The 144,179-nt window shown below is 43.3% G+C and overlaps 2 protein-coding genes across 4 annotated transcripts in view; both read left to right on the top strand.

Moving 5' to 3' along the window:
- sptlc2a (serine palmitoyltransferase, long chain base subunit 2a) overlaps window positions 1–40,427 on the top strand; it is a 60,309-nt gene extending 19,882 nt beyond the window's left edge. The window contains exons 6-12 of one of the 3 annotated variants that reach the window (XM_035743430.2): window positions 426–519; window positions 1,455–1,560; window positions 4,368–4,587; window positions 5,210–5,336; window positions 32,441–32,576; window positions 32,805–32,934; window positions 38,098–40,427. In XM_035743430.2, coding sequence (XP_035599323.1) covers window positions 426–519; window positions 1,455–1,560; window positions 4,368–4,587; window positions 5,210–5,336; window positions 32,441–32,576; window positions 32,805–32,934; window positions 38,098–38,178 — 894 coding nt within the window. In that variant the 3' untranslated portion in view covers window positions 38,179–40,427. Of the gene's footprint in view, window positions 1–425; window positions 520–1,454; window positions 1,561–4,367; window positions 4,588–5,209; window positions 5,337–27,516; window positions 27,755–29,672; window positions 32,384–32,440; window positions 32,578–32,804; window positions 32,935–38,097 lie in introns of those variants that run through there. The other 2 variants (XR_008121520.1, XR_008121521.1) reach the window with 2 other exon arrangements.
- Window positions 40,428–43,382: 2,955 nt separating this feature from the next.
- On the top strand, window positions 43,383–98,319 carry ism2a (isthmin 2a). The gene is made up of 6 exons (XM_035742404.2): window positions 43,383–44,267; window positions 71,346–71,579; window positions 77,718–78,075; window positions 88,678–88,815; window positions 89,442–89,510; window positions 90,779–98,319. The coding sequence occupies exons 1-6, from the start codon at window positions 44,133–44,135 to the stop codon at window positions 91,294–91,296; spliced, it is 1,452 nt and encodes a 483-aa protein (XP_035598297.1). The 5' UTR covers window positions 43,383–44,132; the 3' UTR covers window positions 91,297–98,319.
- Window positions 98,320–144,179: the final 45,860 nt, after the last annotated feature.

Here is a 144,179-nt window from a genome sequence, read left to right as displayed (position 1 = left end):
TTAATAGCAGCGTGGTGTTGTCATAATGTTCAGAGCACAGCCCGTTCCATATCTCCATAACAACAACATTCTGGGAGGTTGTGTGTGTCATCATGGCGCCAGCAGGTGACCTCCAGACCTGGGTGGTGCGTACGCACGCCACGGGAGAGTCTCGATAACACAACATATTATCAACGGGAAGTGTTTCCTGCCGCCAGGAGCACATCACAGCTCCACTTTCTGTCAGGACAAAGGTCATCGCCAGGGCAGCCAGAGGTCAACTCTGTTGTGTTGCTGTGAGAGCGGATGCAGTGTGAGGTTTCTTGTCTCTTTCTTCCTTGTGAGGATTGCGAAACGCGAGATGGTGAGGTTAGGGTTTACTACTTATTGATCAAGCATAGAAATAGTGTTAGTAGACAAGCTCTCCTGTCTCTCTCTCTGTGTAGGGCTGTCTAATCCTAAGTGATGAGCTGAACCATGCCTCTCTGGTCCTGGGAGCCAGGCTGTCTGGGTCCACCATCCGTGTCTTCAAACACAACAGTAAGTCCGTCCTTTATCTCTGTCCCCCCCTGCAACACCGTCCCATCCCTTATCTCTTTCCCCCCTGCAACACTGGGTCCGTCCCCTATCGCTGTCCCCACTGCAAAACCGTGTCTGTCCTCTATCGCTGTCCCCACAGCAATATCGGTTCGTCCCTTATCTTTATCCCCTCCATACTTTGTTCATGTTCAACCAAAATGGTGGGGCTTATACATTCCTTATATCTGTCCCACATGCTACAATAGGTCTGTCCTTTATCTCTGTCCCCCCTGTTTCTACAGTGTACAGATCACCACCCTAAGGCTCTATAGCTAGTCCATGAGGGGCATACACTACTTAGAAAAGGGAGGTCTAAACCTTTTAGTCCCAGCAGTGGTGTGTGTGTGTGTGTGTGTGTGTGTGTGTGTGTGTGTGTGTGTGTGTGTGTGTGTGTGTGTGTGTGTGTGTGTGTGTGTGTGTGTGTGTGTGTGTAGAAGTTTGGCAGTACATCAGCAGTTTTTCACTTATGTCAGTCACTGACAGTCACTCAATTAGTATGTCAGCTAATCATTTTTAGATTGGTAAATTAGTCTAGCCTGCTATATAAACTTGTAGTAATCATGGCCGAATACCGACCGGATATGCAGGGCAGGTGCCGAGTGTCCCTGACCTTCAGGGGGGGTCCCCCATTGATTTAGCTTTAGAACTGCAAATATTTATCTCCATCCCATAGCAAAATGGGTAGAATTGCCGAAAATGGGAACAACTGGCGTTGTTAGCATCCCTGCCTTTCATTTCATATGGATTGATTTGAGACTGGTTCAGCCAGCAACCAGACAAATCTCGCTCAGGCCCCCCAAAAGGCTAGGGCTGGCCATTGTCTCTTGACAGATGTTCATGGTGATTGTTCTGCTGTGGAAACTGTGTAACTGTGTTCTCCTGGTGTGTCTTGTCAGACATGCAAAGTCTGGAGAAGATGTTGAGAGACGCCATAGTCCACGGCCAGCCCAGAACACACAGGCCGTGGAAGAAGATCCTCATATTGGTGGAGGGTATATACAGGTAGTCTTTTACATGCTATTTCAACTTTATTTCTGACGGTACAGCTCTATGTGAGCTTAAGTCAATCTGTTTACATTTTTATAAAAGTACAGACTCAGAGCTTCAAAATGGTTTATCATACACTGTAGTTGGATAAACATGGAAAGCTATACTGCTTTGAAAGTTGATAAACTTGAAAGATTTTGCTGAGATTTTCACACTTGCCAAAGAGCTGTTATTTGTTTACGACTATTCAGCATCTTTCACACCCTCTTAAGCTTTAGTCCCACCCATCTCCTTTAAAAATTCTGATGTACAGTGGCTTGCGAAAGTATTCACCCCCTTGACTTTTTCCCTATTTTATTGCCTTACAACCTGGAATTAAAATAGAATGTATCATTTGATTTACACAACATGCCTAACATTTTGAAGATGCAAAATATTTTTTTATTGTAAAACAAACTAGAAATAAGACTACAAAACGGACCAAAAAACGAACTTGTGCGTGCGTAACTATTCACCCCCCAAAGTCAATACTTTGTCGAACCACTTGCAGCAATTACAGCTGCAAGTCTCTTGGGGTATGTCTATAAGCTTGGCACATCTAGCCACTGGGACTTTTGCCCATTCTTCAAGGCAAATCTTCTCTAGCTCCTTCAAGTTGTATTGGTTCCACTGGTGTACAGAAATCTTTAAGTCATACCACAGATTCTCAATTGGATTGAGGTCTGGGCTTTGACTAGGCCATTCCAAGACATTGAAATGTTTCCCCTTAAACCACTCAAGTGTTGCTTTAGCAGTATGCTTAGGGTTATTGTCCTGCTGGAAGGTGAACCTCCGTCCCAGTCTCAAATCTCTGGAAGACTAAAACAGGTTTCCCTCAAGACTTTCCCTGTCTTTAGCGCCATCCATCATTCCTTAAATTCTGACCAGTTTCCCAGTCCCTGCTGATGGAAAAACATCCCGACAGCATGATACTGCCACCACCATGCTTCACTGTGGGCATGGTGTTCTCTGGGTGATGAGAGGTATTGGGTTTGTGCCAGACATAGCGTTTTCGTTGATGGACAAAAGCTACATTTTAGTCTCATCTGACCAGAGTACCTTCTTTCATATGTTTGGGGGGTTTCCCACATGCCTTTTAGCAAACACCAAACGTGTTTTCTTATTTTTTTCTTGAGGCAATGCTTTTTTTCTGGCCACTCTTCAGTAAAGGCCAGCTCTGTGGAGTGTATGGCTTAAAGTAGTCATATGGACAGATACTCCAATCTCCACTGTGGAGCTTTGCAGCTCATTCAGGGTTGTCTTTGGTCTCTTTGTTGCCTCTCTGATTAATTCCCTCCTTGCCTGGTCTGAGTTTTGGTGGGCGGCCCTCTCTTGCCAGGGTTGTTATGGTGCCATATTCTTTCCATTTTTTAAATAATGGATTTAATGGTGTTCCGTGGGATGTTTAAAGTTTCAGATATTTTTTTTATAACCCAACCCTGATCTGTATTCTCTACAACTTTGTCCCTGACCTGTTTGGAGAGCTCCTTGGTCTTCATGGTGCCGCTTGCTTGGTGGTGAAGCAAACTCTGGGGCCTTTCAGAACAGGTGTGTATATATACACAGAGATCATGCGACAGATCATGTGACACTTAGATAGCACACAGGTGGACTTTATTTAACTAATTGTGTGACTTCTGAAGGTATTTGGTTGCACCAGATCTTATTTAGGGGCTTCATAACAAAGGGCTTGAATACATGTGCACGCACCACTTTTTTTTTAACAAGTTATTTCTTTTCACTTCACCAACTTGGACTATTTTGTGTATGACCATTACATGAAATCCAAATAAAAATCCATTTAAAATACAGGTTGTAATGCAACAAAATAGGAAAATCACCAAGGGGGATGAATACTTTTGCAAGGCAAAAAGTATCCATGCGAGTCAGCATGGCATTGTCTTCCAAAAAGAAGTCTCTACTTAAACTTTCCCCCTCTGTGCTTTGCTGCTAGCAACAGATAAATTCAGGGCAGCAATATTGTTGAGAGCTGTGGCAACACTTTTGCTGCTACACATAGCTATATATTTCCAAATATCTGCAGTAGCAAAGATTTTTTTATTTTACCTTTATTTAACTAGGCAAGTCAGTTAAGAACAAATTCTTATTTTCAATGACTGCCTAGGAACAGTGGGTTAACTGCCTGTTCAGGGGCAGAACAACATATTTGTACCTTGTCAGCTCAGGGTTTGAACTTGCAACCTTCCGGTTACAAGACCAACACTCTAAGCACTAGGCTACCCTACCCTGATGATCTATATACTGACCAGTGAAGCCATTCTGTGATAGATGGAAGCCTGTGACATGACACACCAATCAGGACTCATCTCTCGGCATGTACAGCCCCACCATTATCTCAGCCAATCATGGCAGTCCAGGAAGGATCCTGTCTCTCTCCCTAGCGAAGTGCTGTCTCCTAGGCTGAACTAGGCTCGTAATTAAAAATGTTTACAGATCACATACGAGTTTTTTATTAAGGCACATGAAAGTTCACATGTTCAAGAATGCCTGCTGGCAGCAGAACATTGTACATATACTTCAGAGGCAGCAGCTTAGACCGCTAGACCACCCCAGGCCACATGCTGTTTAAACTTTATACTGTAAAGAAGGAATCGACAGGAACTCCCAACACTGGTGCTCTCTCTCTCATTAGTCAAATGTACACTATGTGATGTGATGGCTGAAAATGTCCCCTGAAGTGAAGATGGGATACTTCCTCCATCTTTTGTCCCTCTTGTCACCCCCACCCACCCACCTTCCTACCCCTCTCCATCTGTCCCCAGTATGGAAGGCAGTATAGTACGTCTACCTGAAGTCATAGCTCTGAAGAAGCGCTACAGGGCCTATCTGTACCTGGACGAGGCCCACAGTATTGGGGCTCTGGGGCCAGGGGGCCGAGGTGTGGTCGACTACTTTGGTCTGGACCCCCGAGACGTGGACGTCATGATGGGGACGTTCACCAAGAGCTTTGGCGCCGCTGGGGGCTACATCGGAGGCAGGAAGGTGAGGAGGATAACGTTGTTGTAATGGACAAGTTCACTTAAAAAAAAAAATGTAAATGGCATGTTATAGAAGTGTCCTGACACTTTTGTTGCGATTTTGATAGACTTCCTCATGCTCATTCAGCAGTTGCAGGGGCACAGATAAAACATGAACCAACGGCTCCAAAAACACCCAAATACGTTCTTTTCAAAACGGCAATGCTCTCAGAGGATAGTGTTGCAGGTCTTTTGATGTTGTACACATGAAATTGTCTCATTCTGAACTTTTTCTGCAATGTTATGTTCCATTTTGTGCCACTTGTGTTATTGCCCGTGCATGCGCACAAGGAAAAGTATAGCTTGAGTCGCACACGTTTAGAATCGCACAACCTCCTTTACTGTTACTAAAACGTTTCAACCACGTTACAAATAAACGTTTCAGATCCTGTAAATGTACCATATCAATATAAAAACATGACATATTAACAACACAGCAACATTTGAGAGAGGAGGGTGAAGAGCAACTTTGCACAATGTAGATATCTACTTTTATGCCAAGTGTGAAATCAGAAATGTATACTTTTAGTGTTGCAAATATACTAACCTCAGAATCGACAATAACATTCTATTCTGTTCTATTCTAGGACTTGTTGGAGTACCTGCGCTCCCACTCTCACAGTGCGGTGTACGCCGCGTCCATGTCACCTCCTGTCGTGGAGCAGATCATCGCTTCTATGAAGTGCATTATGGGGGAGGACGGGACGACGCTTGGTGAGTCCGACACGTAGAAACGCAGTGGATAGAGTGAAAAGCTGCTATTTCCCCCACACACACTGATTCAATGAAATGCCATTTTGAAGACATTGCACTGAGCTGTAAAAGGTGTTAGAGGATGTTTTTGCTCTGTGGTTGGTACTGAGGTATTTTCTGTTGACCCATACCATGCTTCACCACAAGGGGGCGGCAGAAGCTTGTTTAAGACGAGCATGGCAGAATGCTCTCAACAGACAAACTTAGTTTCTGGACAGACACAGAGTAGGGTTCTTATTTACTGACTGTGTGTGAGGTAATCAGTGTTCTATATTGGTGGAAACGTACTGTACTTGCTATACCCAAGCTTGGGTAAACACTGACTATATAGTAGGCTATTTATCAGGTTTTAACTACAGTACCATCAAATCAATTGTATTGGTCATGTACACAGATTTGCAGGTTATTGCAGGTGCAGCGAAATGCTTGTGTTTCTAGCTCCAACAGTGCAGTAATATCAAGCAATAATATATTTACAAATACACACACAGTCCAGAAAATATCAATAGTATTAAGGAAATTAGTAAATATCAGAATGTCAGGGACCGGAATATGTGTGTGTGTGTGTGTCTCAAACGTTTCGGGTAGCCTTCCACCACCTTCCCACAATAAGTTGGGTGAATTTGGCCAATTCCTGACAGAGCTGGTGTAACTAAGACAGTGTGTTAATATATATAATATATATATATATACAGTGCCTTGCGAAAGTATTCGCCCCCCTTGAACTTTGCGACCTTTTGCCACATTTCAGGCTTCAAACATAAAGATATAAAACTGTATTTTTTGTGAAGAATCAACAACAAGTGGGACACAATCATTTTAGTGGAACGACATTTATTGGATATTTCAAACTTTTTTAACAAATCAAAAACTGAAAAATTGGGCGTGCAAAATTATTCAGCCCCTTTACTTTCAGTGCAGCAAACTCTCTCCAGAAGTTCAGTGAGGATCTCTGAATGATCCAATGTTGACCTAAATGACTAATGATGATAAATACAATCCACCTGTGTGTAATCAAGTCTCCGTATAAATGCACCTGCACTGTGATAGTCTCAGAGGTCCGTTAAAAGCGCAGAGAGCATCATGAAGAACAAGGAACACACCAGGCAGGTCTGAGATACTGTTGTGAAGAAGTTTAAAGCCGGATTTGGTACAAAAACATTTCCCAAGCTTTAAACATCCCAAGGAGCACTGTGCAAGCGATAATATTGAAATGGAAGGAGTATCAGACCACTGCAAATCTACCAAGACCTGGCCGTCCCTCTAAATTGTCAGCTTATACAAGGAGAAGACTGATCAGAGATGCAGCCAAGAGGCCCATGATCACTCTGGATGAACTGCAGAGATCTACAGCTGAGGTGGGAGACTCTGTCCATAGGACAACAATCAGTATATTGCACAAATCTGGCCTTTATGGAAGAGTGGCAAGAAGAAAGCCATTTCTTAAAGATATCCATAAAAAGTGTCGTTTAAAGTTTGCCACAAGCCACCTGGGAGACACACCAAACATGTGGAAGAAGGTGCTCTGGTCAGATGAAACCAAAATTGAACTTTTTGGCAACAATGCAAAACGTTATGTTTGGCGTAAAAGCAACACAGCTCATCGCCCTGAACACACCATCCCCACTGTCAAACATGGTGGTGGCAGCATCATGGTTTGGGCCTGCTTTTCTTCAGCAGGGACAGGGAATATGGTTCAAATTGATGGGAAGATGGATGGAGCCAAATACAGGACCATTCTGGAAGAAAACCTGATGGAGTCTGCAAAAGACCTGGGATGGAGATTTGTCTTCCAACAAGACAATGATCCAAAACATAAAGCAAAATCTACAATGGAATGGTTCAAAAATAAACATATCCAGGTGTTAGAATGGCCAAGTCAAAGTCCAGACCTGAATCCAATCGAGAATCTGTGGAAAGAACTGAAAACTGCTGTTCACAAATGCTCTCCATCCAACCTCACTGAGCTCGAGCTGTTTTGCAAGGAGGAATGGGAAAAAAATTGTCTCTCGATGTGCAAAACTGATAGACATACCCCAAGCGACTTACAGCTGTAATCGCAGCAAAAAGTGCCGCTACAAAGTATTAACTTAAGGGGGCTGAATAATTTTGCACGCCCAATTTTTCCGTTTTTGATTTGTTAAAAAACTTTGAAATATCCAATAAATGTTGTTCCACTTCATGATTGTGTCCCACTTGTTGTTGATTCTTCACAAAAAAAAAATACAGTTTTATATCTTTATGTTTGAAGCTTGAAATGTGGCAAAAGGTCGCAAAGTTCAAGGGGGCCGAATACTTTCGCAAGGCACTGTGTATATATATATATATATATATCAGTTGAAGTTTACATACACTTAGGTTGGAGTCATTAAAACTCATTTTTTAACCACTCCACCAATTTCTTGTTCACAAACTATAGTTTTGACAAGTCGGTTAGGACATCTACTTTTGCATGACACAAGTCATTTTTCCAACAGTTGTACAGACATATTATCTGTACAGACAGATTATTTCATTTATAATTCACTGTATCACAATTCCAGTGGGTCAGAAGTTTATATACACTAAGTTGACTGTGCCTTTAAACAACTTGGAAAATTCCAGAAAATTATGTCATGGCTTTAGAAGCTTCTGATAGGCTAATTGACATAATTTGAGTCAATTTGAGGTGTACCTGTGGATGTATTTCAAGGCCTAACTTCAGACTCAGTGCGTCTTTGCTTGGCATCATGGGAAAATCAAAAGAAATCAGCCAAGACCTCAGGAAAAAAATGGTAGACCTCTACAAGTCTGGTTCATCCTTGGGAGCAATTTTCAAAAGCCTGAAGGTACCACCTTCATCTGTACAAACAATAGTACGCAAGTATAAACACCATGGGACTACGCAGCCGTCATACCACTCAGGAAAGAGAGGCGTTCTGTCTCCTAGAGATCAACGTACTTTGGTGCGGAAAGTGCGAATCAATCCCAGAACAGCAAAGGACCTTGTGATGATGCTGGAGGAAACGGGTACGAAAGTGTCTAGATCCACAGTAAAACGAGTCCTATATCGATATAACCTGAAAGACCGCTCAGCAAGGAAGAAGCCTCTGTTTCAAAACCCCCATAAAAAAGACAGACTACGGTTTTCAACTGTACATGGGGAGGAAGATCGTGCTTTTTGGAGAAATGTCCTCTGGTCACCATCTTTTTGTTTGGAGGAAAGGGGGGGCTTGCAAAATAGGCAAAACAGCCTAAAGACAACAAAGTCAAGGAATTGGAGTGGCCAACATAAAGCCCTGACCTCAGTCCTATAGAAAATTTGTGAGCAGAACTGAAAAAGCGTGTTCGAGCAAGGAGGCCGTACAAACCTGATTCAGTTACATCTCTGTCAGGAGGAATGGGCCAAAACTTACCCAACTTATTGTGGGAAGCTTGTGGAAGGCTACTCAAAACATTTGACCCAAGTTAAACAATTTTAAGGCAATGCTACCAAATACTAATTGAGTATTTCTGACTCACTGGGAATGTGATGAAAGAAATAAAAGCTGAAAATAATCATTCTCTCTACTGTTATTCTGACATGTCACGTTCTTAAAATAAAGTGGTGATCCTAACTGACCTAAGACAGTGAATTTTTACTTGATTAAATGTCAGGAATTGTGAAAAACTGAGTGTAATTGTATTTGGCTAAGGTATATGTAAACTTCCGACCTCAAGTGTGTGTGTGTGTGTGTGTGTGTGTGTGTGTGTGTGTGTGTGTGTGTGTGTGTACACTCACTTTACTACTGTCCCCCACCCACTCAGCAACGATGGTTGTTAATGCCGTTTTAGTTTCTCTGCTCTGTGCCTCCTCCATGTTCTTAATTGTCAGTAGTTCCTGGGACTTCATGTCCCACTTCTCATTAATGTGATGGGTCGTTGCAGTGATGTATGACAGTGTGTTCATTGACGCCCAACAATCTGTTCAAATTTTATTGTTCACATGCACATAATTGGCAGACGTTATTACGGGTGTAGTGAAATGCATGTGTTCCTAGCTCCAACAGTGCAGTAATATCTACCAATGCACAACAATACACAAATCTAAAAAGTAAAAGAATGGAATTTAGAAATATATAAATATTAGGTTCTTGTTGTTCAAGAGCTGGTGCTTTTGTAGGCCTACTTGCAGAGTAATCATTGCACAATTTCTCCATCAGTTTTTCGACATGGCATCTTGTAGTCTGGTTCTAGACATGCCAATAGGGCAACATTGAAGCCGACATCTTCTACCATTGACAATGGCTGCAAATCAACTGCAATCATTTCTGTAATCAGCGCTGTGATGTTCTCAGTCTGTCCCTTATCGCACTGCTGCCAGGAACGGGTTGGGTCTCACGGTGCCTCCCTTTCAGCATTGCACCTGTGCTGTCACTGTAGCTCAATTCCACCTCGCAGAGTTTGCATTTCACAACCTCCTCATTTATCTTCTCTAAGTATTGCCATACAAGACTTCACTGCTGTCTCTACCCTGTCTCACTCGCTGCCATTTTTATATATATATATATATATTTTTTTACTGTTAACGAGGATGACGTGCGGAGCGCTTTATGTCCGGGGCAAATCATTTGAAAGATGCAGATCTACTAACGTTCAGCATGGTTGCGTTAGGCATTTGTTTAAAGTTTATTTTACGCTTGATGATGATGATTGGGGCCTCTTAGTGGTAGTTTTGTGATAATTGCACTGTTTTTCATTTAGGGATTTATTTCTAAACTTTGTCGATCCTAATTTTGTTTAAACGTCACACCCCTAATGTATATAAATATAATGCAGTGTATAGACAGTATGGACAGTAAATGAATAGAAAAGGGTGTTTACAGCAGTAGTTATATAGGATGAGCCATAACTAGTCTAGATTACAGTATATACGTATAAAGTGGGTGAAATGGTATGTAAACATTATTAAAGTAACGAGTGTTCAATGACTCTACATAGGGCAGCAGTCTCTTTGGTGCAGGGTAGTGTACCTGGTGGTAGCCAGCTAGAACAGTAACTAAGGTTCACGGCAGGGTACTGGGCAGAGGCTGGATAGTGGTGACTGTTTGTTAATGGCCTGGAGATAAACTCTTTCTCAGTCTCTCGGTCCCAGCTTTTATGCAACTGTAGTGTCTCCACCTTCTAAATGTTAGTGGGGTGAACAGGCTGTGGCTCCGGTGGCTGAGGTTCTTAATGATTTTCTTGGTCTTCCTGTGGCACAGGGTGCTGTAGATGTCCTAGAGGGCAGGCAGCGTGCCCCCGATGATGCGTTGGACTGACTGCACCATGGTCTGGAAAGCCCTGTGGTTGCAGACGGTGCAATTGCCATATCAGGCGGTGATACAGCCCGACAGGATGCTCTTAATAGTGCATCTGGAGAAATGAGGGCCACACCAAATTTCTTCAGCGTCCTTGAGGTTGTTGTGCATTCTTCATCATGCTGCCTGTGTGAAGGAACCATTTCAGTGATGCCAGTGATGTGCACGCCAAGGAACTTGAAGCTTTTGATCCTCTCCACTACGGCCCTGTCGATGTGGATGATGGTGTGCTCCGCCAGGGCTCTCACCTCTTCCCTGTAGGCTGTCTCATCGTTGTTGGTAATCAGGCTTCAATTGTTGTCGTCAGCAAACTTGCTTATAGAGTTGGAGGCGTGAGTGGCCACGCAGTCATCGGTGAACAGGGGGAGGGTGTTGAGCACGCACCTCCTCTGGGGCCCCCATGTTGAGGATCAGCATGGCGGAGTTGTTGTTGCCTGCCTTCACCACTTGCGGTTGGCCCTTCAGGAAGTCCAGGTGCCAGTTGCAAAGGGAAGGGAAGGGTCCAGTTCCATGCCTTGAGCTTTGTGATGAGTTTGGAGGGCACTATGGTATTGAAGGCTGAGCTGTAGTCGATGAACAGCATTCTTACCTAGGTACAGTGCATTCGGAAAGTATTCAGACCCCTTTACTTTTCCCACATTTTGTTAAGGTAGTTTTATTCTAAAATGGATTAATTAAAAAAAATCTCAATCTACACACACTACCCCCTAATGACAAAGCGAAAACAGGTTCTTAGAAATGTTTGCAAATTTATAAAACAAAATGAAGTATTCAGACCCTTTGCTATGAGACTCGAAATGTAGCTCAGTGGCATCTTATTCTATTGATCATCCTTGAGATGTTTCTACAACTTGGAGTCCACCTGTGGTAAATTCAATTGATTGGATGTGATTTGGAAAGGCACACACCTGTCTATATAAAGTCCCACAGTTGACACTGCATGTCAGAGCAAAAACCAAGCCATGAGGTTAAAATAATTGTCCGTGGAGCTCCGAGACAGGATTGTGTCGAGGCACAGATCTGCGGAAGGGTACATAAACATTGATACAGCATTGAATGTCCCCAAGAACACAGTGGCCTCCGTCATTCTTATTGGAAGAAGTTTGGAACCACCAAGACCCTTCCTAGAGCTGGCTGCCCGTCCAAACTGAGCAATCGGGGGAGAAGGGCTTTGGTCAGGGAGGTGACCAAGAACCTTCCAGAAAAAAATCCAGAAGCCACTCCTCAGTAAAAGGCACATGACAGCCCGCTTGGAATTTGCCAAAAGGCACCTAAAGGCCTCAGACCATGAGAAACAAGATTTTCTGGTCTGATAAAACCAAGATTGAACGATATGGCCTGAATGCCAAGCGTCATGTCTGTAGGAAATCTGGCACCATCCCTACGGTGAAGCATGGTGGTGGCAGCATCATGCTGTGGTTTTCAACGGCAGGGACTGGTAGACTAGTCAGGATGGAGGGAAACATGAACAGAACAAAGTACAGAGCACTCAGACTGGGGCGAAGGTTCACCTTCCAACAGGACAACGACCTTAAGCACACAGCCAACACAACGCAGGAGTGGTTTCGGGACAAGTCTCTGTATGTCCTTGAGTGGCCCAGACTTTAACCCGATCGAATTGTGTGTGGTGTATATATATGTGTATGTATGTACAAAACAATAAAGGGAACACTTAAACAACACAATATAACTCCAAGTCAATCACACTTCTGTGAAATCCAACTGTCCACTTAGGAAGCAACACTGATTGACAATACATTTCACATGCTGTTGTGCAACTGGAATAGACAACAGGTGGAAATTATAGGCAATTAGCAAGACACCCCCAATAAAGGAGTGGTTCTGCAGGTGGTGACCACAGACACTTCAGTTCCTATGCTTCCTGGCTGATGTTTTGGTCACTTTTGAATGCTGGCGGTGCTTTCACTCTAGTGGTAGCATGAGATGGAGTCTACAACCTACACAAGCATTGGCATTTGCCAGAGAACACCAAGATTGGCAAATTCGCCACTGGCGCCCTGTGCTCTTCACAGATGAAAGCAGGTTCACACTGAGCACATGTGACAGACGTGACAGTCTGGAGATGCCGTGGAGAATGTTCTGCTGCCTGCAACATCCTCCAGCATGACCGGTTTGGCGGTGAGTCAGTCATGGTGTGGGGTGGCATTTCTTTGGGGGGCCGCACATCCCTCCATGTGCTCGCCAGAGGTAGCCTGAATGCCATTAGGTACCGAGATGAGATCCTCAGACCCCTTGTGAGACCATATGCTGGTGCGGTTGGCCCTGGGTTCCTCCTAATGCAAGACAATGCTAGACCTCATGTGGCTGGAGTGTCAGCAGTTCCTGCAAGAGGAAGGCATTGATGCTATGGACTGGCCCACCCGTTCCCCAGACCTGAATCCAATTGAGCACATCTGGGACATCATGTCTCGCTCCATCCACCAACGTCTGTTGCACCACAGACCGTCCAGGAGTTGGCGGATGCTTTAGTCCAGGTCTGGGAGGAGATCCCTCAGGAAACCATCCGCCACCTCATCAGGAGCATGCCCAGGCGTTGTAGGGAGGTCATACAGGCACGTGGAGGCCACACGCACTACTGAGCCTCATTTTGACTTGTTTTAAGGACATTACATCAAAGTTGGATCAGCCTGTAGTGTGGTTTTCCACATTAATTTTGAGTGTGACTTCAAATCTAGACCTCCATGTGTTGATAAATTTGATTTTCATTGATGAGTTGTGTGATTTGGTTGTCAGCACATTCAACTATTTAAAGAAAGTATTTAATAAGAATATTTAATTCATTCAGATCTAGGATGTGTTATTCTAGTGTTCCCTTTATTGTTTTGAGCAGTGTGTGCGTGTGTATATATATATTTCACATGCTGTCAGAAGTCACCGTTTACTCTTTTGGAATATATTCCAAAAGAGTAAACGGTGACTTCTGACAGCATGTGAAATGTTTTTCAAAGCTGAAAGTTGTAAAGAGATGTTGATTTAGGTTAGTCCAGCTACTTAAGGGGTATACGGCAAAGCAGGATTAAGGAGTTAGCCAGCTAACTAGCATAAATATTTGGATATACAGTATAGAGGTCGACCGATTTAATCGGAATGGCCGATTTTAATTAGGGCCGATTTCAAGTTTTCATAACAATCGGAAATCGGCATTTTGGGGTGCCGATTTCCTATTTATTAAATGTTTTATTTATTTATTTTTAATACCTTTTTATTTAACTAGGCAAGTCAGTTAAGAACACATTCTTATTTTCAATGACTGCCTATGAACTGTGGGTTTACTGCCTTGTGCAGGGGCAGAACGACAGATTTTTCACCTTGTCAGCTCAGGGGTTCCAATCTTGCAACCGCACAGTTAACTAGTCCAACGCTCTAACCATTGCACTCCACGAGGAGCCTGCCTGTTACGCGAACGCAGTAGAAACCAAGGTAAATTGCTAGCTAGCATTAAACTTATCTTATCAAAAAACAATCAATCATAATCACTAGTTATAACTACTAATCCAGTTTAGCAGGCAATATCACTCTCTTTTAGATTTGGAGTAGTTATTCCCCCGCGACTTTTGTGGAGCGATGGGTAACGATGCTTTGAGTGTGGCTGTTGTCGATGTGTTCCTGGTTCGAGCCCAGGTAGGGGCGAGGAGGGGGACGGAAGCTATACTGTTACACTGGCAATACTATAGTGCCTATAAGAACATCCAATAGTCAAAGGTATATGAAATACAAATGGTATAGAGAGAAATAGTCCTATAAATACTATATTAACTACAACCTAAAACCTCTTACCTTGGAATATTAAAGTCTCATGTTAAAAGGAACCACCAATTTTCATATGTTCTGAGCAATGAACTTAAACGTTAGCTTTATTACATGGCACACATTTTTTTATGGCACATATTACTTTCTTCTCCAACACTTTGCATTATTTAAACCAAATTGAACATGTTTCATTATTTATTTTTGGGCTAAATTGATTTTATTGATGTTTTAAAAAAAAGTTAAAATAAGTGTTAATTCAGTATTGTTGTAATTGTCATTATTACAAATAAAAGAAAATGGGCCGATTTTCAATCGGTATCGTCTTTTCTGGTCCTCCAATAATCGGTATCGGCGTTGAAAAAATCATAATCGGTCGACCTCTCATACAGTACCAGTCAAAAGTTTGGACACCTACTAATTCCATTTTTTTTTTTTTTATATTTTTTTTTAACCATTTTCTACATTGTAGAATAATAGTGAAGACATCAACACTATGAAATGACACATGGAATAATTTAGTTACCAAAAAAGTGTTTAAACAAATCCAAATATATTTGAGATTTTTCAAAGTAGCCACCCTTTGCCTTGATGACAGCTTTGCACACTCTTTGCACACTCATTTTCTCAACCAGCTTCATGAGGTAGTCACCTGGAATTATTTTTATTTATTTGATTTAACCTTTTATTTAACCAGGAAGGGCTCATTGAGATTAAAATCACTTTTTCAAGAGCGCCCTGGCCAAGATGGGCAGCACCAAGTCATTACAAAAAAGTTAAGTTGTTGAATATGCAATTTAAAAGAGGCTGTCATCAACTAAAATTCCAAGATATTTATATGAGGTTACAACCTCAATCTCCTTGCCCTGACAGGTAGTAATAGGTGAAAGGTTTTATTTCTTGCATTAGAAAACACCATTAGTTTAGTTTTGTCAGTATTGAGGATAAGCTTCAATTGACACAAGGTATATTGAACAGTATAAAAAGCAGTTTGCATGTTCTGGAAAGCTTTTGTAAGAGATGAGGCACAACAGTAAATAACAGTATCATCAGCATAAAAATGAAGTTGTGCATTTTGGACATTTTTGTCTAAATCATTTATATAAATAGTGAGAGAGTACAGAGCCTTGGGCCACACCATTCAAGACAGACAATTTAACAGACATAAGCCCATCAAATTGAGTGCACTGAGTTCTATCAGACAGATAGTTAGCAAACCATGCAACTGCATGCTCCGAAAGACCTACACCCGACACTCTCTGCCTTAGTATAGCATGATCAACTGTATCAAAAGAGAGTTGATAAAAGAGAGATCAATAAAAAGTGAGACACAGTGCTGTTTTTTGTCAATGGCTTCAGTGATATCATTTAAAACCTTCATGGCTGCTGTAATTGTGCTATGCTTCTTCCTGAAGCCCGATTTGGTACATTGATAAAATAGAGTTAGTAAATTAACTCTGCATTTCAATTAACAGCTGTGCCTTGTTAAAAGTGAATTTGTGGAATTTCTTTCCTCCTTAATGCTTTTGAGCCAATCAGCTGTGTTGTGACAAGGTGGGGTTTATATATCGACGATAGCCCTATTTGGTAAAAGTCCATGTTATGGCAAGAACAGCTCACATAAGCAAAGAGAAATGACAGCCAATCACTACTTTAAGACATGAAGGTCAGTCAATCTGGAAATTTTCAAGAACTTTTAAATATTCTTCAAGTGCAGTCGCAAAAGGAAGGAGGAAGGCCCAGAGTTACCTCTGAGCAGAGGATGCGTTCATTAGTGTTACCAGCCTCAGAAATCGGCAATTAACTGCACCTCAGATTGCATCCCAAATAATTGCTTCACAAATTTCAAGTAACAGGAGTGAATCTGGCCTTCATGATTGAATTGCTGCAAAGAAACCACTACTGAAGGACACGAGAGACTTGCTTGGGCCAAGAAACACGATCAATGGATATTAGACCGGTGGAAATCTGTCATTTGGTCTGATGAGTCCAAATTAAAGGTTTTTGGTTTCAACTGCTGTGTCTTTGTGAGACGCAAAGTAGGTGAACGGATGATCTCTGTATGTGTGGTTCCCACCGTGAAGCATGGAGGTGTGATGGTGTTGAGGTGCTTTGCTGGTGACACTGTCAATGATTTACTTAAAATTCAAGCCACACTTAACCCACATGGCTACCACAGCACTCTGCAGCGATACGCCATCCCATCTGGTTTGGGCTTTTGTTTTTCAACAGGACAATGACCCAACACACCTCCTGGCTGTGTAAGGGCTATTTGACCAAGAAGAAGAGTGAGGGAGTGCTGCATCAGATGACCTGGCCTCCACAATCACCCAACCTCAACCCAATTGAGATAGTTTGGGATGAGTCGGACTGCAGATTGAAGGAAAAGCAGCCAACAAGTGCTCAGCAAGTGCTCAGCATATGTGGGAACTCCTTCGAGACGGTTGGTAAAGCATTCAAGGTGAAGCTGGTTGAGAGAATGCCAAGAGTATGCAAAGCTGTAATCAAGTCCAAGTGTGGCTACTTTGAAGAATCTCAAATATAAAATTGATTTTGATTAACACACATGATTCCATATGTGTTATTTCATAGTTTTGATGTCTTCACTATTATTCTACAATGTATAAATAGTACAAATAAAGAAAACACTTGAATGAGTAGGTGTCCAAACTTTTGACTGGTTGGGTGGGTGTGTGTACAAGTATTTATTATTAAGGGTAAGCTTGAAATAGGCATGGTCCGATTTGATTCCACAATCTAAGTTTAGCTTTTTTTAATATTCCAGAAAATCTATAGTTATTTCTGGTTGCTTATCAAAGGCGTCTGGCTTTGTAGTATATACCCCTCTGCAGTACTGGCTACAGACACACACCCACACACTCACTCGCTTACTTTATTCCTGTCACTGTCCCTGCTTAGTGTTGCATTATTTTAATTTAAACATATTGTGGAAAAACATTACTTTTTTTACTTCACCTACTTTTTCCACTCTCTGTACAATACATTCAGTATGGTCAACCCTAACCTTGAATCATCACTATTGTTTCACTTTCATGCTTTTGATGGAGGTAAAGAATGTAATGTGGGAGGTTTTTAGTTTCTGCCCTCTTCTGTTTTTCACCACTCATTAAATAAGAGTGATGGCTTCCACAGATGCACAGAGTCTTTCCAGGTACAATATCTAACCCAGCACCCCAACCAACCCCTCCAATATGGCAACAATTACCCAGCAGGCCACACTGATAGGCCCTTTGGTGAGGCCCTCTCAACCAACTCTCTCGCACACACACACTTTTGTACACGTGCAAGAACAAGGGCATTTACGCACACTTTCATACACACACATGCCACTTAATCACGGCAGGACAACGACAACAAACAGTTGCTCTTGCCCTGTCTGCCCCAGGTGAAGTGTGTGTGCGTGTGTGTGTGTGTCCGGGTTTCCGCTAGGAAAAGGACAACATGACAGGAAGATTTTAAATTTTACCGTCCATTTGAGATATGTAGTGGACCCATATGTATTGGGTGCATAACCCATTAGGGCATCCACAGTGCTCAGAATGATGCAAAATATGACATTTAGATTATGGTAATACACCTGAACAGAACAGGCAACTCATGTAATGAAGAAGCCAATAAAACGTAATTTTCAAACATTTGCAGAGGCAATTTGCGGAAAAAATACATTCTAAACAGAGCACCTGGGAAAGCGCCATTCTAAACAGAGCACCTGGGAAAGCGCCATTCTAAACAGAGCACCTGGGAAAGCGCCATTCTAAACAGAGCACCTGGGAAAGCGCCATTCTAAACAGAGCACCTGGGAAAGCGCCATTCTAAACAGAGCACCTGGGAAAGCGCCATTCTAAACAGAGCACCTGGGAAAGCGCCATTCTAAACAGAGCACCTGGGAAAGCGCCATTCTAAACAGAGCACCTGGGAAAGCGCCATTCTAAACAGAGCACCTGGGAAAGCGCCATTCTAAACAGAGCACCTGGGAAAGCGCCATTCTAAACAGAGCACCTGGGAAAGCGCCATTCTAAACAGAGCACCTGGGAAAGCGCCATTCTAAACAGAGCACCTGGGAAAGCGCCATTCTAAACAGAGCACCTGGGAAAGCGCCATTCTAAACAGAGCACCTGGGAAAGCGCCATTCTAAACAGAGCACCTGGGAAAGCGCCATTCTAAACAGAGCACCTGATAACGGTTCCCTATGTGACAGATGGAAATACATTTGGATATATTTCTGTGTCTTGAGCATAATTTCAAATGTTGAGAAATGAAGAAGGGGAGGGGTGTTTCGCAGGTATGCAATGCATTCGGAAAGTATTCAAACCCCTTGACTTTTTCCACATTTTGTTATGTTACAGCATTTTGTTATGTTATTCTAAAATATACACACAATACCCCATAATGCCAAATCAATAATAGGTTTTAGACATTTTTGCAAATTTCTTAAAAATAAAATCAGAAATATTACATTTGCTTAAGTTTTCAGACCCTTTACTCAGTACTTTGTTGAAGCACCATTGACATTACAGATCAGGTCTTATTAGGTATGATGCTACACGCTTGGCACACTTGTAATTGAGGAGTTTCTCCCATTCTTCTCTGCAGATCCTCTCAAGCTCTGTCAGGTTGGATGGGGAGTATCCCTGCACAGGTATTTTCAGGTCTCTCCAGAGATGTTCGATTGGGTTCAAGTCCGGGCTCTGGCTGGGCAACTCAAGGACATACAGAGATTTGTCCCGAAGCCACTCCTGCGTTGTCTTGGCTGTGTGCTTAGGGTCGTTGTCTTGTTGGGAGGTGAACCTTTGCCCCAGTCTTGAGGTCCTGGGTGCTCTGGAGCAGGTTTTCATCAAGGATCTCTATGTACTTTGGTTTCCCTCGATCCTGACTAGTCTCATAGTCCCTGCTGCTGAATAATATCCCCACAGTAGGGATAGTGCCAGGTTTCCTCCAGACTTGACGCTTGGCATTCAGGCCAAAGAGTTTAATCTTGGTTTCATCAGACCAGACAAACTTATTTCTCATGGTCTGAGAGTCTTTAGGTGCCTTTTGGCAAACTCCAAGAGGGCAGTCATGAGTCTTTTTACTGAAGAGTGGCTTTGTCTGGCCACTCTACCATAAAGGTCTGATTGGCAGAGTGCTTCAGAGATAGTTGGCTTTCTGGAAGGTTCTCCCATCTCCACAGAGGAACTCTGGAGCTCTGTCAGAGTGACCATCCGGTTCTTGGTCACCACCCTGACCAAGGCCCTTCTCCCCCGATTACTCAGTTTGGCTGGGCGGACAGCTCTAGGAAGAGTCTTGGTTGTTCCAAACTTTTTCCATTTAAGAATGGAGGCCACTGTGTTGTTGGGAACATTCAATACTGCAGAAATGTTTTGGTACCCTTCCTCAGATCTGTGCCTCGACACAATCCTGTCTCGGAACTCTACGGACAATTCCTTCAACCTCATGGCTTGGTTCTTGCTCTGACATGCACTGTCAACTGTGGGACCTTATATAGACAGGCGTGTGCCTTTCCAAATCATGTCCAATCAATTTAATTTACTACAGGTGGACTCCAATCAAGATGTAGAAACATCTCAAGGATGATCAATGGAAACAGGATGCACCTGTGGTCAATTTCAAGTCTCATAGCAAAGGGTCTGAGTACTTATGTAAATAAGGTATTTCTGTTTTTTTAATTGTTTATACATTTGCAAAAATGTCTAAAATTCGTTTTTTATTTTGTCATTATGGGGTATTGATTGAAAAAAGACTCAATCCATTTCAGAATAAGGCTGAAACGTAACAAAATGTGGAGAAAGTCAAGTGGTCTGAATACTTTCCGAATGCACTGTAGACAAGTCTCTCTCCAGAATGGCTCAGCTGTCTCCTGCCAATTCATGTTTCCTTGTGTGAATTGTTTGCCCTTTTATTATTTAAAAAAAAATCAATTCCCCATTACGTATGTCACCAGTAGTAAATGTACCATTAACCCCTGTCATTTGGTTACATTTGAATTTATTTGAATGCATGTATTAATTAGTCATTTACCATTCTCAGAGTGGAAACGTCGTTTGCAGAGTAACCATCTATGAAGTTTTGTAAATTTGTTCATTGTCTTCTGTTTGGAGTGCTCCATGTGAACATAGAGCATGGGTCTGGTTTCTCTGACCTGATAATGCTGAAGGAGTGAGCCTGAGCACGCATAGAAGTAAGTACCTAGCCTGCTGCTCAGAAATGTTGAAAGGTGTTTATTTTTTTTACATCCATTGTGAATGATAATATATTAAAACTATAGTTTCTCACAGTAAACTGTTGCACATATGAACATCATAAATGGCACCCAAAACAGTAGAAATGGTAAGATAAATTGTAAGCTTAGCCAAACATTAAACTTACCCGCAGCCTATGAAGTCTTTAAAGTAATTGTCTCCACGTTTCCATGGTCAGATTTTGCCTATAGGCTTTGAACCAAGGTGAGGCATACCTCATGACATGAGGTAAAACATACAGGTTTCAAACAATTAAGTATATTTTCAAAATGCATACTGCCTGCAGCTCACGTTGTAAAGTGGTGGGTGACACGCTGACAGCCTGTTGCCTGCACTTGAATGGGGAGGAACACTTCAATTACCATTTGAGAAATAAAAATAGTGGCTACTTTTGTCGTTCACCAAAACAGTTTGTAACATGCGATTGCATTTAGAATCGTTGCTCAGTGAATGAATGGTCTTCTTAACCAGGGAAAATGCAGAGTGCCAAATTCAAATAAATTACTATAAAAATCAAACTTTCATTAAATCACACATGCAAGATAGCAAATTAAAGCTACACTTGTTGTGAATCCAGCCAACATGTCAGATTTCAAAAAGGCTTTTCGACGAAAGCAAACGATGCTATTATCTTAGGATAGCACCTCCGTAAACAAAGAGAGAAAAGCATATTTCAACCCTGCAGGCGAGACTCAAAACGCAGAAATAAAAAATATAATTCATGCCTTACCTTTGACGAGCTTCTTTTGTTGGCACTCCAATATGTCCCATAAACATCACAAATGGTCCTTTTGTTCGGTTAATTCCGTCTATATATATCCAAAATGTCCATTTATTTGGCGCATTTGATCCAGAAAAATACCGGTTCCAACTTGCGCAATGTGACTACAAAATAAAAGTTACCTGTAAACTTTGCCAAAACATTTCAAACTACTTTTGTAATACAACTTTAGTTTTTTTTAAACGTAAATAATCGATAAAATTGAAGACTGGATGATCTGTGTTCAATACAGGAGGAAAACAAACTGTAGACTACAAGTGACCCTCTTTCTGAACTTCATTACACAAAGGACTAACCTCAACCAATTTCTGAAGACTGTTGGCATCCAGTGGAAGTGATAGGAACTGCAAGAAGGTCCCTTAGAAATCTGGATTCCCGATGAAAACCCATTGAAAAGAGAGTGACCTAAAAAAGAAAAAATCTGAATGGTTTGTCCTCTAAGTTCTGTTATACTCACAGACATGATTCAAACAGTTTTAGAAACTTCAGAGTGTTTTCTATCCAAATCTAATAATATGCATATTTTATCTTCTGGGGATGAGTAGCAGGCAGTTGAATTTGGGCATGCATTTCATCCGGATGTGAAAATACTGCCCCATCACCAAGAAGATAAAGCACATGTTTTACTCCAGCTGCAACCAGCTGAGGAGCAACAGGTGAAAACCCACTCAAATAGTCTGTATGCTGTGCACGTGTAGTTGTTAGATAAGATGCATGACGACGAACAAAAATACAACCAGGCCAATTTCATTTAAATTATGCAAATGTTCCTATCGACCGATAAACATGGCGGTCAAATTTATTTCCATCCACTGGTATTTCCATCAATTAATTAATTAACTTTTGCAGCAGGATTTTTTTTATTGACGGAAACCATTGTGTGTGTGTGCATGCACATTCGAGCGTACGTTCAGTGACTGTGTTTCTGTAACATAGCCTTGCTCAAGGTTGTCCACATCTGATCTGATACACATATACTCCTGACAGACAAAGACATTGTTCCTGCAGGCAATCCTACCATTACTGCAGCCTCAGGAGGTCGACTACTGATCCTAGATCCTTTCTCCTCCTATTTTCCACCCTTCATTCACTGTATATAGAGCGCTGCTCCAAAGATGTCATTGAAGGACACGTTGGCATACCTGGCTCTTTTCCTCCCCTCTCACTTTGATTGACAGCAGATATGACTAAACTTGGCCTTCTTCCCTGCCTTTCCCTGTGTTTCAGAGCTAAGCTCCTAACTAAGTACCTGGCCCTCCTCCCCATCTCTCCCTTTGAGTGACAGCTGAGCTGTCCATACCTTGCTCTCCTCCCCGCCTTTCCCTTTGATTGACCACTGAACTGACCCATACCTTGAATCTGTCATTGACATCCGTGTATGTTGCGAAATTGTGATGTTGTGGCCACAGTGTTTAGCATATAGTGGTGTGCTAATTGGCATTTTTAATGATCGCTGTGTGTGTGAACTGGGTCATGACTGGAAAAGCAATCAAATTGGGGGAGGGGTCAATGTGTGTGTGTGCATGCTTGCATGAGTGTGTGCATTTATATAATGGTCTGTCTGTGTGTGCGTGCGGGATGCACAATGTACGTTTTTTTCAGTTGGAGGTCGTATATAGGTGGCCGGATATCCTGTGGTTCCCCAGGGGGACCGACACCCTCTAAACTCCCATCAGGGTGGTCCTTCAATGGGCTAGAGGGGGGATGTTTGCCCCCTCCCCCTTGATGTCACCACAGATGCACTCTTAGAGCAGAATCTGAAATAGGGAGGTGTGTGTGTGTAACTTGACTTTTCACAGAAATGATCATGCTTTGATAAGTGTAGGATTTGGGTGACAATTAGTCTCACATGTATCTCAAGTTAGGATGTGGCAATGTTCGTTAACAGGGCATATGAATGGATGTCACAGATGACCACGTAGTCTCACCACCCGTGTGTCAGCCTCAACGTTCTCCTCTGTTCTCGTGCACTGTGTTGTTTTTCAGACTGCATCTTGGCCTTTTAGAGGTGATGTTAAAACCATCCATGCTTGGTTCTCACTCAACCTTCCAGTGTCCACAGATAAAACACTGAGAGGAAGTTCATGGGAAAACCATCAAAAGACCTTCACAACACGTCTCTCTCCTCTGTGCACCACAGATAATTAATCCTACACTATGTGGGAACGGGGCTTTTTTAAACACACACACACACACACACACACACACACACACACACACACACACACACACACACATAGTGTGATTTGGTTCTATTCATCCAGTGTAATTTATACAGCGTGCCTAGCCAGGCAGTAGTACAGTAGAGCTATAACCCCTGGAGTTACAGGCCTGTAAAGTGGCCTTTAAATGTGGTGTAAAAACACCCTCTCAGATCTATGGGCCAAACCCAGTCATTCTTCACGGATAGCCCAGGCCTTATCAGGACCACAGACCAGGGCAGTGTTCATTAGGACATGGTGTAGCAGAATAGTTTGAAACAGAAAAAAATCAACAACATGTGTTTCTTATTGTTCCAAAAGCTATGTATTTGTCGAACCTTCAGAATACCCTACAGTTGGACGCATCTTTGCCTTTCGGGTAGTTCATATTGTTGTAGGACCTGTTCACCAACGAAACCACTTTTATAATAGTGTTTTTGTATTGTCCGTGCTCCTGCCTTGATTGAAGCATTAGTTGTCTAACTTTTTAATGTGTCATTTCTGCTGGTCACGCAGGGCTCTCTTGCAAAAGAAACAGTTGTCTCAATGGGACTCGCTGCCTAAATAAAGGTTAAATAGCCATGTGAAGCTACTGTGACCTACAAAACAAGTGGATATGATGTTACTGAAAGAGAGACATGCATCTGTGTTACTAGACCCTCATCAGTACAAGATGCAGAGCAGAGGTGGAGCCATCACTGCAAAGCACCAGCCAGCAAGCCTCACACCCAGATAGACTAATTATAATAATGTATTCAACTTCTACCGACAAAACTATAAAGATGTATTGTATATCACTTGTGCAAAGCTGCTGTGATGGATCCAAGTTAGTTCCACAGGTGAATAAGATTTGAAGTGAAAAGGCAAGACGTGGTTGAGTTAATGTGTTATTATTCTTCGGAGTGGTTTACAAAACCGTTGTCACAGGATGATTAGTAAACTGTAATCCTAAAAACATGTTGAAGGGATAAATATTATCTCTGGAGCCCAGGAGAAAGTCTTTGGAACAATCCCTGTTTCCACTCAGGGAAAACTCCCATTCCTTGATATTACGGTTTTCCTGTGAGTTTGGGAAGTTGGGAGGTCTCCGTCACGCCTGGGAGCATGTGGGTCTCATCTGGAGTGACGGCCACGGCAGACAGGAAATGGGACGGAGATGCAGGAAGTGCGACGGATAGAAGGGAAATGGTACTCTAGTCGTCGTCTCCCCCATCTTCAGTTGGGTACATGTCAGGGGGGCATGTATTTATGGACAAGGCCAACAATTCCGTGCCTTGATGAACATTGTGCCACTGCTCTACCAAGGACTGAACATGGCCAACAAGCGTGTCTCCTATTTACGGAATCTTTTGTTGAATTAATTTGTTTTGATTCAAAATCTGTCTTCCAGATTCCATCTGAATTCAGTTGGATGATTGAGTGGATTAAGACTGGATGGGTCCGGGCTAGAAACAGGTTTTGCATGATATCTGGTTGACATTGAGATGGGCCATACCAACACCAGCCCGTCCATCGCAGAGTGGGGGTGTTGACTTCCCCTGACTCCTGAGAAAGGCGGGGTCCAGAGTTAGTGATGTCAGACATCCCATTGTCTCTTCAGGACATTGAACTTTACATTAGATTGGAGAAGTTTGGTCTCTGAACGGTCTTGAGTTTAGAAGTGATGAACTCACTCTCCTTGCCTCGTTCTGTCTCTACCTTGCATTTGTCTTTTACTTTGCATGGTTTAGATACAGAATCTAGAGTCTTCTAAAGCTGTTAATCTTTCCATGGCTGTGTGTAAGTTTCGTGTGTGAGTGAAAACCCGATTTTGCATGGACATTGCCATATAGAGCTTCCACCCCAGCTTCTTATTCTACTGCTACTCAGAGGTGTTTGTGTGTGTGTGTGTGTGTGTGTGTGTGTGTGTGTGTGTGTGTGTGTGTGTGTGTGTGTGTGTGTGTGTGTGAAGTTTTATTAGTCATATGTACAGGAGTACAGGATACACATGGTATACATCGTCCATCGAAATGCTTACGTGTGTGTGTTCTGACCATCTCTGCTTGTCAGAAGCCCTTGAACTGAAGCTGGTGTAGAAACCTCCAAAGCGCTGTGGGTGTTTTGTACTTATCCCTCCTCTCCTCCCCCCATTCTCAGATGAGAAGGAAGTGAGGAGGAACTTTCATCTGAAAGGGAAACAGCCCCTACATCTGGAAGCTCTTTCGCCCCTCCACCCCCCTCAATCCCTCTCCTTTTCCCCCTCCACCCCTCCCCCTTCCTTCATCTCTCCACCCCCCCCATCTTTCACTCCAGATCCCTTTGCCCCGTGTCTGGAAGGAGTTAAGTGTGTATGTGTATGTGCCCGTGCCACTGCGTACGTGTGTGTGTGTGTTGTGAAACTAGCTGTTGAAAGGGTACCCCAGAAAGATTTTCTTTGGAGAGCCCTGCACCCCATCCCCCTGGAGAGAGAACACTCTGACTGAAGAGCTTGAAGTCAGCGACCACTCCACACACACACACACACACACACACACACACACACACACACACACTGCTCCCCCTGTAAGGCCTTATTGCTTTCAGATGGCCAGCCCTGCTCTGGGTCTTAATACATTTGTTCTCCTCACAGTTTATGTAGCTGATCACAGCTCTGGAGGGGAAAGGCTGGGATCATTAGGGAAATGGCTGGAGAACATGGCAACGAGTATGTGCTTGTGTGAGGGTGAACGTGAGTAAGAGGAATTGTGTTATTTTTCTCCCATTCTCTCTCCCTCTCCTCCTCCTCTCCTCCTCCCTCTCTCTCCCTCCTCCCTCTCATTCTCTCATCCCTCTCACTCTCACTTTCTTTCTCTGTCCCGTATCTCGCTCCATTTGGAAGATGAGAGGATAGTGACTCAGAACCAGACCAAGCAACCTGCTGCCATTTGTTTTCATCAAGGTCATTATCGATTTGGGAAAGCCCTAAGTGATTCTCTCTGTCCAGTGTGCAAGTCATCTCTGGCATGCATGGGCTGACTGACCATGATAATACTGTGCTGTCAGTCCTGCGCCGTCGGGTATATACTTTCCCACAGTGTGTGTGAGCAGCCGGAGGAGAGGGAGAGAGAGGGGGATGGAGTCGAAAGGGTGGGAATATGTTTTCAGGGGGGTTGTGTGCAGAGTTATCTATCCAAAACGGAGATGTATGGTTAACCCACTTCTCCAAACAAACATCCAAAAAATGTACATGATCAAATGCAAATCTTAGAATAAACTATTAAAGACTACCAGAACACACTGGATCCTCCAATTACATTGAATGAACTACAGGACAATATACAAACCCTCCAACCCAAAAAGGCCTGTGGTGTTGATGGTATCCTCAATGAAATGATAAAATAAACAGACCACAAATTCCATTTGGCTATACTTAAACTCTTTAACATCATCCTTCACTCTGGCATCTTCCCAAATATTTGGAACCAAGGACTGATCACCTCAATCCACAAACGTGGAGACAAATTTGACCCCAATAACTACCTTGGGATATGCATCAACAGCAACCTTGGAAAAATCCTCTGCATTATCATTAACAGCAGACTCGTTCATTTCCTCAAATTGGCTTTTTACCAAATGACTGTAACGACAGAACATATTCACCCTGCACACCCTAATTGACAAACAAACAAAACAAAGGCAAAATCTTCTCATGCTTTTGACTCAATTTGACATTAGGGTCTGCTATACAAATTGATTTAAAGTGGTGTTGGGGGGGTGGTACGACATTATAAAATACATGTACACAAACAACAAGTGTGTGGTTAAAATGGGCAAAAAAAACATTTCTTTCCACAGGGCCATGGGGTGAGACGAGGATGCAGCTAAAGCCCCACCCTCTTCAACATATATATCAAGGAATTGGCGAGGGCACTAAAACAGTCTGCAGCACCCAGCCTCACCCTACTAGAATCTGAAGTCAAATGTCTACTGTTTGCTGATGATCGGGTGCTTCGGTCACCAACCAAGGGCCTACAGCAGCATCTAGATCTTCTGCACATATGCTGTCAGACCTGGGCCCTGACAGTAAATCTCAGTAAGACAAGAAATAATGGTATTCCAAAAACACCGTTGCCCTAGAGCACGCACACAAACTATATGTACCTTGGTATATGTACCAGTGCCACAGGTAACTTCCACAAAGCTGTGAACGAGCTGACTGAGAGACAAGGCAAGAAGGGCCTTCTATGATCAAAATCCAATTTATTTATATAGCCCTTCGTACATCAGCTGATATCTCAAAGTGCTGTACAGAAACCCAGCCTAAAACCCAAACAGCAAGCAATGCAGGTGTAGAAGCACGGTGGCTAGGAAAAACTCCCTAGAAAGGCCAAAACCTAGGAAGAAACCTAGAGAGGAACCAGGCTATGTGGGGTGGCCAGTCCTCTTCAGGCTGTGCCGGGTGGAGATTATAACAGAACATGGCCAAGATGTTCAAATGTTCATAAATGACCAGCATGGTCCAATAATAATAAGGCAGAACAGTTGAAACTGGAGCAGCAGCACGGCCAGGTGGATAGGGGACAGCAAGTAGTCATCATGTCAGGTAGTCCTGAGGCATGGTCCTAGGGCTCAGGTCCTCCGAGAGAGAGAAAGAGAGAATTAGAGAGAGCACACTTAAATTCACACAGGACACCGAATAGAACAGAACTGACCCTGAGACGAGGCCGAGTATAGCCCACAAAGATCTCCGCCACGGCACAACCCAAGGGGGGGGTGCCAACCCAGACAGGAAGATCACATCAGTGACTCAACCCACTCAAGTGACGCACCCCTCCCAGGGATGGTATGAAAGAGCCCCAGTAAGCCGGTGACTCAGCCCCTGTAATGGGGTTAGAGGCAGAGAATCCCAGTGGAAAGAGGAGAACCGGCCAGGCAGAGACGGCAAGGGCGGTTCGTTGCGCCAGAGCCTTTCCGTTTACCTTCCCACTCCTGGGCCAGACTACACTCAATCATATGACCCACTGAAAAGATGAGTCTTCAGTAAAGACTTAAAGATTGAGACTGAGTTTGCGTCTCTTACATGGGTAGGCAGACCATTCCATAAAAATGGAGCTCTATAGGAGAAAGCCCTGCCTCCAGCTGTTTGCTTAGAAATTCTAGGGACAATTAGGAGGCCTGCTTCTTGTGACCGTAGCTTACGTGTAGGTATGTACGGCAGGACCAAATCAGAGAGAGAGGTAGGAGCAAGCCCATGTAATGCTTTGTAGGTTAGCAGTAAAACCTTGAAATCAGCCCTTGCCTTGACAGGAAGCCAGTGTAGGGAGGCCAGCACTGGAGTAATATGATCAAATGTTTTGGTTCTAGTCAGGATTCTAGCAGCCGTATTTAGCACTAACTCAAGTTAATTTAGTGCTTTATCCGGGTAGCCGGAAAGTAGAGCATTGCAGTAGTCTAACCTAGAAATGACAAAAGCATGGATTAATTTTTCTGCATCATTTTTGGACAGAAAGTTTCAGATTTTTGCAATGTTACGTAGGAAAAAAAACTGTCCTTGAAATGGTCTTGATATGTTCTTCAAAAGAGAGATCAGGGTTCAGAGTAACGCCAAGGTCCTTCAGAGTTTTATTTGAGACGACTGTACAACCATTAAGATTAATTGTCAGATTCAACAGAAGATCTCTTTGTTTCTTGGGACCTAGAACAAGCATCTCTGTTTTGTCCGAGTTTAAAAGTAGAACGTTTGCAGCCATCCACTTCCTTATGTCTGAAACACATGCTTCCAGCGAGGGCAATTTTGGGGCTTCACCATGTTTCATTGAAATGTACAGCTGTGTGTCATCCGCATAGCAGTGAAAGTTAACATTATGTTTTCGAATGACATCCCCAAGAGGTAAAATATATAGTGAAAACAATAGTGGTCCTAAAACGGAACCTTGAGGAACACCGAAATGTACAGTTGATTTGTCAGAGGATACACCATTCACAGAGACAAACTGATATCTTTCCGACAGATACGATCTAAACCAGGCCAGAACTTGTCCGTGTAGACCAATTTGGGTTTCCAATCTCTCCAAAAGAATGTGGTGATCGATGGTATCAAAAGCAGCACTAAGGTCTAGGAGCACGAGGACAGATGCAGAGCCTCGGTCTGATGCCATTAAAAGGTAATTTACCACCTTGACAAGTGCAGTCTCAGTGCTATGATGGGGTCTAAAACCAGACTGAAGCATTTTGTATACATTGTTTGTCTTCAGAAAGGCAGTGAGTTGCTGCCCAACAGCCTTTTCAAATAATTTTGAGAGGAATGGAAGATTCGATATAGGCCGATAGTGTTTTATATTTTCTGGGTCAGGGTTTGGCTTTTTCAAGAGAGGCTTTGTTACTGCCACTTTTAGTGAGTTTGGTACACATCCCGTGGATAGAGAGTTGTTTATTATGTTCAACATAGGAAGGCCAAGCACAGGAAGCAGCTCTTTCAGTAGTTTAGTTGGAATAGGGTCCAGTATGCAGCTTGAAGGTTTAGAGGCCATGATTATTTTCATCATTGTGTCAAGAGATATAGTGCTAAAACACTTGAGCGTCTCTCTTGATCCTAGGTCCTGGCAGAGTTGTGCAGACTCAGGACAACTGAGCTTTGAAGGAGGACGCAGATTTAAAGAGGAGTCCGTAATTTGCTTTCTAATAATCATGATCTTTTCCTCAAAGAAGTTCATGAATGTATCACTGCTGAAGTGAAAGCCATACTCTCTTGGGGAATGCTGCTTTTTAGTTAGCTTTGCGACAGTATCAAAAAGGAATTTCGGATTCTATGCCATTCAAAGGAACATTGCATTTGACATGCCAATTAGGATCTGGCTGAAAATACTTGAATCAGTTGTAGAACCCATTGCCCTTTTATGGTTGTGAGGTCTGGGGTCCGCTCACCAACCAAGAATTCACAAAAAGGGACAAAAACCAAATTAAGAGACTGCTTGCAGAATTCTGCAAAAATATCCTCAGTGTACAACGTAAAACACCAAATAATGCATGCAGAGTAGAATTAGGCTGATACCTGGTAATGATCAAAATCCAGAAAAGAGCCGTTCAATTCTACAACCACCTAAATGGAAGCAATTCCAAAACCTTCCCTAACAAAGCCATCACCTACAGAGAGATGAACCTGGATAAGAGTCCCCTAAGCAAGCTGGTCCTGGGGCTCTGATCACAAACAGACCCCACAGAGACCCAGGACAGCAGCACAATTAGATCCAAACAAATCACGAGAAAACAAAAATATTATTACTTGAGACATTGGAAAGAATTAGCAAAAAAACAGCAAACTAGAATGCTATTTGGCCCTAAACAGAGAGTACACAGTGGCAGAATACCTGACCACTGTGACTGACCCAAACTTATGGAAAGCTTTGACTATGTACAGACTCAGTGAGCATAGCCTTGCTATTGATAAAGGCCACCATAGGCAGACCTGGCTCTCAAGAGAAGACAGGCTATGTGCACACTGCCCACAAAATGAGGTGGAAACTGAGCTGCACTCCCTAACCTCTTGCCAAATGTATGACCAAATTAGAGAGACAGATTTCCCTCAGATTACACAGATCCACAAAGAATTAAAAAACAAACCCAATTTGAATAAACTCCCATATCTATTGGGTGAAATACCACAGTGTGCCATCAACCAGTGAGTCACTTGATTTGGCAATGTTAACACATGTTTCCGGAGGGGGGGGGCTATCCCCCCTTAATCAGCCAATCAAGTCAACTTTCATATATGTTATACACACGTCGAGTCCAATGATCCCCTGTCACGTTCCCACACTTGTCGCGTTCCCTCTTCTCCTCTCGCTCAAGTGATTGCTGCTCCACCCGTTTCATCAAAAACGTCAGCATTCCATAAACCAATCCTGATGTGTGTGTGTGTCACTCTCTAATGTGTAGCTCTCAATTGGGGATGATGCGTTTTGTTCAGCCTGGCACCCCAGGCAGGAATGTGCCACTGCAAAGTGACTTGAAGGCGTCACTTAGCACATCTGGCCAACGGTGGCAGAGGGGCGACTAGCAGGGGGGAATCGTCAGGGAAGGGGAAATTCCTGGGCCCGAGTCCTTAGCATGCGCGGAATATTTGACAAGTGAAAACCGTGGCGTGCAGAAATGCAAGCTGGCCCTCTGAAACTGTTCCGTCCGCCTCATAGCCAATAAAGGAACAGGCGGAATTCTGCTCTCCCTCAATATTACTGCGAGGAGCTTGGTGAGAAAGTGTGTTGACCTCCTTTCAAAGGCAGATGTGTATGTACAAGTTGTAATCAATTGGCTCGTAATGTTTCAGCCCTTGAAGCACACACAGACCCTTTCACATACACACACATAGGCTTGCGTAGACAGAAAGACAGACAACCTGCATCCCCAATGCGGTGTAGGAATAGATAGAGATCTGCAGTATGTGCCTGGGGCATGAGGGTCTGTCTTGAGCTCTACCAGTCTGATAAAGGCTACAGCCAGATGGTAACAGAGAGACAGACGGGGTTAACATCAGCTGTCTGTCTGGACAGAGGACAAACCACTGTAGGGTGTTACTGTGTCATCTTAGAAAGAGTTTTAACCAACATTGAGTAGGTTCAGGCTTTAGCTACTCATTTTTAAATCCTTCAAAATTCACGTGTGTGTGTGTGTGTGTGTGTGTGTGTGTGTGTGTGTGTGTGTGTGTGTGTGTGTGTGTGTATGTGTGTGTGTGTGTGTGTGTGTGTGTGTGTGTGTGTGTGTGTGTGTGTGTGTGTGTGTCCAGGTCGTGATCGCGTGCAGCAGTTGGCAGAGAACACTTTGTATTTCCGTAGGAGACTGACAGAGATGGGCTTTATCATCTACGGAAACAACGACTCGCCCGTAGTACCCATGATGCTCTACATGCCGGCCAAGATAGGGTGAGTTAGCCCTGGCATCCACAGTTTAATCTATGAATATGAGAGGTTGCCTTTCCCTAGCCCCATTCCTCAATCGTAAACCAAGTGGCTTGAATGCAGTTTTGTTTTTCAAATGAGGCTCAAAACTTTAAATACATATTTGGTTGCGCACCTACTCACAAACTACTCCTCTAAAGTTGTTGTTCGATGCCCTCTCTTGCTTTCTCTCTCGCTCTCTCTTTCTCTCAGGGCGTTTGGTAGAGAGATGCTGAAGAGGAACATCGGGGTGGTGGTGGTGGGCTTTCCAGCCACACCCATCATTGAGTCCAGAGCACGATTCTGTATCTCTGCCGCTCACACCAAAGACATGCTCGACACGGTAACTATAAAAGGAATATGCAAAGCAAGAATATGTTAGCTACATGAAGTAGCTAAGGGAAAACTTGGCACAAAATGCTTGGCACAAAATGGCTACCCTTTTCACACCAAAGACATAAAGAGCGTACACTTATGGTCCTGTGTCCTTCCGTTCTTTCTTCCATTCTATAGCTTCCACTTCCTAGTGCAGCGTTTTCCAAACTTGGGTACAGGACCCCATGTGGGGTCACCAAATTGAAAAATGGGGTGGATAGAGAAAATAAAACTTACCTTGGTAGGTTGCCCCCCCATCCCCCTTAGTGGTGGGTGTATGTAAGTGTGACCTCCCCTCATTGCTGGCATTAAATCTAACTGCCTCTCTTAATCTCTCTCTCCCCCAGGACTCCCCATTTAACTCTGCTGAAAAGCACACTCCCTCTGCCTCCACCTCTTTTTTATCCTCTTTTAACTACTTCTCTCTTTCACAAAGGCCTGTACCCCCTCTCTCCTCCCCCTAGCACCCAAACCGCCCTTTGATGTGACGTTATCTGTTTTCACATTGAATCTAGGGCTGCTGGGCGGTATACTGTATTTTATGATATACCGGTATTGATGTAGGGACCGGTTTAAGTTTTTACTTAACCTTCTGTACCCGTATTTGAATGTTTGGTTTGTTAAATGCGATACGCCATGTGTAATGTCAATTTTTTATAGTTTACTTCGCTACTTGAGTCATCTCTCTCCGCTCTTTCTCTCCGTGCCAAAACTAGCCACGCCCTCTGTAACTCAAGGAGCACAATTGATGTTCCTCAACCATGAGACACTTGCGTTCAGTCTGCTTGGTTAATGCAGCACATGCAACAATGTTGACAACAACAATGCTGTTTTCACTTTGCTTCTTAATATAAATCCACTAGCGTTCTTTAATGACACTATTCGTTTGTGTTTCTCACATCAGCAAACGGCTAGTTTGTCTTTTCTTAGCAAGTTGCCCTAAATCTTGTGAGATGCTAATTGTTAGCTGCTAATGCTAATAGCTAGCTAATAAATGTACTGCTTAAGAGCAAACGTAGCTAGCTAATACAGCCTTATACAGTGATGGTGTAGACTTAAATCAGCATGTTGTTTGTGCAACAGTATCTTCTAAATCAAAGAGGAATATGCAAAGCAAGAATATGTTAGCTACATGAAGTAGCTAAGGGAAAACATGCAATGTAGTCAATGCTTATAGGGTCCCCTTGGAAACACTTATTAACACTAGTTCCTACCCTGTCACAATAACTTCTCCCTGGCATTTTAATTAATTGTCATCTCAAACAACACTGTATTCAAAGTGCCCACTATTATATTCTAACTATGGAATTAGAATAGTCATTCTATTTCCATGATTCCAACAGTTTTGCTCTAATTCGCAAGTCAAATCGCAATTGCAACATTTGGTTAAAAATAATTCCTAGATTATTTGCCCACATCATGCAGTCCTACGTGGCAGTGTGGAAGTTCTCAATTGAGCAGTGGTGTAAAGTACTTAAGTAAAAATACTTTCAAGTAAGTCGTTTTCTTTGGTATCTGTACTTTACAAAAAGAAATGGACAACTTTTATTTCACTACATTCCAAAAGAAAATACTGTACTTTTTACTCAATACATTTTTTCTAAAAGTACTCGTTACATTTTGAATGCTTAACGGGACAGGAAAATGGTCCAATTCACACACTTGTCAAGAGAACATCCCTGGTCATCCCTACTGCCTCTGATCTGGAGGACTCATAAAACACAAATGCTTTGTTTGTAAATTATGTCTGAGTGTTGGAGTGTGCCCCTGGCTATCCGTAAAAAATAAATAAATAAAAAAAAGAACATTGTACCATCTGGTTTGCTTAATATAAGGAATTTGAAATTATTGATCCTTTTTACTTTTGGTAGTATAGTATATTTAAAGTATATTTAAAACCAAATACTTTTAGACTTTTACTCAAGTAGAATTTTACTGGGGGACTTTCACTTTTAGTTGAGTAATTTTCTATTAACGTATCTTTACTTTTACTCAAGTATGACAATTGGGTACTTTTTCCACCACTGCAATTGAGTGCAGGAAATGCAGAAATGATAAAGGTGCTAAAATTTGTTTTGGTTGGATTGAACCTTATAAAACAATCGTAATGGAGAAAGTCTCATTGAAATCACTTACAATGTAGGTGTTGCCACCCTAGGATCACTCACGACTCATAAAGGGGCGGCAGGTAGCCTAGTGGTTAGAGCGTTGGACTACTAATCGGAAGATGGCAAGATTGGTAAAAATCTGTCGTTCTGAACAAGGCAGTTAACCCACTGTTCTGAGGCCGTCATTGTAAATAAGAGTTTGTTCTTAACTGACTTGCCTAGTTAAATAAAGGTACAATTAAAAATATATGTTGTTATTATTCAAAAACTAAAAATACCATCCAATTTTTTTTTTAATACCGTGATATAGTATTTTGGCCATATCGCCCAGACCTAATTGAGTCACACATTTTTACATTTTCTCCCTCAAGTTTTTATTCACGTTTTGTATTTCATCATAGTTGTAACTAGACTCGTGCTTATATAGACTCATGCTCAGTCAGTGGTTTTGGGAGAGATAAAAAGTTGACTAGAGTGGGATTTACCTCAGGAAGTAATTTGAATTTAAGATTAAAAAATGGAGAAGAAAAAAATGCTTTTTTTATTGAGAATTCACAGGAAAAAGTGTTTTGTTGAATTGGAATATCAGTATATTTCCTGAATTTACTTTTTTCAATTCATATAGACTCCAACCCTGGTGGAGGGAGTGATGGAGTGAGGGCTTCCACTTGCCCATAATGCTCTCTGATACGCTCTTGCCATCCACAGCAGCTCCAATGAATGTCTTTCTTTCTACTTTCTTCCTATCTCACGCACTCCTTCTCTCCCATACATTTTCCATCACCCCTTTTTTCACATAAAGCAGTGCTTTCCTTGTCTGTCTTTCTCTCACACTCTATCTCTCTCTTCCCCTCTTACTCTGGCCCTTTCTCTCTCTTTCATATATCTACAGTTGAAGTCGGAAGTTTACATACATAGCCAAATACATTTAAACTCAGTTTTTCACAATTCCTGACATTTTTCCAAGTACAAATTCCTTGTCTTAGGTCAGTTAGGATCACCACTTTATTTTAAGAATGTGAAATGTCAGAATAGTAGTAGAAAGAATGATTGATTTATTTCATCACATTCCCATTGGGTCAGAAGTTTACATACACTCAATTAGTATTTGGTAGCATTGCCTTTAAATTGTTTAACTTGGGTCAAACATTTCGGGTAGCCTTCCACAAGCTTCCCACAATAAGTTGGGTAAATTTTGGCCCATTCTTCCTGACAGAGCTGGTGTAACTAAGTCAGGTTTGTAGGCCTCCTTGCTCGCACACGCTTTTTCAGTTCTGCCCACAAATGTTCTATAGGATTGAGGTTAGAGCTTTGTGATGGCCACTCCAGTACCTTGACTTTGTTGTCCTTAAGCTATTTTGCCACAACTTTGGAAGTATGCTTGGGGTCAAGACCCATTTACGACCAAGCTTTAACTTCCTGACTGATGTCTTGAGATGTTGCTTCAATATGTCCACATAATTTTCCTTTCTCATGATGCTATCTGTTTTGTGAAGTGCACCAGTCCCTCCTGCAGCAAAACTGCAACATGATGTTGCCACCCCCTTGCTTCATGGTTGGGATGTTGTTCTTTGGTTTGCAAGCCTCCCCCTTTTTCCTCCAAACATTACGATGGTTATTATGGCCAAACAGTTCTATTTTTATTTCTCCAAAAAGTACCATCTATGTCCCCATGTGCAATTGCAAACTGTAGTCTGTCTTTTTTATGGCGGTTTTGGAGCAGTGGCTTCTGCCTTGCTGTTCGGCCTTTCGGGTTATGTTGATATAGGACTCGTTTTACTGTGGATATAGATACTTTTGTACCTGTTTCCTCCAGCATCTTCACACGGTCCTTTGCTTTTGTTCTGGGATTGATTTGCACTTTTCGCACCAAAGTACGTTCACCTCTAGGAGAAAGAATGCGTCTCCTTCCTGAGCAGTATGACGGCTGCGTGATCCCATGGTGTTTATACTTGCGTACTATTGTTTGTACAGATGAAGGTGGAACCTTCCGGCATTTGGAAATTGCTCCCAAGGATGGACCAGACTTGTGGAGGTCTTTTTTCTGAGGTCTTTCCTGATTTCTTTTGATTTTCCCATGATGTCAAGCAAAAGAGGCACTGAGTTTGAAGGTAGGCCTTGAAATACGTCCACAGGTACACCTCCAATTGACTCAAATTATGTCAATTAGCCTATCAGAAGCTTCTAAAGCCATTACATCATTTTCTGGAAGCTGTTTAAAATCTCAGTCAACTAAGTGTATGTAAACTTCTGACCCACTGGAATTGTGAACAGTGAATAAGTGAAATAGTCTGACAGTAAACAATTGTTGGAAAAATGACTTGTCATGCACAAAGTAGATGTCCTAACCGACTTGCCAAAACTATAGTTTGTCAACAAGATATTTGTGGAGTTGTTGAAAAACAAGTTAATGACTCCAACCTAAGTGTATGTAAACCTCTGGCTTCAACTGTATCTGCTGTCTGCTATCCATTCTTTGGTGTCACATTGATTTGTGTATCACCTCTCTACCCTCTCTTCTTGTCTTACATCACTGTGCCTCTTTAGTGCCTGGCCAATAGTGAGATTCTGCCATTATGGGTCTTGATGTGATAGTCATGTTGTAGATGAGTGAGTTGTGTGAGAGATCCCCATGCTAGCTCTGCTCTCTCAAGTCCCAGTCTTCCCCCATCATAGATCCTACTGTACCATGTGTTAGTGATCTGGGAGGGCTTGTATCACTCTCAACTGACTAACATCAAATGGTAGCTTCAGACATCTCTCGTCAGCCTGTGTTAGACGTAGACGTGAGTTTTGGCGTAAGTGTTTCTTCCATCGGTATACATGTAAAGCAAGATGGTGTGTGTTTGTTTTGTCAGGCTGTGAGTGTAATCAGAAATGTGTGTCTCTGCAGGCATGACGTGTGTGTGATCATTAGTGTGTTGTGTGTTCGGGTTAGAGTGATCATTGACATGCGTGTATGTGTGTCTTCAGATCTGTGTGATAATGTAACATTCATGGTGTGTGTGTGTCTCTATGGTTAGGCCCTGAGTGTGATCAGTGAGGTAGGAGACCTGCTGCAGGTCAAGTACTCCAGACACAAGAGACTGCCCTCTCTGGACTGAGTCGTCGACCATAGCATCTGCGACCAGATACAAGACTGAACTGGACCACAGTGGTCTAGACCGGATCGGACCAGATTGGACTGGCAGTCTTCCACACCCAGAACCAAAATGTGCTCGCCTTGATGTCACAGAACCACTTTATTCATCTAACACAAGGTTTTAACTTTCACACGCCTGCCTTATTTTACCAGCAAACTCACTGCATTATGGCGAAGAAGAAGAAAAAAACTCGGAAAACATTTATTTTTTCAAACGATTATTTCTTACCTCTGTTTTGTCTTAAATAATGAAATGTTGGGTCTGCATCTTAATTTGTGGCATTTTGTTTCTGGAGGAATAGTAGACTGAGGACTGTTTATGTGTGCTTGTTTTATTGTTTTATTTTAGCTGCTTTATGTCATGCCTATGTCATGTCATCTCTGACTGTGTGTGTTTGGGAGAAACGGTGTGATTTGGAAAGACCAACCTAAATGTAGCTTCCGAAGCTTTCGGAAGTATTTAAACATTTTGGAGGAAAGATGGGGAGTTGAAGAAAAACAACAACAAGAATAATCAACACAAACAAACAAACTGATTTCTAAAGGTCATAAAACACACTGAGTTTCTGTTAGAAGTGTCCCTTAGGTACAGATCTCGGACCAGCTTACCCTCCACAAAACCTATCCTTACCCATTGGGGTTGAAATGTGTAACTGACCTTAGCACAGTGTCAAGGGGCAATGGTATCCTACTCTACTCAGTGATGGTATTGCTATGAAGTACAGTTTAGGAGTGCTTTGAGATGCATGTTTAGTGTAACTGAATCCTGGAGCTAAACTTTGCTGTTCTAACTTGCAGCCAGGAACCGTGTCTTACTTGAATCTCTAACTACGTTCTCTTTCCAAAGTATATATGATTTTTATTTACAGATGACTATATCTCATAACAGGTCAGAGTGAGAGACGTTGTACCAAGGCCTTTACTTTCAGATGAGCTATGAGCACATCACTCCTCCTCGCTCGTATCCACTAGCCCTTGGTTCCAGGCTGTTTCAGCTGTAGCTCCTAACCACAGATCTAGGATCAGATTATTTTATCCCGATCCTAACGTTATCATTAGGGGGATGAACAACTATATGACCCAGTATCGGTGGTTTGGGGGAAAACTCCACCCACTCCAGTAGAAAAAGTCTGGTATCCAGGGAAATGGATCTATCAGATGACAGACTTAGTCTTAACCAAACATGTGTGTGACAGAGAGAGTTGTTTAATGTACAGATTTATTTATTCATTGTTTCCATGTTTTTTTTTTCTCAATTTGGAAAAAATGTAACATTTTATCACTGGCAGCTCTGAAGCCATGTCCTGCATGCACATACCTTTACACCTCTCTGACTGATCACATGCCCTCAGTGCAATCACTACTGATGTGTATTTTATCGTTTGGCACACCTTAGCGCTACATGCACAGTATGACGTAGTCACTGACGCTGCTAGTACACCATGAAACAAGGTGCTCAACTGTACACACTACCTACATACAACACTCCTTCCTGTGGCTTTGTTTTTGTTTTTAAATACAACCTGAACTCGTTCCAAAATGACTGATTTTATTGTATGAAATTGATATCTCTTTGAAGACAAGGACATGTTCTGTTTGTGTAAAAAAAAAAAAAAATCTTTGAGAGTTTATTAATATAAGTAACCTGCAAAGAGTTGGAGGAGAGACATTTAAGATCATTGAAAATATTGAATATAGAGAACTAAATAGATTTTCATTCATTTGTATTACTGTACAAAGAACTCACAATGACACATGATTTGACTCATTCAGCTAGCTATTTTTTTGTTTCCTCAAAGGCAAAAAGTTAAGAAGTAAATCTGCACTGGATGTGTGTAAAAATGTATTTTGTATATTTCTATTTTTCTTGTTTGCACAAAGAGAAATACAACATGATACTGATGAGGTGTCAAAGTCTTAACGTCACAATTCTTAAGATTTAAACACTGTCCTTATGCCTCATCTGTGGATGACCTGTCTCTTGGGTGAGATACAGGGTGTGAGTGGCCATTCAACTGCTTTAAAAAAATATATATACATGTATGTGTTCTAACATAACTTGGATGTGCTACAAATAGTGCATAATAATAGCTGTACTTTTTTTGGATCAAAGAAAAATGCAGTGTTTGCTACATATCAGTGGATGACCTATTTGTACCTGTTTCACTCATGTTACGGACATCAAAATGTCATTAAAATAATGTAACAACGTTTTTGTGTTTTATTACAAATCAAATGTTATTGACTTATTACACATCAGGGCCTGTATTACGAAAGCGTCTCAGAGTAGAAGTGCTGATCTCGGACCAGACCCCACCTCTTATTCATTATGATTTTAAAATGCAAAAAGGATCCTAGATCAGCACTCTTGAGTCGGTTCGTGAATGAGGCCAGATGACTAATTTTCTTCACGAGTTCCGTTTAATTTTGCTTTAGCTACAGTGCCTTCAGAAAGTATTCATAACCCTTGACTTATACCTAATTTTCTTGTGTTACAGCCTGAATTCAAATTGGATTAAATAGATTTGTTCTCTCACCCAGCTACAACCAATACACCATTATGACAAAGTGGAAACATGTTTTTGAAATTTGTACAAATTTATTGAAAATGAAAAACACAAGTATTCACACCCCTGAGCCAATACTTTTTAAAAGCGCCTTTGGCAGTGATTACAGCTGTGAGTCTTTCTGGGTTAGTCTCGAAGAGCTGAGGCTCCCGAGTGGCGCAGCTCTCTAAGGCACTGGATCTCAGTGCTAGAGGTGTCATTACAGACCCTGGTTCGATTTCAGGCTGTATCACAACTGGCCGTCGTCCGGGTGAGGGTTTGGCCGAGGTAGGCCGTCATTGTACATAAGAATTTGTTCTTAATTGACTTGCCTAGTTAAATAAAATAAATTAAGAGATTCCCACACCTGGATTGTGCAACGTTCTTCCATTATTATTCTCAAAATTCTTCATTGTCAATTGGTTGTTGATCATTGCTAGACAACCATTTTCAGGTCTTGACATAGATTTTCAAGTAGATTTCAAAACTGTGGCTCGTCCTCCGGAACATTCACTGTCTTCTTGGTAAGCAACTCCCGTGTAGATTCAGCCTTGTGTTTTAGGTTATTGTCCTTTTGAAAGGTGAATTCATCTCCCAAGTGTCTGGTGGAAAGCAGACTGAACCAGGTTTTCCTCCTGGATATTGCCTGTGCTTAGATCCATGACATTAATTTTTTCCTGAAAAACTCCCCAGTACTTAACAATTACAAGCATACCCATAACATGATACAGCCACCACTATGCTTGAAAATATGGAGAATGGTGCTCAGTAATGTATTGGATGGCCCAAAATTCAACACTTTGTATTCAGGACATAAAGTTCATTTCTTTGCTACTTTCTTAGCAGTATTACTTTAGTGCCTTGTTGCAAACAGAATGCATGTTTTTGAATATTTTTTATTCTGTACAGGTTTCTTTTCGCTCTGTCAATTAGGTTAGTATTGTGGAATAACTACAATGTTGTTGATCCATCCTCAGTTTTCTCCTGTAACTGTTTTAAAGTCACCTTTGGCCTCATGGTGAAGACCCTGAGCGGTTTCCTTCCTCTCCGACAACTGAGCTAGGAAGGACACCTGTTTCTTTGTAGTAACTGGGTTTATTGATGCACCATTGAAAGTGTAGTTAATGACTTCATGCTCAAAGGGATATTACATGTCTGCTTTTTAAAAAATCCATTTACCAATTGGTGCCCTTATGAGGCATTGGAAAGCGTCCCTGGAAAATCCCTGCTCGACTGAGGGACCTTCCAGATAATTGTATGTGTGGGGTACAGAGATGAGGTAGTCATGTTAAATGCTATTATGGCACACAGAGTGAGTCCATGCAACTTATTATGTGACTTAAGTAAATGTTTACTCCTGAACTTATTTAGGCTTGCCATAACAAAGAGTTTGAATACTTAAGACATTTCAGCTTTTTATTTTGTATTACATTTGTAAAATAAATAAATAAAACAATTCCACTTTGACATTATTGGGTATTGTGTGTAGGTCAGGTTTGTGAATACTTTCTGAACGTACTGTATGGAATTGAACAGAGTGGTGCAGAAAAGAAACAAGCTAAGATCAAACCTGTAATAGGTGTTGAGAGCTGTTAACAGGATCACTTTGAATACTGTCTCTCTGTTTCCAGCACATCTTATACCTTGAGCTGAACAACAGCTCCTTCATCACTTGCTCTCTTAAAACACATCACCTTTTCCTTTTTCTTAGCAAGACAGCCTGACGGAAGTCTGAGATAACACACAGAATCTCTCTCACAAACTCACTCTCATGCTCGCTCTCGTTCACACAGTATAATCCTGAAGAAATGGGAGATTTCTAGATAATGTTATCCTTCTCGTGTGTCATAATTCAGAGCTGGTTCATCGGTTATCAAAGGGAGAGTTCGGTCTGAGGGCTAACATAAAATCAGGTGTGGTTTTTAATTCAACATGTTTATCACAGAATAAATTCATACTGGAAATCATGCTGGAAATCATGCCATGTCTTTGTCTTGCGTCTTTCGCTATCTCCGATTCCCTCTGTGGAGAGAAGTTCTTCAGTTCTCCCTCTTTAGTTCACAAGGTCACAACCGTCATCAGCTTCACTTCATATGTGTCTTCAGTCTGGGAGAAAACCCAACACTCTCGTCCCTGGCTTCTGCAACCTTTGGAGTCAAAACGGGGAATTCTGACACATGGACAAGATGATAGCGAGATAAATGGGAACTCTGTGGGGAAAGTCATTTAATTAAGCTCATCCCCGAACAAAGAAAATGAATTATTCCAATTAATTTGCATTATTAAACCACACGCCCCTCTAATCCAACGGGGAGTGTCTAACCTTCAGACTTATTCAAAAGGGAGCATTCTCTGTTTAGCCACCATCTTCGGCCTTATACTTCCTCTCTTTCATAATGTTATCCTTTCATTTTGCTCATATTTAAAATCCCCCCCCACAAATTCATTTCGGTCTCTCATTCATTCCCTGATTTCGCTCTTTTATTGTGCGCTCTTTGGTAGACCCTCCCTCAGAACGTCACCCGTAAAGGGGAGATGCGGATCGAGCCCTCAGCCAATGAGGTTACTATACTACGAGTGGTGTCTGCGAAGGTGACTGGGACTGAACAGATGGTGACAGAGAGAGAGAGAAGCAGCGACGAATGTAGATGACAAACGATTATTCTCAAGCAGTCATAGAAGAGGTTCCTTACAACAGGCGCATGCGAGCATATTTGAGTTAGCAGCATTTAAGCTTAGAGAAAGTTACTTATTAAAATTCGGGATAAACTCAAGTCCATTTATTTCAAAGGAGTATACTATAAGGTTGTAATAGCAGGACCGAAGAAGCGTGTACGGAAAGCGAGCAAGTAAGGAGACGAAGCGTCTGGACAGTGTAAAGTCAAGGGAGGATAGGTAGGCAACATAGCTACCAGCCGGTAAGCCTGATCTAGTTCTGAACGGTTTTGTTACAAGACTAAGACTGGATATTGGCGGGAGAAGTGCCAACGGGAATTAATGATCACAGTGCAAAATATTTTAAGTAACCTTTGAGCGTCAACGTTGGAAGTTACCTAATGGCGCATTTGGGGAGCAAAGAGCACAGATGAGACGCATCAAATTGGTTCAAAATTCAGCTCCAGCTCTGAAAGCTGAGTTCACGTTCAAACAACATTGGATTAAGAATCGTATATCACAAAGTCTTACATATTGATTTCGGATTTATATTGATTATATTTAGGCTATGGATCAGAGGCGAGGATTCTGAAAACGTGTCCAGCACGCCGAGCGGCTTCTAAATATCTGCTGTTGCTTTCCACACCGACCACAGCATCGCACCACCGGCAAACACCGACGAAACCAACAGCTGTTGTCCCAACTTGGAAAAGACATGCAGAAGATGCACAGGAAGGTTAACTTGCTGTGGGTAGTCTTCTTGACGATGACTCAGGTGTCAATCAAGAGCTTCCCCACCAACAGTCACAAAAGTGCAGTCCCCAATGACAGGAGCACTGCAACCACGGAGGTAAAAGCCTACTAACTTTTATTTTCTACTCACAGTTAGGGGGTTAGGCCATTTGCTAACTTTCACTCAATGTCATATGATTGGGAAATATGTTTCACTCTGCTGAAACTTGACAGAGCGCATTTATGAATTGATGCGTAATGTTACTTTAACACCTGGCTGAACGTAACACGTTGTATGCTGTCCGAAATTACAACGTTATTGTTTAGGAATTGGCATCATTCATCATGAAGTTAATCTATTTGGTTAAACTCTTTATTCTGAAAGCTCAATGGGCCAGAGACAGTGAGCAACAATGGTCGTGGTCCAAAGTGACTTCATTGCGCAATCATTTTGCTGAAATGAAAGCAGAGGTAGTCGGGAGCTGGGGAGGGCAATAGGCACCAGATCATGTGAAACGTTTGATTGTCTCCCCTTAATATGTGTAGACAATCTAAAAAAACATTAAATAATGTACAACAGGCAGACCTTAGGCTGAGAGGTGTAGAGAGCCCTCTTTGGCTGGTGAGGAAATTGTCATTTTCCAGTTGTGATGACACTCATACATGATATCACCTCAAATATCTCCCTCAGGTATCATTGGAGCATCTGGCAGTTCATGTCTGTCAGTGTGTATGTATGCTATACTGCATAGACTTTCTACAGCTTATAGTGATGGGCTGTATTTAAATCTTAATAAAGATGAAGGCATTGCCATTTCACATGGCTATAGTACAGTAATGACCCAGTTACTAGTCATCATTTTCCAGGGTTCAGGTCAGAGGTAAAGGGTCAGAGATCAGAAGTCTCAAAGGGTTATTAAGCAAATGTAGCCTCAGGCTTATACCCTTTCTGATAAAATATTAATGGAGAACTCTTCCTCTATCAGTCTGTCTGTCTGTCGACTCCATCCCACGAATACAACAAATCTGCCCGTGATCTTACCCTGTTCTTACAAGGTACCACCTTCATCCTTACTGGGTAGGTAAAATTAAGTGTTGTCTGCTTCCACATATATACAATATAGTTACTTGTGACCTACAATTACATTGGACGACTCCATCCCATAAAGACAACAGCAAATCTGTCTGATCTTAACCTGTTGTTACATGGTACCACCAACTTCAGTCTTACAGATTAGGTACTGTAGGATGTAAGAGGGCTGTAAAATGAAGTGGTGTCTATTACCACATAGATACAATGTAGTTATTTGTGAAGTACCACCACATTGGATGACTCCATTCCATGAAGACAAAAGCAAATCTGTCTGTGATCTTACCATGTTGTTACAACCTTCACACTTACAGGATAGATACGAGGTAAGAGGGCTGTAAAATGACGCTGTTGCTAATTCCATTTTAATACAATATACTTTCAAGTTTACACCAGTACATTATAAGAAAGTGATTTTTCACAATATAGACAAGCAAGCAATTCAGAGTGAAGTTAATTTAATGAAAATCAACCAAACAAACCTAAGTAGAAACACATTTGTTTTCACAATCATATCAAATAGCTAGCTAGCTTAACAACAAAAGGAATTGCATACATTTCTATGTGAATGTGAAAATAATTTTAACATTAGCTACATACTACAGTACATGATAAAGCATACACATATGATTGAATATAATCACTGCATACAGAATTTATTATACAAGAGACAAAATTCACAAATTATACAGCACAACGGCAGAGTCATTTTTTAGAAATTGTACCTTTATTTAACTAGGCAAGTCAGTTAAGAACAAATTCTTATTTTCAATGATGGCCTAGGAACAGTGGGTTAACAGCCTGTTCAGGGGCAGAACGACAGATTAGTACCTTGTCAGCTCGGGGGTTTGAACTTGCAACCTTCCAGTTACTAGTCCACCGCTCTAACCACTAGGCTACCCTACCACCACTCTAGACTCGTGCCAAGAGTGCAAACCTAATAATGACTCAATAGAGAACGCTAAAGTCCAGAAGTTGTGGGCGGAACTAGAAAGTTGGCTGTCAGAAGTATTACAATGTAAACGTATTTTATTCCGCCTGTCTGTGTATTTCAAGACATGGCATATTGGGGTGTCGTGAGATACCCTATCTCGAAAAAAACATGTACTAAAAAAGTGGAAATAAAACAATCAAATAATACAATGGAAAAATCAAATGATTTATTTTTGAAATATTTAGTGGGCTACGGAGAGAAACTAAATGCTGCAGTTTCAGGCCATGTGGCGGAAAGTGATGTGGGTGCTGGATATGGGGGTGTGTGCATGTCGGTTCGGGTAGGTGTGATGTAGTTGTTGTTTGTATGATGTTGTCATTTGCACCACTGGAGAGCCCCACTCAGGCACCCGAGTAGCACAGCGGCCTAAGGCACTGCAAGAGGTGACACTACAGTCCTTGGTTTGAATCCAGGCTGAATCACATCCGGCCGTGATTGAGAGTCCCATAGGGCGGCGCACAGTTGGCCCAGCATCGTCCGGGTTAGGCCGTCAATATGAATAAGAAGTTAAATAAATGTTCAATAAAATAAAACATTTGTATGTGTATGTTTTGTATAAAATTACCCCCAAAAAAAAAAGAATGACTGCATACATTCTAGCCACAAGCAAACATATAAGATTGCTAGCCCAAGCTTGCAGAAATAGCTTGAAGTGGCACAAAATAACTGTAAACAGAGTATACACAAACTAAGCATCTTTGCAATATTCTCACAAGCATATTGCCTCGTAAGAAAACGATATCTTAACACTCAAAAGAGATACATAGATTCTGTACAACATGTACCTAAATTACTACCCAAGCGGGAGCTAGCATGCTAACACACAATGTAATATACAGTGCCTTGCGAAAGTATTCGGCCCCCTTGAACCTTGCGACCTTTTGCCACATTTCAGGCTTCAAACATAAAGATATAAAACTGTATTTTTTTGTGAAGAATCAACAACAAGTGGGACACAATCATGAAGTGGAACAACATTTATTGGATATTTCAAACTTTTTTAACAAATCAAAAACTGAAAAATTGGGCGTGCAAAATTATTCAGCCCCTTTACTTTCAGTGCAGCAAACTCTCTCCAGAAGTTCAGTGAGGGTCTCTGAATGATCCAATGTTGACCTAAATGACTAATGATGATAAATACAATCCACCTGTGTGTAATCAAGTCTCCGTATAAATGCACCTGCACTGTGATAGTCTCAGAGGTCCGTTAAAAGCGCAGAGAGCATCATGAAGAACAAGGAACACACCAGGCAGGTCCGAGATACTGTTGTGAAGAAGTTTAAAGCCGGATTTGGATACAAAAAGATTTCCCAAGCTTTAAACATCCCAAGGAGCACTGTGCAAGCGACAATATTGAAATGGAAGGAGTATCAGACCACTGCAAATCTACCAAGACCTGGCCGTCCCTCTAAACTTTCAGCTCATACAAGGAGAAGACTGATCAGAGATGCAGCCAAGAGGCCCATGATCACTCTGGATGAACTGCAGAGATCTACAGCTGAGGTGGGAGACTCTGTCCATAGGACAACAATCGGGTATTTTACACAAATCTGGCCTTTATGGAAGAGTGGCAAGAAGAAAGCCATTTCTTAAAGATATCCATAAAAAGTGTCGTTTAAAGTTTGCCACAAGCCACCTGGGAGACACATCAAACATGTGGAAGAAGGTGCTCTGGTCAGATGAAACCAAAATTGAACTTTTTGGCAACAATGCAAAACGTTATGTTTGGCGTAAAAGCAACACAGCTCATCACCCTGAACACACCATCCCCACTGTCAAACATGGTGGTGGCAGCATCATGGTTTGGGCCTGCTTTTCTTCAGCAGGGACAGGGAAGATGGTTAAAATTGATGGGAAGATGGATGGAGCCAAATACAGGACCATTCTGGAAGAAAACCTGATGGAGTCTGCAAAAGACCTGAGACTGGGACGGAGATTGGTCTTCCAACAAGACAATGATCCAAAACATAAAGCAAAATCTACAATGGAATGGTTCAAAAATAAACATATCCAGGTGTTAGAATGGCCAAGTCAAAGTCCAGACCTGAATCCAATCGAGAATCTGTGGAAAGAACTGAAAACTGCTGTTCACAAATGCTCTCCATCCAACCTCACTGAGCTCGAGCTGTTTTGCAAGGAGGAATGGGAAAACATTTCAGTCTCTCGATGTGCAAAACTGATAGAGACATACCCCAAGCGACTTACAGCTGTAATCGCAGCAAAAGGTGGCGCTACAAAGTATTAACTTAAGGTGGCTAAATAATTTTGCACCCCCAATTTTTCAGTTTTTGATTTGTTAAAAAAGTTTGAAATATACAATAAATGTCGTTCCACTTCATGATTGTGTCCCACTTGTTGTTGATTCTTCACAAAAAAAATACAGTTTTATATCTTTATGTTTGAAGCCTGAAATGTGGCAAAAGGTCGCAAAGTTCAAGGGGGCCGAATACTTTCGCAAGGCACTGTAGAATAGAATGTAGAATGTAGAATAAACATACAAAAAATGTAATTCCAACATAAAACACTGCTTGCGAAAGCAAGTCTTTAACTACATTTTCACAATATTACCAACAGACATATCTTTCCAAAGCGCAGTAAGGAATCAATTATTTATATTTACACTTGATGACTTATAGGGGGCAGTGTTTTGAAGCCACCACACCTCCATCTTGGCACCCCTCCACCGTTCAAAAAAATATTTTGGAAGCTATTGAAATGCATTTATGAATGGCTATATTTGCTTTTGACGTGTTTATTCTATTACGTAAACCTTATTACATACTTTAAAATTATATTATGTGAGCTAAACATAAAAATGAAAAATAATATTAAAACATTTTCCTTAAAGTTCTAATGTTATTTTCCTCACTACAACAGAAAAAAATTATTGTCCTTGAAACTAGGACTGCTTCATCCGGGGAGTGCCAATAGGCGACCGGTGGCTTCAAAGCCTCTCATTAGCCAATACATAGTATCCGAAATTCAGGGTTTATATACATTATTTGAAGGAACGTGATGTGAAGTGTCACTTCAGCAACCTGTGTCCAGGGACGGCATGCCGTAAAACGCTGTGTATGATATTAATTCAGTATTTTTTGCAGTTTTGCATAGTGCATGTTATAGGATGCAACATTACAACTACATTGGGAAAAACTACACTATATGTTTTTGACACTTTTCTACTATGACACGAGGGACTTTTATTTTCAAATGTTCCCAAATTCGTGACCTGGAAGTGACTCAGTATTGCTAGTTTTCAATCTCACCCACGATATTCAAACTTGCCACTGTCTATTTGCCTGGCTACCCAGACTCCTTGCTCCGTTGTAACCTAAGGTAGCAGGTGTAAAATAAATGCCTGAAACTAGATCCCCTACATACTAGTCTTGATGAGAAGAAGAAAAACTGTAGGGGGAGGTTCTCTTCTACACCATTCAACCAACCCAGTAAATGTAGAGGAGGAGTTAAGATGGAGTGTCTCCTTCTTAGTGTCCAGAATTGGAAGTCGTGTCACAGGCTATTTTTCAATTTCCCCTGAAAACCGGAATGTCTGGTTGTTGGGGACTCAGCAGGGGCTAGCTCCGTCCGAATGCTACACCACACCCACAGACGTTAGTTTCTTCTCTGCAATGAGTACCTCCCGTAAACACATTCGGAGCCGTCTGATTGGCCCAGAAACCGATGTGTTGGGCCAGGCCAGAACACACGTGGGTAAAGCGGCGGTTTGAAAATGTCTTATTGGCTTTGATACTCTGATTGGTTCGAGGCGATCCAATGGCTGAAGACTTTGTTTTGTACAACGCTCCTCATCATCACAAACAAGTTCCATGATGGCAGAGAGGAAGAAGAAAAGGGAGGCCCAACTTGGCAGAAAATATGTCTCCCTCCAGCAGGTAGCGCTTTTTCGTTGTTTCACCCACCAAGCAAGGAGCTTTTGTGTGGACTCCAATGAGAGAGTGTCGTTTGGTCAACAAAAAAACTTATACCTTATTTGCTACACAAGGTTTATTTGATCTAATAGAAGTCCTGTAATGCTTAAGTTGTTACGAGTGTACTGAGTGACATCCCAGCAACTTTGCGAGAAAAAAAAAACGCTTCATATCGGAGTTGCCTCGGGATAGCTAAGGGTTCTTCAGTTGTCCCCATAGGGGAAGCCTTTTTCATTACAGGTAACCCTCTAGAAAGGGTTCTAAATGGAAGCAAAAAGGGTTCTTGTATGGGGACAGGCGAAGAACCATTTCAGTTAGTTAGTTCTAGATAGAAAAAAATGTGCAGAGTTTATGCATATCCATGGTATGAGGCTATTAGCATAGCATCTCTCTCCAGAGTTGACATCAACAACACTCATCGAATATTAAAAAAAGGATTACAACAATGTATACACCAATCCAAAGAAAGGATAGCAGGGAGCTAGACTTCCCGCTGTTCCACTCGGTGGACAACGACTTCCATTGTTAGGGCAGAGAGACATGTATAACTTGTCAGTATATCCACAATCTTTGATGATGGCAGTCTCAGACTAAAGTACAGTGGGGCAAAAAAGTATTTAGTCAGCCACCAATTGTGCAAGTTCTCCCACTTAAAAAGATGAGAGAGGCCTGTAATTTTCATCATCGGTACACTTCAACTATGACAGACAAAATGAGAAAACAAATTCCAGAAAATCACATTGTAGGATTTTTTATTAATTTATTTGCAAATTATGATGGAAAATAAGTATTTGGTCACCTACAAACAAGCAAGATTTCTGGCTCTCACAGACCTGTACCTTCTTCTTTAAGAGGCTCCTCTGTCCTCCACTCGTTACCTGTATTAATGGTACCTGTTTGAACTTGTTATCAGTATAAAAGACACCTGTCCACAACCTCAAACAGTCACACTCCAAACTCCACTATGGCCACTGTCTAACTGGCTAGCTTTAGGATATTTACTACCCCATACCAGTGACAAACTTGGATATGTTATCGACATATCTAGCTCACTTATTTTGCCTGCTAGAAAGAAACAGACACAAATTCATTCAGAAACAGAGGAAGAGGATAGCTAGCTATAGCAAGCTAATGTTAGCTGATGCCTCTTTAACAAGAAGCAACTGTGACATTGATTACTTTCCCATTTAACAAAGTCCACAACCACCCCTCCATAGAAAGTGTGTCTCCAGGACTTATCAATGACCCCAGATCTGCAATCAGATCCATGACCAAAGTGTCACATTTCAATTTAGCCTGCAGGCAGGCTCTATAGAAAACTCCCCCAATACTAGACACCATCCAACGAGACAGCCTGCGGCTCTAGACAGCCAGAAGCTCTAGAAATAAGTGTTCCAATTGAACAAAATCCACCCCTCTAAAGAAAATCTGTCTCCTTTCTCTGAAATGCCTCCAGATCCACGATCGAATACATGGCCAAAGCTTTGCATTTCGGTTTAGCTCGCTATCCACACACATAGACATACACACAGTTGGGGCCCCAGCCACAGGCTCTATACAGAAACATTGACCTCCATTGTGACCAAACTACTCTTTTCCCATAGATTTGTACTATCTATAGTATGACAGTACCAGCAATTAGCTAGCAACAGTTGGCAGTTGACATGTTAATTTGGCTACTTTAGCATTAATCAGTGTTATTTAGATGGAAGATGTGAGCTAAATACGGTAGCTCTAGAGCTAGCTAAGGTTAGCATAGAGGTAGTAAGTTAGCTCTTTTACTTTCCCGGTAAAGTCCTGATAATGCTTTGTCTCTGCTGGTGCTGCTGGCTGTTTGTGATACTTTATAGGCCACATTGTTGGTAAGGACAGCATCCATTTTGAAAAGCAACATTTTGCTGAGGCCCTCCTTCTATTGTTGATAGCCATGGAAGTTCTCAAGGACGAAATTTGCGAGTAGATGCCCAATTCTCCGACCTCATTCTCACAACTGTATCCCACTTTACACAGTGTTGCATTTACATGATAATAGAGGTATACTCACATTTCCATAGCAAGTGTTGCTACCCCCTGCTACCACACAAAGCTTCTTGATGAATAAAAATACAATTGCTAGCTAGCTCCATACCACTGACCCACGCTTTTTGTTGTTGTTGTTGGTTTTTTACCCACAAGTATATGAAGAGTGAGCATGGAAACCAAACAAACCCAATTTAGAACAATATTAGAGTATTAAAAAAATTGATGTAAGAGTTTGTAATTTGGGAATGTTTTCTTGGGGTGCTCTAAGTTACAATTATACACGTTTTTGGCATTGAGAAATAGCTGCTACATGCCCTTTAATTGATAACATGCTTGTGGAAAGTTACATTTACGCATAGTTACAGTTTATTTGTGGCACTTTTTTTGGTAAGTGAAATGGTCAGATAGCTAGCAATTTCTGCAAGTCATCTATGTTAGCTCATGATAGGGATATATGCAGTCATTCTGTTTAATCACATTTGTATATGATATATATTCATGTCATGTAGATACAAAATATTTTTGTATGTACAGTAGCTAATGTAAAAATGATTTACACATATTCACATAGACATTTAAAAAACATATATATTTTTTATGCATTTCACTTTTGTTGTTATGCTAGGTCTTTGATATGGTTGTGAATACAAATGTGTTGCTACTTAGCTAGCTAGCTAGCTAGGTTTGTTTGGTTGATATTCATTAAACAAACTTTTGTGTGCTTGTCTCAATTGTATAAAAAAAACACTGACAAACTGAATCACTTTGTTATATTGTACTGGAGTAAACTTGACAGCATCTGGTATTTACATGGTATTAGCAACAGCTTCATTTTACAGTCCTCTTAACTCATATCTACCCCGTAAGTGGTACCATGAACAGGGTAGGATCACGGACAGATTTGCTGTTGTCTTCATGGAACGGAGTCATCCAACGTGCTGGTACTACATTGTATTTACCTGGAAACAGACACCACTTAATTTTACAGCCCTGTTACTACTACATACAGATTACTGCCAAAATAAAGGAAACACTTGAATAAATGAGGGATACAAAGTGTATTGAAAGCAGGTGCATTCACACAGGTGTGGTTTAGGAATTAATTAAGAAATTAGGGTCATATATAAAAATGCCCAGTTACCCATTATTTTGGCTACCATGGCAAGATGAGATCTTATTGACTTTGAAAGAGGTGAGAGGTGTCTCATATGAGCATGGAGGTTTAAAGGGTGTGTGTGTGTGTAAAAATATAGTCAAACTATTATCTTTGACTTCAAAACTAACTCAAAGTAATAAAAAAAAGTAGAAATGTTCATCTTTTGTATTCTTTTTTAATCAAAGGAGGTTTAAAAAAAATATTTGGTTTTCGAACTTCTGATTCTTGCAGGTAAATGCTGCCAATAGATGGCAGTGTTTCACCAGAGAAGAAAAGCGAAGAAAACTTATTTTTTATTAAACCTTTATTTAACTAGGCAACGTCATCAACTGTGTCATCAACTGACAGATTTCTATAACATAGTGTGGTGAGGTCATTCGTAATATACCTATACAGGCGTTGTAAGATCTGTCAGGCATCAGCAATGTCTAAGCTCTGGAACAAGGCCTAAAATGTATTTATAATGTAAACCTAACCAAACCTATGACCATCACCTTACTATTGCCTTCTGTTGGCATTTTGGAGCAATGTCCTCTGGTCTGATGAAACAAAATTAGAACTGTTTGGCCATAATGACCATCATTATGTTTGGAGGAAAAAGGGGGAGGCTTGCAAGCCGAATAACACCACACCAACCGTGAAGCACTGGGGGGGGCAGCATCATGTTGTGGGGGTGCTTTGCTGCAGGACGGACTGGTGCACTTCACAAAATAGATGGCATCATGAGAAAGGAAAGTTGTGGATATATTGAAGCAACATCTCAAGACATCAGCCAGGAAGTTAAACCTTAGTCGCAAAATGGGTCTTCCAAATGGACAATGACCACAAGCATACTTCCAAAGTTGTGGCAAAATGGCTTAAGGACAACAAAGTCAAGGTATTGGAGTTGCCATCATAAAGCCCTGACCTCAATCCTATAGACAATTTGTTGGCAGAACTGAAAAAGTGTGTGTGCTCAAGGAGGCCTACAAATCTGACTCAGTGATACCAGCTCTGTCAGGAGGAATAGGCCAAAATTCACCCAAATGTTTGACCCAAGTTAAACAATTGAAAGGCAATGCTACCAAATACTAATCGAGTGTATGTAAACTTCTTGTAACGGCTTTCTTCCGTCGAAGGAGAGTCGGACCAAAATGCAGCGTGGTTAGTTCGATAAATCTTTAATAATGAAAAAAAAACATGAACAATACAAAAACAACAAACGGAATGTGAAAACCGAAACAGCCTATCTGGTGACAACTAACACAGAGACAGGAACAAGGACACTAAGGACAATCACCCACGAAACACACAAATAATATGGCTGCCTAAATATGGTTCCCAATCAGAGACAACGATAAACACCTGCCTCTGATTGAGAAACACTTCAGACAGCCATAGACTTAACTACAACACCCCACTAAGCTACAATCCCAATACCAACACACCACATACAAAAACCCCATGCCACACCCTGACCTGACCAAATAAATGAAGATAAACACAAAATACCTCGACCAGGGTGTGACAGAACCCCCCCCCTCCCCCCAAAAGGTGCGGACTCCCGGACACACCTCGAAACAATAGGGAGGGTCCGGGTGGGCGTCTGTCCATGGTGACCCCACTCAATCACCGTCTTAGTCCCTCCTCCTCGCGTCCTTGAATAGTCCACCCTCGCCGCCGACCATGGCCTAGTAGTCCTCACCCAGAACCCCACTGGACTGAGGAGCAGATCGGGACTGAGGGGTAGCTCGGGACCGAGGGGAAGCTCGGCACCGAGAGGAAGCTCGGCACCGAGAGGAAGCTCAGGCAGGTTGCTGAATCCGGAAGATCCTGGCTGGCTAGCGGTTCTGGCAGATCCTGGCTAACTGGCGGATCTGGAAGAGTCTGGTTGACTGGCGGATCTGGAAGAGTCTGGCTGACTGGCGGAACTGGAAGAGTCTGGCTGACTGGCGGATCTGGAAGAGTCTGGCTGACTGGCGGATCTGGAAGAGTCTGGCTGACTGGCGGATCTGGAAGAGTCTGGCTGACTGGCGGATCTGGAAGAGTCTGGCTGACTGGCGGATCTGGCTGCTCCACGCTGACTGGCGGCTCTGGCTGCTCCATGTAGGCTGACAGCTCTGGCGGCTTCTTACAGACTGGCAGCTCTGGCAGCTCCGTGCAGACTGGCAGCTCCTTGCAGACTGGCAGCTCCTTGCAGACTGGCGGCTCCATGCTGACTGGCGGCTCTGGCTGCTCCACGCTGACTGGCGGCTCTGGCTGCTCCACGCTGACTGGTGGCTCTGGCTTCTCCATGTAGACTGGCAGCTCTGGCGGCTCCGTGCAGACTGGCAGCTCCTTGCAGACTGGCAGCTCATTGCAGACTGGCAGCTCCATGCAGACTGGCTGCTCCATGCAGACTGGCAGCTCTGGCTGCTTCATGCAGACTGGCAGCTCTGGCTGCTCCATGCAGACTGGCAGCTCTGGCTGCTCCATACAGACTGGCAGCTCTGGCTGCTCCATACAGACTGGCAGCTCTGGCTGCTCCATGCAGACTGGCAGCTCTGGCTGCTCCATGCAGACTGGCAGCTCTGGCTGCGCTGAACAGGCAGGAAACTCCAGCAGCGCTGTAGAGGAGGAAGGCTCTGGCAGCGCTGAACAGGCGGGAGACTCCGGCAGCGCTGGAGATGAGGATGGCTCTGGCAGCGCTGAACAGGCGGGAGACTCCGGCAGCGCTGGAGATGAGGAAGGCTCTGGCTGCACTGAACAGACGGGAGACTCCGGCAGCGCTGGAGAGGCGAGGCACACTGTAGGCCTGATTCGTGGTGCTGGCACTGGTGGGACTGGACCAAGAACACGCATAGGAAGCCTGGTGTGGGGAGCTGCCACCGGAGGGCTGGTGTGTGAAGGTGGTACTGGATAGACCGGACCGTGCAGGCGCACTGGAGCTCTTGAGCACCGAGCCTGCCCAACCTTACCTGGCTCGATGCCCACTCTAGCCCGGCCGATACGAGGAGCTGGAATATACCGCACCGGGCTATGCACCCGCACTGGGGACACCGTGCGCACCACTGCATAACACGGTGCCTGCCCGGTCTCTCTAGCCCCCCGGTAAGCACAGGGAGTTTGCGCAGGTCTCCTACCTGGCGTAGCCATACTCCCAGTGAGCCGCCCCCCCAATACATTTTTGGGGCTTCCTTGCCAACCGTGTTCCCTCATATCGCCGGCTCCTCTCTCCGGCTGCCTCTGCTCTCCTCGCTGCCTCCACCTGTTCCCATGGAAGGCGATCCCTTCCCGCCAGGATCTCCTCCCATGTGTAGCAACCCTTGCCATCCAATATATCGTCCCATGTCTAATCCTCATTGCGCCGCTGTTGCTGACACGCTGCTTGGTCCTGTGGTGGGTGATTCTGTAACGGCTTTCTTCCGTCGAAGGAGAGTCGGACCAAAATGCAGCGTGGTTAGTTCGATACATCTTTAATAATGAAAAAAAAACAGAACAATACAAAAACAACAAACGGAATGTGAAAACCAAAACAGCCTATCTGGTGACAACTAACACAGAGACAGAAACAAGGACACTAAGGACAATCACCCACGAAACACACAAAGAATATGGCTGCCTAAATATGGTTCCCAATCAGAGACAACGATAAACACCTGCCTCTGATTGAGAACCACTTCAGACAGCCATAGACTTAACTAGAACACCCCACTAAGCTACAATCCCAATACCAACACACCACATACAAAAAACCCATGCCACACCCTGGCCTGACCAAATAAATGAAGATAAACACAAAATACCCCGACCAGAGCGTGACACTTCTGACACACTGGGAATGTGATGAACAAAATAAAATCTTAAATAAATTATTCTCTACTATTATTCTGACATTTCACATTCTTAAAATAAAGTGGTGATCCTAACTGACCTAATACAGGGAATTCTTACTAGGATTAAATATCAGAAGTGGTAAAAAACTGAGCTTAAATGTATTTGACTAAGGTATGTGTAAACTGTAAAAACTTCAACTGTAAATGGCTCCTTGCCCCCATGCATAGGGTACTATCCTTTCTGTCCCTAACAGTAAAACTGAAACTAAATAATATAAAAATGAAATAGAAATGTTTTTATCAAACTGAAACCAAATAAAAACATGTTAATGAAATCTGAGAACTAACTGAAACTAAACTTATTTTCAAATCTAAAAATGAATAGAAATAAAAACTAATATAAAATCAAAAAACTATTATATCCTTGGTGTGTGTGTGTGTTTATGTATATAAACTCAGCAAGAAAAGAAACGTCCCTTTTTCAGGACCCTTCACAGATCTTAATTGTAAAGGGTATAAACAATTAATGAACATGCACCTGTGGAAAGGTCGTTAAGACACTAACATCTTACAGACGGTGGGCAGTTATGGTCACAGTTATGAAAATTTAGGACACTACAGAGCCCTTTCTACTGACTATGAAAAACACCAAATGAAAGATGGCCAGGGTCCCTCCTGTTTAAAGGCACTTCAATCTGTTGTCTTGCCCATCCAGGCTGCATTACATCCGGCCGTGATTGAGAGTTCCATAGGGTAGTGCACAATTGGCCCAATGTTGGCCGGGGTAGGCTGTCATTCTAAATAAGAATTTGTTCCTTACTGACCTGCCTATTTAAATAAAGGTTAAATAAATACAAATAAATCAAAATATTCACCCTCTGAATGGCACGCATACACAATCCATGTCTCAGAAAAGTATTATTTAACCTGCCTCCTCCTGTTTATCTACACTGATTGAAGTGGATTTAACAATAAGGGATCATATCTTTCACCTGGATTCACCTGGTCAGTCTATGTCATGGAAAGAGTAGGTGTTCTTCATGTTTTGTTTACTCAGTGTGTATGGTACTAGCAATGGCCTCATTTTACATCCCTCTTACCTCCTACCTACCCTGTAAGTGTGAAGGTGGGATCTTGTAAAAACGGGGTACAGTCACAAAGAAATGTACTCTTGTCGACATTGGATGGAGTCGTCCAATGCAGTGGTACCTCACAAGTAACTACGTTGTTTAATGCTGAAACAGAGACCACTTCATTTTACAGCCCTGTTACTACGAACATACACGCTAACTAAAGGTAAAGTACACAGAAACAATGGGAGAGAATTTCAACACAAGAGGAGGACTTGAAGGTATTGATTTAGTAATTACGTGCGAATAAATGATAAATGATCATGTAAGTAATTGGTGTTTCTTCAGGACTTACCCTCTTTACCCTCTCTTTCGCTATCCACAAAGGTGCTTTGAGTTTCTTTCGTCTCCTCTCTTTTTCTGATTCACCATACCTCATAACACATGGCAGAGATCTGCTGTATGAAGCTCAGCTGAGCTGCGGTGTATGTGGTTTGACTTAAGTTAGAGAGATGTAAATACCAGAGGGGACATTACGATTGACGCTAGATCTATTGAGGGTTTTCTGAAGCTAGCCAGCTTCAGTTACTGTGGCTTCCCGTTGCAGCTCATGCTTCATCCATACTATGACGGTGGATATTGCTCTAATTTTGAACACGCACAAATATTTGCTTAATAAAATATTGAATCAGTCGTTTTCGTCAAATTAAGTGGATGATGATGCAATCGTTGCGAGAGGGAGGGAATCTGATTTCATTGGTCCTCTTATATTTCTACCTCTGGATTTATTGGGTGTTACCAGAACACAGAAACCCCATATCCTTCACCCTAGCACTGACTTCATTCTATCTGTCTCTTTGTCTGTTAACTCGAGAGTTTTGGTTAATGGCTCAGTCACAAGGGGCCATGCAGTTTCCTGGGTCCCAGTCCCGAGCCCTAGACTAAAAAGCACTTTCAATGAACATTCTCCATTGAACATGAATCTTAGTACAGGAATTGGTGCGATCTGGGTCCAGGAAACCATCTCTAGATGATCTCACGACAACCAGCACCTCTTGATTATGGAAGCAGCGCCTTTGCACAAAGGTCCTGTTTCTCTTATAAAACTGATTTTATGTCTCCACTGTTTTCTTGTAGAAGATGAAGGCTTTTGATTAGATGGCCAAGCTCTATAACAGTATAACTGTGGAACTCCCCCATGCAGGCATCCATGTACTGAGCCTCACAGAAGATGCCTATAGATCACTAGATACAGCGGAAGTCTCTCTCACCGTTGGCCCGGCAGGGGGCCAGAACATACCTTGCTTGCTGCCTGGAAGGTGAAAGAATGTTCTGGAGAATTTGACAATCTGGCAAAAAGTAGCACAGCGCCAGTTTAGAAACCAACAATGGCAGGGTGGAATTGTGCGGAGTGTGAAAACATGCTCTTTCTCACTCGCTTTCTCACGCTCACTTCCTCTCTCACACAATCTCTCCCTATCCTGATTTTGCATTCTCTCCCCCTCTCTTCCCCCTCCATCTCTCTCTGTGACATGCTGGGGTATCTGGGATATCTTTATTAAAGTGAACGAGCGGTTGGGTTGACATTGCTCAGAGGGAGCTGGCGAGGCTAAATGTTTGAGGGACGCAACATGAACCACCTGTTTTACACACAAACAACTACTTACTTATCCTAACTCTGGCCTGGAATGTATGCAACAGTATTGGATGTGACTCTCTTATGTGTGTATGTGTGAGCATGCATGTGTAAATGTACACTGAGTATGCCAAATATTAGGAACTTGTTCCTAATATCAAGTATCACCCTCCTTTTGCCCTCAGAACAGCTTCTATTTGTCGGGGCATTAACATTTCTACAAGGTGTCGAAAGTGTTCAAAAGGAATGCTGGCCAATGTGGACCAATGCTTCGTACAGTAGTCACAAGTTGGCTGGATGTCCTTTTGGGTGGTGGATCATTCGTCATAGACACAGGAAACTGTTGAGTGTGAAAAATCCAGCAGTTCTTCACACAAATCGGTGCGTCTGGCACCTACTACCATACCACGTTCAAAGGCACTTAAATATTTTGTCTTGCCCATTCACCTTCTGAATGGCACACATACAAAATCCATGTCTCAGTGGTCTCAAGGCTTAAAAATCTTTCTTTAACCTGTTCATTCACCTGGATTCACCTGGTCAGTCTATGTCATGGAAGGAGCAGGTGTTCTTAATGTTTTTTATACTCAGTATATATGTGTGTGCGTGTGTGTGTGTGTGTGTGTGTGTGTGTGTGTGTGTGTGTGTGTGTGTGTGTGTGTGTGTGTGTGTGTGTGTGTGTGTGTGTGTGTGTGTGTGTGTGTGTGTGTGTGTGTGTGTGTGTGTGTGTGTGTGTGTGTGTGTGTGCGTGTATGCTTTCATGTGCGTGTATGCTTTCATGTGCATGTGTGTGTGGAGGCTGAGCAACAGGGATGAGGGGTAGAATTGGGTTGAGAGGCTCTGCTAATTGTTAAACCAAATAATCCTGGAATGATCGGCTAGTTCCCCCTCTTAGAGGGGAGCTGATGCCCATGCCACATTCACGGACAGTGCCAAATTCTTTATCCCGTACAGAAGTTCAAGTTGCTGTTCTATATGGTGACAGGGGGTGACTGTGTGGAGTGGAAAGTTCTCAATTGTCCGACGCCCTAATTGAGGTTAAACTGAAACTGTATACCATAATCCAGGTATGAAACTACAGCCTGGTTGCGTATGCTGGTTGGTACACACTGCAATCTCAGCTTCAGGTTTTAATGAAGAAGAAACGTAAACTAACGCTTCAACGGAACTGCGTTAGTGTGTGGTGAGCTAAAGAACACACAGTGTGTGACACGCACACACACACACACACACACACACACACACACACACACACACACACACACACACACACACACACACACACACACACACACACACACACACACACACACACACACACACACACACACACACACACACATATTCCATGAATACACATACATAGATCTGAAAGATTCATATGAAGCATAACAGCAAGACTTGCAGTCTAACAGTCAACTCTAGTTCCTTAGGGCACTGTACATTCTCCAGTCATGGAACTCCAATTAGTGCCTGTTTGGTACCATATCTCTCTAGAACACTGTTAGGTCAGCAGAGCACTAGCGGTGGTTTGGCACCATATCTCTCTAGAACACTGTTAGGTCAGCAGAGCACTAGCGGTGGTTTGGTACCATATCTCTCAGTTTGGTACCATATCTCTCTAGAACACTGTTAGGTCAGCAGAGCACTAGCGGTGGTTTGGTACCATATCTCTCTAGAACACTGTTAGGTCAGCAGAGCACTAGAGGTGGTTTGGTACCATATCTCTCAGTTCGGTACCATATCTCTCTAGAACACTGTTAGGTCAGCAGAGCACTAGCGGTGGTTTGGTACCATATCTCTCAGTTCGGTACCATATCTCTCTAGAACACTGTTAGGTCAGCAGAGCACTAGCGGTGGTTTGGTACCATATCTCTCTAGAACACTGTTAGGTCAGCAGAGCACTAGCGGTGGTTTGGTACCATATCTCTCAGTTTGGTACCATATCTCTCTAGAATACCGTTAGGTCAGCAGAGCACTAGCGGTGGTTTGGTACCGTGTCTCTCTAAAACACAGTTAGGTCAGCAGAGCACTATAGCGGTGGTTTGGTCCCGTGTCTCTCTAGAACACCGTTAGGTCAGCAGAGCCCTAGCGGTGGTTTGGTACCGTGTCTCTCTAGAACACAGTTAGGTCAGCAGAGCACTATAGCGGTGGTTTGGTACCGTGTCTCTCTAGAACACAGTTAGGTCAGCAGAGCACTAGCGGTGGTTTGGTACCGTGTCACTCTAGAACACAGTTAGGTCAGCAGAGCACTAGCGGTGGTTTGGTACCGTGTCACTCTAGAACACCGTTAGGTCAGCAGAGCCCTAGCGGTGGTTTGGTACCGTGTCTCTCCAGAACACCGTTAGGTCAGCAGAGCCCTAGCGGTGGTTTGGTACCGTGTCTCTCTAGAACACAGTTAGGTCAGCAGAGCCCTAGCGGTGGTTTGGTACCGTGTCTCTCTAGAACACCGTTAGGTCAGCAGAGCACTATAGCGGTGGTTTGGTACCGTGTCACTCTAGAACACAGTTAGGTCAGCAGAGCACTAGCGGTGGTTTGGTACCGTGTCTCTCTAGAACACCGTTAGGTCAGCAGAGCACTAGCGGTGGTTTGGTACCGTGTCACTCTAGAACACCGTTAGGTCAGCAGAGCCCTAGCGGTGGTTTGGTAAAGTATCATGCTTCACTACATGTTATTGTTGGGCCGCTGTGGGTTTGTTTGGTAATTCAAGGTGTTATTTTTGGACTCTGGCTGCCTTTGTTAGCAATCTTTCCAGAGCTACCCATAGCTACAGTGAGTGTCTGCAATGAGAATGCACAAAGACTGCTTTATTGAAGAGATAGGATAAAACACGTTTGGCTATGCTAGTGATACTATCGGGGAATGCCAACCAAATCAGATAGTTACACGCCGACGTGGTGCCAGAGAAGAAGAACAAATAAGTCCGACAATGAGAGATTTCTCAGAGTTTCTGCCAGATTCCGGGCAGGCGTCCAGCCACAGATACGCACACACACACACACGCACGCACGCACGCACGCACGCACGCACGCACACACACACACACACACACACACACACACACACACACACACACACACACACACACACACACACACACACACACACTGGCCTCCCTTCCCCAGAGTGTGTCTCTGTTCTGGTGATTGTCTTCGTTGGTTTCCAGGGGATGTTTCTCCTGGCCAACTCTCCATGCTTCTTGTGGATCTCCAAGAATTCTCTGGTCGAGCTCCCTCTCTCTCTCTCTCTCGCTCTGTTTACTATGTGTGTCAGTGTTTGTTTGTTAAAGCAATGAATTCAGAGAGCCCTATCAATACCCTGTGCTCTGTTCTCCCAACTCTTTTCCCCAATTTACACTCCTTCACTCAGAGAGAAATATATATCTGTGGAACAGGTTGCTTTGGTGATGTTAATGTTTATATGGAGGAGAGCTAGAAGAGTCACATCCCAATGGCTCTGTCGTGTGCAGTTGAGCAGGACAATTTTGTTTTGCCTCTAACTTAGCTCTTCGGTTTCCTTCCAACCTGGGATAGGTGAATGGTCCAAAGAGAGTGGCGGAAGTTATGAAGGGGACCATCAGTCAGTCATACATTATGGCTGCGTTTACACAGGCAACCCAATTCTGATCTTGTTGCCACTAATTGTCCTTTTGACCAGATCAGATTTTTTGCCAATAAGGGCTGCCTGTGTAAACATAGCTTATGCGACCTGTCATGATGTTATCAAGAGAGAAAGGAGTACTGGGGATAGACTACAGTGTAGCGTAGCCTCTTGGTAATGAGGTTTAATGTATGGATCTGTAAAAAAATATCTTCTCTTTTTTCATCTTGTCTTCTCCACCCCCCCTTCCCCTCATTCTCTCCCTCTCTCTGTGTCATATATGGATGGAAGTTGTTAAGACTGGAATAACTTTCCTTTCATTGTATCGTGTGCCTGGTGAATCTAGACCCACTCATGCACCACTAATAGTTATTCTTCCTGGCACAGAACGCTGCGTTCCTGGTATCCAACTCCATTCTTGACTCATTCAAAGGCAGGCTCCTCTGTTATGACTACTGGGATACATTTGTTTTAACACCCAACCTCAGCTAAAGTAAAGCCCCAACCTGAACCTGTTCCATGAATGGCCTTCTCTGCAGAACTCTGGTTTTTGGTCAAGCTGAAATCTAGCTGAAGGTTGGAAGTGGAATGCATGTATGGGTGGTTTGTGGAGGGGATTGGGGAGAGGACATCTGTTTTGCGTGTGTTAGAGACACAGCCAGAGATGTGAGTCAAGACAGGATACACATGATCAGTGGTTAGAAGGCTTTGATCAGAGGCAGAACACAGAGCTGAGCACAGCTCTGAGCCAAAAAAATGTTTATTTTTTAAAACAGCAACGAATATACCTTGATATAAGCTTGTAATATCTTATGTTTCACCGAGTTGTGGCTGAGCGACGACATGAATGACATACAGCTGGTAGGTTATACACTGTAGCGGCAGGATAGAACAGCAGCCTCTGGGAACACCTATGTGAGAATGCTATTCATTGACTACAGCTCAGTGTTCAACATTGTAGTGCCCTCAACGCTCATCACTAAGCTACGGACCCTGGGACTAAACACCTCCCTCTGCAACTGGATCCTGGACTTCCTGACGGGCCGCCTCCAGGTGGTAAGACATCCGCCACACTGATCCTCAACACGGGGGCCCCTCAGGGGTGCGTTCTCAGCTCCTTCAGCCCCTGTTCACTCATGACTGCATGGAATGATAGTTAGACTCCAACACTATCAGTATGTTTTCCGATTACACAACAGTGGTAGGCCTGATCACCGACAACGATGAGACAGCCTATAGGGATTAGTTCTGAGACCTGGCCGTGTGGTGCCAGGATAACAGCCTCTCCCTCAACATGATCAAAACAAAGGAGATGATTGTGGACTATTCCCCCTCAAGAGACTGAAAAGATTTGGCATGGGTCCTCAGATCCTCAAAAGGTTCTACGGCTGCACCATCGAGAGCATCCTGACTGGTTGCATCACTGCCTGGTATGGCAACTGCTCGGCCTCCGACCGCAAGGCACTTCAGAGGGTAGTGCGTACGGCCCAGTACATCACTGGGGCCAAGCTTTCAGAGGAAGGCCCTAAATATTGTCAGAGACTCCAGCCACCCTAGTCATAGACTGTTCTATCTGCTACCGCACATCAAGCAGTACCGGAGCACCAAGTCTAGGTCCAAAAGGCTTCTTAACAGCTTCTACCCCCAAGCCATAAGACTCCTGAACATCTAATCAAATGGCTACCCAGACTATTTGCCTTGTCCCCCCTTTTATTCTGCTGCTTCTCTCTGTTAATTATCTAGGTATAGTCACTTCAACTCAACCTACATGTACATATTACCTCAATTACTAACCTGTGTCCCCGCACATTGACTCTGTACCGGGACCCCCTGTGTATAGCCTCACTACTGTTATTTTATTGCTGCCATTTCATTATTTGTTACTTTTATTTCTTATTTTTTCTTAACACTTATTTTACTTAACACTGTGTTGTTGGTTAAGTCTTGTAAGTAAGCAAATAAGATTAGATTTGATTAACCCGGAGTCAATACATGTTTGGAACACATTTGGCAGCGATGACAGCTGTGCCTCTTCTTGGGTAAGTCTCTAAGAACTTTTGCAAGCCTTTGCCATAGATTTTCAAGCAGTGACAGATGCGGCCACCACTACTCAGTGGCGTGTTGGAACACAAGGCTTTGTATTGAGGCTAAGAAGTGTATTCCTTTGCCATGCTTTTTTTGCAGTATTACTTTAGTGCCTTGTTGCATACAGGATGCATGTTTTGGTATATTTGTATTCTTCTTTTCACTCTCTCACTTAGTTCATTACAATGTTTGTTGATCCATCCTCAGTTTCCTCTCATCACAGCCATTGAACTCCGTAGCTGTTTTAAAATCCCCTGAGCAGTTTCATTCCAGTCCTGTTTCATTCCAGTTCAGGACTGGAATGTAATCATCAAACTATATCTTTGATGTGTCTGGGTGGTTTAATACGTCATCCACAGCATAATTATTAACTTGACCATGCTCAAATAGATATTCGATGTCTGATTTGTTATTGTTGCCCATCTATCAATCTCTGCCCTTTTTATGAGGCTTTCGAAAAGCTCCCAGTTCTTTGTAATTGAATCTGTGCTTGAAATTCAATGCTTGACTGAGGGACTTTACAGATGCTGTATGTATTGGGGACAGAGGAAGGGGGTAGTTATTCAAAAAACCCTATTATTTCACACAGAGTGCATGTAAATTGTTATTTGATTTGTTAAGACACATTTCACTCCTGAACTTATTAAAGATTTCCTAATCAAAGGGGGTGAATACTTATGCAACAACTATATTTTTGTTATTTATTTTTAAAATGTACTATAATTGTTTTTAATTTGTAAAAATGCGTTGATTTTTTTGTGTAGATCAATGACACAAAAACACACAATTAAATCTATTTCAAAACCCCTTTGTAAATGTAACAAAATGTGAAGAAATCCAAGGGGGGTGAATACTTCTGATACCCACTGTATATCCATAAGAACAATACAGTGTGATATCCCACCATGAAGACAGTGATGGGTTAGACAGACAGACAGACAGACAGACAGACAGACAGACAGACAGACAGAGATGGGTTAGACAGACGGACAAAGCACAGTCAGTGTCAAGTGACTCAGCTGGGTTTGATGTTGTTGACTCAAGAGGCCTCTCTCTCGGCCCAGACTCACGGACTACATACTAAAGTGAACCAGATGATGGAGATTTGTGTGTGTGTGCGTGCACACGTTTGTGCGTGTGTGTATGTATACATGTGTGAATGTGTTTGTGTGTATGTGTGTGTGATATTCTACCTGCTTGTACCATCCCAGGCTTCACTCCAAACCTCTATCCCTGTAGACGGTATTACTGCTAACGCCAACCAGCTGTGATGTAGACTGACAGACTGACTAAATCTCTTCTCTGTAAAGCAGATACCTACATACCTTGTGGAGTAAAACAGCTTTGACTTGAGCTGTATGTACTTTGATTGACTGATTGATGAAGAATAATACATACTGTATAAACAGTACATACATTTTAAACATGACAGCACAATAAAGTGCTCCCTCCGATGTCAACAACTACAGACCAGTATCCCTTCTTTCTTTTCTCTCCAAAACTCTTGAACGTGCCGTCCTTGGCCAGCTCTCCCGCTATCTCTCTCAGAATGACCTTCTTGATCCAAATCAGTCAGGTTTCAAGACTAGTCATTCAACTGAGACTGCTCTTCTCTGTATCACGGAGGCGCTCCGCACCGCTAAAGCTAACTCTCTCTCCTCTGCTCTCATCCTTCTAGACCTATCGGCTGCCTTCGATACTGTGAACCATCAGATCCTCCTCTCCACCCTCTCCGAGTTGGGCATCTCCGGCGCGGCCCACGCTTGGATTGCGTCCTACCTGACAGGTCGCTCCTACCAGGTGGCGTGGCGAGAATCTGTCTCCTCACCACGCGCTCTCACCACTGGTGTCCCCAGGGCTCTGTTCTAGGCCCTCTCCTATTCTCGCTATACACCAAGTCACTTGGCTCTGTCATAACCTCACATGGTCTCTCCTATCATTGCTATGCAGATGACACACAATTAATCTTCTCCTTTCCTCCTTCTGATGACCAGGTGGTGAATCGCATCTCTGCATGTCTGGCAGACATATCAGTGTGGATGACGGATCACCACCTCAAGCTGAACCTCGGCAAGACGGAGCTGCTCTTCCTCCCGGGGAAGGACTGCCCGTTCCATGATCTCGCCATCACGGTTGACAACTCCATTGTGTCCTCCTCCCAGAGCGCTAAGAACCTTGGCGTGATCCTGTACAACACCCTGTCGTTCTCAACTAACATCAAGGCGGTAGCCCGTTCCTGTAGGTTCATGCTCTACAACATCCGCAGAGTACGACCCTGCCTCACACAGGAAGCGGCGCAGGTCCTAATCCAGGCACTTGTCATCTCCCGTCTGGATTACTGCAACTCGCTGTTGGCTGGGCTCCCTGCCTGTGCCATTAAACCCCTACAACTCATCCAGAACGCCGCAGCCCGTCTGGTGTTCAACCTTCCCAAGTTCTCTCACGTCACCCCGCTCCTCCGCTCTCTCCACTGGCTTCCAGTTGAAGCTCGCATCCGCTACAAGACCATGGTGCTTGCCTACGGAGCTGTGAGGGGAACGGCACCTCAGTACCTCCAGGCTCTGATCAGTCCCTATACCCAAACAAGGGCACTGCGTTCATCCACCTCTGGCCTGCTCACCTCCCTACCACTGAGGAAGTACAGTTCCCGCTCAGCCCAGTCAAAACTGTTCGCTGCTCTGGCTCCCCAATGGTGGAACACACTCCCTCACGACGCCAGGACAGCGGAGTCAATCACCACCTTCCGGAGACACCTGAAACCCCACCTCTTTAAGGAATACCTAGGATAGGATAAAGTAATCCCCCCCTTAAAAGATTTAGATGCACTATTGTAAAGTGGCTGTTCCACTGGATGTCATAAGGTGAATGCACCAATTTGTAAGTCGCTCTGGATAAGAGCGTCTGCTAAATGACTTAAATGTAATGTAAATGTAAAGTCAGATACATATTTCCATTTGATTTATTTAACTCGGCAAGTCAGTTAAGAACACATTCTTACACTGGGACAATTGTGCATCATCCTATGGGACTCCCAATCACGGCCGGTTGTGATACAGCCTGGAAGCGAACCAGGGTCTGTAGTGACACCTCTAGCACTGAAATGCAGTGCCTTAGACAACTGCGCCACTCGGGAGCCCATTGTGGTTATGAAAGTGCGTGGTGCAGAAACATCCATACAGTTAAGTGTTTTGTTTTGCTTTGTCTCAGAGCCCTATACTAGGAATCAGGTTTGAGCATTTACAGAGGTAACTTTGGTCAACTTTGAATTCAACTCGGGATAACCGGTATCATGAAAGTGACTCACCTTTTAGCCAGTTTAATTTCTATGGGAATGAATCCTTCAGAACTAACCTGCTCCCAGGCAGGCTAACGCAAGGCTAACTCCATTTATCCTGAATGAACTGTCTGAGCTGGGAGTTGAGGAACAATGCAATCAGATTTCCTCCCTCATAAAGATTGCGTCATCCTTTCCCTTCATTTGAGGACGACTGATTAAATATTTTTTTAATCAAATGTTTTTTTGTGTGTTAAAAATAGTCATGTTAAAATACCTACCACATTACACATTTAGCAATGACAGAATGCATTTAAAACTTCACATAAAGTAAAACTTGTGTATACAATGACTTAATACAATTATTTTATCGAAAGAAGTGGGAAAAAAGGTGCTTATACATTGATAAGCACACCAAAGCACAACAAAGACGACATTAATGATAAGTAATAACATGAAGACAGCACTTGTAAAAGCTTATTTGACACAATAGCCTGCTGAAATGGCAAGATAACTTTTTTTCATTTTGATTTGGACATACCGGTAAATGAAAATGTGGCACTGACTCGCCCATGGATTGATGTTTCAGCATTGTTTCAATAAAGAGTTCAGCGTTCGACTAGCCATGTGCAACATGCACCCGCAGTTACAAGCCTAGAATTACTGCCAGGTGGACAAGTGATATCAAATCAAACTTTATTTGTCACATGCACCGAATACAACAAGTGTAGACCTTACCGTTAAATGCTTACTTTACAAGCCCTTAACCAACATTGCAGTTCAAGAAAATATTTACCAAATAAACTAAAGTAAAAATTATAAAAAGTAACACAATAAAATAACAATAACGAGGCTACATACAAGTCAGTGTGCGAGGGTACAGGCTAGTTGTGGTAATTTGTACATGTAGGTAGGGGTGACGTGATTATGCATAGATAATAAACAGCGAGTAGCAGCAGTGTACAAAACAAATGGGGGGGTCAATGTAGATAGTCCGGTGGACATTTGATTAGTTGTTCAGCAGTCTTATGACTTGGGGGTAGAAGCTGCTAAGGAGCCTTTTGGTCCTAGACTTGGTGCTCCAGTACCGCTTGCCGTGCGGTTGCAGAGAAAACAGTCTATGACTTGGGTCACGGGAGTCTCTAACAATTTTATGGGCTTTCCTCTGACACCGCCTATTATATAGGTCCTGGATGGCAGGAAGCTTGGCCCTAGTGTTGTACTGGGCCGTACGCACTACCCTCTGTAGCGCCTTATGGTCAGATGCTCAGAAGTTGCCATACCAGGCGGTGATGCAACCATGCTCTCGATGGTGCAGCTGTATAACTTTTTGACGATCTGGGGACCCATGCCAAATCTTTTCAGTCTCCTGAGGGGGAAAAGGTGTTGTCGTGCCCTCTTCACGACTGTCTTGGTGGGTTTGGACCATGATAGTTCGTTGGTGATGTGGACACCAAGGATCTTGAAACTCGACCTGCTCCACTACAGCCCGTCAATGTTAATGGGGGCCTGTTTGGCCCACCTTTTTCTGTAATCCACGATCAGCTCCTCACATTGAGGGAGAGGCCAGTTCTCTGACCTCCTCCCTATAGGCTGTCTCATCGTTATCGGTGATCAGGCCTACCACTTGTATCATCAGCAAACTTAATAATGGTGTTGGAGTCGTGTTTGGCCATGCAGTCGTGGGTGAACAGGGAGTACAGGATAGGACTAAGTACACACCCCTGAGGGGCCCCAGTGTTGAGGATCAGCGTGTCAGACCATGAGGGGTGGCCCGTCAGGAAGTCCAGGATCCAGTTGCAGAGGGAGGTATTTAGTCCCAGGGTCCTTAGCTTAATGATGAGCTTCGTGGGCACTATGGTGTTGAACACTGAGCTGTAGTCAATGAACAGCATTCTCACATAGCTGTTCCTTTTGTCTAGGTGGGAAAGGGCAGTGTGGAGTGCGATTGAGATTGCGTCATCTGTCCATCTGTTGGGGCGGTATGTGAATTGGAGTGGGTCTAGGGTATCCGGGAGGATGCTGTTGATGTGAGCCATGGCCATCGTAGTATGGATGAAGCCTGAGCTTGAATGTGAAGCTAACTGAAGCTGGCTGTCTTTAGAAAAGCCTGAGTAGATCTAGCTTACTTCATAGTATACACCTCCGGTTAGGTCATGATGATATGAAATTGAATTAGCTCATTTGTTGTTATCTTCATTCAGTCAGTCTTCAGCATGTTCATTCAGTCTTATCTAACTACGTGTGGAATGTTCTGTAATGCCACAGAAATGTCATCTTGTATCAACATTTATAAGATTATTGTCTCTGAACATTTCACAACATTTTTAAAAAATTCTGAGAAAATGTTCTGATCCAAAATATAGTTTTGCAACAATAGGACAAAGCTGGTGCATGGGCCTGCATCAGGACTCTTGTTAAAGAGATACCTACTCTCAGGGATCATCTCAATGGATGGATTATCTGTCATCTACTATCAACCTGTATGAGGTGATGCATGAAAAAATGAAATAATTGATCTGTTTTTTCTTTTGGTGATATCTCAGGCTAGCCCGGGTGGCGATGTGGGTGAGACTCTGGAGGACCTCCAGCAGCAGAACCAGCTCCAGAGCCTGGCATCATCCAACCCATCCTCTCAGAGACCCCGACGCCGTGGCTGGTCCCAGGGGGTTCTGCCCAAACCAGAACCAGAGGAGGACCCAGAACCCTTCATCCTGGACCTCAGGAACTTCCCTGAGCTGGCCAACGCAGACCTGGGATCTCACAACCCTAATATACAGGTAGGTTTTCACAACCCTAATGAATAGGCAGGTTTACACAACCCTAACGTACAGGTAGGAGAGGACACATAATGAAATATTACACTATGTATTATATAGTACACTACATGACCAAATGTATGTGGACACCTGCCCATCAAACATCTATTTTTTAAAATCATGGGCATTAATATGAAGATGGTCCCCCCCTTTGCTGCTATAACAGCCTCCACTCTTCTGGGATGGCCTTCCACTAAATGTTGGAACATTGCTGCGGGGACTTGCTTCCATTCAGCCACAAGAGCATTAGTGAGGTTGGGCGATTAGGCCTGACTCACATTTGGCATTCCAATTCCTCCCAAAGGTGTTTGATGGGGTTGAGTTCAGGGCTCTGAGCAGGCCAGTCAAGTTCTTCCACACCGATCTCAACAAATCATTTCAGTATGGACCTTGCTTTGTGCACAGGGGCATTGTCATGCTGAAAGCGGAAAGGGCCTTCCCCAAACTGTTGCCAAAAAGTTGGAGGCATAGAATCGTCTAGAATGTCATTGCATGCTGTGGCGTTAAGATTTCCCTTCACAGGAACTAATGGGCCTAGCCTAAACCATGAAATACATCCCCAGAAAGTATTCCTCCTCCAGCAAACTGCTCCTGAGTCCAATGGCGGAAAGCTTTATAACACTCCAGCCAACGCTTCGCTTTGAGCATGGTGATCTTAGGCTTGTGTGCGGCTGCTCGGCCATGGAAACCCTTTTCATGAAGCTCCCAATGAACAGCTTTGTGCTGATGTTGCTTTCAGAGGCAGTTTGGAACTCGGTAGTGAGTGTTGCAACCGAGGACAGATGATTTTTCTACGCGCTACGTGCTTCAGCCCTCGGCGGTCCTGTTCTGTGAGCTTGTGTGGCCTACCACATCGTGGCTGAGCCGTTGGTTCACCTTGACGATTCCATATCACAATAGCAGCACTTATAGTTGACCGGGGCAGCTCTAACAGGGCAGAATTTTTACGAACTGACTTGTTGGAAAGGTGGCATCCTATGACGATGCCACATTGAGCTCTTCATTAAGGCCATTCTACTGCCAATGGCTATGGAGATTGCATGACTGTGTGCTCAATTTTATACACTCAATTCGTCAACAATGGGTGTGGCTGAATAGCTGAATCCACTACGTTGAAGGGGTGTCCGCATACTTTTGTATATATAGTGTATCTCTGGAGCTCTTCTGTTTAGTACATCAGAATATATCACACATGTTATGGTTGTATGCGCTTAGTAGAGTTTCCAGTATTGCGTACATCCATCCAACGTTCCTTTCAGATCTACCAGTAGTGTTATCGGATCTACTGTTAGTGTCGAGTGAAGAATTTAATTAAATGAATCTATTGAAGAGCATTGGGATGAAGTCTGTATCTTTATATTCATGATCAATTGGAAGGAAGCTTATTGTAATAATGTTTCTATCTAACCGTTGTCTCAATGACCCCAAAGCTTTATAGTACCCTTATCGCTCTGGCGTGGGGAAGGACAACTGTCACAGCAAAGATTTCAGGATGTTTTTAATGATTCTATGTACAGGATTACCGTAAGCCTAACACACAAACACGCGCACACACACACACACACACACACACACAGCGCTGCATATATGCATCATTATTGTTGACAGCCAATTTATTCAGCGACAAACTTTTGCACCTGGTTTTGCAATCCAGTTTCTCTGTATATAATGTGTGAGCCATGCCAAAGCCTGGTTGACAGCTAATTCTCACGGGGCTGCGTGTTAGAGTAATTTAGAAGCATAATGACTTAAGGTTAACAGAAAATGACTGAGGTACCAGATTGCTGGATTGAGTGCTTTCAGTAAATATTAGCTGATAGGTAAAATTGGATGGTTGTAAAAGTGTTGATAGTATCAAACTGTGCCTGCCCTGGAGGCAACTAGCAGAACATAGCTCATCAAATTATTGTATCCAAGGGATGGTACACTCTTAGGAAAAAAGGGTTCCCAAAGGGTTCTTTGGCAGTCCCCATAGGAGAACCCTTTTTGGTTCCAGGTAGAATTTTCGGGGGGTTCCAGTTATAACTCTTTTGGGTTCAATGTAGAACCCTCTCTGGAAAGGGTTATGCATGTAACCCAAAAGGGTTCTTCAGAGGGTTCTCCTATGGGGACAGCCGAAGAACCCTTTTAGGTTCTAGATAGCACCTTTTTTTCTAAGAGTGTACCATGTTTTGATCCGGCATGAAAAACACTTAACAACTCATGTTCTTCGTAACTGAGTAAGTTAAGAAGGAAACATTTACTGAGCGAGCAAGGAAGTTAATTTCTTTAAAGTGGGCTGAATCCTTACTAGACACCCATGCACAGAACTCAGACTTCTGTGTACATCATGCATTGATGTCTATGAGGATTTGCACAAAATTCAAGTTTCCTAGTTAGGCCTGGGTAAAAGGCAGTATTTAATAGGTTTAGAGACTGTATTCCTCTAGTGGTGTTTCATATCTGATCGCTGCTACTGTTCCAAACACACTGTGAACCACTGGCCAACAGTAGAGTTTACAAGACTCTCTGTTTTCCTTGCATTTCATTTAGTTGATCATTTATCCCTTGAATTTCTTTCTTGCTATTATTGTAAGAGGCTGCAGGGACTCCAGAATAAGAAGGGAGGTGGGGCGTTTGCTCTAAAGCTTATTGTATCACCCCAACACACACGTGAATGCACACACACGCATGTACACACACACATGTACACACGCACACACACACACACACACACACACACACACACACACACACACACACACACACACACACACACACACACACACACACACACACACACACACACACACACACACACACACACACGCACACACATACACTGACTCCCCCTCCCATCTTTCTTCACAGCTGTTTTGAGTCGGAGCGGCCTCTTAAATTTCTCCATGCGAGACCTTTACAGTGGGGTGCTTCAAGTCTGCCATGATGCTCAAACATCTGCATGGGGTTTAGGGAGAGAGCAGAGAAAACAGCCAAATCTAAGGGGTGAGAGGTCACCGCATTATTTTATTATTTTAACAAGCACTTTTTAACGTGCTCTCCAAGCGCAGCAGATCTTGATTATCTCAAAAGTGCTTTTTTATACAGAAGTATGAAGAAAAAAACGTTCATTTTATTTTTAGTGTTATTGCAGAGGGTTTATGTGTGCAAGTGGATTTGAAAGGAAATTAAGTTAGACTTTGGGGAAAAACTGACACAAGAGAAGCCCAGGTATCCAGAAATTGAAAGAGCCTCGTTATTATAACAAGGAAAATGTGTTCTTGATCCAAGTGGGATTGGGCCATCCTTTAGTCTATAGGAACCAGACAAAGCTATTTGGTTTTATAAGTCTTTCTTTGGGAGCCAGCCGCTAATATCCTTGGTTGCTTTAGTGGGCTTTTTACCTTGTTATCACGTCGGCTGGAATTCATTGGTTTTGACTGTGGAGGGTCATAGCGTGACGAACTGAGTGAACCATACCAAACTGTACTGGCACACTATGGGGAATAGAATACAACAATAGAGTAGATTTGAATAGAACCAAATGCGTACGATATATAAATAATGGTGTTTAAAATATGTTTGTCTTCCAATACACATGCGCACAAACACTCGTCCCTCTTGCTATCATCGTTGACAAATTACCAACAATCTGCATAGTACAATCTCCTGATTGACAATACACAGGAAATATTTTACTGGAGTGGCTTAGTTCCCTATGGTTTGTCTGGGGCATTAATACTGTAAGTGCCTGTCCTTCAGATCCATGGTTATGTATGAGTCACAGCCTATAATGGGTCATAGTTAGGCCTAATACACTTCCTCCACTTACCGCTCAGACAGGGGGAAGGAAATAGAGCTCAGCTTCAATGTGCAGAGGTCTTATACAGTACAGTACATTACAGTCCAACTTCACCCCGCTGACAACTAGCAAGACCCATACAGTGAGCTGGCTATGTCCTCTCTTTGCCCCTTGGAATCATGCAGGCTTGTAATGACGCCACAGTGTGTCATGTCCTACTACTTCGCTTATTGGTTTTTAAATCAAGCATTGTCATATTTTGATATATGAATCTTCATTGACTTGTTGGTCTACTGACAATGATTGTCAGCAGAGAGCGAGGTAAAGACAGAGAGACACAGAAAGAGAATGAGATGATGTTAAGGGTCTGACCGGCATAAGACTAGTAGCTATGACTCACCATCCTAATCTGTGTCTTTAGCCAGTGGGTTGTCTTTATAAACAGTTGTAGCAGCCATCAGATGGTAACTACTAGCAGAAGCATAAACAACCATGCCTTTGTCTGGACCTGCAGGCTCGTGGCAGTCTATCAGTCTATCCCCTATCCCTCTATCTTGCTCCCTCCATCTCTAGCTATCCCTCCCTCTCCACCACCACACACCCTTATCCCACACCTCACTCCTTCCACCCCTCCCCTACTTCACCTCGCTTTCTCCATATACACCTCCCTTTACAACCCCACTCTAAGTATCTCTCCCGTCATCCCTTTTCACTCTTCCACTCTGTTCTCTACCTCCCTTCATCACATACTACCCCAACCACCTTCCTTACCTTCTCCCTTCATCACATACTACCCCAACCACCTTCCTTACCTTCTCCCTTCATCACCTACTACCCCAACCACCTTCCTTACCTTCTCCCTTCATCACACATGCCTGGACACACTGTCTACAAACCTAACTACACACCCTCAGTACCCTGGTTGGTTCATCCCAAGAATCTAGTGGGTTCAGATAGGACATCAGACTGGCACCAAGAATACAGGGCTGGGACAGAACAGACCATGTTGTTTGACGGGGGTGGAAGGTGGTTGTTTATTTTTCTTTCCAATGTTGCACGTCTGGAGCTGAGCCTGTAAATGTTAGGTTGTTTACAGTAGAAGCAGTAATGTTAGTATATAGAATGGTAATGGACACTGGTTGAGCAAGGAGTTTTCCCTGAACACGTAGCCTGACTATGGAAACATTTACATTTCAGCAGACGCTCTTATCCAGAGCGACTTACAGTAGTGAGGGGATACATTTCATACTGGTCCCCTGCGGGAGTCAAACCCACAACCCTGGTGTTGCAAGCGCCATGCTCTTCCAACTGAGCTACAGGGAAGTACCTCTGGTCTCTAATTGTTATTGCTGGTATAACTAGGACCCAGAGTTTTTCCCGGTGAGGTCATGTCAGGAAAAACACCTGGTCCTAGTCATATTTTCACCAGGAAGTACATATCACATACAGTACTTGAAGGGTTTTTCCCCTATCCCCATAGTTTCTTTAACCTCTGTTGCATTCCCTTCCTACCGTTACTAGCCTGCCTTCGATTGCTGTGACTACAGTTACAGAAGCAGTTTTGTGGCCAGTGTATGTGTTATCAGTATTACTCTACAGTCATGGCTGTTTTACTATCATCTGGGAAAGTACTGTGTGTTCAATAATTGCTAGCCATCAATCGCACCAGAGTCTGTGACACCCTGGCTGCGACCCACATGGCACCCTACTCCCTATATAGTGCATTACTATCAGTCCTGGTCAAAAGTAGTGCACTATATATGGAATAGTGTGCCATTTAGGATGCAGCCTGTAAGACTCCATAAGATTACACAAGCAATTGTGTTGAATGTTACTCTTGGCAACAGCTTCGGTCCAGAGGCAATTTACTCTATGATTTTGTTGCAATTTGCTGAGGATAATTGTGAAGTGTGAAATCACACCCTCAATTCCCAGTTGTAGAAAGGTTAACTTTTATAAAGGTTTCACATTATTCAGTTGTGATTACACAGAATGCAATATTCTATACATGAAAGGAGGACTGGAGACCTGGGAAAGATTTTGCTACTCGCATTATCACTTGAATTAGTATTTAATTAGTACACACGTTGAGAAGGGTGCAGAAACCATGTGTGTTTGGCATTGGCATGTTGTTCAAGGCAATGAAAAAAGTATTTCATTTGAAACCTAAAAGATCTCTTTCATAGTGTATTTGCTCTCTCTCTCTCTCTCTCTCTCTCTCTCTCTCTCTCTCTCTCTCTCTCTCTCTCTCTCTCTCTCTCTCTCTGTATGTCTCTCTCTGTCTCCTTGTTCTCTCTCGCCTCCCCCCTCTCCTCCAGGTGACCATCGAGGTGGTGGAGGACCCACAGACAGAGATGGAGATGGACCTGGCCAAGGAGGGGGGGGAGGGGGGCCGCAACGACTGGTCCCTTTCAACGGAGGAGTGGCTGGGCCACAAGAAGCTGTTCTGGCCTCTGTTCTGGGAGTACCCAGACCAGGCTGAGAGCGGGCCTGGCAGCAGGGCCAGCCTAGAGGAACAGGAGCAGCCCACAGAGGACTATAACTACAACCCTGAGGAGCAGGAACCTGTGCTTAGTGGGACCGGGGGGACTGGGGTGGGGACAGGCGTGGGGGTGGGGGGCGGCTGGGGCAGCCGCTGGAGCAGCAACAAGGGATGGGACTCCAAGGAGAACTACGGTATGTTTTTTATGATTAAATGTTTTTGTTCTTCTAATTATCACAAAATGATAGATAAAGAAGGAACAATTCAGCAGAATCAAGTTACAATGGGTGTCTCTCAATATGCATACTACCGTGCTCCACGCTCTCATGCATTCTACGAGGACGTTCCCTTGAGTAGTTCTTGTGAGGACGAGAGTGTGGAAAACGCATAAAACATTACATTTGACAAGCACTCATATGGGCTTGCATCTGCACACACTACAGTGGGTATTGTAGGCAGGTAAACATGCCAAAATGAACATAGAATCTATTTATTAACGTATCAAGATCAAATACGTATGAGATGTGAATGGGCAACATGTCATTCTGAAGCCAGAGTTTATTTTCTCTCACTTCAGCTCAAACAATGGCCATTGATTTCAATAAATGTTGCATAATTTTTTACATGGTTGCATCATAATTCTGTGCATACTTTCTATTGCGGCTTGCATCGATGAATGCTTCAAAATTTATACAAACAGAGTATGCATCCGAGAAGTGCCCTCCGAGCTCCATTTGACATTGATTTGGACTCCTACCCCTCCGTGTTCCAATTTGCGAAACATCCAATGTGTACCATTGTGTAGCACCACCACCTGCCTGGACGATATACTGCAAATAACATCCTCTTACAAAGACAACTTTTTAAAACGCCCCACAGGAAGCAGAAGTTTTGGCCCTTCAGTTTCTTCGACAATGATTAGATAAGGCTTCTAAGAGAATGTATGGCTTGTGTATTGTTACTGTACCTTCATATTGTAGAATAGGGTTCCTCCTGTTTGTTTGGTGTCCCTGATCTGATCACAGATCTGAGAGAGGGCTGGTGTTTGTGTATGGTTCGGGGGTCAGTGGTCAGGGCATGTATGTGGCGAGCTGTCTGAGATGTTTTTGTCCTGACAGTTTCCTCCACGAGGCTCAGAGACAGCAATACTACGGGCCTCCGCCCCCCACTGTCTCCGTCCCCCACTGTCTCTCCTTTTCTCCCCGCGCCTTACCCTCTGTTCCTCCGACATGATTTATGATTCAAGGCTGTTCGCTCAAGGTCCGCTACATAAACATGTCAACTCCCTCCCTCCCTCCCTTCCTGAGGCTCTCTTCCAAACCCTCCCTCTCTCCCTCCCTCCCTCCCTTCCTGAGGCTCTCTTCCAAACCCTCCCTCGCTCCCTCCCTGAGGCTCTCTTCCAAACTCTCCCTCCCTCACCTCTATGATGCCTATCAGTTGTAAACAGCCAGCCAGGAAGAGGGAGGAACAGGGCTTGGCCTGTTTTGGTGTACTGTGTTCACCTTGGATAAAGAAATGTTCATGGCATGAAAGATGATTGCATTGTTGGATGTTTAGGCCTACTGTCTACTGGGGAGACAATTAGAGGTGTTTGTTGACATCCTAGAGATTCAGCTTTACGTTCCAAGAACTTAAAGATTTAGAGATAACTTACTGTAAACTTGATATTGTATACTGTAAGGCTTGTAGGTTAGCCTCTTTAGAAATGCTGCTTTTGATGGTCATTATGTCCCATTATAAGACATCCAAGAAGGTTGATCTTTATAGTGAAAACTGCCCAAGACATGCTCTTACAGACTTGATGTCTGCTACTCTGTATAGCCTTTCCTTATCCTCTTCATTCCCCAGGGATAACTTTATCTAACTATTTTAATATGTGGCTCATACTGAAATAAAATGGCCAAAATAGAGTGATTACAGTAGTGAAGTCACAGGGCTGCATTCAATGAAGAAGGTAGGAACATTTTCGGGAAGACCTTAATTCGCCTCCGGTAGTTATAATCTGTCTGAACCTTGAACTCTCCTTGTCAACCCTCAAGCTCATTCATTAAGCCCTCTGGAAAGAGCTTCAGTTCTTGGCTCTGGCTCTGTGTTCTGGGTTTTTGGTTGGTTGTTTTAGTGTTCTCTCTCGCTCTCTGACAGTAGCAGTTAGCCACCAGACAAGCTAACAGCTCTCTAATGCTGTTAACCTGATCAGTAGGCAGTCACCTCTAAGTGAGACCAGTCAGCCCACAGTGCTACGGCTCTGCTTTGTCTGTAGCGCTCTGCCAAAAGAGCTCTGATAGATTATTACTATTCGCATATCCACAGCAGACAGGCCACCATTGTCTGGGGGGGACATGTTGGCTAGTTGGGGGAATGGGATGGGAGGTTGGGGGTGGAGGCCCACATCTTTTTGGTTTTCTATTATTTATTATTCAACTCTATGTATTTCTTAATGTTATTTTGAGTGGTACAGGTTTTATAAACTTCTAATTTGAAATGGATAGTATGTACCCTGAGAAAAAAACGATAAAACAAAAAAATATCACACAAAAAAATATTTAAAGATATGGTAGAGTACAGGTCAGATAATAACAGGGGGAAAGATAAAGCTAGTGGGCTGGAGAGATCAAATCGAAAGGGGGAGAAAAAAAGAGATGGACAGTATGAGGGCAGGCTCAGGGAGGAACTGAGAGAGCGAGCGCTCGACCGTCAGTCCATTGTGTGTGTCCTTTGAAGTTGACACTGGTTCTTGGGATCGAGCAGTCATTTGAACCCCTGCTGGGCTGAGTCTCAGGGTAATGGTGGCATGGTGTCTATTCACAACCCCCTGGCAAACAACTAAATTTTATTTGTGATCATTTAGACATATAAGAGGGGGGGGAGCACAGGCATTTAGGGGGGTGGAGGAGGGGGGGCAGGAGTTGTCAAATCAAATCCAATACATCCATATACACATATTTAGCATATGTTATTGTGGGTGGAGTGAAATTCAACAGTGTAGTAGTATCTAACAATTCACAACAATACACATTCATCTAAAAGTAAAAGAATGGAATTAATAAATGAATAAATAAATATTACAATGAACAATGTCAGAATGGCATTGACTAAAATACACTAGAATACAGTACATATGAAATAAGTAAAGCAGTATGTAAACATTATTAAAGTGACCAGTGATTCCATGTCTGTTTTGTTGAGGGGCAATTGGGGCCCTCTTTTTAATGCCAAGCTTAATTTACTCTGCCCTTCCCCAAAATCACTGAGATTAGACAATGGCACAGGAGAGAATGGCTGCTGTTTTACAGTCTCCTAATCAATTGTGCTATTGTGTGTGTTTTGTCGAGTTATTTCTAAATGATTGTGTACGTAATGTTTCTGCCGCCGTCTCTTATGACCGAAAAGAGCTTCTAGAAATCAGGAGAGCGATTACTCACCTCGTATTGAAAGACTGTTTTTTCTTTAACGAGTCGGGCGAGAGGGATTTACTCCAGACACCCGACAAGGCCCTCATCCCAGTCTTTCGCAGAAGAAAGAGACAGAGATTTCGAGGATGAAGGTCAGGGTGCCTTGTAAGGATCTGGTGGTGAGTGGGTAATTTGCCTTTACCATCGGCTCTATTAGCCAACGTACAATTATTGGATCATAAAATAGACTAACAACAAGCACGTATATCCTACCAATGGGACATTAAAAACTGTAATATCTTATGTTTCACTAAGTCGTGGTTGAACGGCGACATGAATAACATACAGCTGGCGGGTTATACATTGTATCGGCAGGATAGAACAGCAGCCTCTGGTAAGACAAGGGGTGACGGTCTATGTATATTTGTAAACAACAGCTGGTGAACGATATCTAAGGAAGTCTAGAGATTTTTAGAGTATGGAAAATGCTCATCCAGAGGCGGCACTCCTAGTGGCCTGGGACTTTAATGCAGGGAAATTTACCAGCATGTTAAATGTGCATTTCTACAGGCATGTTAAATGTGCAACCAAAAAAAACTCTAGACCACCTTTACTCCACACACAAATATGACCATAATTCTATCCTCCTGATTCTTGCTTACAAGCAAAAACTAAAGTAGGAAGTACCGGTGACTCGGTCAATAAAAAGTGGTCAGAATTTAAGCTACAGGACTGTTTTGCTAGCACAGAGGGCCTTGTAGGGATTCCTCCAATGGCATTGAGTACACCACCAATGGTATTGAGTACATCAGTCACTGGCTTCATCAATAAGTGCATCGATGACGTCGTCCCCACAGTGACTGTACCCCAACCAGAAGGATTACAGGCAACATCCCCACTGAGCTAAAGGGTAGAGCTGCTGCTTTCAAGGAGCGGGTCTCTAACCCGGAAGCTTATAAGAAATCCTGCTATTCCATCCAACGAAACATCAAACAGGCAACGCATCAATACAGGACCAAGGTCAAATCGTACTACACCAGCTCCGACACTCATCGGATGTGGCAGGGCTTGCAAACTATTACAGACTACTAAGGAAAGCACAGCCGCGTGCTGCCCAGTGGGCCTTCTAGCCTACCAGAGCTAAATTACTTCTATTCTCGCTTTGATGCAAGTAACACTGAAACATGCACGAGAGAATCAGCTGTTCCGGATGACTGAGTGATCACGCTCTCCATAGCCAATGTGAGTAAGACCTTTAAATAGGTCAACATTCACAAGGCTGCAGGGCCAGATGGATTACCAGGACGTTTACCAGGGGCTGTAGTGGAGCAGGTTGAGAGGTTCAAGTTCCTTGGTGTCAACATCACCAACAAACTATCATGGTCCAAACACACCAAGACAGTCGTGAAGAGGGCACGACAAAGCCTATTTCCCCTCAGGAGACTGAAAATATTTGGCATGGGTCCTCAGATGTTCAAAAGGTTCTACAGCTGCACCATCGAGAGCATCCTGACTGGTTGCATCACTGCCTGGTATATGGCAACTGCTCGGCCTCCCACTGCAAGGCACTACAGAGGGTGGTGCGTACGGCCTAGTACATCACCAGGGCCAAGCTCCCTGCCATGTATACCAGGCGGTGTCAGAGGAAGGCCCTAACCATTGTCAAAGACTCCAGCCACCCTAGTCATAGACTGTTATCTCTGCTACCGCACATCAAGCGGTACCAGAGCGTCAAGTCTAGGTCCAAAATACTTCTGAACAGCTAATCAAATGGCTACCCAGACTATTTGCGTTGTCCCCCCCCCCCCCTTTTACGCTGCTGCTATTCTCTGTTTATTATCTATGCATAGTCACTTTAACTCTACCTACATGCACATATTATAATAATACATAATACAAAAGGTGTAGACCTTACAGTGAAATACTTACTTACAAGCCCATAACCAACAATGCAGTTATAAGAAAATACATGTTAAGTAAAAAAATAAATACAGGGGAGGGGGTACAGGTACGGAGTCAGTTGTGTATTTATTTTTTACTTAACATGTATTTTCTTATAACTGCATTGTTGGTTATGGGCTTGTCAGTAAGTATTTCACTGTAAGGTCTACACCTTTTGTATTTGGCGCATGTGACCAATTCAATTTGATTTGATGTGTATCCTCCTCCCCCCAAAAAACATTATATTCCTCTCTCGCTCTGTTAACCCAGCATTCCTTGAGAGTGCTTGTGGTGTTGTTGTGTGGTCAGGTCTTCCAACTATCCCTTAGCAAGTGATTACAGTCTTACCACTGCAATGATGTCAACACACACACATACACACACAAACGCATGCCGGCACGCATGCAAATACACACACACACACACACACACACACACACACACACACACACACACACACACACACACACACACACACACACACACACACACACACACACACACACACACACACACACACACACACACACACACACACACTTCTAGATCTGTTAGATCACACCCACTTCCACCATCTTCATGTGGGCTCTGCTGTTAGCAGTTACATTTGTATACTCAGTGCTGCACATCAAACTGACTCCTAAATTACTTTATGTTGTGCAAGTCATGAAATGGCCATCTAAATGTGTACACAGTACTTAGTGCCAGTGGTGGAAAAAGTACCCAATTCTCATTTTAATCTATTAGTGTATTTGAGTTTAACCACAATATTAGTTGTCTTATTTGTTCTGGGTTTTTTTTGGTGGATTAAATATAAATTGCAACCAACCTATGACTTGTTTTAAAAATAGCAATATTTGGGAGATTATTTATTATAATCTCAATAAGGGGAAAAGGGGCATTCTTGAACATGGGGTGAGACATTGTTATTAATTTGCTAGAGAAGCAGTTTGGATTTAAGTATGACTTTTGTATGACTGAACCCTTTAGTGATGGGTTTAGTGCTTTAATATTTAATCATTTATATCCTCCAAATTCATGTTCATTATCATTAGGAGACCTTATTTGTTTATATTTGGCACTGTACATTTAAGGAACCCATAATGTATGTTATGTGCTCAGTTTTGTCACACCCTTAGTATACAAATCCATCTTGTGTGTTGAGCAGAGGATGCATAAAAGAAAGAGAGCAAGAAAGGGAGAGTTGGAGGTGGGGTTTATTAAGAGAAAGAGACATGGAGAGAGGGATGACAAGGAGGAAGAGGGAGAAGGAAACAGAATGAAGGAGGGAAGAACAAGACGGAAAGAGAGACAGTGTGTGTGTGTGTGTGTGTGTGTGTGTGTGTGTGTGTGTGTGTGTGTGTGTGTGTGTGTGTGTGTGTGTGTGTGTGTGTGTGTGTGTGTGTGTGTGTGTGTGTGTGTGTGTGTGTGTGTGTGTGTGTGTGTGTGTGTGTGGCTACAGAGACTACAGAGCATTCCAGGATTAGTGTTAGTGAGTGGAGGAGTGCAGCATGTCACCCACACCTCTGTGTTGTTTGACTTGGCCAGCCAACATGAGAATGCTCCTTTAAGACACACACACACACACACACAGACAGACACACACACACACACTGTAGCCTGCCAACAGGAGAAGGCTCCATCTCATTCAACACCAGGCCCAGAGCTCACAATTAGCCCCAAACTAGCAACCAACAGCAACTAGCCAAAAACATATTAACTGCCGGAGAGGCAGCAGGACGCTGGATGAACTAATCTCCTTTTCTTCTCTTCTCGTCTCTTCTCTTTTTTCTATGTTCTTCTCTCTCGCCTCCATCCCTTGATCACTTCGATGAGTATGTTCCTTGCTGGCTCTCCTTTTGCACGACCTCTCCCTTTGTCCTTCCTAGCATGTGTCCCCATGTCCATCTTCTTCCACTTGCCCTTTCTCTTCAATTTTCACCCTCTCCCTCTCTATTTCTTCATCTTTTCCATTACTCTCCCTCACTTTTTAGTCGCTCTCTTTCCTACGTCTCTCCATCTTTTCTTTCTTCCTCTCTTCCTCCATTCCTCCACTGAGTCTGTAATCTTTTTAACATGGGGGAAAGAACTGATTGTTCATTAGAGAAACAGAAAACCTATTAGCTAGCCTAGTACAGTGCTAGCTGTCCTGGGGCACTGTTTGTCTTGGCTTTGTTAACTCTGCTGTATGCTGCTGAATTTGCCATTGACATATTTATTACAACCAAGAGAAACACACACACACATACACAATGGCACATGCATGAGCAGGCAAGCACACACAGTTGCGGATACACAACCATCCACACGCGCATACACACGCACTGGTACATAGACATGCTCACACATGCTCACACACACACACACACACACACACACACACACACACACACACACACACACACACACACACACACACCCTAGCCTGCCAACTGGCCCCATATCCTGATCATTAGCGAGATTATACTTTCCTGAAAAATATGCAATATTAATTCACGCGTCATTAACTTCTGTGTGGAAACTGAGGGAGCAGTTAAGCGTCTCTGGTGGTGGGATGAAGTCTCACTGAGACAGAGAGAAACAGATTCCAGATCAGTTTACAGCAGGTTGGTGTCTGTCTCTTTTAAGGAGATTCATTTTACCTGACAGGTCTTAGATCAGAATATAGCAGGTTGGTGTCTGTGTCTGTTAAGGATATTCACTTGTGCTTTACAGGTTCTACAGGTTCTATCCGAATATAGGAGGTACAGTGTCTGTTTTATTTTTGGCGATTGAGTCCTCAGCATACATAGACACACAGGCTTTACTCAGAGCCAGTGGCAGGTCATTAGTAAAGATTGAAAAAGGTATGTCTATAGCAGGTACGTTTTTCTCTGTTATAGACATCATACTGTGGAACGAGCTAAAGCAGGTACTGGATTAGTGTTTGTCAATCCTGGTCCTAGGGACCCTAGTTTTTCCCCCTAGCATTAATACACCTGATTCAAATAAGCAACTCATTATCAAGCCTTTGATTAGAATCAGGTGTATTAATGCTAAGGCAAAACTAAAATGTGCACCCCTTTGTGTCCCCAGGACCAGGATAGAGAAACTCTGTTCTAGAGCACCATACCACAGCCCTAGTGAAGTTAATGGCAGCCACAAGCTACACCACTACTGAAGTAAATGACAGCCAGTAGCTACAGCCCTAGTGAAGTTAATGGCAGCCACAAGCTACACCACTACTGAAGTCAATGACAGCCACTAGCTACAGCCCTAGTGAAGTTAATGGCAGCCACTAGCTACACCACAAGGGAAGTTAATGGCAGCCACAAGCTACACCACTACTGAAGTCAATGACAGCCAGTAGCTACACCACAAGTGAAGTTAATGACAGCCACTAGCTACAGCCCTAGTGAAGTTAATGGCAGCCACTAGCTACACCACTAGTGAAGTAAATGACAGCCACTAACTACAGCCCTAGTGAAGTTAATGACAGCCACTAGCTACAGCCCTAGTGAAGTTAATGACAGCCACAAGCTACACCACTAGTGAAGTTAATGACAGCCACTAGCTACACCACAAGTGAAGTTAATGACAGCCACTAGCTACAGCCCTATTGAAGTTAATGGCAGCCACTAGCTACACCACTAGTGAAGTTAATGACATCCACCAGCTACAGCCCTCGTGAAGTTAATGGCAGCCAGTAGCTACAGCCCTAGTGAATTTAATGGCAGCCACTAGCTACACCACAAGTGAATTTAATGGCAGCCACTAGCTGCACCACAAGTGAAGTTAATGGCAGCCACTAGCTACAGCCCTAGTAAAGTTAATGACAGCCACTAGCTACACCACAAGTGAAGTTAATGGCAGCCACTAGCTACAGCCCTAGTGAAGTTAATGACAGCCACAAGCTACACCACTAGTGAAGTTAATGACAGCCACTAGCTACACCACAAGTGAAGTTAATGACAGCCACTAGCTACAGCCCTAGTGAAGTTAATGGCAGCCACTAGCTACACCACTAGTGAAGTTAATGACATCCACCAGCTACAGCCCTCGCGAAGATAATGGCAGCCAGTAGCTACAGCCCTAGTGAATTTAATGGCAGCCACTAGCTACACCACAAGTGAATTTAATGGCAGCCACTAGCTACAGCCCTCGTGAAGTTAATGGCAGCCAGTAGCTACAGCCCTAGTGAATTTAATGGCAGCCACTAGCTACACCACAAGTGAAGTTAATGGCAGCCACTAGCTACAGCCCTTGTGAAGTTAATGACATCCACCAGCTACAGCCCTCGTGAAGTTAATGACATCCACCAGCTACAGCCCTCGTGAAGTTAATGACAACAACTAGCTAAACCACTAGGGAAGTTAATGACAACCACCAACTACATCACTCGTGAAGTTAATGACAACCACTAGCTACACCACTAGTGAAGTTAATGACAACAATTAGCTACACCACTAGTGAAGTTAATGACAGCCACTAGCTACAGCCCTAGTGAAGTTAATGACAACAACTAGCTAAACCACTAGGGAAGTTAATGACAACCACCAACTACATCACTCGTGAAGTTAATGACAACCACTAGCTACACCACTAGTGAAGTTAATGACAACAATTAGCTACACCACTAGTGAAGTTAATGACAGCCACTAGCTACAGCCCTCGTGAAGTTAATGGCAGCCAGTAGCTACAGCCCTGGTGAATTTAATGGCAGCCAATAGCTACACCACAAGTGAATTTAATGGCAGCCACTAGCTGCACCACAAGTGAAGTTAATGACAACCACTAGCTACACCACTAGTGAAGATAATGACAACCACTAGCTACACCACTAGTGAAGTTAATGGCAGCCACTAGCGACAGCCCTAGTGAAGTTAATGGCAGCCACTAGCTACAGTCCTAGTGAAGATAATGGCAGCCACTAGCTACAGCCCTAGTGAAGTTAATGACAGCCACTAGCTACAGGCCTAGTGAAGTCAATGGCAGCCACTAGCTACAGCCCTAGTAAAGATAATGGCAGCCACTAGCTACAGCCCTAGTGAAATTAATGACAGCCACCAGCTACGACCCCAATGAAGTTAATGACAGCCACCAGCTACAGCCTCATGAAAAAGACTCTCACTCCTTTCTGAAGCCTCCTTAGCTTTTTGAAGTGTGGTCTTTTGGTCCGCTCCAAGACACGGTTGTTCCTGGTGTCTACTTTGTTCTATGTTGTTCCTGAAATGCTAAGATACTCAGTTGTTCCTGCCACAGCCAGCACATTGAAGAAGGTTAATGTATGCATGTTAGAGCTGACAGATGAACACTCTACTGTAGCTCCAAACATGTTTGGTCGTTGCTGCTTTATTGCATAACGCTCTCACCAGCTGGGTCAGGAATTCACTTGGCTCACTTCAAAGACATACCGCACTCCTCTAATATAACCCTTTGGTTTTTTCCCGTCCCTTCCCCCCCTTTCTCATCCCTCCATCTCAGAGTACGAGGAGGAGGAGTGGAGCGCCTGGTCACCATGCAGTGTCACCTGTGGCCACGGCAACCAGAAACGTATCCGTTCATGTGGTTACGCGTGCACGGCGACCGAGTCCCGGACCTGTGACCTGGACAGATGCCCAGGTGAGAGATACACTTATGTAATGTCATCAACAATGGCCATGTTTCGTGGCTGTGTGATGTCATCAGACCTTGCCTGTCTCTGGTTGGGTCCCAGTAGTTCCAAATAGCATCCTCTATGTGCCGCGTTTCCTTCATGATCACTGATTTCAAAGCACTTTATACATGTTAAAGCAACAGGCTAAAACATATCCAGCCTTTCACATATTAGTGATCAGTTTTACAGCGATCGTACCATTAGGCTTTTTCTAATAGGTCTGCTGGATACTTCTAGGACAGGGCCATTTATATATGTACAGTTTGGACTTGGACAAACGTGATGTTGATCCCTGTTAGTGTGTTTAGTAGTGCGCTGCCTGTTCTGTTGCCCCCCTGCAGAGTCCTGGTGTGTACACAACTCCATGTCTGTTTTAAAACACTCAATGAAGGCTCGTACTGCTACCCAGGAAGGTGTGTGTGGGTGTGGGTGTGTGTGCAAGTGTGAGTGCGTGCGCGTGTTTGTTGGGCATAGACAGTCCCCCGAGTCATATCAACAGCTACTCAGAAACCATTTTTTTCCTTTGCCTACAGTATGAGGCTATCCATTCAGCAGGTTTCTTAACCAGTGTCTGTGTCCCCTCTCTCTGTAGATGACCTGTTAGCAGTGACTGAGCTGATACCTCTGGAGACAACAAATGGCACTGACTCCCTTGACACAAGTATGTTTGTTGAAATGTGTATATGACAAGTTTGTGTGTGTGTGTGTGTGTGTGTGTGTGTGTGTGTGTGTGTGTGTGTGTGTGTGTGTGTGTGTGTGTGTGTGTGTGTGTGTGTGTGTGTGTGTGTGTGTGTGTGTGTGTGTGTGTGTGTGTGTGTGTGTGTGTGTGTGTGTGCGTGCGTGGCTGTGTATTAGCTGGTTGTCCCTTTTTCTGTAGCCAATGGTCCGTTCTAGTATTTGGGGGGCCTTAATGGTCTGTTCCGTTTAGGGAGGTTTAAACTGTTCTACTGGGGCTCCAATCATAGAGAGACTGCAGGAGTCCAGTTGGGGTAGTCAGAATTCTCCCTCCACCGAGATTGTTACAAAGCCCATGAAAAACCCAACAGTTCCTCCAAGAAATGTTTGAATGGCTTTTTAGTTTGTCTTTTATTGCTCTCCCTACATCTGGCACAGGCCAGTGAAAGGGGTAGCTCTTTTCACTCTGGGCAAAAATAACAAATAATATGCAACAAAAACATAACAAGATAAAGTGTCATAAGTTTTTTTTTTTTGCTCTTTCCCCAATCCACTACGGAACAAAAATGTTTATAATAAATAGGTTCCAATTTGACCGCAGCCTTCAACATTTTATTCTCTAGCACCGACTATGGCTTTGTTTTTGAACCCATTCTCGTTCACTCTCCATGGTCTTTGAGAGCTTTGCATCCCCCCCGGTTCAAAGTAATGGGTTTTAACGCGCTGAAATCACTCCTTTATGCTTGGAAAGTCTCTCTGGTTTCCTCAGAGTTACCAATGCTGTCTTAGCTTATAATCCTTCCCGAAAGTAATCTTTTTATTACGGCCAAAACCTGAGCTGTTGAAAGAGGGCGGTTGATTTCCGTGATTAGTATGCATTGTAGTATTTCATAGGTATATATACTGTATATATTCTATGTTGTGGAAAATGTACTAAATATGGTCCGAATCCATTTTTCTTTTATATACGCATTGAAAATGTGATGTTTCACACAAATCATGCATAGATGTCAATGGGTGATTTGTGCGAAAGTTCACACTTTGTGTGTGTGCCTCAAGCTACGATTCAACTCTATATGTGTGCATCACTTACAGTAGTAGGTGCTTACAGTGTATGTTTCTGTGCTTATTGATAGTTAATTGAGTTCTGCTGATCCCTGATTGATCCTTGTCGATGGCCTATTAACTGTTGTGGTATTGATTGATAGATTATTCATCATCTGTTGACTCCTGTATCATTTCTCTCCTCCCCAGACGTGGACAGCTGTGAGAAGTGGCTGAGCTGTAAGAACGACTTTCTCCAGAAGTACCTCCACCAGGTGCTGACCGAACTACCCAGCTGCCCCTGCTCCTACCCGTCCGAGGCCGTCTACAGCGCCGTCAACATCTTCGACAAGACTCTGCGTAAGACCTACCGCTGGCGTGACGCCTCCGGCCCCAAAGAACGGCTGGACATCTACAAGCCCTCCGCCCGCTTCTGCACACGCTCCATGCTCTCCTTCGACAGCACCACGCTGGCCGCGCAGCACTGTTGCTACGGTGACCACATGAAGCTGATCACACGGGGGAAAGGGGCGGGCGCGCCAAACCTCATCAGTACGGAGTTCTCACCGGAGCTGCATTACAAAGTGGACGTGCTGCCCTGGATCCTGTGTAAAGGGGACTGGAGCCGCTTCCACTCTGTGAGGCCGCCCAACAACGGGCTGCAATGTGCCCACAACCCCACAGAGGACGTGTACCAGGCTGAGCTAGAGGAGGCCCGTGAGTACTGAGGGAGGAGAGGGGGAGGAGTACTGAGATCCTGAGTGGGGAGAGAGGGGGGAGTGACACACGTGGTTCCAATGGCTCTATTGGATTTGGGCATGGGCCACATACTGAATATATTGTGTTAACTATCAATTGCTTTGGATGAAAGGAGACCTGGACATCCCCTCCACCTTATTCAATGTTTGGTCACATTGTGGCACAGAGTTTAGTGAACACCTACATTTTTCTAGTCAGGCTTGACCCATCCAAAATTGAGTCAAGTTGAATACTCTTTTTTTTCCATTTTTTTTATTTATTTTTAAGTTGAATACTCTTATCTGGTGTGCGTGGGAAAACTCTATGATCGTCACGTCTTATGACATCATCACCATCAAGCGTTTCCTCATTGGATGACTCATCAGAATCCACCTGCCAATTGGAATATGCTTTCCCGTGGATGACTTACTGTGGTGTTACGGGAAGAGAAAAAACAACTGTTTTCTAACTGGTAATTTATTGCTTGTGAAAGTCCGAATTTTGGAGAGCGTTTTTTTTTGGGCTACACTCAAAAAACAAGAAGAAAAAAACACTGGTTTGTAAACGTTGGGAAATTTTGAAGAGGGAGAGACTGCAATGAGATTGTCCTAGTTCTCTCTGACACCCCTCAACCCACCACCCCATAGACTCACATGTGCTGCTGCTATTGAGAAAATGGATGGGGGGATGGGTACAGGGGGATGGGATGGCTCAGGGGTTGCCATGAGCTGTTCCAGAACCCCCGAGGGAACATGGAGGAACATGGATAGTGTATTTATTGGACTCATATTGGGCCTGTATTGTATTTACTCAAATACTCTGATGTCTCATGAAAGGAATTCCTGTCAAGCTGCTAAAATGGGGATGAATTCAACACAGAATGTTAGTTGTTGTTTGTCTTAGACTTGAAGCTCTCTCTCACAATCTCTGTCTTCTTTCTATCCACCTCTCTCTCTCTCTCTCTCTCTCTCTCTCTCTCTCTCTCTCTCTCTCTCTCTCTCTCTCTCAATCTCTCTCTATTTCTCTCCCCAACGCTCTCTCTCTCTCCTGGCCCCACTCCAGTCGGAAGAAAAAAAACTGACTGATGAAGCACAGGCCCAAGATGCATTGTGCTTTTCTTACTTTCTTATTTCATGTCAAGCCACATATTTCTTTGGAGATGTTGACCCCTAGAACTCTATTGTGTTATTCATCCAGTCATATCCAGTATCAGAGGACCAGATACTCTTCCTCCTGAGCCATTTGGCCGTAATGCTCCGTCAGATAAAGTTGCATTGGGTCATGGTTAGCTAATCCTGGGGGAAACATAAAAATACATTGTTGAAGGTCTCTCTGTCGCTCTCTCATCGACAGACATACCGCTTGTTTTCCTCCTAAGGATTGCTCCATCGTTTAATCTGATCCATAATTGAATCGTATTGAGATGTTTTCCTTTTATCGCCTGTTAACAAGTCACGGTGTTGCATTCCTCGCAACCCGAGACACCCGGAGAGACAGTCGTAGATTTGCCGGTGGAGAGGGAGAGAGGAAAACCCTTGGTAGGGGGCCTTGAAAGGAAAGAGACACTTGGACTCTCTCGGGGTGAGGGGGAAGATGGAGTGAGGCTGGAGGTAGAAGTGAAGGTGCAGGAGAGGGCTGAAGGGAGGGGTGTCTGGGCTCAGTTGATGCATGGAGGTCCTTTCTCCAGAGAGGAGTGGGAGTTGAGCAGAGGGGAAGTGGAGAGACATCTCTGTAAACAGTGGAACCCTTTGAAGAGCTCTCCCCTTCACTGGTGTCCAAGACCTGCTGCCTCTCCCCCTCCACCCTGTCTTGATGCCTGGTGTTGTTTTAAGGTCTTAATCCTAACCCTGGTTATCCATTGAGAGATGTTAAGGCTGAACACGTCCAGAAAGAATAGTGTTGATGGACAGCTCTCCCGCTCCACACTGCAATGACAACAGCAGAAACAACACACAACCTCGGTTACTCTCTCTTATTTTTTTTTTAACATTTTAGTAATTTTGCAGATGCTCTTATCCAGAGCAACTTACAGTAGTGAGTGCATCCAATTGTTATACTTTTTCATACTGGTCCCCCGTAGGAAATGAATCTACAACCCTGGCATTGCAAGAGCCATGCTCTACCAACTGAGCCACACAGGCCTTATCCTCTGCTTCCCTTTTTTTATACTCTAATTGCAGCCAGGTCACACGTGATACAAGTCCATGTTCGATGTCCATCCACATCTGACGATGTCGGGAAATTATGTGTAAACCGGCCACTAGGAGCAATAGTGAGCACTGTTACCAAAGTAGGTTTTTGGTTTTGCTATGGTGTTGTGGACAGGGATTGGGTATTGCAAGTTTGCAAGTTCAGAACCAGCAATGGAAAGTCTTTTTGTTTTGAAGGGTATCCCAAACCCTCAAGCTTACCTTAACCATTCAGGGTTACTGCCTAACCTAAGAATTTGGAGTTAATGCCTAAGCTTAACCTTAAACACTTTGAAATTTGACATTTGGAACAACTTCTAAATTTGACGTTTAAGAAACATGGATGAAAGTCTAATTCTGACGTGAGACTGTGGGAGCCGGTAGCTTGCTTGCTCCTTTTCTCCTTCCCTCCTCTCTCTCTCCCTCGCCCTCATCCATGCCCATTAATAGCTGGCTCAAGTTGGCATAGGGGAATTCTCTGTAGGTTGTCATCGGGCCGTCACTAAAGACAAACACAGACACACACACACACACAGAGTCAGGCAGCCCTCCAGTATTCCCTCAACATCCTGCACTCTGCCATATCGAAGCCAGTTAAGCGAATAGCGTTTAGAAACTTCACAGAGATCCCAATTCATCAAGATGCCAATCACAATAAGAACACAGAGGGCTGTAGTAGTTGGGCTCAGACACACTGACGAACATAATATGAGAAGAGCGTTACAGCCTCTGGTATGAACAACGTTTTTTTCCATCAAATTCTCTCAGATGAAACAGCAATATGACGTGCATTCTCCTTCATCTGTTGAGACACGGTGCTGGTAACATTTGTCCACATTCTCTGATCAAAGCCTTGCCATTTTTCACCCTTTTTTTCCCCTTAACCCCCCCTTCGGAGGACACAAATATATTTTTAGTTTTTTTTTACAGAATTTCTGCTGTACATACATACATTGCACATATACATACATACATTGCACATATAAATTTGACATACATGGTATTTTTATATATAGCAATCACATGACAATAATACATTACCGAACATGAGCTCTTTAATCCCACCCCTCAGCCACTCTCAGCCCATCCCACCTATCACCGCAGACCACCCTCGTTTGGTTTCCATGTGCCATATATTTTTCAATTGTGCTGTGATGATTTACATGGATTTTGAAGATTTTAATCACATAGTATCCAAAGCCTTGTCATTGAATGTGATGTGTTCCTATGGACTCAAACTGCCTTGACCATCACATTGTTGCTTCACATCACCACCAAACACACAGTCAAGTGAACACAGACAAAGTAATGCAGTGATTCATATGAGGAGTGTACGTTGGGATATGACCAGTTAACCATCCACAGTCCCTGGAAGGTATCCATTACTTCATGCCAGACACAGTCAGAATGGACTCAATTAAAGAGGGAATTTGTCCCAAATGGCAGCCTAATGCCTATATAGTGCACTGTATTGGACCCTATGGGCAGGGCCCTGGTCAAAAGTAGTGCGTTATAAAGGGAATAGGGTACTATTTGGGACGAAGTCCCTTTTTAATTGAGTCCATTCTGACTGTGTTTGGCATGGAGTAATGGATACCTTCACACTACACTGGGTTCATCTTCCATTGGGGCCCAGCTGTGAAAACCCCCTGAATCCTCATGGCATTAACAGCTCAGACTCACACTGCTGCATGGCTCTCCAGCCTGCCTGCTGCTGCCTCAGGTTTCACCATCACATTACACTACACTACACCCACTACACCCAGTGGAGGCTGCTGAGGGGAGGACTACTCGTAGTAATAATGGTTTTCATGTGTTTGATACCATTCCATTCACTCTATTCCAGCCATTACACTCAATTCCAGCCATTATTATGAGCTGTCCTCCCCTCAGCAGCCTCCACTGACCCTCACCTCATATATATCTGTCCTAGGAATGTACTCTGTGTTGTGTGTATGCACATGCAAGCGTGTATGTTTTTCAGAGGACCTCTAAGTTCTGAATGATTGTGTTTCTAATACTATCTAGTCAAGGTGTGTGTATTTCTAAAGGGCTAGAGGGACCTAGTCTATATTCAGTAGATCAGTGGCGGTTGGTGCCATTTAAGATTAGGGAGGACCTTTTTTTTATGCGCATGGCCTTATTTCTATTTAAAGCATATTGGATGACTGTCATTCATATTCCATTCAATGTAACATGAATAGGTTTAGGCTACATGATACTTGAATTTTCCCTATATCTATCATGAGGATGCTACAACCTAGTCTATGAATGAAAGTTTCTAACAGATCGAGAGAAAAATTGGAGTAATCAAGGTGACAGACAGTGACACATTCAATACCGCCTTGCACACTCTTGCCTAAATATAGCTAATCTAGGGTGTAATCATTAGTCCAAACAGCTGCAAACAAGAGTTTCTATTGGACAAATTCAGGTAGGTTTATCCCCGTTTTGTTCCGTTTATTTCCGTTCAACAAAATCGTCGGAATGAATACACCCCTGATCCCCTGCACACACAGTTCACTTTCATAGCAGCCACATACAAACAGAATCATCACTTTGCTCATTGTATAATTCCTTCTCGCATCTACGTGCTATCCCCCCTCACCTTTTCCCTTTTAGTGCACAACAGCTGTCTGTGGCCATGCAAAATTAAACTTTCCAAGCCAAACCTTCATACCATAATCGCTAACCACTACACACAGCCTACATCGTTGTCACCATATTAGCTAACGTCATAGTCAACATAGCTACTAGAACTAACGTGTTAGTAAACCCTCTACAATCACGCAGTACAGTGTACAAGCAGTTTAGCAGTTACACCGGCGGGCCTTGTGGCAATAAAACCGCTTACCTTGACTTGGAAGAGTTCCAGTATTGGATAGCCTTAGCCAGATTGCTAACATAAATAGCATGCTTCTGTTTGTGCCGGGTGTTTGAGTAGGCTAAATTAGCTAACTGAATTAGCTAACTAAGTGAATGAAAGTAAAAAGAAAATGAAAAAAAAGAAATAGAGCTAGTTCTCGCTCTCGCTCTCTCTGCTGCTTCTCCTTCATTTTTGCACTCAACAAAAAAAAGGCAGTGAATGATTTCTTAGTGATCACTCTAATCCATTGTTCTAGGTTTTGTATTGAAGTCAATGTACCCAGAGGAGGACGGAAAATAACTGTCCACCGGCTACACCATGGTGCTACCCCAGAGAGTGCTGTTGAGGCTACTGTAGACCTTCATTGCAAAACAGTGTGTTTTAATCAGTTATTTGGTGACATGTGAATATATTTAGTATAGTATCATCTTAAAAGGATAACCTTTAGAACTTTTCACTCTTTTCCATGAAATGACTGAGAAGGATGGTCCTCCCCTCCTCTGAGGAGGAGCCTCCGCTGCAGTAGATAGATATCTGTGTATGTGTGTTCTGTAGGAGTGCTGAGTAAAGTATGGCTACAGAGGAAAAGGGAGAGAAGGAGAGAGAAGAGGAAAAGAGAGAGGGATGGAAGGAAGGCTGGCTATCAGAACTGTTTCTTAGAAAGTATTGACATTGGCCTGATTCTCAAAGTTATTTTATTTTGAAAGCAAGCCAGGGCCACCTCTCCTTCTTGCCCTCTCTCTTTCTCTGTACAGTGTTTCTGTACAGTATGAAACAGACTATTTTTCAATGGCCACTGTTAAATCCACTCAGCACAGTATGAACTGCTTGACTCTTTTCCATGTACCTTACAGATTCTGTCTCATTGTTGGACCTTTTACCTATTTAGCAAAGGGAAATGTTAAGGTGATAGAGCTTGTGAGAAGGGAATAAAATGCAACGATTATACAATGATTGTGTTTACTTGTCTTCCAAACCAATGGGGTGATGATGATGCAAAACCATCTGTTTTAAAGTTCATGGGTTTATGGGAGAAATGTTCCTAGTACACTGCAGTTGGCAACGTGTTTCATTGTGCTATTTATCATTGGCCAACTTCAATGCTGTTTCTCAATTCGAAACATTCTTTGTTGTTTTTGTCATGGAAAAAATACTTTAGTCTTTTTGGAGCTGTCTCGTCTTGGCCTTACATTTAAAAGTTTACGTTGAAAATTTTCTTTTGAAAAGATAAGGTATCATTTTTGTAAACATGTTTTTTTTTTAAGAAAGGCACTTTATTTAAAAGCATAAGTAAATAATATACATGTATATACAAACTCATAATGAAATATATACTGTATGTAATACACAGTGCAGTGTACCAACATCTTTGTAAATTGTTCCGTTTTTATAGCTAATTGTAACGGGTATGTACTTTTTTCAGCATATGTCATGTTTTTTATTTCGGTCTTAGATACATTTTTTGTATAGTATTTATTGAAATTAATCGTATGAAGATGCACTATTGAGAGCATCCCCAATGTGGTCTCTGTTACATGAAAAGGGAAGGTGTTCACTCTATACCAGTGTTTCTCCCATTGATATAGAACATTGATACACCCCTAGTATGTGGACTGTTACTGTTTCTAACCAGTCCCTCAGATGGTTAGCTAACAACGATTTAATCAGTTCTCAATTGCTAGTGTTAGGCCTAGATTCGCTAGATCCGTGTTAGCTCACTTTACATTTAAAGGTAATTTCTATTGAGACGACATCTGCAGCGTTTACCTTGATGCGATCTTCACTTACTCGGTAACATTGCCTTTAATAACAGCCGTAATCTCAGAGATCACATGAAAGGTTGAGAAACACTGCTCTCTAACACCACACCACACCATGTAACCCTCAATCAAACAACTGCTCAGCATTCTTCTCTGTGACTTATAAATGTGCTGTGACAAAATATAATAAATGTAACTTTGCCACAAGTTGCTAGTCCCACTGGTGTTTATGTTCAGGCTTACAGGTTGTATACGATCATTAGTGTAGAGAAATGAAAGAAGATAATTTGGCATTCATCTTTACGATGAATGAGAGAGTGTGAGCGAGAGAGACTGAGTGAAGGGTAAACAAGAAAGCGAGAGACAAATCTAAGGTGAGAAAGAACTTTGAATCCGAGAGAGAGAAAGTGAGAGAGAGAAATTGAGCTCAGACAGAGAAAAACTTTAATCAAGCTAAGAGAGAGATTTGAATAGGGCAGAGAAAGTGAGTGTAGCACACCAGAGTCTTGTAAGCTTATCACAGAATAGCTATCTGGCTGTGTAACTGCCATCTGGAGCTGTAATAATATAATTGCCTCCACATTAGGTGTTGCTAGGATGCCTGCCCCAGGTGGAGGGCTGAAGCTACACCAGCCAAGTCAGGTGCTGCCCTGGGCCCTGATCACTCCCCTAAATAATACCCCACCTCACCCCTCACATCATCCACCCCAGAACCACCCCTCTCTCTCTGCTCCCATATCACCCCTGGTTCTTCCTTCACGAGGCACCCCAAAGCACCCCCTCTCCCTTAATAATGAGGGAGAAACACTCCATCCTGGAGTCGCCTCTTCACTGTTCACGCTGAGAGGTGTGTTTTTCCGGCACTATTTCATGAAGCTGCCAGTTGAGGACTTGTGAGGTGTCTGTTTCTCAAACTAATGTACTTGTCCTCTTGCTCAGTTGTGCACCGGGTCCTCCCACTCCTCTTTCTATTCCGGTTAGAGACAGTTTGCGCTGTTCTGTGGAGGGAGTAGTACACAGCGTTGTACGAGATCTTCAGGTTCTTGACAATTTCTCGTATGGAATAGCCTTCATTTCTCAGAACAAGAATAGACTGCCATTTTGAGCCTGTAATCAAACCCACAAATACTGATGCTCCAGATACTCACCTACTCTAAAGAAGGCCAATTTTACAGTTTTCAGCTGTGCTAATATAATTGCAAAAGGGTTTTCTAATGATCAATTAGCCTTTTTAAATGATCAGCTTAAATTAGCTAACACGACGTGCCATTGGAACACAGGAGTGATGGTTGCTGATAATGGGCCTCTCTCTGTACGCCTATGTAGATATTCCATTAAAAATCAGCCGTTTCCAGCTACAATAGTCATTTACAACATTAACAATGTCGATCTACACTGTATTTCTGATCAACTTGATGTTATTTCACTGATGTGATCTTCCTTGTCTGGGTTGGCGCCCCCCCTTGGGTTGTGCCATGGCGGAGATCTTTGTGGTCTATACTCGGCCTTGTCTCAGGATGGTAAGTTGGTGGTTGAAGATATCCCTCTAGTGGTGTGGGGGCTGTGCTTTGGCAAAGTGGGTTGGGTTATATCCTTCCTGTTTGGCCCTGTCCGGGGGTATCATCCTGCCTCAGCCTCCAGTATTTATGCTGCAGTAGTTTGTGTCGGGGGGCTAGGGTCAGTTTGTTATATCTGGAGTACTTCTCCTGTCTTATCCGGTGTCCTGTGTGAATTTAAGTATGCTCTTTCTAACTCTCTCTTTCTCTTTTTCTTTCTCTCTCTCGGAGGACCCGAGCCCTAGGACCATGCCTCGGGACTACCTGGCATGATGACTCCTTGCTGTCCCCAGTCCACCTGGCCGTGCTGCTGCTCAAGTTTCAACTGTTCTGCCTGCGGCTATGGAATCCTGACCTGTTCACCGGACGTGCTACCTGTCCCAGACCTATTATTTGACCATGCTGGTCATTTATGAACATTTGAACATCTTGGCCATGTTCTGTAATAATCTCCACCCGGCACGGCCAGAAGAGGACTGGCCACCCCTCATAGCCTGGTTCCTCTCTGGGTTTCTTCCTAGGTTTTGGCCTTTCTAGGGAGTTTTTCCTAGCCAACATGCTTCAACACCTGCATTGCTTGCTGTTTGGGGTTTTAGGCTGGGTTTCTGTACAGCACTTTGAGATATCCGCTGATGTACTATATAAATACATTTGATTTGATTTGGATTTGATTTCAATGGACAGGAAATGTGCATTTCTTTAAAAAACAAGGACATTTCTAAGTGATGGTAGTGTATGTAAAACAATTAGCCATTCCAGCAAACATTTTTATTTATGTTTTTTAGCCCATAGATAAATCTCTCTGGAGAGAGATCTGGCACTCGGCGTTACATATTTACTAGACACAACTTTTACTTGTATTGTCTTTTTTTTTTTATTGAATTGAATTGAATGGTATCAGTCTATATGGGAAGGGAGAAAACTGGTGTACCAGGATCAAATCAAATCAAATGTTATTGTGGGTGTAGTGCAGTAATACAGTCCCTTGCAAAAGTATTCATCCCCCTTGGCATTTTTCCTATTTTGTTGCATGTCAACCTGTAATTTAAATGGATTTTTATTTGGTTTTCATGTAATGAACGTACTCAAAATAGTCCAAATTGGTGAAGTGAAATAAAAAAAAATGACTTGTTTCAAAAAATTATATATATAAAAATGTAAAAAACCCTGAAGTCTTTTCCCATTCAGCAAGCACCTCAGAGTCTACAAACTCAGAATAGCCGCTGGCTATTACAGCGATTGGCTGGTGGCAGCTTAGTCGAGGGGACAAGCAGTGTTGCATACATCCATGCTACTGTCCAGTATTCAGTCTCTAGGTTTCATAAGAAACCATCTCACTGCATTCGGTTTCTGGGTCTCGAGCTAGACTCACAAGCGTATCACGCTTTTCTATCCCCACGGAGGGTGGGGCTATTGTTGATACGACCCTTCTAGCACTGAGTGTTAGCCACTCAAATTTGACGCATCTCGTAGCCTTAGCTGGTCGCTTCGGTTGTCCCTGTCTGGCCTATGGGCCATGGCACATTGGTGGGATCCTCTGCTATTGTCAGGGTGCTCCCACGAGGTAAATTGTATCCGGAAAGGTGACAATGACAGACATCTGCCCGAGGGTGGGCTGCAATTCACTTTTTGTCCTAAATAAAAAGTGTTATGATTTGGGAAAATCCAATAAGGACTGGAAGTTTTTCAGAATAAATAAGAAACGGAATGGAGCTAAACTCAGGCAAAATCCTAGAGAAAAACCTGGTTCTGTCACACCCTGATCTGTTATACCTGTCTTTGTGCTTGTCTCCACTCCCCACCAGGTGACTCCCATCTCCCCTGTGTATTTATACCTGTGTTCTCTTTTTGTCTATTGCCAATTTGTTTTGTTCGTCAAGCCTACCAGCGTTTTCCCCCTTGCTCCTGTCTTTTTCTAGTTCCTGTTTTCCAGTTTTCACAGTTTTGACCTCTGCCTGCCCTTGACCTGTCATTTTGCCTGCCCCCTGTTCTAGTAATACACTTTTGTTACTTCCACACTGCCTGCATCTGGTTCTTCCCTAAAACGTGATAGGTTCAGTCTGCTTTCCAACAGACACTGGGATAGGAATTCACCTTTCAGCAGGAGAATAACCTAAAACACAAGAGCAAATCTACACTGGAGTTACTTACCAGGAAGACAGTGAATGTTCCTGAGTGGTCGAGTTACGTTTTTTACTTAATTAAACCTACTTAAAAATATATTGCAAGACCTGAAAATGACAGGCTAGCAATAATCAACAACCAATTTTACAAAGAATAATGGGAAAATGTTGCACAATCCAGGCGTGGAAAGCTCTTAAAGACTTTCCCAGAAAGACTTACAGCTGTAATTGCTACCAAAGGTGGTTTTACATAGTATTGATTCAGGGGTGTGTATACTTATGTAAATGAGTTATTTCTGTATTTATTTTTCAATACATATGCAAAACTTTCTATAACATGTTATCACTTTGTTTTTTCACCTCTTCAATCTACACACAACACCTCATAATGACAAGGCATATTTTTTAAAAATGCTTGTAAATATATATAAGAAAAAGGTGAAATATAATATTTACATAAATATTCAGACGCTTTACTCAGTACTTTGTTGAAGCTCCTTTGGCAGCGATAACAGCCTTCAGAGTCTTCTTGGGTATAAGGCTAAAAGCTTGACACACCTTTATTTAGGGAGTTTCTCCCATTTTTCTTCTCTCTCAAGGTCTGTCAGGTTGGATGGGGAACATTGCTGCATATCTATTTTCAGGTCTCTCCAGAGATGTTTGATCGGGTTCAAGTCCGGGCTCTGGCTGGGCCACTCAAGGATATTCAGAGACTTGTCCTAAAGCCACTCCTGAGTTCTCTTGGCTGTGTGCTTAGGGTCATTGTCCTGTTGAAAGGTGAACCTTCGCATCAGTCTGAGGTCCTGAGCGCTCTGGAGCAGGTTTTCATCAAGGATCTCTCTGTACTTTGCTCCATTCATCTTTCCTTCGATCCTGATTAGTCTCCTGCTGAAATACATTCTCACACCATGATGCTACCACCACCATGCTTCACCGTTTCCTCCAGGCGTGACGCTTGGTATTCATGTGACGCTTGGTTGTCATGTGCCTTTCACTGAGAAGTGGCCACTCTACCATAAAGGCCTGAATGGTGGAGTGCGGCAGAGATGGTTGTCCTTCTGGAAGGTTCTCCCTACTTCACAGAGGAACTCTGGAGCTCTGCCAGAGTGACCATCGGATTCTTGGTCACCTCCCTGACCAATGCCCTTCTCCCACAATTGCTCAGTTTTGCCGGGCGGACAGCTCTATGAAGAGTCTTGGTGGTTCCAAACATCTTCCATTTAAGAATGATGGAGGCTGCAGAACTTTTTTGGTACCCTTCCCCAGATCTGTGAATGGACACAATCCTGTTGCTTAGTTTTTGCTCTGACATGCACTGTCAACTGGGACCTTATATAGACAGCTGTGTGCCTTTTCAAATCATGTTCAGTCAATTTAATTTATCTCAGTTGTACTCCAATCAAGTTGTAGAAACATCCCAAGGATGATAAATGGAAACAGGATGCACCTTAGCTCAATTTCGAGTCTCATGGCAAAGGGTCTGAATACTTATGTAAATAAGATATTTCTGTTTTTTAAATTAGAAAACATTTCTAAAAACCTGTTTTTGTTTTGTCAACATGGGGTATTGTGTATAGATTGATGAGAAACATTTTTTGTTTAATCCATTTTAGAATAAGGCTGTAATGTAACAAAATATGGAAAAAGGGAAAGGGGTCTGAACAGTTTCTAAATGCACTGTAAACTCAGAGAAAGTACATATCACATGTGGTATTCCACAAGGTTTGATTTTGGGTCCGGTACTGTTCAGCTTATATATGTAACCTCTTGGCAGCTTTTTCAGAAAGCACAGCTTACATTTTTACTGCCCACAGACGACACACAACTTTACATTTCTGTGTCACTAGAGGATTTTATTTCCACAGGTAAATTATTGCATTTTAAATGACAGGCAATAAAGATAAAACACCAGGTTAAAAAACCTAAGTGTTATTGTTGATTCTGAACAAAATGTTGAATCACACATTAGGAATGTGACCAAAATTTTTAACATCTGAGGACCATGACCAAGGTGCGGTCGTTTCTCTCTTAGGATGATACAGAGACACTAATTTATTACAATCTGGCTTGACTACTGTAATGCTCTCCTGTCTGGTCTACCCAAGAAAGCACTTGGTCAACTGCAAAACATACAGAATGCTGCACCACGGGTACTGACCAAGACCAGACGGAGAGTACAAATTACATCGGTTTTAAGGTCTCTGAACTGGCTGCCTGTGAGTGTTAGAATTCATTTTCTATTGGTTATTAAATCATTGTGCACCCAAATATATGTCAGACATGTTTTTAAGTTATGTACCTAGTAGGTCCCTCAGGTCTTCTGTCACTGGCCATTAGTTATTAAGCCCCCAGCCTCTTGAATAGCCTGCCAGAGAACTTGAGTTGGGATGAATCTGTGGACATATTTAAATAAGATGTTCAAACACACCTTTTTATCTTTGCTTTTCCTTAGGGTGCATTTTAGTCATTAGTTTTTTGTACTTTCTATTGTTTTTATGTTTGCTGTGTAGTACATCTTTCAACTTTTATTTTTTTTTCTGTGAAGAATGTCTGAAATATGCTGTATAAATAAAGCTTGATTTAATTTGATTTGTGTGTGTGTGTGTCCCCTCACTGTCCTTATTGTTCCATAAAGGTGCAGTTTTATCTTTTTTTTATAATCTAATTTCATTGCTTACTAGATGTGGAATAGAGTTCCATGTGTAAGACTGTGTTTTCCAGAATCCACTCTGGAATTGGGACTGTGAATCGACTGACCTCTGGTGACATGTCTTGTGGGATATGCATGGGAGTCTAAGCTGTTATTAGTAATTTTAACAGACAGCTTGGTGCTATCAACAAGTCGATACCTCTCACAAAGACAAGTAGTGATGCAGTTAATATCTCCTCTACTTTGAAACCAGGAGAGATGGACATTTATGCCATTGATGTGAGCTCTCTGTGTACATTCAAGGGCCATCCATGCTGCTCTGTCCCTCTTTGTGGTACTTGACCATATGACTGGGCAGTAGTCCAGGTGCGACAAAGCTAGGGCCTCTAGTTGACTTGTTCTCACCATCTTTAGCTACCGTTGCATTAATATGTTTTGACCATGACAGTTTAACATTCAGGGTTTCATCAAGCAGTTAAGTCTCTTCAACTTGCTCAATTGCCACATTATTCATTACAAGATTTAGTTCAGGTTTGGTGAATGTGTCACGCCCTGACCTTAGTATTCTTTGTTTTCTTTATTATTTTGGTTAGGTCAGGGTGTGACATGGGTGATGTATGTGTTTTTGTTCCTGTCTAGGGGTTTTGTATGTCTATGGGTGTTTACTAGTCTAGGTGTTATGTATGTCTATGGTTGCCTAGACTGGTTCTCAATTAGAGGCAGCTGTTTATCGTTGTCTCTGATTGGGAACCATATTTAGGCAGCCATATTCCTTGGGTATTTCGTGGGTTATTGTTTATGGTTCGTTTCCAGTGTCTGCACTTGTTTATATATAGCTTCATGTTCATTTTGTTGTTTTGTAAAGTTTGTTTGTGTTTCTTTGCTATTAAAAATAAGAATGTATTCACATCACGCTGCGCCTTGGTCTCCTCCATTCAACGAACGTGACAGAATAACCCACCAAACAAGGACCAAGCAGCGTGATAAAGAGGAACAGCGAATGAATGGGGAAATGGACCTGGGAGGAAATACTGGATGGAGCAGGACCCTGGACACAGCCGGGGGAGTATCGCCCTCCAGAGGGGGAATTAGAGGCAGCAAAAGCTGTGCGGCGATACTACGAGGAGAAGTACCGAGGGGAAAGGACTCTGCAATGGAAGCAGGTGGAGAAAGCACAGGAGGAACGGCGACGTTTTGAGGGTACATGGCTAGCACGGAAGCCTGAGAGGCAGCCCCAAGATTTTTTGGGGGGCGGCACACGAGGAGATTGGCTGAGTCAGGTCGAAGACCTAAGCCAACTCCTCGTGCTTACCTGGGGAGCTTGTTACTGGTATGGCACCGTGTTATGCGGTGGAATGCCCGGTGTCTCCAGGGCGCATTTGTAGCCCGGTGCACTCTATTCCAGCTCCTGGCATTTGCCGGGTGAGAATGGGCATCCAGCCAGGAAGGAGGGTGCTGGCTCAGCGCTCCTGGTCTCCAGTATACCTTTATGGACCAGGATATCCTGAGCCGGCTCTGCGTACTGTGAGTCTGCATAGACCTGTGCGTCCAGTGCCAGCGCCCTGCATTTGCAGCATAGACCAGAGCGTCCGGCAACAGTACCCAGTCCAGAGCGCCCGGCGACAGTACCCAGTCCAGAGAGTCCGGCGACAGTTCACAGACCGGAACCTCCTACGACGGGCCACAGACCGGAACCTCCTTCGTCGGGCCGCAGACCGGAACTTCCTACGACGGGCCGCAGGCCGGAACCTCCTACGACGGGCCACAGACCGGAACCTCCAACGACGGGCCGCAGACCGGAACCTCCTACGACGGGCCACAGACCGGAACCTACCACCACGGGTCGCAGTCCGGAACCTACCACGACGGGTCGCAATCTGGAACCTACCACGACGGGTCGTAGTCCGGAACCTACCACGACGGGTCGCAGTCCTGAAACTACCACGACGGGTCGCAGTCCAGAACCTACCACGACGGGTCGCAGTCCGGAACCTACCACGACGGGTCGCAGTCCAGAACCTACCACAACGGGCCGCAGACCGGAACCTACCACGACGGGTCGCAGTCCGGAACCTACCACGACGGGTCACAGTCCGGATCCACCAGAGTCTCCCTCCTACCATGACGGGTCACAGTCCGGAGCCTACCATGACGGGTCACAGTCCGGAGCCTACCATGACGGGTCACAGTCCGGATCCGTCAGAGACTCCCTCAAGTCCGGATCCGCAAGAGTCTCCCTCCAGTCCGGATCCGCCAGAATCTCCCTCCAATCCAGAGGCGCCACTCACTCCAGACTCGGCCATCAGTCCAGTGGCGTCCTCTAGTCCGTGGTCGGCGTTGAGGGTTCCCGCTCCAGAGACATTAAGTAAGTGTGGACCCCGCTCCACTTCTATATTGGTTCTCAATTAGAGGCAGCTGTTTATCGTTGTCTCTGATTGGGAACCATATTTAGGCAGCCATATTCCTTGGGTATTTCGTGGGTTATTGTCTATGGTTAGTTGCCTGTGACTGCACTTGTTTATATAACGAGCTTCACGTTCGTTTTGTTGTTTTGTAAAGTTTGTTTAGTGTTTCTTCATTATTAAAAAGAAGAATGTATTCACATCACCCTGCGCCTTGTTCTCTACTCCATTCAATGAACGTGACAGAATGATTTGTCCCAAAAACAGTGTTTTTAGTTTTTCAAATATTTAGGACTATTTTATTACTTGCCACACAGTCTAAAACTGACTGGATCGCTTTGTTAAGTGTTGCAGTGATTTCACTTGCTCTGGTAGCTGGCATGTACTGTATAATGTTGAATCACCAGCTTACTTTATAAAAAGATGGAGAGAGAGAAAGACAAGAAAGAGGCGATATAGAAAGAATGAGACAGACAATGGCATAATATGGACAAGGGAGATGAACAAAGGAAGAGACAACAGAACACAGAGGGAGAAACTGAGACAAGGAGGGAGGTAGAGAGAAACATTTATTTCAAAAAATAAAGTGGGAATGAGAGAAACAAACAGAAAACGATAGAAAGAAAGTGAAGGTTTGAGGTTAGTTTTACGAGCAATGGAGGGGCTGTTAACACAGGAGAGTGAGATCCAAGGCAGAGCTGAAGGAGAGTGGCTCCAGAAGGGCTCTCCTGGAACAGTCAGAACAGAGCTGAGAGGAAGAGAGGAGATCAAAGAACCTGAGTCTCAAAAACACTGGACAGACAGGGTTCTCTTCCTGAACCTGTAGAACCATTCCACCCTCTCTTACAGACCCTGGCCTTGCTGCATTATCTAGTCTTATCAGTGGATCTGACAGTCATACAGCTGTTCTCCAGCCCCTATTTTGTTAGCCATCTGGTTTAGATTACTTTGCACCTCTTCCTTTGGAAAAATTAAATAGGATTTCATTCTTATCACCATTGTCTGTAATACAGTGTTACATGAATATGAATACAGTATCTACAGCAACACAGTCTCTCTCTATGTCTAGCCGTCGGCTCTGCTCTGGGCTTCTCATTGGGTTTCTATCCAGCGATTCTCGTTAACACAGGTCTCTCACATTAGACTGCTTATTTGGGTGTCAACTATTCTCCCCATTAGCATGCCTATGTTTGCTTCCGAGAACTGATATAATTTACTCCCAGCCAGGCCAAACACTTTACAGCGAGGTGCTAACACTAGCTCGCTAAAGCTGAAGGTAGGGCACGCAACCAACTCCAACGCTCAGACCGGCCCGAACAGATCTCTGTCTGTCTCTCCTGTATGGGCCATGACAGACATCAGGGTTTTGAAAAACAAATGTTGAGTGTATCAGATATTCAGACCGGGTGGTTATTGGAAAGGTTTAGTGAGGCTCGGAAAGCAAGCAGAAAGTCTCACTCCTGAATGGTAGGCTATGTCAAGTCAGCCAAACACACAAAGCAAAATAAATGTTTTTAATTGATACTATTATAACAACTCTGAGGACGTTAACCCTATTGGAGCAGTGGTTAGCAAGTTTACAGGCTTTGTTTATGGGCTGGGAGACTTAGATTGAAGACCAGCTGAAGGCGTTGAACTGGCGCCATTCGCTACAATACAGATAATAATTGATACGTCTCCTCAGTCTTAGGAATATGACCTCATCACTAATTCATGACTAATTTTTCCCCTAAAGGGGAGGGGTTATGGGAGGTGGAGATGGGGAGAAGAGTGTCTGATGAATATCTAAATGGATGGAGACCATCTGGTTGGAGAGCTCACAGCGTTGACTGTGACGACCCTAATGGTGGAGGAGCAGGAGGAGCTAGTGCCGGATTATTATGTTATGAATTATTATATTATTAATTCATAAGTGACTCAGAGACCATAATGGGCTCAGGGAGCTCAGCCAACACACATGTTGACCACATTTCACCACTACTCATTTGCTCTCTCTCTCTCTCTCTCTCTCTCACACACACACACACTCGGAAAACAGGAGAAATATCGGACAGATGTGAGAGTGGCCCTGTGAGAGAGGGGGATAAAGGATATCAGCTGGTGTTAAGGGGAGGGGAGCACTGGGTAAGGAATACATGATTGTGTCACCAGTGTGAGTATTGGGAGTGTGTGTGCGTGCGTGTGTGTGCGTTTACATGCATGTGTGTATGTGTGACCGTTCCTTGCATTGAGTCTGGGGGACATGCTCTGGTCTTAGATCCAGGCCAGGCTATAAGCTCTGATTTTCCTGTGGGGAAGAGTGTGTTAAGCCTGGGCTTTAGTTGCATGGTGCTTTCCAACTATGGAGCTGTGATGAAGTCTTACAGTGAATTATCAGCCAAGTATACACAAACTAGCCCTCTCTCTTAACAGCTAGCCCTCTGTTCTCCCCCTCAAAGCTATCCTTCTACCTCCAACAACTCATTACCTATTTGTGTTGAATAGCCTTGCCTAAGACTCATATGCCTTGCCTAAGACTAATAACACCCAAAGTGTCACACCCTGATCTGTTTCACCTGTCCTTGTGCTTGTCTCCACCCCCTTCAGGTGTCACCCATCTACCCCATTATCCCCTGGGTATTTAAACCTGTGTTTTATTTTTTTTGGATGCCAGTTCATTGTGTATGTTCCAAGTCAACCAGCGGTTTTTCCCCGTGCTGCCTTTTCTATTCACTTTTTCTAGCCCTCACGGTTTTGACCCTTGCCTGTTTTCTGGACTCTGTACCCACCTGACTGACCAGTCTGTAGCCCTGACCTTGAGCCTGCCTGCCACACTCTACCTCCTGGACTCTGAACTGGTTTTGACCTTTTGCCTGTCCATGACCATTCTCTTGCCTACCCCTTTTGGATTATTAATAAATATCAAAGACTCAAACCATCTCCCGTGTCTGCATCTGAGTCTCGCCTTGTGCCCTTATACAAAGCTGATGTCTAGGCTTTACCTCAGTGGGATCACATGGTCTTGATTTGAGTGGTTGATATGATCAAGCTAAGAGTGACTTCGAAATTAGATGTCTCCCCATGTCCTGAGGAGTCGGGAATGCCTTCAAAACCGGCCACCAGGGGCTAAGGTGAGCGCTATTACCATCAAGGAAGTTTGGGTTTTGTAAGGGCGTTGCGGACGAGAGTGGGGCGGATGGGCATAATCCCATGACTCTGGATCAGATGGTTGTGTGTTTATTTGTTTTGTTTTAAACGTATCCCAAACCTTAACCCTAACCTTAACCATTCAGAATGAGTCCCCAAAACTATCTTCTGGTATTTGTTTCATTAGTCCATTGTTGATTTAGTCCCAAAATGTTTTGCATGTGAGCAATCAAGTTTTCAAGATATATTTTGAAAGTTATATATCTTAACTTGATTGGAGATTAACACTGGGGTGATAAATGAGCAGATGAGGATGTGCAAATAGAGATACTGGTGTGCAAAAGAGCAGAAAAGTAAATAAAAACATGGGGATATGGTAGGTAGATTGGGTGGGCTATTTACAGATGGACTATGTACCGCTGCAGCGATCGGTTAGCTGCTCAGATAGCTCATGTTTAAAGTTAGGGAGGGAAATATAAGTCTCCAGCTTCAGCGACTTTTGCATTTCGTTCCAGTCACTAGCAGCAGAGAACTGGATGGAAAGGCAGCCAAAGGAGGTGTTGGCTTTGGGGATGACCAGTGAGATATACCTGCTGGAGCGTTGTTATCGTGACCAGTGAGCTGAGATAAGGCGGAGCTTTTACCTAGCATAGACTTATAGATTATAGTCTGTCGACGAATATGTAGGAAGGGCCAGCCAACTAGAGTATACAGGTCACAGTGGTGGGTGGTATAAGGGACTTTGGTAACAAAACGAATGGCACTGTGATAGACTGCATCCAGTTTGTTGAGTAGAGTATTGGAAGCTATTTTGTAGATGACATCGCCGAAGTCGAGGATTGGAAGGATAGTCAGTTTTACTAGGGTAAGTATGGCGGTGTGGGTGAAGGATGCTTTGTTGCGAAATAGAGAGTCGATTCTAGATTTAATTTTGTATTGGAGATGTTAAATATGAGTCTGGAAGGAGAGTTTACAGTCTAGCCAGACACTTAGGTATTTATAGTTGTCCACATATTCTAGGTCAGAACCATCCAGGGTAGTGATGCTAGTCGGGCGGGCGGGTGCGGGCGGGTGCGGGCGGGTGCGGGCAGCGAACTGTTGAAAAGCATGCATTTGGTTTTACTAGCGTTTAAGAGCAGTTGGAGGCCAAGGAAGGAGTGTTGTATGGCATTGAAGCTCGTTTGGAGGTTAGTTAACAAAGAAAGGGCCAGATGTATACAGAATGGTGTCGTCTGCGTAGAGGTGGATCAGGGAATCACCCGCAGCAAGAGTGACATCATTGATATATAAAGAGTTGCTTTAACCCTATCCAAAACCTAAGCCTTATAAATTTGACGTTTGGAGCAACTTCAAAATTTGATGTTTGGAGAAACAGAAAGATTCTGAGCAGGAGTAGTCAAACCAGGCTTTCAAAACTTTAGGATAAATGTGGATAAATGTCTAATTCTGCAGTGAGACTGTGAGAGCTTGTTGAATCTGATACCCTTCACTCACACTGTAAACAACCCTTCTTCTGCCTTTCCCAAACCACCCTCTCTCCTCCTCCTCTTCTTGGGGCACCTGTATTGACAGGCAAGAGGAGCCCATGTGACCATAAAAGTTGTTCTGTGCACATTTTCCCTGACATTTGGCAAGCTACAGTAGGCCCGGGGACACACACGCGCACGCTCTAGGCAGTGAGCTAGCCACTAGTGGGTCAGTCTCTGTTTTACTTGTCTCACACCAACAGGAATCACAGATTTTCTCTGGCTCCCGTCGGAGAAAGGTGAACAGCACACCCCTCAGTCCGCCAGTGGCCCCATGCCGCCCCTCCAAGGCTCAGGCCTGCGCCCTCTGACCATCCTGGGACAAACAGGGCAGTGTGTGTCCATGGTCATGCATGGACCGAGAGCAGAGGGAGGGAGAGAAAACCCTTAATCAATGGCTCCCTCTGTGTCCAAACTATAACACAGTCTGGAGGGGAATGACTGGAAGAGTTTATTGTTTGATTTTATAAATTTGAAGGAAAGCTGTTGCTTATTGGAGTTGGTTTAGCTAAATCGTATAGACTTTGGGGAGAATAGCAGTAATAGATTTTGTGGTTATATTTTGGAGAAGGGTAAACTTGTGGACAATTGATAGGTCCTTTACAAACAACAAACAAACAATCTTATAGCAGCAGTTTGCTGGCCACAGGTGAATATGGTTCTGTAATCAATGAACAGTATGTGTGTCTGTGTGTGTGTTTGAACCCTTGTGTGTATGTGTGATTGTTCGTGCTACATCCATGAGTGTGTGTGTCCGTGTATGTGTGTATGCACTCATTCACAATAAAGTGGCACATAATGCATGTATTGGGACGAGTGTGTGCGTAAGTGTGTGTGCTTGTGAGTGCATGTCTGTATGCATGTGTGCGTGCTGCATTTATGCATTCATGAGTGTATGTGTGTGTTTGTGTGTGTGTGTGTGTCTGCACTCATTCACAATAAAGTGGTTTATAATACAGTCTGTCCCCGTGATGAACCTTAGGCCCTGGGTGACGACCCTAGCTCAGCACCAGCCCTATGTAACCCCAGCTGTGGGCCATTTAGACGTGGTCGGTGGGGAATTGTGTTTATGTGCTAATCGTTGGTTCCCATATCCACAGGCATAAAAAACTGCTTAGAGAGAGAGAGAGGGAGAGAATGGACGGTGATGTCACCCCACAAGCGTTTCTCCTCCATTCCAACGTAATAGGGTCTGCTCTGCCATGATGTTTTCATTTCCGACTGATTATTTCGGCAGCGGTTTGCGTCACTGCTCCTCCCCTACACTAGGTAGAGACAGGAAGCAGAAAGACATGTGAGCAGATGACCCCTGACAGAGACTTCAGGTGTATCTAACGAGCTACATGTGCATGGATACCTTAGTGCAGCGTTTCCCAAAATCGGTCCTAGGGACCCCAAAAGTTGCATATTTAGATTTTTCTCCTAGCACTAAACAGCTTATTCAAATAATCAACTCATCACCAAACTTCGATTATTTGAATCAGCTGTGTAGTGCTACGGCAAAAAAAAACTAAACAATCATAACATAACATAATCAAATTCTCATAGTGAGAATTTCTCATCATTCATCGTTTGACAAAGTGTGTTCAACAAAATACATGTATCAATGGCATACTGTAGGTATAAAAGAGGTTCAGCTGAAATATGAATGCACTTAAGCATCAGCATGCTTGCTTTGAGATGTCACCATTGAAGCATCCTCATGGTCATCTGAAGAAGGCATAAAGGAACACTTTGTTTCTTGGAGTGGACACCAGCTCTGAGGCTCTGCTACTCGGAACTGACTCCAGCTCTGTATAACACGCACAGACACACACACACGCACACACACACACACACTCACTCACTCACTCACTCACTCACTCACTCACTCACTCACTCACTCACTCACACACTCACTCACTCACACACACACTGGATTAAAACACTGGAGAAAACAATGAACGTGACCCCGTTGAGGGCTTCAAGTGCTTCATGCTCCCTGTAAGCAGCTAAGTGTGTGTGTGTTGTCATATTGCATGATTGATATATTAATCTTCAAGAAATCACTTAATTGTCCAAGAAGACGTAACTGGAATGTTCTCTCTCCTCTCTCTGTCTCTACCCAATATTTACTCCCCCAGCATTGTGTCTCTTGTGTGTGAATGGAGATCATGAAATCTCCCAACGGCCTTCTATAAGTGGCTAGTGGCCCTACATTGCTCAAGCAGGGTCACTCCATTGTCTGGTGGGAGATTTCACAGCTCGTAAAACCTGCTTTCTCAAGAGCTTATCACTGACCCCTCACGTTCCTCTCTCTGTCTCAGAATTGACCTGGAGTGGACATACCAATCGACCCCTATTCACAATGGGCCTCACATAGCTCACCTGGCCCGGCTGATAATAACAGCCAACACTGGCCCCTCACATCTCCCATTGTTCAGGAGCATGAGTGAGGCCTAGGCTGCCTGTCCAAATGTTTACCAACCGGCCCCTCTCTAAACTAACCAAACTAAATGCCTGTATGAGTGCCGATGTGCGCGCACACACACACACACATACACACACACACATGCTGTTTATCCTCATTATGGTCGCTTTGCATTCCTGTGTTTGTCCTGCTTTTACAGGGGTCGGAGGTCAGGACCGGTCCTATGTTCCTGGAAAATGGAAGGAGTAAAGGAGGGATTTATTGGAGAAGAAAATGAATGAGAAGAAGGAGGGGAGATGGGGAAGGTGGTTGTTCCAACCTGAATAAAAGACAAACTTTGTTCATCCCAGGGGGGTAGGGTCCATTGAGGTGCTGCGAGGCCTAGCGTCGCGTCCATGGAGTAGAGAGGAGACAGGTCGTCAAGAAGATACAATGGGAGCAACGCCTTTGTCTTGTTAGAGTAGAAAGCAGTAAAAGAGGTCCACTAAGCCAGTGACGCCTGGAGAACAAGCTAATATACGTCCACTCATAAAGCTCTCAGGCCCTTTATGTCTTACTTTATGTGTCTTACGTGACAACAAGTAAACACACACACACCAAAATGAACACCTCCAGTACACCAGTGCTTCTGACTGACTACAATGGAAAAACACACAGCAAACATACACTGAGTATACCAGACATTAGGAACACCCCCCTCCCCCCAAACAGTTCCCACAAGGACGCCCTTTGGGTGGTGGACCATTCTAGATACACACTGGAAACTGTTGAGCGTGAAAAACCCAGCAGCACCTAATACCATACATACCCTGTTCAAAAGCACTTTTTTGTCTTGCGCACTCACCCTCTGAATGGCACACATACACAATCCATGTCTCAATTGTCTCAAGGCTTAAAAATCCTTCTTTAACCTGTCTCCTCCCCTTCATCTACACATCTACAGTGGATTTGGAATTCTAGTCAAGGCCTATCCTATTTAACTATTGCTGTACATTTCATATTCTTCAGATATACTACATATTCTATCCATATACTGTCCATATTAGTGACATATCCCATATATATACATACACACAGTGGGGAGAACAAGTATTTGATACACTGACAATTTTGCAGGTTTTCCTACTTACAAAGCATGTAGAGAGCTGCAATTTTTTATCATAAGTACACTTCAACTGTGAGAGACGGAATCTAAAACAAAAATCCAGAAAATCACATTGTATGATTTTTAAGTAATTAATTTGCATTTTATTGCATGACATAAGTATTTGATACATCAGAAAAGCAGAACTTAATATTTGGTACAGAAACATTTGTTTGCAATTACAGAGATCATACGTTTCCTGTAGTTCTTGACCAGGTTTCCACACACTGCAGCAGGGATTTTGGCCCACTCCTCCATACAGACCTTCTCCAGATCCTTCAGGTTTCAGGGCTGTCGCTGGTCAATAAGGACTTTCAGCTCCCTCCAATGATTTTCTATTGGGTTCAGGATCTGGAGACTTGCTAGGCCACTCCAGGACCTTGCGATGCTTCTTACGGAGCCACTCCTTAGTTGCCCTGGCTGTGTGTTTCGGGTCATTGTCATGCTGAAAGACCCAGCCACAACCCATCTTCAATGCTCTTACTGAGGGAAGGAGGTTGTTGGCCAAGATCTCGCGATACATGGCCCAATCCATCATCCCCTCAATACGGTGCAGTCGTCTTGTCCCCTTTGCAGAAAAGCATCCCCGAAGAATGTTTCCACCTCCATGCTTCACGGTTGGGATGGTGTTCTTGGAGTTGTACTCATCCTTCTTCTTCCTCCAAACACGGCGAGTGGAGTTTAGACCAAAAAGCTCTATTTTTTGTCTCATCAGACCACATGACCTTCTCCCATTCCTCCTCTGGATCATCCAGATGGTCATTGGCAAACTTCAGACGGGCCTGGACATGCACTGGCTTGAGCAGGCGGACCTTGCGTGCGCTGCAGGATTTTAATCCATGACGGCGTAGTGTGTTACTTATGGTTTTCTTTGAGACTGTGGTCCCAGCTCTCTTCAGGTCATTTACCAGGTCCTGCCGTGTAGTTCTGGGATGATCACTCACCTTCCTCATGATCATTGATGCCCCACAAGGTGAGATCTTGCATGGAGCCCCACAGGTCTGTGAGAGCCGGAATTCTTACTGGTTGGTAGGTGATTAAATACTTATGTCATGCAATAAAATGCTAATTAATTACTTAAAAATCATACAATGTGATTTTCTGGATTTTTGTTTTAGATTCCGTCTCTCACAGTTGAAGTGTACCTATTATAAAAATTGGCAGTGTATCAAATACTTGTTCTCCCCACTGTATATATATATATATATATATATATATATACACAGACATACTGAACAAAAATATAAACGCAACATGCAACAATTTCAATGGGTTCTACTGAGTTACACTTCAGATAAGGAAATCGGTCAATTTAAATCAATTCATTAGGCCCTAATATATGGATTTCACATGACTGGGCAGGGGCATAGTCATGGGTGGGCCTGGATAGGCATAGGACTACCCACTGGGGAGCCAGGCCAATCCAATCAGAATAAGTTTGATCCAGGTTGCTGGTCTCTGAAGATCCCACAGGTGAAGAAGCCAGATGTGGAGGTCCTGGGATGGAGTTGTTACATGTGTTCTGTGGCATTGTGTTGTGTGATAATACTGCACATTTTAGAATGGCCTTTTATTGACCCCAGCAATGCTCATGCTGTTTAATACGTTTCTTGATATGCACACCTGTCAGGTGGATGGATTATATTGTCAAAGAAGAAATACTCACTATGAGGGATGTAAACAAATTTGTGCACAGACTTTGAGTGAAATAAGCTTTTTGGGGGGGTATGGACAATTTATGGGATCTATTTCAACTCATGAAACATGGGACCAACAATTTACATGTTGGGTTTACATATTTCGTGTTAATAATAATAATAAAAATAAAATAAAATGCCATTTAGCTGACGCTTTTACCCAAAGCGACTTACAGTCATGTGTGCATACATTCTACGTATGGGTGGTCCCGGGAATCGAACCCACTACCCTGGCGTTACAAGCGCCATGCTCTACCAACTGAGCCACCACGACCACGTGTTAATTCAATCATTTAACTTTTTAGATGTGTGTATTACTTATTGTGCAACGTTAGATACTGTATTACTGTTGGAGCCTGGAACACAAGCATTTCACTACACCTGCAATAACATCTGCTAAATATGTGTACACGTCCAATCAAATGTGATTTGACTTGGAAACAGAGAGGGAGACAAACAAGTGGGAATACAGTAGGAAGGGGGTACACATTTTTTGAACCCCCGTCTTTGGTGGGGAGTGGGGCTCTATGGGCCCGATTCAGACTTAGGAAATGTACACCTTTCTTACTCACGCTGTTCCTACATACTTCTCAGTAGTTGGTATTCAGACTTACCTCATGCAAGTGCATAACGGGCTTTGCAGGCATGGTTCCCTTGCACGCGTTGAATAAATATAATATAACCGCTGAAACCCCCCACTTGCTGGCCAACAGATTTTCTAATGGAGTTTCTATTCAATAGGGGTTTCAGTAAGTATATTGTATGTTTAAAATATTCAATAAAAAAAATAAAAAAAACAAATAGGGGTTTCCGTACATTTATTTAAAGTCATCCCTTGAAATTTGGTGTACCTTTAATTAGAATTTTCTCGGCAGACTCACTAGAATATATGGAGAGAAGGGTTTAGAATATTATGGATCAAAGAAGAAAGCCATGTAGGCCTAAATACACACATATGTGTTTCCTTTTCAGCAACAATTGGTATATTAGTTAGGGTTAGGAAAGTATTTATGAATAATAACAAGAAACGGCTTGGAGAGCCTTCCCACTGGGCACAGACGTCATTTCAATATATTTTGTTGGTTTACATTTGGTTGAGTTGTCAATTAATTTAAATCTAACGTAAAATCTACAAAAATTGTCATTATGTCATTCGATTTAGGTTAAAAGTTGGGTGAAAACAAATACGAAATTCCCTTACGTTGGGACAGGGGGCAGTATTTTCACATTCGGATAAAAAGCGTGCCCAGAGTAAACTGCCTGCTACTCAGGCCCAGAAGCTAAGATATGCAAATTATTAGTAGATTTGGAAAGAACACACTAAAACTATTTGAATGATGTCTGTGAGTATAATAGAACTCATATGTCAGGCGAAAACCTGAGAAAAATCCAACCAGGAAGTGGGAAATCTGAAGTTTGTAGTTTTTCAACTCATTGCTTATCAAATATATAGTGTCTATGGGGTCATATTGCACTTCCTAAGGCTACAACTAGATGTCAACAGTCTTTAGAACGTTGTTTCAGGCTTCTACTGTGAAGGGGGAGAGAATGAGAGCTGTTTCAACCAGGGGTCTGGCAGAAGGCCATGAGCTTATCACGCGTAAGGCCATGAGCTGATCACGCGTGCACTTTTATCAAAGTTTATGATAAGTATTTCTGTAAATTGATGTGGCTCTCTGCAAATTCCCTGGATGTTTTCGAGGCACAACATTAACCTCTTGCTCCTACCTGACACGCAGGCGTCCCATCTAGACATCTGGAAATGCAAATGCGCTACGCTAAATGCTAATAGCACTCGTTAAAACTCAAACGTTCATTAAAATACACATGCAGGGTACTGAATTAAAGCTACACTCGTTGTGAATCCAGGCAACAAGTCAGATTTTTAAAATGCTTTTCGGCGAAAGCATGAGAAGCTATTATCTGATGGCATGTAACACCCCAAAAGACCCGCTGGGGACGTAAACAAAATAATTAGCATAGTCGGCGCTACACAAAACGCACAAATAAAATATAAAACATTCATTACCTTTGACCATCTTCTTTGTTGGCACTCCTAGATGTCCCCTAAACATCACTATTGGGTTTTTTCCCGATTAAATCGGTCCATATATAGCCTAGATATCGATCTATGAAGACTGTGTGATCAACGAAAAAAATAGCGTTTTATAACGTAACGTCATTTTTTTACATTAAAAAAGTTGACGATAAACTTTCACAAAACACTTCGAAATACTTTTGTAATGCAACTTTAGGTATTAGTAAACGTTAATAAGAGATCAAATTGATCACGAGGCGATGTATATTCTATAGCTGTATGTCAAGAAACAAATCATAGGCAAATGACAAGACTGTTGACATCGTGTGGAAGCTGTAGGTATTGCAACCTCGGCCCCATTTAATGTGGTTCACGTTTAACAATGGGTTGAAGTGGCGCATGGATATATTTTCCCATTTTCAGTGATCAGATTTTCCTGCACTTTTCGATGAAACGCACGTTCTGTTATAGTCACAGCCATGATTTAACCAGTTTCATAAACGTCTGAGTGTTTTCTATCCACACATACTAATCATATGCATATACTATATTCCTGGCATGAGTAGCAGGGCGCTGAAATGTTGCGCGATTTTTAACAGAATGTTCGAAAAAGTAGGGGATAGGAGCAACAGGTTAATGAACATAACGCGCCAATGTAAATATGAAATTTATTGAAGAAAACATACATGCATTGTGTAACATGAAGTCCTATGAGTGCCATTTGATGAAGATCATTAAAGGTTAGTGATTAATTTTATCTCTATTTATGCTTTTTGTGACTCCTCTCTTTGGCTGGAAAATGGCTGTATGTGTTTTTGTGACATGGCTCTGACCTAATATAATCATATGTTGTGCTTTCGCTGTAAAGCCTTTTTGGAATCGGACACGATGGGTAGATTAACAAGAAGTTAAGCTTTAACTTGGTTTATTGCACTTGTGAATGTATGAAAGTTCGCGCTCTGCCTTTTCAGCGGATGTTGTCCCTAGCCCTAACAAGATTTAATTGGATTCGTCCCACCATACCTGATTTCTTGCATTATTATTATTCATTTTTCATTTGACATTTGACTTCAATGTTAGGAGGTAGCATTTAGAAAATAGAAAATAAGCATTTTCGCTCTAACACCTGGTAAAATGTGTAAGCGACCATTAAACATTGATTTGACTTAAATTCAAGGTCCGAATATGCATAGAGAGAAAAGTGCATAAAAAGGGATTTCTGTTCCATTTACGAATTCCCCCCTATGTGATTGGCACAGTATTGTACTTTTCAACCAAACGATCACACTAAAGGGTTTAGATTGGAACAGATTATATTCTGGGTTAAGTGTGTGTGTGTGTGTGTGTGTGTGTGTGTGTGTGTGTGTGTGTGTGTGTGTGTGTGTGTGTGTGTGTGTGTGTGTGTGTGTGTGTGTGTGTGTGTGTGTGTGTGTGTGTGTGTGTGTGGTCAGGAGGGGTGGTGTTGGATGACACCAAGCAGTGAATAAACAGCTGTCTGGGAGAATGGCTAGTTGGAAATTGCGAGGGTGTGTGCTTATATATCTGCGTGCACGCATGTGGAGGGGTCTGGTTGGAGCCAGTCTCATACCCCATTCGCTGACCCATGTGTGTCTGTGCCCCCTCTACCCCACCACAACCAACCTCTATCCCCTCCTATTAAAAGATTGGACGCGACAACATGGAGACAACTCTGAATGGAGAGATGTGAGAGAAATGTGCTGTGAGAGGCATGCGTAAGTTAATATGGTGTCAGAAACACCAAAGCAGCATGTATTAGAGTTAGCATTAGCAAGACAGTGAACATCAGAGGTGTTGGTTGAAGCCAAAAATAATATAATGACAAGGCTATACTAGCAGAGGAGATGGAATGGTGTTGTTGTTGCTAAGTACTCACATGCTATAGTGCACCTATAATTATTATACTAGATTCTCCATTATTACACTATTTCATTCCTAACAGGAGAGGGTGCCTTCAGCACGTCAAGCAGAAGGGAGGGAGGAGGGAAAAGGGAGAATTGGTTCATTCAGATTCAAATGAGCTTTTGCCGAAGCACCAGCTATTCTTCCTGGGGTCCACACAAAAACATAAACATGATACTGAGACAAGAACAATCACACAAATGTTAAATACCATGATATCAAATCAAATTGTATTTGTCACATGAACCGAATACAACAGCTGTAGACTTTAAAGTGAAAAGCTTACTTACAAGCCCTTAACCAACAATGCAGTTAATAATAAAATGAATAAATAAATAACAGAAACAAATAATTAGAGAGCAGCAGTAAAATACCAATATACAGGCTATATACAGGGGGTACCGGTACAGAGTCAATGCGTGGGGGCACTGGTTAATTGAGGAAATATGTACATGTAGGTAGAGTTAAAGTGACTATGCATAGATAATAAACAGAGAGTAGCAGCAGCTTAAAATAGGGGGGTGGGCAATGCAAATAGTCTGGGTTGCCATTTGATTAGCTGTTCAGGAGTCTTATGGCTTGGGGGGTAGAAGCTGTTAAGAAGTCTTTTGTACCTAGACTTGGCACTGCGGTACCGCTTGCCGTGTGGTAGTAGAGAGAACAGTCTATGACTAAAGTGGCTGGAGTTTTTAGTACAGAGGTCTGGATGGCAGGAAGCTTGGCCCCAGCGATGTACTGGGCTGTGCTCACCACCCTCTGTAGCACCTTGCGGTCGGAGGCCGAGCAGTTACCATACCAGGCAGTGATGCAACCAGTACGGATGCTCTCGATGCTGCAGCAGTAGAACTTTGAGGATGTGAGGACCCATGCCAAATCTTTTCAGTCTCCTGAGGGGGAATAGGCTTTGTCGTGCCCTCTTCACAGCTGTCTTGGTGTGTTTGGACCATGATAGTTTGTTGGTGATGTTGACACCAAGGAACTTGAAGCTCTCAACCTGCTCCACTACAGCTCGATGAGCTCGATGAGAATGGGGGCGTGCTCGGTCCTCCTTTTCCTGTAGTCCACAAGCATCTCATTTGTCTTGATCGCGTTGAGGGAGAGGTTGTTTTCCTGGCACCATACGGCCAGGTGTCTGACCTCCTCCCTATAGGCTGTTTCATCGTGGTCGGTGATCACTGTTGCATCATCTGCTAACTTAATGATGGTGTTGGAGTTGTGCTTGACCATGCCGTACAAGAGAGGACTGAGCACGCACCCCAGGAGGGCCCCGTAATGAGGATCAGCATTGCAGATGTGTTGTTATTTACCCTTACCACCTGGAGACTATCAGGAAGTCTAGGATCCAGTTGCAGAGGGAGGTGTTTATCCCCAGTGTCCTAAGCTTTGAGGGCACTATGGTGTTGAACAATAAGCTGTGGTCAATGAATAGCATTCTCACATAGGTGTTCCTTTTGTCCAGGTAGGAAAGGGCAGTGTGGGGTGCAATAGAGATGGCATCATCTGTGGATCTGTTGGGGCGGTATGAGAATTGGAGTGGGTCTAGGGTTTCTGGGATAATGGTGTTGATGAGAGCCATAACCAGCCTTTCAATGCACTTCATGGCTTCCGGTTGTGCGTGCTATGGGTCAGTAGTCATTTAGGCAGGTTACCTTAATGTTCTTGAGCACAGGGACTATGGTGGTCTGCTTGAAACATGTTGGTACTACAGACGCAGATAAGGACAGGTTGAAAATGTTAGTGAAGTCACTTACCAGTTGGTCAGTGCATGCTCAGAGTACACGTCCTGGTAGTACATCTGGTCCTGCGGCCTTGTGAATGTTGACCTGTTTAAAGGTCTTACTCACATTGGCTATGGAGAGCGTGATCACACAGTCGTCGAGAACGGCTGATGTTCTCATGCATGTTTCAGTGTTACTTGCCTCGAAGCGAGCATAGAAGTAATTTAGCTCGTCTGGTAGGCTCATGTCAATGGGCAGCTCGCGGGTGTGCTTCCCTTTGTAGTCTGTGATAGTTTGCAAGCCCTGCCATTCAATCTTAGTCCTGTATTTACGCTTTGCCTGGTTGATTCGTCGGAGGGCATAGTGGGATTTCTTATAAGCTTCCGGGTTAGAGTCCCACTCCTTGAAAGCGGCAGCACCACTCTTTAGCTCAGTGCAGATGTTGCCTGTAATCCATGGATTTTGGTTGGAGTATGTACATACAGTCACTGTGGGGACTAAGTCATCGATGCACTTATTGATGAAGCCAGTGACTGATGTGGTGTACTCCTCAATCCCATCGGAAGAATCCCGGAACATATTCCAGTCTGTGCGAGCAAAACAGTCCTGTAGCTTCGCATCTGCTTCATCTGACCACTTTTTTATTGACCAAGTCACTGGTGCCTCCTGCTTTCGTTTTTGATTGTAAACAGGAATCAGGAGGATAGAATTATGGTCAGATTTGCCAAATGGAGGGCGAGGGAGAGCTTTGTATGCATCTCTGTGTGTGGCGTAAAGGTGGTCTAGAGTTTTCTTCTCTCTGGTTGCACATTTAACATGCTGGTAGAAATGAGGAAAAACTGATTTAAGTTTCCCTGCATTAAAGTCCCCAGCCACTAGGAGAACCGCCTCTGGATGAGCGTCTTCCTGTTTGCTTATGGCCGTATACAGCTCATTGAGTGCGGTCTTAGGGCCAGCATCGATTTGTGTTGGTAAATAGAAAGGTACGAAGAATATAGATGAAAACTCTCTTGGTAAATAGTGTGGTCTACTGCTTATCGTTAGATACTCTACCTCAGGCGAGCAAAACCTCGAGACTTCCTCAGATATCATGCACCAGCTGTTGTTTACATATATACATAGACCACCACCCCCTGTCTTACCTTACACTGCTATTCTATCCTGCTGAAAATGTGTAAAACCCGCCAGTTATTCATGTCGTCGTTCAGCCACGACTCGGTGAAACATAACATAATGTCCCGTTGATAGGATATACGTGCTCGTAGTTAGTCTATTTTGTTATCATGTGATTGTACATTGGCTAATAGGATCGATGGTAAGGCAGATTACCCACTTGCCATCAGATACTTACAGGGCACCCAGACCTACGTCCCAGATATCTCTGTCTCTTTCTCCTGCGAATGACGGAGATGAGGGCCTTGTCGGGGGTCTGGAGTAAATCCTTTGTGTCCGACAGTATGGGGTGAGTAATCGCTGTCCTGGTATCTTGAAGCTCTTTTCGGTCATAAGAGACGATGGCAGAAACATTATGTACAAAATAAGTTACAAATAATGTGAAAGAACACACAATAGCACAAGTGGTTAGGAGACCGTAAAATGTCAGCCAGCTCCTCTGGCGCCATTACAACTAAAGACTAATGTCTGTGTAGATTGGGTGTCTGTGTGTGCCATTTCACAGTCTCTATTGTGTCATGAGATGTTGTTTCATCAATTTTTTAAATGTAATTTTGCTGTTTGCTTGAGTAATTGGATATGGAAGGGAGTTCGGTGCAATCAGGCTCTGTAAGAGAGAAGAGGAAGAGAGAAGAAGAGAGGGGAAGGAAGAGGAGCAAGGGAGGGAGGATGAAGATGAGGGAGGGAGGGAACCCCCATCTCTTGTTGTTCCAAGAATGAGAAAAGCAGAGAGGGGGATGGAGGAAAGGAGAGGTGGGAACATATCAAAGCGGTGGAGGAAAAGGTATTTGTTCAGGTGAGTGCTCTACTTAAAGCTTGCTAGAGAGAGAGTTAGTGAGTGAGTGATAGAGAGAGAGAGAGAGAGAGAGAGAGAGAGAGAGAGAGAGAGTTAGTGAGTGATAGAGAGAGAGAGCGAGAGAGACTCGTTAGCCATGCCTAATCAGGCTTATTAGGGTTCTCCCTGGGCCCTGACTGATATCAGGAGAGAGGAGTGAAATGGGTTCAGGTTCCAAGGTTTCGCTGACATGGCTTTTCAGGGGCCCAGAACCCATGGCAGGAGAACAGAGGAACCCACTACTGCAAACCACAAGCCGTATACCCAGATGGTATGCTGTGTTTTCTCTCTCTGTGTGTGTGTGTGTGTGTGTGTGTGTGTGTGTGTGTGTGTGTGTGTGTGTGTGTGTGTGTGTGTGTGTGTGTGTGTGTGTGTGTGTGTGTGTGTGTGTGTGTGTGTGTGTGTGTGTGTGTGTGTGTGTGTGTGTGTGTGTGTGTGTGTGTGTGTGCGCGCGCGTGTGTGAACAATTGACAATGCATTATCTTTTGCAGCAGGGAGCCTAGCGATTATAACAAAAAAGGTCGCTGGTTCAGAAAGGTCGCTGGTTTCGAATCCCAGAGCCGGTAATGTGGACAAATCTGACGTTCTGCCCTTGAGAAAGGCAGTTAACAACATCTGTTCCCCGGGTGCCGAAATTAAGGACGCCCCCCAAAACTCTCTCTCTCTCAGAGGCAACACGGAAGACACATTTAGGTTGAATGCATTCGGTTGTGCAACTGACTAGGTATACCCTTTTCCTTTTTACATTTTTCCCCCGTTTTTTTTAAGGGATCAAAGCTTGTAAGAAAGAATTTGTTATTCTTATGCATATCCATAAGAACAATGTGCTCTGCATCTCTTTCACCCACAAGGCTCAGTCTTTGGTTGGACTGAACTTTTCAGCAACAGTAGCAGAAAAAAAACCTTTCTGCAATTACCAGACATGACTGTGACCATGTGAGCTAATGCAGTGCCATCTGTGAAGTAGACTACATTAAACATTAATAACATCCTTATCAAACATTAATTAAATCTTTGATGTCTTATTAAACATGAATAATATCTTTATGAAGCGTTAATTACACATGCTTCAGAGGATATGGTTCCTCCTGCTGTTACCTGAGCTGTTACCTGAGCTGAATAGGGGAGACTCCAGCCCCGTCTAATCATATAGCATTTCGCTACACTCGCATTTAACATCTGCTAACCATGTGTATGTGACAAATAAAATTTGATTTGATTTGACAGGAGGATGTCACTAACAATGTTTTTTTTTTAACTGAGTAAAAAGTGCTGGCCTAAGGCAGAAATGAATGTCTTGCACAATGAACTGATGTTAAACTACACTATAATTTCAAGAAAATAATATACCTTGAATTCTAATTTATTATGCACAGAACGGAAGAATGAAACGTTGATGGCAATGGAAGAAATTGCCATCAACGTGTACTCAGCAGAAAATGGGCCTATTGCTCTCTGGTGGTATGATTTGGAACTGGTCCCCTTACCCACATTACACTCCCGGACCAGAGGTGGCAGTATACACTCACAGTTGGTTACCAAACGCAACCAATGAAGATAGAAAGCATGTGTTCTGTCTTGGATTGGCAAGTGCCTATTTTTTCATTTTCGTGTATATCAAAAACATGTAGTTAACATACATAAATAATGAGCTTCATCCAGTTGACAACACAACTTCATGCAATGTTTAGGGGTTCGTAGAAAAGCTGTGAAACCTTTTGTTATTCTTAGATTATCATTTCCTTGACATGATCAAGTAACTCAAGCATAGATTCATAACTTTTTTTCACCAAATTTGGCACACAGAAACTAGAGGCAAAGATGGTCTATTATATTGACAAGATATTCAAGTGACCACTCTAACAATGGAAATACATGCCCTCAAAGATGGAAGGTAAACGGGAGGAGGTGAGATCAGGTGGGACCATTCTAGTGGATGAGAGGGTAAATATGCGTGTGAACAACATAGAAACAGATAGAGGATTCTGTGCCACTTCACTCCTCACTTCCATTCTTCTCAACGTCTCCGGATAAGAGACATTCTGGCCAGCCCTTATTCTTGCCATTCTTCACCCTAACAGGACAATTCAGAAATTCAGGTGCATGTTCACCACCACAATTGCAGCATTTAGGCTCTGCTCGCATATAGTACTCCTCCCATCTATATACACTAAATATTTGACATTTATCACACTGCATGTGTTTGGACACGAAGGCTCTCACAGGGAGTCTCATATAACCCAGATAAACGTGAGAAGGGAGAGACTTTTCATAAAACAAACAATAGAATGGATGGGGTGGGCTTCTCACTCCATCTACCATGCGGGTCTGTCATTTTGTACCAATCACTTGATGCAATTCTTCTTATACAGTTGAAGTCGGAAGTTTGCATACACTTAGGTTGGAGTCATTATAAAAATTAGTTTTTCAACCACGTTGAAAATGTCTTGCTAACCATCTATAGTTTTGGCAAGTCGGTTAAGACATCTACTTTGTGCTTGACACAAGCAGCTTTTCCACCAATTGTTTACAGACAGATTATTTCACTTATAATTCACTGTCTCACAATTCCAGTGGTTCAGAAATGTACATACACTAAGTTGACTGTGCCTTTAAACAGCTTGGAAAATTCCAGAAAATGATGTCATGGGTTTATAAGCTTCTGATAGGCTAATTAACATAATTTGAGCCAATTGGAGGTGTACCTGTGGATGCATTTCAAGGCCTACCTTCAAACTCACTGCCTCTTTGCCTGACATCATGGGAAATCAGCCAAGACCTCAGAAACAAAATTGTAGATCTCTACAAGTCTGGTTCATCCTTGGTAGCAATTTTCAAATGCCTGAAGGTACCACGTTCATCTGTACAAACAATAGTATGCAAGTATAAACACGATGGGACCACGCAGCCGTCATACCGCTCAGGAAGGAGACGCGTACTGTCTCGTAGAGATGAACACACTTTGGTGCGAAAAGTGCAAATCAATCCCAGAACAACAGCAAAAGACCTTGGGAAGTAGCTGGAGGAAACGGGTACAAAAGTATCTATACCACAGTAAAAGAAGTCCTATACAGTACCGAAAACTGAAAAAGTGTTTGCGAGCAAGGATGCCTACAAACCTGACTCAGTTACACCAGCTCTGTCAGGGAGAATGGGCCAAAATTCACCCAACTTATTATGGGAAGCTTGTGGATGGCTACCCAAAACGTTTGACCCAAGTTAAACAATTTAAAGGCAATGCTCCCAAATACTAATTGAGTGTATGTAAATTTCTGACCCACTGGGAATGTGATGAAAGAAATAAAAGCTGAAATAAATCATTATTTTTTTATTGTATTTGGCTAAGGTGTATGTAAACTTCCAACTTCAACTGTACGTCATGTTTGAGCCGTTGAATTGCGACTCTACTTTGTCTCTATACTGACGCTTTGCTTGTTTGATTGCCTTGCGGAGGGAATAGCTGCACTACTCCGTTACAGTCACACTGTTGTTCTGAGGACACCCAAACCAGAGTGGCTGCTGCAAAGCCCAAGAGCCTGACCCTCAAAGTTGCTGTAGCACTGCTTGGGATATATAGCCTATATTGGCTATTGGTTAAGAAGCAGGGCCTGTTCTAGCTTGGTATGTCATGGTGGGTAATGGTGAATTGGGCCATGTTGTACGTAATAATGCATTTAGGTTTTAGTTTATTGAGAGCTGTCACGTTCTGACCTTAGTTCCTTTGTTTTTGTCTTTGTTTTAGTATGGTCAGGGCGTGAGTTGGGGTTGGCAGTCTATGTTTGTTTTTCTATGTTGGTTTTTGAGTTTGGCCTGGTATGGTTCTCAATCGGAGGCAGGTGTCGTTAGTTGTCTCTGATTGAGAATCATACTTAGGTAGCCTTTTTCCACCTGGGTTTCGTGGGTGTTTGTTTTCAGTCTTTGTGTGTTTGCACCAGACAGAACTGTTTCGGTTGTTTCTTTGTTGTTTTGTTATTCAGTGTTCAGTTTTGATTATTATTAAATATCATGAACACTGAACACGCTGCATCTTGGTCCTCACCTTCTTCCACCGACGACAGCCGTTACAAGAGCTTGAATACACCACACCAAAAGCTTGATTTTATGGCTGTTTTAAAACTAATTTCCAGCAATTCTACATTGCAATTCTTATTATTATTATGTACACTAATCTATGCAAATCAATTCTATGAATTTGATAGTTCACCTCTGTTTTATTTTATTCTGTAATAAGGTATATTGTAACCTTGTGTTCAAGCTAATCAAATCAGTTATTTTAGCGCAGTCCTTTTAGAACCACGGAGGGCACTCCTGTCATGCCCTGACCTGAGATATCTCTGTTTTCTTTATATGTTGGTTAGGTCAGGGCGTGACTAGGGTGGATACAGTAGGTTTTGTATTGTCTAGGGATTTTGTATGTCTAGAGTTTTGTAGGTCTAGGTATTTGTATGTTTATGGTGGCCTGATATGGTTCCCAATCAGAGGCAGCAGTTTATCGTTGTCTCTGATTGGGGATCATATTTAGGTAGTAATTTCCCTTTTGGTGTTTGTTTTATGTTTAGTTGCCTGTCTGCACTATTCATACTAGCTTCAAAGTTTGTTTTGTGATTTTGTTAAGTGTTCATTCTTTTAATAAAGAAGAATGTACACATACCACGGTGCACCTTGGTCTCCTTCGTACGACGAGCGTGACAACTCCAATCGTTTAAATTAACACTCATCAAGATCTGGTGCCTACGCCTGCCTAATAGTCCTACCCATCACGTATTATTACAGATAGGAGATGATCACTTCTCACAATGGTGCTCATTTAGTAAAGTTAGATCAAAGCTGAATCAATGTCTCTCAAGATCACATAACGATGAACAAATAGTTTACATAACAAAAGCGAATATAATAGCATAGTAGGCCTGCAGCATTTCTGTTACACCAAAAACACCTTGTTTCTAATGAGATTTTAGGATTGTTAACTGAAGCTGAGTAGTCCCCCCAAAATGATCATGTGCCAAAACTCAACAGAGCCACTAGGCAGGATATATGCTTTGATTGCAACAAAATACAAGAAAGGCTAATAGTTTAACACCATCTGCTCTAATTCATTCATGAAACAGCAATTCAAGAAGATGAGAATACATAGGCTATTCTCATGAAACTGATTGAGTTAAATCAAATTATTGGCATGCAAATTAGGTTTAACCTGTAAAATGTGAAGAATTATCACTCACTGTTAGCCTATTTTGAAATGAGGTATACCTAACTTGGTGTTTCAGGCTATTACCTGTTTCCTCCAGCTACTTCACAAGGTCCTTTGCTGGATTGATTTGCACTTTTCGCACCAAAGTATGTTAATCTCTGAGACAGTACACGTCTCCTTCCTGAGCGGTATGACGGCTGCGTGGTCCCATGCTGTTTATACTTGTGTACTATTGTTTGTACAGATGAACATGGTACCTTCCAGCATTTGGAAATTGCTCCCAAGGATGAACCAGACGTGTGGAAGTCTACAATTTTGTTTCTGAGGTCTTGGCTGATTTCTTTTGATTTTCCCATGATGTCAAGCAAAGAATAGTGTATGTAATCTTCTGACCCACTGTAATTGTGAGACAGTGAATTATAAGTGAAATAATCTGTCTGTAAACAATTGTTGGAAAAGCTGCTTGTGTCATGCACAAAGTAGATGTCCTAACCGACTTGCCAAAACAATAGTTTGATAACAAGAAATTTGTAGAGTGGTTGAAAGACTAGTTTTAATGACTCCAACCTAAGTGTAAGTAAACTTCTGACTTCAACTCTATGTGGCAGGGTCTACAGTCAATCACGTAGTACAAAACGAAAAGCAGCCCCGTCACGGACATCGAGGTCTTGCTCCCAGACAAATTAAACAAATTCTTTCCTCACTTTGTGGGCAATACAGTGCCACTGACACGGCCCGCTACCAAAGCCTGTGGGCTCTCCTTCTCCATGGCCAACGTGAGTAAAACATTTAAACATGTTAACCCTCGCAAGGCTGCTGGCCCAGACGGCATCCCTAGCCGTGTCCTCAGAGCATGCACAGACCAGCTGGCTGGTGTGTTTACGAACATATTCATCCAATCCCTATCCGCACATGCTTCAAGATGGCCACCATTGTTCCCAAAAAAGTAAATTAACTAAATGACTATTGCCCCATTGCACTCACTTCTGTCATCATGAAGTGCTTTGAGAGGCTAGTCAAGGATCATATATGACCTCCACCCTACCTTATACACTAGACCAACTCCAATTAGCTTACAGCTCCAATACATCCACTGACGATGCAATCGCCATCACACTGCACACTGCCCTATCCCATCTGGACAACAGGAATACCTATGTATTCCTATTGGGCGGCAGCGTAGCCTAGTGGTTAGAGCGTTGGATTTGTAACCGAAAGTTTGCAAGTTCAAATCCCCGAGCTGACAAGGTACAAATCTGTAGTTCTGCCCCTGAGCAAGGCAGTTAACCCACTTTTCCTAGTCATTGAAAATAAGAATGTGTTCTTAACTGACTTGCCTCGTTAAATAAAGGTATTAAACACCATAGTACCCTCCAAACTCGTCAATAATCTCGAGACCCTGGGTCTTGACCGAAACCCTGTGCAACTGGGGGGGGGCGCCCCCAAGTGGTGAAGGTAGGAAACAACATCTCCAGCCCGCTGATCCTCAACACTGGGGCCCCACAAGGGTGCGTTCTCAGCACTCTCCTGTACTCCCTGTTCACCCATGACTGCGTGGCCATGCACGCTTCGAACTCAATCATCAAGTTTGCAGAACACACTATGATGGTAGGCATGAATACCAACAACAACGAGGCACAACAGCGCCTCTTCAACCTCAGGACGCTGAAGAAATTTGACTTGTCATCTAAAACACTCACAAACTTTAACAGATGCACAATCGAGAGCATCCTGTCGGGCTGTATCACCGCCTGGTACGGCAATTGCACCGCCATCAACCAGAAGGCAAGGTCAGTACGGTTGCATCAAAGCTGGGACCAAGAGACTTATAAACAGCCATCACTAACATAGGGAGGCTGCTGCCTCTGGATAATAAGAAGGCATTTCGAGAGCTTGCACTGGGGCAAAACAATCCGTTTCTTTAATCATCCGTTTACATTTGTGATGATGTAATCTTTATAATAATGCTCCCATAACGTAGCCTGAGCATTACATGATTTAATAGACAGTACATGATTGAAATTCGTCAGAGAAGCTGTTCCACCTCTGGGCAGCCGAAGCGTGTAACCAGTAACCAGAGTTTAACAGTGGGCGAGTTCATATTGGATGGCCTGGTCCCTACTGCTGTTTTTCATATCGTAACCTGAGTTGCTGAAAAAAAGAGCAGGCCCAAACCATGATGCTGCCACCACCATGTTTGAAAGTGGGGATGGTGTGTTCAGGGTGATGAGCTGTGTTGCTTTTACGCCAAACATAACGTTTTGCATTGTTGCCAAAAAGTTAAATTTTGGTTTCATCTGACCAGAGCAAATACTTCCACATGTTTGGTGTGTCTCCCAGGTGGCTTGTGGCAAACTTTAAACAACACTTTTTATGGATATCTTTAAGAAATGGCTTTCTTCTTGCCACTCTTCCATAAAGCCCAGATTTGTGCAATATACGACTGATTGTTGTCCTATGGACAGAGTCTCCCACCTCAGCTGTAGATCTCTGCAGTTCATCCAGAGTGATCATGGGCCTCTTGGCTGCATCTCTGATCAGCTACAGATGAAACATGATGGCATCTTAAAGGAGGCCTGGGTACAAGATAGTGCCCACAGACATGGTCACCCTGTTTCTAGCTCCTAGCCAACTTTGCAGTATTTATTTTGTGAGTGTGTGTTATTTCTTACATTATTTGCTCAGAACGTTTCTTGCATTATTACCTACAGCTGAAAATAACTTTTGGATATTGGATCGGCAGTCTCTCACCAGCAGTTCAACCAGACCAATAACATTTAGATTTGGATTTGATTAAAGCCAAAAATGTCAGAAACATACCAACTTTGATTATTTCTCAATTATGCTTTTGGATACAACTGTAAAATATATGTCAACAATCCTTTCTCCAAAAGACCATTCTATGGATTGAATTGCATGAAAATCCACAATCATGGTCTTTTTTGTCCTGATTTCACATGGAATGACTCATTCTGCCTCTAAATACAATAGCTTGCCTACATAGACTGCCTGTTTGTGTCGTCTTTATGTTAGCAATATCCTACGGTTACAACAGACAAAGAGTTTTGTTGCACAACATGTTGATCAGGCTACACTGGACAAAGACATTCGATCATAGCTGCGGGCAGGAAGGAGGGGGAAGCGGGACCATTAACCCCCCCCCCCAAAAAAAAACTACTCTGAAAAAAAGTGTGATCTGCAGCCACTCTGTAATTTTATACACTTTACATTCCGTTATTCAGCACCTCTACAAACATGTTTGAGTGTACATTTTTTCTATATGATCAAAAAACAACAAATTTGACTAGTTGGCTAACCTCACAGTCTAAAGGCACTCACCAGTGGTAATGTAATTTCCTTTGAAAAGAAGATAAAGGAAATGTAGCATTATTTACAGGCAGAGAAACCTACGTAGCCCTGCCCTGTCAGACGTCTTATGAATTTGTGTATAGTTAGTAAACCATGAGTAATTGTTATTGATCTCTCTCTTGCCCTCCACCACACTGAATACGCCATAGCACCATAATATGTACATTCACTTAACCCAAATGAAGCTATATTTATTTGCTCTGTCTTGTACAGTATTTAATAGTTTAGTCCCAGTCCCAGCTAAGGACCCAGTTTGCTGGAAGTCTCAGGGGTTATCTCAATTGCATACTCCTCGCGTCTTCTCATCTCCTTCTCAAAGCCCATTGGATGAGAAAGCCAGAGGTCCCGCCCCTCTGACCTTCTCCTCCAATAGGTTTTTTAGAAGGAAACAAGGAGCGAGGACACAAGGATTTTGCAATTGAGATCTTCCCTCTGATCACTGGAGAAACATGTGACCTCAGGTCACTGGAGCAAACAAACATAGCAGGTGACTAACGACCCAGCTTGTAAGTGGGCAAGCAGGTAATATAACAACTTTCACATCACAAGCCTTAAACATCATGGTATGTACATTTTTTTCAGGAGTGTTACAGTGATTAAAGGTCCCGAACAGTGAAAATCATGTTTTTCATCCAATTGGATGATATTTGGATAAAACCAGTTCATAGGAGGTTGACCCAAGCTTGAAAAATGACTGCAGCTGGTACAGTGACAAAGTTGATCATAAAGTTACTGGTCCCCTCACCCTATGTAAAATGCTTGGATTCAGGAGGACGGCATTCTGCAACGTCAAGTCCTGCCCGGACATTTTATACGCCAATGGTAGCGTCTTAACTTAACTAAGTTAAATCTGTAACGCATTAAAACCGTCATCACATGTTCACATCATACGTCTAATGTTTACAAACCGTAAGATCGCACAAGCAGAATGATACTGGTAACTAAATCACTTTTAATTTGTGTTGTGACTTTTAGCTAGCAAGCTACTTACCAGCACGCCAGAAAAAGCATACTGTTGTTACTGGATGCCACAGTGTTAATTTAACGTTACACTATAAAAAAAATAAAGACACAACAGAGTGGCTGCTTTTCATTTTGGGTGGACAGGATGCACCATTTTTTCCCCCAATTATTATTATTTTATTTTTATTTAACATTTATTTAACTAGACAAATCAGTTAAGAACAAATTCTTATTTACAATGACGGCCTACCCTGGCCAAACCCGAAATTATGATCATGTCACACGTATGCAGCGCACATTTCAAAAGAAGTTTATCAATTAATAGGGGAGATCATTCGATGAGTCTTTCCAGGAAGCTAATTCTGAAGACTGCTGCTGTATCAGTGGATGTGACCATAAATTAAATTCACTACCCATTTTAAACAAAAATATTTCGCTTTTCAAAAGCATTACAGGCGACACAGACAGGCTCCTGGATCTCCTCTACAATGAGGTCACCCTTGATCCAGTGCTGTTTGTGGGGAAGCTGTGCAAGCTGTCCATCCCAGGACGCCTGTCTGCCCAGTGTGAGAGAAATGACGAAGGGAGGCCATAGCTGGATTTGTCTCCGTCTTCAATCTTGGGGGATGATTGAAGTCTGCTTGATTAAAGCGTGGTAAATGGGTCCCCCTCCTCTCCCGTTCCCTTCCCCATCAATCTCTGTAGTTGGTTGCATTTCCTAAAGCCTTAGTTATTCACTTTTATGTGATATGATATCACATTTTGCTACTTTGTATTTTTTATTTTTTTCAACCATTACAAATTAGGGTGGCCGGGTGCCTATATTAGGCTTATGGCGCTAATAAAAAGCACCATTATATCTCACCTTTATTACTCATGATGAGTGTTCATGTTGATCAATATTTTGCCTATGCTTGCCTATTTTAAACATATTGTCATTTATAATGCTAATGCAGAGGCACTAATTAATTGTCCAGTACACTTATTGTATGCTGTTTTCATATACATTCCCTTACGTCTAAGCTTCTAAGGTGACTCAGGCTTTACTCATTATTGTTAAGAAGTGTACTGTATCATGTAATTAGTAACAAAATAATAGAAATGCAATTGTGAATTTCTGCTGTTTGTCTGATATCCAACAGTCTATGATCAGCTCTGTTGACAATGAGTGCATTTTGCACAGAAAATGGGGTGAGGTGTACTATTTAGGCTTGGAATGACATGTGGCCCATTGTTTACCTGGTCGTCAAGGAGATGTGGTCCATTATTAAACAGGTTTGGATCCTGGAGGCTGATTGGTTTATATGTGATTGTTGTGGGACAACGACTTCTGCAAAACACATTATGTGTTAATCTCATAATCCACTGTCCTGCAGCCCAGGCAGGAAATTCATAAACGTAATCTACACATTTACACAGAAGTTTTCTACCATTTGGTTTGCAACAGTTAGACAGATAGGTTTATACAACCCCCAACTCTACAACCTGTGTATTTTACAAATGTGATCTCTCCCATGCCGGCAAAGAAGAGGCATAGCACTGGTTGTCACCAACCAGCACTCAGAACAGCCCCTGTAGGGAGTTGTCACACAATAATTATTGGGTTCTCAGGCATTAGCTCATGAATATAAGCTCCATGCACACTCAGCCTGCTCTTTCAGGCCTCCTGATTGTTAAAAAAAAAGATAAAATAAAATAAATCTGAGTATTTTAATAGTGTACAAAATATTATGGGTGATGTTTTGCTCATTCAAATGCTATTTTTACTTAGGAAATAGATTGACTGTGTGGGACCTTTAAAATGCTCCTTATTTCTATAGGTCTGCATAGTACACCTTTGCTGCAATGTCATCTCAGAACACCGTAGGAATGAACACTTGAGATGGATAACAAAGTTGCTACCGTATTAGCCTATCTTGAGGGCAATAGGTCCGTTGGAGAAGACTATTCATTACAGTAAGTTTTGATTGGGCTATTATACAAGGCTATTTGACTTGCTTACAGGCTATTGTTAAATGTGTTACACTTGTTTTCTCGACTTTTAAGATCACATGTAAGACCACGTGCAATTCAAATGTAACTTAATGTTCTTTGTGTATAGGAGCAATTTTGAGAAACCCTGCAACCCGGTATGCCACGGATGAGGGTTTCCAAAAAAAGAAGGCGGTGTGCAGGGAGAGGGAGCCACAGTAAGAGTCAATGTCTCTGACCACCAGTCTCAAAGTTAGCTTCTACCCCCAAGCCATAAGACTGTTCAATAGCTGAACCCCGGGCTGACAACTGCACATTACCACAAAAATACCATTTAATTTACATTGTGTATACATAACATCAGGAACACCTTTCTAATATTGAGGCATTATCCTGCTGAAAAAAATCTATTTACAGATGGATACACTGCTGCCATGAAGGGATGCACCTGATTCACAATGATGTTCAGATATCCTGTGAAATTCAAACGTTGCTACACTTTTATCAAGGGGCCCAATGTATGGAATGAAAACACACCCCACACCATCACCACCAGCCTGCAATGTTGAGACGCGGCATTATGGATGCATGTTTTCTCCATACCCTAGTCCTTCCAGCAGAGTAAAACAGAAGCAACCGGGATTCATCAGACCAGGAAATGTTTTCCCAATTGTCCAGTGTTTTCGTTCCTTAGCCCATTGCAACCACAGTTTCTTGTTTTCCGCTGAAACTCTGTAAGGTGACGTCGGCTGCCATACCCCATTCAAATCAAGGTACGACGAGTTGTGCATTCTTTTATGGGTTTTTGGGCACCAAGGTTGTACTGTTCTGTCAGTTGACTAACTTTAGCCCGTCTGTTCCTCTGCACAATTCGTGTCAGCCTCTTTTGTCCTCTTTCATAAATGACCCGTTCTTAATATACATAGGAAACTGTTGAGAGTGGTGAAAACCCAGCAGCATTGCAGTTCTTGACACACTCAAACCGGTGCGCCTGGCACCCTACTACCTTACCCCTTTCAAAGGCATTTAAATCTTTTGGCTTGTCCATTCACCCTCTGAAAGGCACAATCCATGTCTCAAATGTCTCAAGTCTTAAAAAGCATTATTTATTCTGTCTCCTTCCCTTCATCAACACTGATTGAAGTGGATTTAACAAGTGGCATCAATAAGGGATCATAACTTTCATCTCGATTCGCCTAGTCAGTCATGGAACGAGCAGGTGTTCCTAATGTTTTTTTTGTGTTGTTTCACAGGTTCAGCCATAGTAGTAAGGCACCCATGGAACAAATGAGGGTTAAGTGCCTTGCTCAAGGGCATATCGGTAGATCTTTCACCTTGTCGACTCGGGTATTCGAAACCAGAAACTTTTTGGTTACTGACTCAACACTCCTCTGTTTCAATCCCATCCTCTTCATTCTCATCTTCACCAGGTAGCTCCACATCAAGAGCATCTTCCTCCAAAAAGTAAATGTTCTCATGGTCCACCTCATCCTGCAGGCCTTCCTCAGGGATGACCCTTCAGCACATAAAAAAAGGCTAAGTATACAGTACCATTCAAAAGGTTGGACACACCTACTCATTCCAGGGGTTTTCTTTATTTACCATGTTCTACACTGTAGAATAATAGTGAAGCCATCAAAACTATGAAATAACACATCATGGAATCATGTAGAAAGCAAAAAAGTGTTAAACAAATCAAAATATATAACCCATTGCCTTGAGGACAGCTTTGCACACTCTTGGCATTCTCTCAACCAGCTTCATGTGGTAGTCACCTGGAATGCATTTCAATTAACTGCTGTGCCTTGTTAAAAGTTCATTTGTAGAATTTCTCTCCTTCTTAATGCGTTTGAGCCAGTTAATTGTGTTATGACAAGGCAGGGGTGATATACAGCAGATAGCACTATTTGGTAAAAGTCCATATTATGGCAAGAACAGCTCAAATAAGCAAAGAGAAATAACAGTCCATCATTACTTTTAGAAATGAAGGTCATTCAATCTGGAAAATGTCAAGAACTTTGAGTTTCTTCAAATACAGTCGCAAAAACCATCAAGCACTATGATGAAACTGACTCTCATGAGGACCGACGGAAGGCCCAGAGTTACCTCTGCTGCAGAGGATAAGTTCATTAGCGTTAACTGCACCTCCGATTGCAGCCCAAATAAATGCTTCACAGTGTTCAAGTAACAGACACTTCTCAACATCAACTGTTCAGAGGAGACTGCATGAATCAGGCTTTCATGGTTGAATTGCTGCAAAGAAACCATTGCTAAAGGGCACCAATAATAAGAAGAGACTTACTTGGGCTAAGAAACACTAGCAATGGAGATGTAGACCAGTGTAAAGGCGAAGGCCATGTAGCCGAAACGCGTCGGTTTAAAAAAAAACGTTGTTTCTATTGAACATGCCATACTAATAAAGTCATTTTAATTAATTATCATTACATTACATTTAAGTCATTTAGCAGACGCTCTTATCCAGAGCGACTTACAAATTGGTGCATTCACCTTATGACATCCAGTAGAATAGTCACTTTACAATAGTGCATCTAAATCTTAAAGGGGGGGGGGGGGTGAGAAGGATTACTTATCCTATCCTAGGTATTCCTTAAAGAGGTGGGGTTTCAGGAGTCTCCGGAAGGTGGTGATTGACTCCGCTGTCCTGGCGTCGTGAGGGAGTTTGTTCCACCATTGGGGGGCCAGAGCAGCGAACAGTTTTGACTGGGCTGAGCGGGAACTGTACTTCCTCAGTGGTAGGGAGGCGAGCAGGCCAGAGGTGGATGAACGCAGTGCCCTTGTTTGGGTGTAGGGCCTGATCCGAGCCTGGAGGTACTGAGGTGCCGTTCCCCTCACAGCTCCGTAGGCAAGCACCATGGTCTTGTAGCGGATGCGAGCTTCAACTGGAAGCCAGTGGAGAGAGCGGAGGAGCGGGGTGACGTGAGAGAACTTGGGAAGGTTGAACACCAGACGGGCTGCGGCGTTCTGGATGAGTTGTAGGGGTTTAATGGCACAGGCAGGGAGCCCAGCCAACAGCGAGTTGCAGTAGTCCAGACGGGAGATGACAAGTGCCTGGATTAGGACCTGCGCCGCTTCCTGTGTGAGGCAGGGTCGTACTCTGCGGATGTTGTAGAGCATGAACCTACAGGAACGGGCCACCGCCTTGATGTTAGTTGAGAACGACAGGGTGTTGTCCAGGATCACGCCAAGGTTCTTAGCGCTCTGGGAGGAGGACACAATGGAGTTGTCAACCGTGATGGCGAGATCATGGAACGGGCAGTCCTTCCCCGGGAGGAAGAGCAGCTCCGTCTTGCCGAGGTTCAGCTTGAGGTGGTGATCCGTCATCCACACTGATATGTCTGCCAGACATGCAGAGATGCGATTCGCCACCTGGTCATCAGATGGGGAAAGGAGAAGATTAATTGTGTGTCGTCTGCATAGCAATGATAGGAGAGACCATGTGAGGTTATGACAGAGCCAAGTGACTTGGTGTATAGCGAGAATAGGAGAGGGCCTAGAACAGAGCCCTGGGGGACACCAGTGGTGAGAGCGCGTGGTGAGGAGACAGATTCTCGCCACGCCACCTGGTAGGAGCGACCTGTCAGGTAGGACGCAATCCAAGCGTGGGCCGCGCCGGAGATGCCCAACTCGGAGAGGGTGGAGAGGAGGATCTGATGGTTCACAGTATCGAAGGCAGCCGATAGGTCTAGAAGGATGAGAGCAGAGGAGAGAGAGTTAGCTTTAGCGGTGCGGAGCGCCTCCACGATACAGAGAAGAGCAGTCTCAGTTGAATGACTAGTCTTGAAACCTGACTGATTTGGATCAAGAAGGTCATTCAGAGAGAGATAGCGGGAGAGCTGGCCAAGGACGGCACGTTCAAGAGTTTTGGAGAGAAGAGAAAGAAGGGATACTGGTCTGTAGTTGTTGACATCGGAGGGATTGAGTGTAGGTTTTTTCAGAAGGGGTGCAACTCTCGCTCTCTTGAGGACGGAAGGGACGTAGCCAGCGGTCAGGGATGAGTTGATGAGCGAGGTGAGGTAAGGGAGAAGGTCTCCGGAAATGGTCTGGAGAAGAGAGGAGGGGATAGGGTCAAGCGGGCAGGTTGTTGGGCGGCCGGCCGTCACAAGACGCGAGATTTCATCTGGAGAGAGAGGGGAGAAAGAGGTCAGAGCACAGGGTAGGGCAGTGTGAGCAGAACCAGCGGTGCCGTTTGACTTAGCAAACGAGGATCGGATGTCGTCGACCTTCTTTTCAAAATGGTTGACGAAGTCATCTGCAGAGAGGGAGAGGGGGGGAGGGGGAGGAGGATTCAGGAGTGGGGAGAAGGTGGCAAAGAGCTTCCTAGGGTTAGAGGCAGATGCTTGGAATTTAGAGTGGTAGAAAATGGCTTTAGCAGCAGAGACAGAGGAGGAAAATGTAGAGAGGAGGGAGTGAAAGGATGCCAGGTCCGCAGGGAGGCGAGTTTTCCTCCATTTCCGCTCAGCTGCCCGGAGCCCTGTTCTGTGAGCTCGCAATGAGTCGTCGAGCCATGGGGCGGGAGGGGAGGACCGCGCCGGTCTGGAGGATAGGGGACATAGAGAGTCAAAGGATGCAGAAAGGGAGGAGAGGAGGGTTGAGGAGGCAGAATCAGGAGATAGGTTGGAGAAGGTATGAGCAGAGGGAAGAGATGATAGGATGGAAGAGGAGAGAGTAGCGGGGGAGAGAGAGCGAAGGTTGGGACGGCGCGATACCATCCGAGTAGGGGCAGTGTGGGAGGTGTTAGATGAGAGCGAGAGGGAAAAGGATACAAGGTAGTGTCCCCACCTCTTCAAGGAATACCTAGGATAGGGTAAGTAAGGGTAAGTAATCCTTCTCACCCCCCCTAAAAAGATTTAGATGCAAGCGGCTGTTCCACTGGATGTCATAAGGTGTATGCACCAATTTGTAAGTCGCTCTGGATAAGAGCGTCTGCTAAATGACTTAAATGTAAATGTAAATGTAGTGGTCGGAGACTTGGAGGAGTTGCAATGAGGTTAGTGGAAGAACAGCATCTAGTAAAGATGAGGTCGAGCGTATTGCCTGCCTTGTGAGTAGGGGGGAAGGTGAGAGGGTGAGGTCAAAAGAGGAGAGGAGTGGAAAGAAGGAGGCAGAGAGGAATGAGTCAAAGGTAGACGTGGGGAGGTTAAAGTCGCCCAGCACTGTGAGAGGTGAGCCGTCCTCAGGAAAGGAGCTTATCAAGGTATCAAGCTCATTGATGAACTCTCCGAGGAACCTGGAGGGCGATAAATGATAAGGATGTTAAGCTTGAAAGGGCTGGTAACTGTGACAGCATGGAATTCAAAGGAGGCGATAGACAGATGGGTGAGGGGAGAAAGAGAGAATGACCACTTGGGAGAGATGAGGATCCCGGTGCCACCACCCCGCTGACCAGAAGCTCTCGGGGTGTGCGAGAACACGTGGGCGGACGAAGAGAGAGCAGTAGGAGTAGCAGTGTTGTCTGTGGTGATCCATGTTTCCGTCAGTGCCAAGAAGTCGAGGACTGGAGGGAGGCATAGGCTGAGATGAACTCTGCCTTGTTGGCCGCAGATCGGCAGTTCCAGAGGCTACCGGAGACCTGGAACTCCACGTGGGTCGTGCGCGCTGGGACCACCAGATTAGGGTGGCCGCGGCCACGCGGTGTGGAGCGTTTGTATGGTCTGTGCAGAGAGGAGAGAACAGGGATAGACAGACACATAGTTGACAGGCTACAGAAGAGGCTACGCTAATGCAAAGGAGATTGGAATGACAAGTGGACTACACGTCTCGAATGTTCAGAAAGTTAAGCTTACGTAGCAAGAATCTTATTGACTAAAATGATTAACATGATACAGTACTGCTGAATTAGGCTAGCTGGCAGTAGCTGTGTTGTTGACACTACACTAATCAAGTCGTTCCGTTGAGTGTAATAGTTTCTGCAGTGCTGCTATTCGGGGGCTAGCTGGCTAGCTAGCAGTGTTGTTAACGTTACGTTGCGTTAAAAGAACGACAATAGCTGGCTAGCTAACCTAGAAAATCGCTCTAGACTACACAATTATCTTTGATACAAAGACGGCTATGTAGCTAGCTATGTAGCTAGCTACGATCAAACAAATCAAACCGTTGTACTGTAATGAAATGAAATGAAAATGTGATACTACCTGTGAGTGCGACCGGGTTGTTGAGTTCAATTCAGTAGACGTTGGCTAGCTGTTAACTGTTAGCTGTTGGCTAGCTAGCAGAGTCTCCTGCGGAGCGAAGTGCGATGCGACCGCTCGCTCCAACCCGGAAGCGAGCCTTGGTCCTCCTTCCTTTTTGAGTCTAAATCTGTCCTTTGGTCTGATGAGTCCAAATTTGAGATGTTTGGTTCCACTCTACGTGTCTTCCCTGGCCAAACCCTAACCCGAATGATGCTGGGCCAATTGTGCGCGACCCTATTGGAATCCCAATTTTGGCCACTTGTGATACAGCCTGAAATCAAACCAGGGTTTGCTGCGCCACTCGGCACACTTAACCAGCATGGCTACCACAGCATTCTGCAGTGATACGCCATCCCATCTGATTTGAGCTTAATGGGACTATCATTTCTTTTTCAAAAGGACAATGACCCAAAACACACCTGCAGGCTGTGTAAGGGCTATTTGACCAAGGAGAGTGATGGAGTGCTAAATCAGATGACCTGGCCTCGACAATCACCTGACCTCAACCCAGTTGAGATGGTTAGGGATGAGTTGGACTGCAGAATGAAGGAAAAGCAGCCAACAAGTGCTCAGCATATGTGGGAACTCCTTGAATATTGTTGGAAAAGCATTCCTCATGAAGCTGGTTGACAGAATGCCAAAAGTTTGCAAAGCTGTCATCAAGGCAAAGGGTGGCTACTTTGAAGGATCTAAATTAAAATATATTTGGATTTGTTTAACACTTTTTTGGATACTACATGATTCCATGTGTGTTATTTAATAGTTTTGATGTTCTACAATGTATCAAATAGTAAAAATGATGGAAAACCCTGGAACGATTAGGTGTATCCAAACTTTAGACTGGTATTGTATACTATTTCCTTAACTCCTATAAATACTAATTTTGACTCTATAATTCTATGCTGCTACCTCACTGTACTTTATTATGTTATCCCACTCACTATCCACGAGAGTAAACAATGTAATTACTGTATTTCCTGGTTTCTTTGATTGTAATTCATCAGTCACCAGGGAGTGCAAACAGGAGCGGCGCACTGTTTTGTCTTTGGGGAGAATTTCTTTAGCCCAAGTGACTTAAAATGTCACCAGGGAACATATAATGATGAGAAGCCTCATTCCTGCCCAGATTGTGGAGAGTTTCCCTCTTTCCAAGGAAAATACCTAGTCAGTTGTACAAGTGAATGCACTCAACTGAAACGTGTCTTCCGCATTTAACCCAACTCTTCTGAATCAGGGAGGTGCGGGGGGCTGCCTTAATCGACATCCATGTCATCAGCGCCTGGGGAAGAATGGGCAGAATGACAGATTTTTACCTTGTCAGCTCAGGGATTTAATCCAGCCACCTTCCCGTTACTGGCCCAATGCTCCTACCCGCCAGCTACCGTGAGCAACTTAAAACATAACCAGCGGTGCTTACGTTTCTCTCCATCGATAGCTCAGGGTGATTTAAGGACATAAAATCAAAATAGAAAAACTTCACAGAAAAAATCCAGGGGTAACTGAGTGATGTTGCTGACAGTGTGTAAAAGGGCAAGAGTAAAATACATTTATCAACAGTATTGATTGATATTTGCTATATGGAACTCTGTAAAGTTCGGTCAACTCTGTAACATTTTATAGCGTAGATATTTAAGGCAGCCCCCCGCAACTCTCTGATTCAGAGGGGTTGGGTTAAATGCGGAAGACACATTTCAGTTGAATGAATTCAGTTGTACAACTTACTAGGTATCCCCATTTCCAGTTCCTTTCCCTTTATAAACACATGCAGTATAATAGATAAAACCAGGGGTGTAACTTTCACTGGGGACAGGGGGGACATGTCCCCCCCACAGTCTGAAATTGCATTTAGGTCCCCCCCAGTTTTATCATTGGATTGTGATATAAAACGAGGCAACTGTGTGCTTTAGGACCATGCGGACGCCTCCAAGCGGTCGGTAGGTTGTTTGGAGTGTTTATCCGTACTGATAAAAAAATTAATGGCCTCCATTATAATGGCCTCCATAAAACAAAAATTGTGCCTCTGGATAATACCCTAGAATAGATCAATACTTATAA

This window comes from Oncorhynchus keta, unplaced genomic scaffold (assembly GCF_023373465.1).
Source record: "Oncorhynchus keta strain PuntledgeMale-10-30-2019 unplaced genomic scaffold, Oket_V2 Un_contig_5916_pilon_pilon, whole genome shotgun sequence".
Taxonomy (NCBI): domain Eukaryota; kingdom Metazoa; phylum Chordata; class Actinopteri; order Salmoniformes; family Salmonidae; genus Oncorhynchus; species Oncorhynchus keta.
The sequence above is the reverse complement of the archived record's forward strand: the minus strand, read 5'-3'. Positions and strand labels throughout refer to the sequence as shown.

What these genes read in the sequence shown, in the direction of transcription:
- ism2a (XM_035742404.2), top strand. Translation starts at nt 44,133, where the DNA reads ATGCAGAAGATGCACAGGAAGGTTAACTTGCTGTGGGTAGTCTTCTTG. An exon ending in GGAGCACTGCAACCACGGAG is followed by an intron (nt 44,268 to 71,345) that starts GTAAAAGCCTAC and finishes GTGATATCTCAG; the next exon opens with GCTAGCCCGGGTGGCGATGT. An exon ending in CACTGACTCCCTTGACACAA is followed by an intron (nt 89,511 to 90,778) that starts GTATGTTTGTTG and finishes TCTCCTCCCCAG; the next exon opens with ACGTGGACAGCTGTGAGAAG.